General features: G+C 42.5%; 1 protein-coding gene and 1 non-coding gene across 2 annotated transcripts; one reads left to right on the forward strand and one right to left on the reverse strand.

Annotated features, from left to right (window-relative positions):
* Positions 1–1,604: 1,604 nt before the first annotated feature.
* Positions 1,605–113,438, reverse strand: Marchf4 (membrane associated ring-CH-type finger 4). The gene is made up of 4 exons (XM_074071678.1): positions 112,756–113,438; positions 33,639–33,794; positions 27,289–27,481; positions 1,605–4,124 (listed from the first exon to the last, which is right to left on the reverse strand). The coding sequence occupies exons 1-4, from the start codon at positions 113,266–113,268 to the stop codon at positions 3,757–3,759; spliced, it is 1,230 nt and encodes a 409-aa protein (XP_073927779.1). The 5' UTR covers positions 113,269–113,438; the 3' UTR covers positions 1,605–3,756.
* On the forward strand, positions 67,879–68,067 carry LOC141422761 (U2 spliceosomal RNA). The gene has a single exon (XR_012447503.1). It is a non-coding gene; the product is annotated as a U2 spliceosomal RNA (small nuclear RNA).
* Positions 113,439–144,179: the final 30,741 nt, after the last annotated feature.

Raw genomic sequence — 144,179 nt, forward strand, 5'->3', positions numbered from 1 at the left:
ATAAAAATGTGTCTAGTATCCTTTTAGAATCCCTCAGTTCCCAGATATAGCCAGCTCTCTTTATAAAGGCTCCCATTTAACTAGGATATTATCTAGATAACAGTCAGAATTGACTTTTCAGTTTTGTCTCAGTAGTGGACAGAAAGTTTATTTTTATTTATCCTCAATTTCCCCAACCTCCAAAACTCTTCTATAATCTTTTACTGAGAAGGACCTCTCTGCATTGGCTGGACCCAGGTTTCCCTTAAATTGTTGCTGATTGTCTAAAAGAAAGTGAAGGAGTAGTTTTGATCAGAGCCAGATTATCTCGGAAAGAGTCCTGCCTAATGACTATAGGAAGGTTACTTCTCTTTGCCTTGGAACACTTGTCTACAAAATGAAGGTAGCAGTGGTATCTAATTGGGTCAGGTTGGACTAGTGAGTTGATACAGTTAAAGCATTTACTTTTATGCCTTGCACATAGTAAGGACTTCAGGTGTTAGGTACTATGATGTCCCATGCATAGTACTTGTTATGGTTTGAATATGAAATGTCCTCCACAGACTCATGTGTTGAACACTTGGTCCCCAGCTGGTGGCACTATTTTGGGAGGTGGTGGAAGTAGGTTCTAGCAATAGGAATTAGGCCATTGGGGATGTGCATTTGAAAGTTATAACTGGTCCTCAGTCCCTTATTCTCTCTCTGTTTTCTGTCTGCCATGAAGTAAAGAAACCTCATCAGCCATACATTCCCACCACCATGATGTTTTGCCCAAGTGCATGGGGCCAAGAAACCATGAGCTAAATTGGCCACTAGTGGCTTATACTTGCAATCCTGGTTACTTGGGAGGCTGAGATCAGGAGGATTGTGGTTTGAGGTCAGCCTAGGTGAGACCCCAACTCCAAAATAGCCAGAGCAAAATGGACTGGAGGCATGGTTCAAGCAGCAGAGTTCTTGCTTTGTAAGTGCAAAGCTCTGAGTTCAAACCCCAGTCATACCAAAATAAATAAATAAACCACTTGCTAAAATAAATCTTTCCTCCTTTAAAGTTGTTCTCCCAGGTCTTTTGGAGCACAGCTATGCAAAAGTGGCTAATACATAAGCTCCATTTTTGAAGTCAAAACTTGACCTTTCTTTTCTTCTCTGTGATTGGACTTGACAGCTAGAGTATAAATTGAAAAAAGAGAAGGCTTGTCTCATGGATGCTAAAGATATATACTCCTGTACTCTTCCAGGAGTGTCTTATTTATTCAAAAATATCTATTGAGCAACTACTGTGTACCTGGCTCTACTATGGGTCCTGATTATATGAGTAAATAAGACAGATCAGGTCCTTGCTCTCTTGAACTCACATCATCAAGATCCAACAAATGCCAGCATTCTATGACAATTTCTCATTAATTGCCTCTTCTTCAGTACACTGTATTCAGAATTATGACCCTGAATCACCATGAGATTCTGAAGTGTCCTATGAATCACCAAAGGAAGACAGCATAATGGGCACTATAGCTCTAGCGACATTCATATTTTGTTGCATTACACTAATTTTTTGAAAATAGTCTATGTAATGCAACTATAGTTTCCACAAATATCTAATTAAACTGAATGGCCTGTCCTAGACCACACTGAGAAATTGAACTCTTACCCAATACAGTTTATTTGTACAGTGTTGTTAGTTTTGTTTTGTTTTCCTTGTGTGATTCTCAACAATTGTGATAATGAGCCTTTTCTCTCTGGATTGTAACCTTCACTGGGAAGGAACAATCCTAAACCTGTGCACATCCTACTGATAACATTGCCTAACCATCTGCCAGCCCCAAGGAGAGAAGGCCAGGTCAAGGTGAAGTGAGAAAAGATCTTGTCTCTTACCTGAGATCTGCCCAGTGCCCAAGCCACCTCATGGAACCTAACTTGGGTGCTGTTCTCTAAAGCTCAAAGGAAACCGTCAGGGGAATATGGTCCCTCACCTCTGTCCTGTAGCTCTTTCAGCTTCTTTGAAACAACCTGATGGGGTGGAGCTCCCCAATCTTCTTCCCAGCACCGGTGCTTTTGCTTTCAGGTTCCTGGGCTACATCTTTAGAAGTGTTTAGGAGTTGTTCCTATTTTTGACTTGAAGGAATTCATCTGCTAGAAAGCCAAGAAGAGGTCAGGAGTCCTAGTGTTTCACTGCAGGTACACACACATACACACCCCATGTACATACATGCATCACATACATGCATATACACACACTGATGTGAGCATACCTGTACTCTCAAAGGAGAAGAATAGAGACACTCTTGAGTTCTTGCAAAAAAGGAGACTCCAGGGGTGGAAGGGACACAACAGAGAAAGAAGTCAGGTTCTATTACAGAAAGAGAACAGGAAAGAGGAAAGAGAAACTCAAGTATGGAAAGGGACACTAATGGTAGGGAAAGAAATTTTATTTTCAAGCTTTTAAGAGAATATTACAAACAACAGAGAGTTTAAAAAAAAAAAACCCTAAAAACTAGCTTAAAAAAGTACTTGACAGTGTCCGTTTAATACCCAAGGATGATGTGGCCATTGTGCAATGATAAGAAAACTCTGCAGGTGACCACCCAGTGGTCTTCCCTGGCAGGGTCCTGGGAACGAGCAGGTGGGCTCCTAAGACAGTGCTCCTGGTTGCACAGGACGGGAGCACATACCACTGAGCATGAGCCAAACTGCTTCTTTGGGAGGGTCCCAAGCAGTGAAAAATACTTAGACTGGTCTCTGCTCTGCTACTTGGGACACGTCGGCCAACTTCCTCCAAACCACAGCAGCTCTCCTGGGAGGCCCTGGGTAGAAGGAGCCTTGCATGGGCAGCCTGGACCTGTGCATGTGCCAAGGCCAGAAAGGCATGGCACTGAGCTGTCCTGGCCATGGATGGGGCTGAGTAGTTGGGAAAGTTACTGACAGCTCCGAAGGCTGAAGCCACAGCAGCAGACTATGCTTGAGATATCCACAGGTAATCTGTACTTTCCTTTATTGTGGTGTGTGTGTGTATGTGTATGTATGTGTGCTGTAAACATCCTTGAGCCAAATCACCATACAATAAAGTAACAAGGGCACAGAAAGACACCAGCTCCAAGCCTCAACCCTTTTTGAGCTCACCTGCAATTGGGAGTTCCAGTTGGGAAGGTTCTTATGGGTTGAGACACACCCTGTCCTATGGCAGCTCACACCAACCTCTCCCTCCCACCACCCACCCCCAGGCTCCCTAAAAGCCATTTGAGTCATTGAATTTTGCCACCCACGTTAGGACAGAGGCCACAAAGCCTGCTGGTGTCCCCTACCAGCCCACATGGGTCCTACCTCTTCCCCTGACTACCACTGAGGGAGAAACAAAAACAAACTCAAGATTGAAAGAGCAGGCTACAAATGCTTTTCCTCTGGATGGCAGTGGCCTTTGCCTTTTCTTTCTGCTACCTGTGCACCCAAGATTGCACAGACTTTGCCCTCCCAGCTCTCCTCCTGGGTGTCTTGCTATGGGTGCATCTGGTGGTCATTTTGTTAGGATAGACTCCATCTGTATTGCCTGTTGTTGCTGAATTTGTGTTGGTTTTGTTGCTGTTGCCATTGGACAAATAGAACTGAGTGACTGGAGCCAGGTGGCAGGCTCCTCTCAGCTCCACCCTGTTCTGGGCTCCTTGGAGGCCACCACCCTCTCCTCGCTGCTGTCTGCTCTGGTCTCCCCACCCCTGCTCCCTGGCTCGCATCCGGCTCAGACCCTCTCCTGTGCTGTGCGTGGTCTCGGCCTTCCTTCTAGGTCTCCTTTCACACTGTCGTGACTCTCATGACCAGCTCTCGGCTGCCACCCTGGGGGCTCCGCTGTTCATGAGGTCTCAAGTGACTCAGGATATGCAGAATGGTGTAAGCACAGTGGTGTTGGGACACAGGGCCTTCAGGGTGGCCAGCAGCCCGGGCAGGGCCCTCCTCAGGGGCAGGGGTGCTGACTGCCTCCTCTTCCAAGGAGGGGATATTGGCCTGGGTAGATGAGGATGTCCTCAGGTTTGTCCTGCCTCCTGACTTTTGATCCTCCAGGTCTTTTGTCTTGTCATAGTTCAGCACTTTCCACTGCTGGTTGACAGCCTGCCACCGTTTAAAGATGCGGTACACTGAGGGTCCCTCATGGATGATGAGTCCTGAGGCAACAGGGAAAGGAGAAAAACAAAAGCTAAGCCAGGAGAAAACTACCATCTGCCTTAATTTACAGGCATACAAATTGTGGAAGCTAAGGTTTTATTGGTTTGATTTGTACTTTTCAAATCTACCTTCTAGCTTTGAACCATGTAATTCCGTGACATCTAGATTCCTATGCTTGATGAGTCATCAGAAGGGAGAAGGTAGAGGGACCACCACTCAAGTTCATTAAATAGCTGGGCACCTACATGCAGTGCTTTGCTTTATCTCTTATACCCCATCCCACCTCCTTCTTCGCTTGACATAATCCAAATTCTTCTGTTGACGCATAATATAAATATCTTTTCCTCCCTGTATTGCATATCCATGACAGCCAGTACTTAGCAGATGTTGAATGAACCGTGTGCTTTTTAAGACAACATAAAAGAAACCCTGTGGTCATTCTAGACCTGCTGAATGATGTCTGAAATTCTACTGGTTAGCTCTTTGCACAAATAGCTACTGAAATACAAACTCCCCTGGGAGAGAGTTATATTGGCTAGTTATATTGGCCAAAGGCAGTGGTACAGTGGAAACAAGCCACACCAGGCAACTAGGCCAATAAATGTCAATTGTGTACCTACTGTGCTCCAAGCTGTGGGATTCCGCAGTGACTAAGACACAGAGCCTCTCCTCAGAGAGTTTACATGCAAGAGGAGGACTAATCAGACCATTTCAGGTGCTGACAGATGCTTGAAGGAAGTTAGAATATGGTTAAATGGCCACAAGTTGCAGACCTTGAGGACAGTGGGAAAGACCTTTGGAGGAGGTAGTGTTTAAGTAGAGACTTAAATGTTGAAAAGGAGGGATTCTGACAAAGATCAGAAGAGAGAGGACCTTAGTGGTAGGAAATGTAAGTGCATGAGCCAGGAGGTGGGAATGGAATGAACAAGGGTCAGAATGAAGGTCAGCATATCCACTATAGTGAATGTGTGAGGATGTGAAGGAAGATGAAGTTGGCAGAAGCCAAGCTATGATGAGGTCATGTAGGCCATGGCAAGGAATTTTTATTTTGTCCTGATATAATGGGAAATCTCAAAGGGCTTTAACAGGGAGAATGATGGGCTCTGATTTTCTCCAAAAAGCTTTCTCTGCTGGGCTCTGGTGGCTCATGCCTGTAATCCTGGCTACTCAGAAGGCAGAGATCAGGAGGACTGCAGTTCAAAGCCAGCCCTGGATAAATAGTTTAAGAAACCCTATCTTGAAAAAACCCGTCACAAAAAAGGGATGGCAGAGTAGTTCAAGCAGTAAGAGTGCCTGCCTAGCAAGCATGAGGACCTGAGTTCAACCCCTAATGCCACAAAAAAAAAAAAAAAAGATTATTCTGAGCCAGGTGTAGTACTTCATCCTGTAATCCTAGCACTAGGGAGGCTGAGGTAGGAGGATCTCAAGTTTGAAGCCAGCCTGGGCTATGTAGCAAGACCCTGCCTCACAGAGCTTACTCTGGCTCCAATAGGGACAAGAGTGGAGGGGAAAACTAAGTAGGAAATGATGCAGTCATTCAAGTTGGAAATGACAGAGGCTTAAGTTAGGGGGCTAGGGTTATAGTTGTGAAGACAGTGAGACATCATGGGAGGCAGGAAGTTTGTTGGCAGTCTGACAGACTTGCTGCCAGGTGAGGTGAGGTGTGAACAAAGAGAAATCTCTACTCAGCTGTGAAACTTTTGGCCTCTGCAGTTGGATGAGTAGGAGGGCCATTTATTTTTATTTATTTATTTATTTATTTATTTTGATCTTCATTAACTTTATTTCCGTAGTGGTAAAATAGCTATAGAGTACAGACCCAGGGAAGATGCCAAAAGTGAAGAACTACACGAGTTCACTCATGTGGAGAGGAAAGCTCAAGGGTGCCTTAGCCAGTGTAGCCATGCTTCAAAACAGGCAACAGGATTTGGAGGACTTGTGCACTTATCATTCTTAGCAAAATGGGAACCTCAAGTGAATTAATTGAATACAGGGGATTTCTGGGGCGTTTCCTAAACTCCCAGTCTTAACTCTGAGCTCTTGTTTGAAGTGTGGAGAACAGGACTGAGGCCTCTGAGTACTACTATAGTTGTGGATACAAGAGAGGGGCTGGGCTCCCTCCGTCTGCAGGGGTTCAAGAGGTCAGGATGATTGAACATAAATCTTTTTAGAACTCTTCCCAAACAGGATCCCAGGGATTGGGAACAAAGTACTAACTTCAGCCTTATGCCATTATTTTATGCCTGTGAAAACCATTACGCTTTTCAACTGTGGAGTACTACCTAAATCTCAGCATCTTCCCATGTCTCACGGAGAATATTTTGCCTTCCAAAGAACCTTTCTATAAATCAATTATCTGAAAGTCCCTAAATCTTACGGATTAAGTTGCCAAAGTAATTTCTAGAAGGAAATAGATATTACTTACTGTGTATAGGATAGGCTAAGAGGGGAGGAGCAAAAAGTGTGTTTCATGCCAGTGGGAACTTAATTTAGGGATTTTTTTTGATCATTTAACTTGGCCTGAATTTGTGAAGTGTTTTGTCTTGAAACGGTAGAGATAAAGCTGAAAAAGTATTGGAAGCTTTTCCCGTGTAAAATAATTATGTTCGTTCAGTTTAAATAAAACCAGTCACAGTTTAGGAGGCCTAGCTTCCTGTGAAATGAGAGAGAAGTCAGCACTGATTGCAGAAATCTGATTATAACAGATCCATCCTTAAAACCATCACAATATGCCCAGCCCTGTGCAAGGTGAGGGGAATAAATAGGATGAAGCCTATTCTGGGACTTTACATGATGGGCCATGGTGGACAATAAACATACAGTAAAATAGGTTGTTGTAAGAAGGGCTCTGAAGGAAGTAATGTCTTGTCATGCGTGCACATGGGGTAGACCTCTGAGTCGTGGTGGTGTCACTTCTAGATTCTCACTGTGTTGAGCCAAGGCGGGATGTGGTTGCTTCCCCAGGCCAATGTAAGGGGCCATGTCAGACTCTAACCTTCTGTGTCAGGCTGAATTGCCCACCGCCCAAGACCCCTCCCGCAGAACTTTTGGAATCATCCCTGATTCTCTGGTAGCCCCAACAAGGGAGTGGTGGAACATGAACCGTGGAACTAAGAGTTTAGAGGAAATGGCAGCATTGTGGAATAAATAACTGTAATGTGTGCTGTCTTGCCTGCACCCTAATTGGCTCTGATTTCGCAGGCGAGTTGCTTTTCTTGGAAGCAGTACAGCCAAGGGGAAGAGTATCTCTGGGATGTCCGCTTGGAAGAGGAGAAACTCAGGTTGCCGGAACTGGATTAGCCCTGGGAATATCCCTGGAGGCCCCGCCCTGCCCCGCCATACCCAATGGGCTGCTGCCCCCAGGTCTGAGCTCCAACCCCGCCTCGCTGTGGGGGAGGGGCCCCATAGAAGGCATTTGTGGCCTCCTCTAGGGGAATGACATTTGGGTCTTGTCTTTGTGGGAAAAGGCTCCTTACTGCAGGGCCTGAAGCCCAACTGGGCTGAGCCTTGTAAGGGTTTGTTACCTAAACAAAGGTGTCATAAAGGGTGGGTGTGACAGGGCAGGAGCTGTGCCAAGGTGAGCTAGGGAAGCTGCCAGAAGGGAAGCTGCGACTCTGCATGACATGTCCCTGTTGCATGTCATGTCCCTTCTAGGTATTTGGGCCCCAAGGCTCCTTCTCATGTGGCTAGAGTTATGGTTGTTGACCCAGGGTTTTCCCATTCCGAAGAGGGCCCAGGACTTGGTCCAGCTGACCTCCGAAGCGCCTGGGCCAACTGAGCCCTGGTCCTTACACTCCTGGGACCTCCTTCCTGACTCGCCCGAGAAGCTCACACCCCCGGCAAACCCGGGGGGCTTTGATTATCTGGGATCATCTGCTCCCTCGCAGGTGCTCTCCCCACCTCACTTGTTGACTGACAGTTTGCTTCCTTTCCTGGACCGGGAATCTGCTAGGCAGCTGTCTCCAGAGCCAGATCAGTTGGCTGTTGCACACAAGGAGCTGCGTGACAAGCTAAATCTGCCTGAGTGACCCCCAGAAGCGGTGCCCATGCCCAGTGGGGAAGAGAATCAGGCCCCAGCTCTGCCTCTTCTACTCAAAAGTAAGACTCAGCCTGTCAGTCTAGATCAGGCTTCAGATCAAGTATTTGATGTATTTGTTCCACTTCTTGATCGTAAGAGATCAAAAAGAAAAATGTTTATTGGTTTACCCTGGAAACTGAAAAAGTATGTAGCTCAGCATCACGGACTTGAGGACACTGTGGTTGTAACTCCACACCAATTTGCAAACCTTCAGCTTCAGACACAACCCTTGCAGGATGATCCAGGTCTGAGCACAGCTGATTCTGACAGCCCTCCTCTGAAACCTCAGGAGAGCACAGATGAGCCTCCAGAGCCCCTTGAGCAAGTTGAACCTTCTGCAGTCCAGCAAGAAGCCCCAGTTCAACCCTCAGACTTGCCAAAAGTCACCATGAAACATATCGATCTGGAGGTTACACTAACTCCAGAGCCTTCTCCAAGGCAGAAGCAGGCCTCAGAGAGTACTGAGGACGTAACACTCTCATCCACCCAACAAGAGGCTCCAGCTCAGACTTCAGAGCTCCCTGAAGACACTGAACCTTCTGCAAGACAGATGGAAGCCCCAGTTCAGCCTACAACTCCTCCGAAAGAAGTCAAACCTCCTGTTGAGCAAGATCCTACAGATGAAGCTCCAGAGTCCCCTATGGAGAACACAGCTCCAACTCTACCAAATCAGGAGGTGACGGTTCAACCTCCAGCTCAGGATCAAGCTCAACAAACTATCTTGCCCAGTGTTACAGGTAAGCCTGTGGATGTGGAAATCACCATGACATCAGAGCCTACCAAGAAGGCTGCATCTTCTCTAGCCCAGCCACAGGCCCCAGCTGAGCCTTCTGAATCTCCCGGGGAGGCTGAAACTTCTGGAACCCATCTGCAGTCCCCAGTTCAGCCTCCAGAGTATGGTGAGGAGCTTCAACCTTCTTTAACCCAGCAAGTGGTCCCACCTCAGCCTTCAGGCCCTCTTTCAGAGACTGAAACTTCTCCCAGTGAGCAAGAACAGCCAGCTCAACCTTCTGAGTCTTCTGAGGAATTGGAACCTTCTGGAAGCCAGACAGAAGCTCCAGTTCAGCCTGCAAAGCCATCTGAGGAAGTCAAGCCTTCACCTGAGCAAGAGGTTCCAGTTCAAGCTCCAGAGGCTTCAGTTCAAGCTCCAGAGGCAACAGTTCAAGCTCCAGAGGTGACAGTTCAAGTTCCCGTTCAGAATCAAGCACAACAGGATAACTTGGCCAGTGAAACAAGTAAGCCTGTGGATGTGGCAATTACCATAACTCCAGAGCCAGCCCAAGAGGCTGCATCTGCTCTAACTCAGCCTTCAGAGTATGCTGAAGGGGCAGAACCTTCTCTCGGTGAGAAGGAACAAACAGTTCAGCCTTCTGTGTCTCCTGGGGAGGCTCAACCTTCTGGAATTCACATAGCTGCTCCAGTACAGGCCTCAGAGCATACTGAGGAGTTTGAACCTCCTCCACCCCAGCAGGAACAACCAGCTGAGTTCTCAGTGTCCTCTGAAAAGTCTGAAGCTTTGAAAACCAGCATGAGATTACAACTCAGATGCCAGAACCCTCAGAAAGGATGAACTTTCTCCAGTCAATCAAGGGGCTACAACTCAGCCAGAAGAGCTTCCTGAGGAACCTTCTCCAAGCCAGCAGGAGAGCTCAGTTCCTCCTGTAATGCCCCCTGCGAATGCTGAACTTTCACCAATTCAGCCACAACTCCCAACTTCGTCTCCAGAATCCTCTGAGGAGGCTAGTGATCTTCCTCCATGGGCAGATAACACATCACTTTCACCTCACGATCTGTTGTAAAGGATGGCTGTTTTCAAGAATCCAAGTTCATGTTGTTTTTGTTGTCCCACCACTGTACAACTGAAGCAGTTGTCTTCTTCTTTGGCTTTTTTTTTTTTTGTAGAAATCTTGGTTGCAATTTAATCACAGAATTGAACTTTGGAACATTTCAGGCATGGCATGGAATGCAGTTTTTACAGCAAGTGTAAGTGGAATAGAAGATAAGCATGTTTCAAAACTGAATTATGTCTTTCATGTAGTCTCATAGATATTGAAAATGACCATTTAATTCCATTGCATTTTTCAGAATTCTCAGTCGTAATCCTCTGACAACTGTCGAAGATTCCCATCTTTTTAAATTGCCAGCATTAAAGTACCTGCATACAATGAATAGCCAAGCCTGGTCCTGTGTATAATTTCTTATGACATATATGGCATTTAAAATGCTTTGCTTTTTGGTGCTGTATGAGAAGTTTTTCATCATCAAAATCTCTATTACAATACCAGCACCACGGCTTCAGCTGCTTCTTCTTTTTGCGACCCATAACTGTGCTCTACCGACAAAGTAAAAAGGAGGAGAAAAAAGAAGGAAAAAAAGCGAGGAGAAAAATCGCCCGCTTTTCTGACCCAACGGCCACACCGCGTCCCACAGGAAGCCGACACAAAATGGCCGACAGGATCGTTCGCTCTCCGCCTCCCGTCAGACACTGCCAGGAGTGCCATTTATAAATGGGGGAATGAATTGACCAGATAGTGAAAAGAAGAAGTCTTTTTGAGACTTTTGAGACTTCTTCAAAAGAAGAAGTACACATAGTCAATAAATACATGAAGAAATGTTCGATATCTTTAGCCATCAGGAAAATGAAAATCAGAACTACATCTCACCCCAATCAGAATGGCTACAATCAAGAAAACAAACAGTAATAAATGCTGGCGAGGATGTGAGAAAAAGGAACCCTTATACATTATTGGTGGGAATGTAAACTATTCTAGCTATTACGGAAATCAGCATGGGAGTTCCTCAAAAAACTAAAAATAGAACTACCGTATGACCCAGCTATACCACTCCTGGGTATATACCCAAAGAAACCGAAGTCAGCATACAATAGAGGTATGTGCACATTTGTGTTTATTGCAGCACTACTCACAGTAGCCATGTTATGGAATCAGCCTAGGTACCCATCAATGAATAAATGGATAAAGGAAATGTGGTTTGTATGTATATATAACAATGAAGTTTTATTCAGTAATAAAGAAGAACAAAATCATGTCCTTTGCAGGAAAATGGATGGAACTGGAGATGATCATGTTAAGCGAAATAAGCCAGACTCAGAAAGACAAATATCACATTTTATTTCATGTGTGGAATAGAGATTTTTAAAAATATGTGCAAGTAGGAGAGGGACTATTTGGGAAGAGGAAGGGGACTGGGGGGCAAGAGAGGGTAATGGGGAATGAAGATGATCAAAGTACATTGTATACATGTTTGAAAATGTCATAATGAAGTTCATCATGTTATGCAATTAATATATGTTAATAAAAGGTTTTAAAAAGAAGTGATTAGGTGATGGTACACTCCTGTAATCTTGGCACTTGGGAGACTGAGGCAGGAGGATCTCAGGTTTGAAGCCATCCTGGGCTACACAGCAAGACCCTGTCTCAAAACACAAAACAACAGCAAAAAGAAGTGATCAGGCCATGGGAGCTCCTTCTACACGAATAGGATTGTGAGAAAAATGATCTTTTCTATCCAAGTATTTGTTACCCTCTGAGATTACTTAAAAATTCCTCAGGTCACCATCTTAGGTGACTTGCATGTTTAAAGGGTCCTTGCTTCTTCTCGATTCCTGTAGGACTCCATTGCCCAACAAACTGCATGCCCTAACCCATCCCTCAAGCCTTTTAGCCAATCGAGAGAGACTGTGAACCTTTGACTGGACAAATCCCAGGTGAGGGGCAGGTACAACTGCGTCAGGGTTATAAGGAGGAGACACTGTCAGCCATTTTGTGCTTGCACGTTTGCTTAGCGGGAGTGAGCACATGCTTGCACCCTCTTGATCAAGAGAAAATTGCGTTGTCAAGATTTTCTGTCTCTTGTATGTCTGTTTTTGGCACCAGAGGGTTATCAATTCCAACAGGATTATGTGCCCTTATAAAGGGGCTTGACAGAGAGAATTGGTTCTCACTTGCCTCACTTGTGAGGATGTAGTAAGAAATTACTCACCAGATAATCTGCACCTTTCATCTGCACCTTTCCAGACTCCAGAACTGTTACAATTTTCTATTATTCATAAATTGTCTAGTCTTGGTTATTTTAGTATAATACAAAATAGACTATGACAGTTGGAATTTGAGAATGGCTGAGATATCTGAGGAGAGAAGAAGGCTAATGACTGTGCTTCTGGTGGTTAGAGGTTTGGTGAGGTAGAGCCAGAAAAAAAGAGGCTTTACTGAAGCAATCAGTGAGGTGGAAGCCAGAAAAGCAAGTGGGAAGACCCAGAAGTACAGAGAAGGATGTTTCAAGAAGAGTGTGATAACTCCCTCTGTCAAGAGGCCAGATCAAGCAAATGACTGACCATTAGCTGGGTGGGTGTAAGTGGAGGTAGAATGATAGAAATGATAGTGAGAAAAGCAGGTAGTCTCATCCAAGTCCATGTTGTCTTCCATGAAGTCATTTGCTGAGGTGGAAGACATAAAGGAGGATCTGCTGAATATTTGTGGTGAGAGAAGGTAGAAAGTAATTATATGGAAAGTAAGCATGCATTTACAAGGGAGATAAGGTACAGTTATCTGACCATGTTGCCCATTTGAGTTTTGTGACCATAAATCTGAAGTGAGTCCAGTCATTGATTTTTCTCCACATCTTCAAGTACTTGCTCAGGTGCATGTATGGAGTAAAAAGATAAATTGGGTTTAACGAGCATAAACTGTTGTTCTGAGCAAGAGGACATAATAGTTATGTATGTTTCCAAGGGAGTGGTTATCACATTGGATCCTGGAGTCTAGATTGAGGAGGAAGGAGTTGAGGCACAAAATGTATATGGAAAATGGAGAGTGATAGAAGCAATGCCAGAAGGTCTTCATGAGACTGGAGAGTTGGTGGAGTTGATGAACTATAAAAGATTGGGGGGGTGATGGCCAGAGGGTTGGATTTTTAAGTCCAGATTTTGGAAGTGATATGTTTCTGGTCATGATGGGTCTAGGGGTGATCAGTTGATTAGAAAATGAGGTGGGCTGGAGGAAAAGATCTTTGGAATAATAGAGAAGTCAAAGAATTTGATATATTATCTGTATCAGCAATCTTTAATGCTTTTAGACAAAAATATCCCCTTCCCTTATGAAATTCATAAGATATAAGCTGCTATGGTTTCTTTCTTTTTAATCAATAGAATGCCTTAGCAGATAATATAAAGTTAAACAGGAAAGTCATTTGTAACAAAACAATATAAATTTCAATATAAATGTTAGGGCATGACTACATTAGAAAACAAACAAAAACACACACCATACATTTCCAAAATGCCTTCAAGGACTTGGTACACTGATCTATATAAATGTTGATGATAGGAATGGATAGGGATGCATGAGACATCTGCAGAAAAGACTGTGAGGACTAAAAAGGCAGTCAGTAGCCAATAGCATCAAGGGAACAGAGTGGTAGAGAAAAAGGACCTGCACTTCAAAGGGATGGGGCTCCTGAAGGATGAAGAGGGAGAGGTAGTTTGAAAGTAGTAGTAGGGAGCAAGAAGCACATGGACTCTATCTCCAGGCTTCAGAGAATACAGTATGTACAAGAAAGAAGAGCCACACTACAGACAGAAGACAACGATACTTTGATCAAAGGAAGATGAAAGAAACAGAGAAGATGGACTAATTCTGGACCATGAGATCCAGGGGGCATGCTGGAAAGGCTGGGAAGATGGGCAGAGCAGAATAGGAAAAGGATGATGGTTCATTTCATTTAGTAAGGTGGTTACAGGGCTGGCCCTGTGATGGTAAGAGAGAGGGTTGGGGATAGGAGGTGTGATGGAATTTGTCCTGCCACTGTGGAAATCCAGGGGAGGAGCTAGCTTATAGGAGCAAAGGGCTATGAATACCCCAACCTCTCCACTGCATAGTAAAGGAACTGGATGAGAACCTCTCAGAGCTCTTCTTGTTCCAACACAGAGACTCTAAGAGAGAACAGCCACCTGCTGCCACTTTTTCCTGCAGAATTCCAACAGGTCCTGAATCACACTTTGCTCAATAGGTCTTTTAAGGGTTCATTGTGAGAGAGACAGCATCTCCATGTTTGGGTTACACCCCTTTGAGGAACTGATGACAGCAATGACCAACATGTTGGGTTGGAGGGGAGCCTAACATCCAAATTGTCCTTACAGTTTTAAAGTGTGAATAAGACTCCTGAAGCACACTTAATTACCCTTGACCCAGCCTGAAAGATTTTGGATAAGGAGGCTTCTACTCTGTCTTACTCTCACTCTCTCCCAAATGTGCCAACTCCCATTATTTCTGTCAGTTCTTGAATGTGTACTTATGCATTGGTGGTACTGAAGACGCTCACCTGTCCACTTCTCCACAAGTCTGTGTGCACACTACTGTGCTCTTTTCTCCAGAATGTGAACTCCTTGGGAACAGGGCAGAGTATGGCTAAGTCTGGGCAGCTATGCAGCACCAGAGAGTGATGAAGCCATGGGGCTGGAAGAGGAGCCTGGGCTTAGGCAGAGAGAAACAGGAATTTTGAGGCCCCAAAGTAACTCTTTCCAATGAGAGCCACTACACTTCATTCTTAATTAGCTTTTCGATAAGACAATTTTACCCTGATTGAAAAGGGTGGCTTAAATTTTTTGTCTGAATGCTGCCTTTTAATTACCTAGCTGTCTAGTATTGGGAAGTAATTAAACCATTTTAACAGATAGGTGGCCAAAGGGAAAGAAGGTGCACCTGTTTTTCTAGATAACGTTTGTTTGGTAAAAGTTGGAAAAACACTACCTCATTTACATCCCACTCTCCTCAGCCCTCTCCTGCTTCCCGTTCTACAACTTATTAATTCCTTGGGTGGAAGAATTGTTTTTAAGATGGGGAAGATGGGGGGGCTCATCTGATGGGACAGATGATGTGGGCAAGATTGAAAAGATGGCAAAGAATGAGGAGTGGGAAATGGCAATGGATTGAGAAAGAGATGCTGAATTTAGATGAGAAGGAAAGAAGGCTATTGGAAAAGGAAATACAGATATGGTAGAAGAAAATGGGAAGTTAAGATGCTTGGTAAAATCAAACCCAGTAAGTTCTGACTGAGTCCTTCTCAGGGGTTTTCTATTTAATTTAATAGCTATCTAGTAAGAACCTACAATGCACCCAAACCTGGGCTGTATTTGTGGAAAATCCGGTTCCAGAACAATTCCTACCTTCATCTTTCTCACGTCTCTCCATCTTTTTGGGGGACTCATTTCCCTCACATAGTTACAGACGCTGTAGGTTGTCAGTCCTTTTGTCATTATCTCCTCCCTCTCCCACCCCAGGGAAATGGCCTTTTGCTTAGCCCACCAGGACTCTAGAGAAGGCAGACACCATGAGTGAATGGTCCTGCTTGCACAGCTCCTCTGGCCCCTACACATCACAAGAAGAGACTTCTCACACAGCATCCCAGGCTGCCCCTGCTGTATTTTGGCCATCAGCTCTTGCTGTGTCCAGAGCAATGAGATACAACTTAATCCAATTGAGTCTTTCCTGAGTGTCTAGTTCTGGACTAGCCATAGGACTAGTTATCTAGGCTAACTGAGAAACTGTACAGAAGTCCTGCATCTCCTCGACACCAGAATCCACTTCCATACCCCATGTCTTCTGGTTTAAATAGCATGACATTGCTGACATCTCTAAAACAGTATATTTGAATTTTAGTATGCATTGGAATCTTCAGAAAGCTTGATAAAACACAGGTTCCTAGCCCTACCTCCAGAGAATCTGACTCAGTATGTCTGGGATGAAGCCTGAGAATCTGCATTTCCAAGCAGACTTGGACAATGCCAATGCTACCTGTGGGTGGACCACACTTGAACATCACTGCCTAGAACATGGTCCTTATCCCTGCCTGCTGATACACACACACACATATATATATATATATATGAGCTCTAACTACATTTGAAAAATATTCTCCTTTCAGTGTGACAGGCATGAAAATGGAGGGCAATGGTAGAAGTAGATACTTCCTGTCCTACCCAAAGATCTTTGGGCTCCACAATTTAGAGTAAACTCACTTCCCAATGAACATGTATTAACAATTAAAGTGTCTGCCACTTACAAGCCTTGTGGCTTTAGGTGAGTGACTTGCTCTTTCTCGGCCTGAGTTTCTCATCAGCCAGTTGGGGCCAATATCCCCTTGCTCAGAGTCATTATGAGATCAGATAAGGTGATGAGCCCTTCATGTTGCACCTGGTACACATTTAACACTCAAAGCCACATGACATTGCTGTAGGAGAGATCACACGACTGACATATCTCTTCTTTCTTGATTGTCAACCCATCCCCATCAAAAGCACCTGCTCTTCTATGGAACTGTTCTCCTTCCCAATCCTCAGGCTGAGTGATTGCTTGTATAAATGAATAATACAAGAGCTGAAAGGCTCTCAGATGCCTACTGATTGTTCCAGGTGGAGATAATCAAAATCTTCAGTACTGACTGCCCATTGAGGGCACTGCTCCCCTGTCTATTTCACCACTGTCAGAGAGCTGTGGAGTGGGACTTTTTTTCCTGAAGCTCCATCATGACCAAATACTCATCTTCCAGATTCTACCCCTCAAAGCTCAGCCTTTGCTATGCTAAAGAACATATTGGACAAGTGTAGGAAAGAAACATAACCAACTATTTTTGGTGGGTTCAAAGGACTGCTGCTGCTGAAGCATGCCAGATTGGCTTCTACCTGGCCAATATTTCTCAGGGGTCCATCTTCATGCTTCTCACAGTGGACCAGGTTGTGCTTCTGGGGACCTCCATGAGGAGGTAACAAGAGATGGAATCCAGGGACCCCATTTGGGCAAGCTCACCTTGACTCAAATGCTTCTGAGCAATAAAGACTCAAGGACAACATATGCCAAAAGCATTTGATGAGGTGAATGTAAAGCCACCTTCTCTTCAGTTTCCATTCGATGCCCTGTCAGTGCCTGGGGCGAGCAACCCCTTGGAGGTGACTTCTGACAGATCTCTCTTCCTAGCAGGCCCCTTCTGAGCTGGTTGACCTTGGCCATGCTATACAGAGAATTTCTCAAGACATCTGACTCAGAACCATTGTAGCCCCTCTGTTCACCCAGGGCAGCACAGCCCTTTGAGAAGCCCTTCCCTAGGAAGCCAGTGAGAGCAGGAGATGCTTTGAAATGAAGTGAGCTTAATTCAACAGGACTGAGTAGAGGAGAGAAATTTGCATTGGTATCACCATTGGTTCCACTGCTGGAAGTGTGTTTGTGAAGTGATATCCTGAGACACTAGGGATTTTTCTGCAGGGGTTTCTTTGTGAGGCTTAGAGTTCTCACTCTCCAGACAGAGCATAAAGCCTCTAGGTACACTGGGTCATGTCAGTGATTGGAGGTGATGATGAAGGTGATGATGACGATGATGGTGACAATAGCCAATATTTATTGAATGCTTTCTATGTACTGTCATTTTAAAAGAACTTTGCAAAATAGGGTGCTTTTCACAGAAAGTCTGTGAGGTAAGCCATGTCATCTCCACTTTATAGAAGAGGAAACTGAGCTCAAAGAGGCTAAATGTTTTGCTCAAGGACACACAGCATGTCCATGAAGTCGGACATAGCCTAAGGTGGTTCATCTGAAACAGAACAGTGCCATGTGTCTGGGGCTGTTTCCTCCTCCACAAGTTCACGCACACAAGGTCATGCGCAAAGCCCAGTAAGTATCTATGAAAATATAATTTTTAAAAACTTGCATATGTGTACATAACTTCTATTTGAATTCATAATAAGATGTCTTTTGCAATACTTGTTTTAATGTGTTACATTGTTTTAACAGAGTAGTTAAGATGCAAGCTTTGGGGTCAGATAAAACTGGGTTCTTGTTGGAAGACCTTGGGTGGTTCACCTCTCATCCTTGGTTCTCTCATCAGGAAAATGGGCATTACCATAGTAACTGCACAATAGAGTTGTGGGAGTAAATATAAGAATGCACTTAAAGAACATAGCACACTCTTTGCAGTACTTGGAACATAATGAATAATACATGTCAGTGATTAGTTTATCATTATTAAGTGTATGATTTCATCTTACACAGATAATAAGTAAGTAAACATCATCAGCTGGTTTTGGTGCTCTTGAGAGGTAACAGATTGGCAATGTCATCACATGCTAACATTCTCCCGGGGTACATCTGCGTCTTCGTGCTTCTCAGGCGTGGTCAAGCTGAAGCTCATATACATTGTTATAAAGCTATAAAAGTTGTTTACTTAAGCAGACATGCCAAAGCTCTATATCTAAAAAGAGTTCTATTGTTTAAAATCCATCAGACGTTAAAAAATTATCCTTGGGAACAAGGGTATTTTCTCCTCAGAAACTATCCTAGCTCGAAACATTTCTGGAAATTCCTTGGTAGGATAAATTTTCTGTAATGGAGATAGCTGTCTCCTAAAAGTCCACCCTGTTCTTTCTTACTGTAGAGTTGCCATTGAACAAGAATAACATTTCTCAGTACTTTGTAATCAGGAGGGGCCAGGTGACTAGCAGTCAATGTGAACATGGGTCAGGCCAATGTTTAGGAAATAAACATTGAAGAGAAAAGTGGGGTGTAGAGGTATTTTTATTCATGTTTGATTTTCTACAAGCTCGAAATTGCTTAGGTCCCTGAATCACTGTGTGGAAGCAAATCTCATACTCCTCAGGAACTTCTCTTGGGCCAAACTACTGACAGTTGGGAGCTCATTTTATATGTATATAACCTGCTGAAGTTACCCTAACAAATATACCTTCAGTGTAAGCTTAGGGACCATAAGAGAAGAGAAATTTGTGGCTTGATGGAATGTTTCATGTAGTCTCCAAAATGTGTTAACTGGCTTGAGCATCAACCTTATTCATCAGATTGGGGCTACTAATAACCACAAACCCATCATCGGTGGACATATATGCCACTCCTGAATCTATTTGGTGCTGAAGACAGTTCCCAAGAGGTGTTCCTAAATTATTTTGATCTTTGGCATCACAACTGGAACAAAATCAGTGCCTCCCATGGGGTCTCCTTTGAAGCGGACAGTACTGGCTTGGTAAATCTGCTTCTAAATCAGTCAACTTCACCCTCCAAGCATCCAGCAGCTCAGCTGTAGAAAGGGGGTTGTGCGTAAGAAGCTCCAGGAAATGGGATAGGAGTTAACAGTTAACTCAGAAAACTGGACAAGCCACATGCAAATAACAGAACATGGCCAAGTACCCTCTTGCCCATTTGTGTGGTTAATCCTTCTCATGTTAGTTTGGTCTGGCCTGACATTATATTGGGGATCCCCACAGTCTCAGTCAATACCCTCTGAGAGCCCACAATGGAAGTAACTTCCAAATCCTAGAATTTCAGACCTGGATGGACCTTAAATATTCAACACTTTCATTTCATAGATGAGGAAACTGCACGTAGAGAGAAGTAATTCGCCTAAGGTCATAGAGGTCATTACTGGCTAATCTAGTCTTCCTACTCTCTTTTATTGCACCAGGTTACCTGTGTCATTTTCTCATCCTAATCAGGAAATTAATAGGCCTGACAAGTGGTTTCATTTCTAGCCAAGAGGAGGGAACAAAGGAAAGAATTGTAGCATATATGTTTTTTTAGTTAATGTGAGTTTAAATTTGAAAAAGAATTTTTTTTACCATCCTCCTGCCTTTTTGCTATAGAGTACAATTTAAATCTCTTTATCTCAGAGGGAAGGAGCAGGCATCTCTATAACACTGGAAAGAACCTCAAGGAACCACATGGAGAAGAAACTTTAACATTTTTTAACATTTTTACAGATGTTTCTGTAATTTTGCTGACTACTATGTTCCATGTTTTAAAGCTCTGGAAGCAATCTCAGAAACATCCTCTCCTTCCTGACCCCATTCTACTTACAAATAAAAAACAAACATGATGAGGATGAGGTCCTTGTTTTTGTAGAACTGACTTTTGGATGGCCAATCTCTTACATAGATCTGTGGAGTAGGGGGATAAATGCTTTTGGATGCCAAAGCCCTTAATTAATTTGCTCTTGTTAAGTCTTAATAATTTGACCCACTGGAGCAGAGAATGCCCCATTTGTTTGCTGGGAGGCTCTGTCAGCCTCTTGGCCACAGCCAACAGTGTCATTAGAGATGATGGAAGAGGAGGCAGGTGCATTGAGGCCAATAGATGTAATCAGATCTTCTTGGTGAGGGAAGCAAGAACCTTCAAGAAAAGGTGATGCTCCATATAAGAGCAGACTCTCAGTTATGTGAGTACATGGGGCCAGGCTACATCTATCTCTAGGCTATGACTGGGTTCAGATTATAACAATTTTGCAACCCTCCTTCAGTGCCCACTATAAGAAGAATCTATCCTGAGCAAGTGCCTCGTACCTTGATCACTTATAGTTTCAAGTGCCCACCCCTTTGCATGTGCCACCTTACTCATCCCTCTCACCAACCCTCTGTTATTACTGGGTTCACGGAGAACAAAAGGGAACAAAAGGGAAGCAGAGAGAGGTTGTACAGCTGTGGCCCTAGGCCCTAGACCACTATGTAGCACCACTCCTACCACTCAAGAAACCCACTATTGTCAGTGGAGACTCAATTCCTCCTATTTTTCTCACTCTCCATCTCTGACCATCCCTTAAATGTTTAAAGTCCCCCACGCCTCTGTCCTTAGCCTCCTCCCTGAACATGCCTTCTATGTTGGCCCATCCAAATCCTCAACCTCAACCACCTCTTACTGTTTACTTCTAAATCTGCTTTAAGTCTTACCCAATAGCTGACAGAAACCTGGGTCGACACTAGAGATTCTTATCCGTATCTTATCACCTCCCCCATTTTACAACAAATATGTATCCTTGCCAGAACTGTACTGACGCCTCAATATCTTCCTTTACCTCACCTGTGCACTGTAAAAGGCCTGCTCCCTTTCTTCCCTGACAAAGAGACCTTTCCTGGCTCTGCCTTCTCTCTGCATTCTCTAATGTCCTCCATGTATCTTGTTTCTTTCTACTGCAAACTCTTGGCTTAGGAACTGGCTCTTGCCTCTCTGCCTGGATTTTAGGCATAAGATAGGTGATCTTTTGTTTTGATGCCTTTGCTAAAGACATACTCTTTGGTTCTCCCTTTGTTCCACTCACTACCCACCTCATTTTCATGCTCAGTGGTAGTTTCCAATCCCCACACAAGCCAGAACCCTGGAGCCTGTCACTGTCTCGGATGGGGCCTAGATAAGTCTATCAAGTCCACATCTTACGTGTGGCTCAAGGTTACCCCTGCATTTCTTCCCCACTGCCACTGTGTTGAATCCCTTTACTTCCAGTTCAGACTGTTACAAACATTTCCCTCCTACCTCCAGTCTACTCAGTTCTGACCCATCCTCTCCACAGTCGGCAAATTATGAGTTTAAAATGCACCTCTGCTCCAGCCTTTGTCCTCTATGAAATTTTAGCAATCCCTCCCCATCTGGCAGGATTCGGCCTCTGCCAGCCTCCCCCACCTCACTGTTCATTGCTAACCTCTCACCCTGGCTCTTTGCACTGACCCATGTAAACCTGCCCCAAATTTCCCACGCATGCTTTTTTTACTCTGTGTCTACACAGGTAAGTCTCTCTGCCTGAAATATTCTTCTCATTCTTTTGAACAAACTTCAATTTATCTTTTAAAACCAGCTCATGGGTAGAGTTCCTTCAGCAAGCCTGCCAGGATGACTCCAAGAGAGTTAATAACTCTTTTCCCTCTACCTTCCTCTCTGCCTTGTACAGATCCCCCTGCCCACTGGGTTATGATGTATTTGTAGACTGAGCTCCTTGACGGCAAGGGATCATGTTTCACTCATCTCTCTGTTCATGTTTCCTGATTTGGAGAATAAAACAAGGCAGCCAATAGATGTTACCGAATGAATGGATCCAACCATTCCCAACCCCTCTGACTCAGGCTCCTCCTCCTGGTGCTTACTCCTGTTTCCAAAGGTCAGTCCCAGCTCTTACTACCTGAGGATCAGTGATACCTCCTCCACTTCTCCCATAAGATGGAAGATCCTTAAGAGGAGATGACTCACTTATCTGAATGTATATACCTAGTGATCTCTCAATAATTTTTCTGAAGGAATGAATGAATGGATTTCCCAAGTTCATGTTAATCAATAGACTTACCCTAAGAACCTCCACCCCAAGTACCTTTCACCAGGGTATCTCATAGAGAGATAAATTCTTCAAATTTCACCTCAATTTCTCAAGCCTTTTTCTTTCAGTTGGTGTCCAAATAGCACTAATCAAATAGGAGATATAGCAATAGCTAACCTCCTAAAGCCTGAACACAAGACAGGAAGAGAGGGAGTTCACTGACTTTCTGATTGCTACCAATGATTGTGACTGGGCTAATTTCCCCTCAAACTGTTTTCTACCCAAGGTCTGATATTACAGCACTGCCTGTGTTATAACATTGCCTGCTTTGGGGGTAGCCCCTAATTGGTATGTGTAATTTCACAGAACAATCAGAGGTTAAATAAGCAGTAGAAAGGGCCCTAGAATTGGAAGCAGAGGTTCTTAGTTCCATCCTTAGCTCCATCATTTGATTAGCTGCGTGACCTGGATCACAGTTACTTTGAGTATTTCCTCATATGTGAAATATGAATCCCTGCACATCTTTTAGGATTGTCGTACCTTCATCACTTCCTTGCAAGATTTGGTAGTTGGTTCTGTCCTTGACAACTTACATTTGGTTTTCACAGTAGCATGCATTGGTCTAGGAGATTAAGACTAAAGCAAAAGATGCTTTGTCTGTTAGGGCAGCTTATATTGCTATGTGCATAACCCTCTGATATAACCAAGTCCAGAGCCTCTGACCTCAACCCTGGAGCTGTGCTGCATTGATCAGAGAACCCAGATCTCCCTGGCAACCACCTCAGGCAAAATCTCTTGATGAGCACTAAAGACCATTCTTTGAATCGTTGCCCTGGTGTCTTCTCATTGACCATTTGTGGTCCTGGAAGCCATCTGGGTAGATACAGTCATGAATGGTTCTGGCATGACTTCATGAGCAGCAAGCAGACCATATTCCAGCCTTGTGACCTATTGGTTTCCTGGCAGAGAGTATCTGATGTTGGCACTGAGTTCTCCTCAGAGTCCCTCCCATTCTCATGAACTCTCCCTCAGAACATCATTCCAATAGAAAAGCTATACATGGCATGGTGCCAGTGGCTCATGCCTGTAATCCTAGTTACTTGGGAGGCTAAGATCTGGAGCATCACAGTTGTAGGCCAGCTCAAGCAAATAGTTTGTGAGACCCCTATCTCCAAAATAACGAGAGCAAAATGGACTGGAAATGTGCCTCAAGCAGTGGAGCATCTGCTTTAAGCACAAAGCCCTGAGTTCAAACTCAAGTCCCACCAAAAGAAAAGCAAAGCTATATATTTATTAAGGATTCACTAAAACTGTCCATTTTATGTTTACTATCTGTGGCCTTACAGCAATCTTAGGGAGTATTGTTCTTGGTATCTGAAACATAAAGTACAGAGACTCATAGCAGCAGGCTTTATTCCTATTCTTTTACTCAGCCTTTCAAAGTAACACAGGGTTAGACTCATTTTCCTTTCTCCTGATGATGTTTTTATCCAGGTGCTAAAGTCCCTTCCATTTAAGGAGTTTGGACCTGTGAATATGGATTCTTTTACTCAACCAACATTACCAGGCACCCTGGAAACTATGCCCAGGTAAACCCTGCACCCACTTAAGGATCTAATTTTTCTCCTGAGCCAAGAAATGAGCCCTGGATTCAGACCACAGGTAAGCCTGACATGCCACTCTACCTCCCCTAATTGACTCTAATCCCAACAGTGCTTTCTGCCAGTCCCTATATGAACCTGAATGCCTAGTTGAGCTGACAAATAAAGATATCATTGGTTGGTCTTGCAGTTTCACCTGATTATCCCTCCAAAAAGCCCCTAAGGGGCAGATATTTTTACACCCACTTGGAAAGTACTATGTATTTTTCAACTGTCCAGAACGCTACAGTGACTGATCACTTGAACTGCACCCTAAAAGCCACCATCATCACCACTAATCATCAATACCATCATCAGAACCACTACAAGAATCTGTTTGTGGGTTTCCACTGTCTGTCATGTCTTGCTGCTTTCTCTAAACCATGTGTCACTTCCTATTTTATTTCCTCACAGCATTTTCTCCTGTGGACAGACAGCCTCTCCTAGAAGAACACTGAGAGTACTACTCTGCTGTCTGTGTCACCCTTAGACAAATCATTCAGGCTCAGAGTTTCAAGATCTGAAAAGTAGAAAGAATAGTCTTTGTCCCAGGGATATGCTCAGAAATGGAATTAACTCAGATTATAACCAATAAAATGATACAGCAGTCTGAACTCTTTAAAGGTGAGATAGTTTACGTCAAACTGTTTGGTCACCTTTGGAGATGGCACCAAAAGCCACTACAAGGGTTTCTATGTGGTCCCTTCCCATCCCATGTCTGTCTCCAAGCAGGCATTGGATTGTTTAAGCAGAATGGATGGATTATAGTGTGGCTTTGCACACTGGGGATTTTTATTTTCCTAAAAGCAGGGAAGAAAAGAAAAATAATGTGAAAACTTTCAACATTCAATCTACCTTGTTTCTCCCAGAAATTAAATAGCTGAGTACCACATGTACATAAGAAGAGAAAGAATAAGAGAGATAGAAGTGGGCCAGTGGGGGTATAGGGAGGAAGGCAGGCAGAGAGGATCCCAGAAACAGACAGAGGAGGAGAGGATAGCACAGAGCCCTGCATAGAGAGAGACGCCAGGAGCAGGAGCAAACAGAGCTCTACACAGGCCACAATAGTAATACTGGGTGGCTTAGAGCCACAGAGAGCTAGCCTGTTCATGAAAGCTCCCTCTATTAGTGGGCCCAGGTATACCTGAAGTACAGGTAGCATCTGCAGGTGTCCCATAAATGATATCATGGGACTCCTGGTATCTGATGCAAGAGTGCGAATGGAAAGAGCCCTGCACTGTGAGTCAAGAGACCTCACTTTTAATCTCAGCTAAGGACCTTGAGCAAATCTCTTCCTTCTCTGAGCTCAGTTCTCTCAGCTGAAAAGCAAAGAAGTTAGTTGTACTGGTAGATTGCATGGTCTGTTCTTTGTTCAATTCAGACCTCAAATCTGTGGAGCCATCAGTGATAGATGGCATTTATGCTCCTTCTCTTGCCCACGCTCCCCCCAGGACAGGGAAGTATACTTCTTTGTCCCACCACTCTATTTATGTTAAACTTACTGGTGATTACACTGGCCAGTGGGCTGCTGGTAGAAAGGTCAGTGTGTCAGTTTTGAGCAGAAGCTTTGAGAGGCATTACAAGTTTCCCCAGCCCTTTTGTGCTCCTGCACTCAGCTAGGAGAAGAGCACACCCCCATAGTCCCTGCTCCTTTAGCCTGGGTTCCACCGTGAGGAGACTTGGAACAGACCAGATACACAGCGAGAAGTTAGGCCCAGCAATGTCCAGCAGAGCCTCAGCCATCTCACAAATCCTTCAATGGGAAATAAATATTTATTATAAAGGGCTATAATTTTGGAATTGTTTGTTACTGAACCCAAAGCTAACTAATACACAATATGGTGGGAATGTCTCATAGAAGCAGATCTCAGAACTGATCTAACATCTACCTGAAGGAGAATGAAGGACACTCGGAGAGGCCCCCACAGGAAGCCCCTCCACTGTTCCCCTTTTCATGCCAGAGCTACTGTAATCCTCCATATGGAGGCACACCTGGATGTTGGCATCAACAAAGCTGGCCTTGGCAGAGATAGGAAGGGAGTTTGGTGGGAGGGGAAAGTAGATTAGAATGCATCAATGTCAAATTCCTCCCTACTCACAGTCCTCTGTCTCCTACAACTTCCACACTTGAGTTGTTTCTCTTACCACCTAGGTGCCGTAATTGAAAGGCTCTTGAAATTGGGGCTGATATATTGATTTAGTTAGCATAGGGAGACATAAAGATGGCTTAGATAAATTTATAAGTTCTAGCTTCACTGGTCTGTGGCTGCTGCCATCAGTATGTGAATCTCCAGGACTTTCTGATTCCCGATATTAAAAGACCTCTAAGAGATTCATATCAACATCATACCAGCCAAATTCTAACTAATAGATATTTTCCTGCCAAGCAGAGCAGTGTAGCATATTTGATGTAATAAACACACTCTTGCCCAGAAAAGACAACTGTGTTACCCTAATGCTCCCAGTACTGGCCTAGGGGGTACCCTGAGAGTTCCAGGTGAGAATATATGACCAGTATTCAAGCATGCTCTGCCTCACTCATTTCCTACTTCCTCAGTTGCTTGTAACAAACCTTCACAATTGACAGCCACAGCCATCTATCGAAATGAAAAGGACCCAGGCCTCCACCAACCATGGTGGAAGAGAGAAGGAACATAGATTTGCAGATGAAGTAGGAACTGAAGTAATGGGTTCAAACTTTTTCCTAAAACATTGACCCCTTTTAAACAAAATCTTACCTGGAACACAATTATATGTAAATAGATAAAAGCACAAAAGCTTAGGGTAAAGCAGATGTGAGGATTCAGTCTGTCTAGGCGGTATTCTATTTCCTACTCCCAAAGTTGGCTCTTGGAGCTGTGTGTAGACCTGCAGCCCTACATACAGTTTGGAAACCTCTAGACTAGAGAAATTTGGGGCATTGGAATAGGCTTATACACAGCTGTAAAAATAAAGAGGCAGATATCATCATGGTTGCTTCCGGACATTTTGCTGGGAAGAGAATGGAATTAACTGTATAGATATCCCTTATATTGTCTTGGCTGCCATGGGACACACAACAGAAAAGAGGCCTTTCACATCCAGCTTTTCTCAAATCAATGAATCAAGCCTCATTATCCTTGCCTTCCACTGGGCAACAGATTTTCCTGGAAATGGTTTTGATCTTTCTTCTTTGCCTTGCCTTTTCCCCCTTCCCACCTAGCTCTCATACCTAAGCTGTGACCTCTCCCGGCTCACAGGTCTCAAGCCTGGTGCCATCTCTGCTTTGGCTTCCCAGTGTAAGGAATTCTGAGGGATCTGTCCATCTCATCAGCACATTGTTCCCCACTTCCCGTGGAGACAAACCCCTAGACCCACCTATGCACACCACGTCCATGAAGCCATACATCCCATAGCAGATCTGGAAGAGGAGGTCTTGGCGCTGCCATTTTGCCGATGGACTGAAGGTCGACCAGATGAGCCAAGAAATACTGGCGATGAGGAAGAGGGAACCCAAGATGGCTGCTGCAATCTGAACCTTCTCAATGACTGTCAGAGAGATGGCCTGCCACTGTGAAGGAGAGAGTCACAGGTTACTGTTGCTTAGTTGCCCTCACCCTATTCCCATCCCTCTTCTTTCTGTTCCAGCAGCTCAACTCTGATATAAGATTTAAACCAGGGCTTCCCAACTTGTAGCACAATGAACATTTTTGCAGTTCCACATTGTTCTTCTGATGCAGAGGAACCCTATATCACATGAAGTGATCAAAAATCATTGTAAGTGGTGGTGGGGGCTTCTGGGCAGGGAGGGCTGAGAAGGAGATACTTATACTTGATTATGATACGACAGAGAAATAGGAAGGAAAAAGAGAAAACAAAGAGCAGAGCTAGTGTGGGTGGCATTCCAGGGCCCCAGAATATTCTTTTCAGAGCAAAATGGTCTATTTTCTTACTAATAGGTACTGAGAGGGCACAGGTCTTTCTTTCACTGTTTTATTTTGTTCCATTTAATATACATGCTACAAATTACCAATTCAACAGACAAAGAGAGGACACAGGATGTGGGAGAGAGATAAGGAAAAACAACTCCTACTTCATGGGATGTATGTTAACACAGACTTTTCTTCTTTCTTTTTTTGCAAAAACAAAAACAAAACACTGGGCTTATAGCAGGGTTGATGGCTGGGTTGAAGGATGGAGTGTGGGTGAGTTTCAGCTCTGGAATTCTATGATTCCATGGCTGGTTCAGGCAGCACTAACCTAAATGTAAGCCAGAAGTTGTATTTTAGTTTCATGTTTATTCTTATAGTCACTTAGCAAATATGTACTATTTTGTATATGTCTGGCCACTATGCTAGATGCTGGAGGTAAAAGTACTAGGCAAAGCCAGACAAGGTTCCTCTCTTGTGAAGCTGACAGCCTAGGGAGCAGAAAACCCTGTGGATTTCCAACTGCAATACATCAGGGGTGAGAAAGGAAGGCACATGGCACTGTGAGAACCTGTAGTAGGGCATTTGGCTTCCCATAGGAAGTGATATTTGAGCTGTGTAGGAGTTCACTGGGGAAAGAGAGAAAGAAGAGTACTCCAGGTAGAAGCAAGAGCAGGTGCAAAGGCCCCATGTCGTAAGAAAGCATTATGAATGTGAAAAACTGGATGAAGTTTTCATGAGTAGGGCGGAGAGAGTGAAGGAGTGTGAGTGAGACAACAGTGAAAATGAGAAGGGGAGATGACACAGTCTTGTAGAATATATTGGACGTTGTGCTAAGAGTAAACATGATGAATGTTTTAAATCAAGGAACTGACAGGATTAGGACTGGGGCAATGGATGGCAGAATATCTCCTTATTGGAGGGATGGATTTGCATAATATCCCTCAGGAAACACTCTCCCCCACAGTGTGCCCCCCACCAGGAAGCACTGCAGCCTGAACAGGGAGGAGAAGCATTGTACCTTCTTCCTGCCCACCGGGAACCCTCACTCTCCCATCAATGGCCTGGAGGGAAGCGCCATTTCTGGCTCCAGCCAGGACTGACCAGTGGCCTCCAAGGAACAGTAACCATTGGAAAACATTTCACTTGTTAGTTCAGATGTAAGACACTGGCCTTGACATTTAATTATACATATAGCATCCCATTACAGGGAATTGGGTCTTTAAATTTTCCACTTCTTTCTCCAGCTTAAGGTTACACATAACAAAGGAATTTTCCAGAAGATGGCCAGATCATGTACAACAAATGTTTTTTCCACAGCCTGCCCTACTATCTGGAAGGAGGGTTCCTGACTGAGCTTTTTGTTTCTATCAATGAGGCATCAATAATCTTCACTTCTCCTGCTCCTCCAGACATCAAGAACCCTAAACAGAGAGGCAAAGAAAGTTTCTTTTCATCCCTAAAGCCTGTTCTATCAGCCCTAAGCCAACTGGAACTTACCTGGGGCTCCTGACCACAAGGTAACATGTGATAAGGAAGGAACGTGTGGAATGTAAATAGGAACATTCCTCCTGTCTGTCCCCTGTGAAGTTCCACAGAGGGGTTGGGGAAGGCATTGTAAGGAGAGAGCAGAAAACAATACCTCTGAAATCTCATAGGAAGTCTGGGAGGGAGAGAAAGGCATCAATGATGCAAGGACTACCACCAGACACTTGAAATTTTGGACCCTTGTTGCAAATGAGATTCTGATTATGTATTGTGAGACTTCTCCATCCCCGGAACTCCTGTGCAACAACCAGTGAGTAGAGAGAGACAGAGGGGTAGAGCATAAAGACTGGATGTTTCATTCCTTATAACAGGAAGGGGCTCCAAGCAAGGGGTCACATGACCCAATTCCAGTTTAACTCTGTACCAACTTGTTGAGTGTGAGAGAATCAATAAAACACTCATTGACTGTCATGAAGACAGGGTATTATTAACTTCATTTCAGCAAAAGTATAGACAAGCATGTCAATGCAGGAGTAATCCTGAAGAGAGCTTTTTCACATGCCTGTTACTACTGACCTAACTAGGGGCAATGGGAGATGCAGAAAGGACAAACGATAGACAGACATGCAGAAAGTTGGCATCAGGTGCTCAGATGGCGACACACAGCTGCCTTGTTGCTTTTTTACTCTAATAACTCTTCTTTTACTTCTCTCTTCTTCTCTATTCTTTAAGGCCTTACTTCTAAAGTATTTCTTTAAAACCTTGCTTCTTTTTTATTCTTTAAAGTCTCTTTCTTTAGACTCGCACTGTCCCATGTTTTCTCTTTATCTTTCTTAACGTCTCTGTGCTCAGACTTGCAGACAAACAATAGCATCTAAAAACTGCATTTAGCATAATTTTTAAAGTCTCAGTCCTTAGATTTTCACTATCCCATGTTCTCTTTAGCTTTTCTTTAGCTTAGATTTTTTAACACCTATGTATAAAGTTCTTGGTGCAGAAAGCTGCTCTGGTGGAGACACACAACAGCTAGCAGCCAACCAATCAATCCCCCGTCAAAAATCTTTTTAAATCAATCCCATCAAAAAACCTCACATCCTCCTTCAGTGAGTCCTTTATATCCAGTGGTAAACAAGGAGGTGGAGCAACAGTTCTCGGGTAGGGGCGTAAACAATTTAGGAAAAGCAGCTGTGTTGCATTTTGCACTCTTCTGTGGTTGGGCCCATGCCAAACTCAGCCTGCCGATTATTTGGCACAGCTGTGTTTATGTCAAGTTCTCATAGGCTTCTCACAATCTACTCCCCACATAATCCTAGGTATGCCTGGATGCTATGGTGTAGAGGTTAAGGAACTGGACCTATGAGTGAGAGTTCCTGCTGTAGTCAACAACCCTGCTCTATCACTGAATACTATGCAAACTCCAGAAGTTGTCAGTTTCCTCTCTGCTTCCATTGGCTAATCTATAAATTAGGAATAATAATAGTACCCATTTCATTAAGTTGTTTTCAGGATTAAATTAGATAATACATGTGAATGTTTAGAACACTCTCTGGCACCTAATATGCATGCACTAAATGTTCATTAATACACTATAGCCCTCTCTTATCCAGGGGGATGCATTCCAAGACCCCCAGTGGATGCCTGAAATCTTGCATAATACCAAAAATCCTAAATGCATATATTGTGTGTGAAACCATGACAACTGATCTGATAACTAAGATGACTGCTAAGCAACTGATGAATGGATAGCATATATAGCATGGATACTCTGGACAAAGGGATGATTCATGTCCCAGGTAGGACAAAGTAGGAAGGTGTGAAATTTCATTATACTACTCAGAACAGCATGCAATTTGAAATGCATGCATTGTTTATTTCTGGAACTTCCCATTTAATATTTTTGGATTGCAGTTGATTGTGGTTAACTGAAAGCATGTAAGGGGAAACCATGATAAGGTGAGACTTCTGAAATTACTGTTCATATGTAGCAGACAAAGGATAAGAAGCACCCAATGGCTCCTTGAGACCCACATGGCTGTGACTCCTTTCTCAGTGGGCCTTCTGGCTATAAACATTGCTTCCAGGGGGTCACTGAGACAATTACACATAGGGAACACTTGTGCTATTTTTCACAACTTTGTATGGGCATGAACCAGGAGGTAAGTGGCCCAACAGATCTAGAAGGAACCTCCCCACTTCGATAACAGATCCCCATCCATCACTCCACTTGTTCCTGGCCAGTCCTGCCAGTCCCATCCTATACTGCAGACAGTCCAGCTGGGCTGTGGGAGCAGAGGTTGTCCACTGTAGCTTAACAGCCATCTATCTGCCTCGCACTTGGCTAGGCCCAAAGAGCCCAGAATATAAAACTGGGACAATTTAAGCCACAACCACACAATGAAGCTTCTGGTCCAAACTATTTCTATATACAATAGTGAAGTGGCATTTACTGAGTATACACCATTGTATTTTGAGGACCAACGGAATCAGAGGGGTCCTCAGTGTCTACAAAGTCACAATTGGAGACAGGGTAGTAACTTAAGAAGAGATTAATAGAACAATATTGCCAACACGGCCACTTGCAGTGTTGAATTGTTGAATAACCTTTTCTTTTTTGCTCCAAGTAAAAGTTATCCCTATTTTTTTCATTCTATGACCAAGGGTGGAATCAAGAACAGGGTACTTTGGGGTGGGCTCATAGATTCGGGATCTGACCTTTCTTGAGGCTTGAGCCAGCTGAAAAGGAAGGGGAGGGTTAATGCATGCAGACCTCTGCTGGCACCCAGAGGACATGGAATCAGCAGTCTTATGATATGCTCTTTTAAGATATTTCAAGATTCTGAATCAAATGGCTGAAGATGGAACAAGCAACAGGGAGGGGCATCTCTTGTTCTGATCCTTTGGCTTAACATCAGGATGGCTGAGCTGCCTGGGACTTTTAATGTCACCTTCTAGAAATTCCCCCATCCTGGTTCACATCTGCACACACACACACACACACACACACACACATTCACCACTCACTCACTCACTCATTCCCGGGTGTGCCCCGTGGAAAGGTGCACGGGGTCTGATGTAAATCACCCCGGACACTGAAACTCCTCAGGCTGGTGGTGTGGCTCAAGTAGTACAGTGCTTGCCTGGGCCCTAAGTTCAAACTTCAGTACTACTGAAAAAAAAAAAAAAAGACACTGCAACTCCAGGTGTTTCTAGCTGCCCTTCCACACAAAGACCCCACCTCATCATCACCATCAAACCACTAGCCTCTTGGGCTTGCAGGACTGACTTTCTGCAAACCCCCACCTCCATCAGAGAGGAGGAGGGAAACTGTGCCAGGCAGCTGGGGTCTCCATCCTTGCTATCGTCCTACTAACTAAATGATTATGTGGCAACCTAATTGGCTGATCACGCATATGAGGATGTATTTTCAGAAGCAAAATTCTCTGTATGTGTGCATGCACCTAGCAGGGATGCTGCTTCACTTGGGGGAATTTATAAGGATGGCACAGGGCCTGTACATCTTCCTCTAGGGAATGGATGTGTTAGCAGGGCAGCGGGGGAGAGGTTGGGCAGAGGGAGCCCTAAGTTCTGTGGGAATGTTAGGCAGGCCCCCACCCTAGCCCTGGCCCTGCATACCCTTTCTCCTCCTAGTAGCCTTTTTTTCTCTGCTCCCTTTTCTCTCTTCCATATTGCCATATTGCCCGCTTTTCTCTGCTTTCCTCTCTGTCTCTTCTCCATTTTTCTCTCTGTCCCCAGAAATGCAGACTCTCAGGCCCACCCCAGACCCACTGAATCTTAGTCCCATATTTTGACAAGATTCCAGGTAGACTACATGCACGTTCAAGTTTGGAAAGTACCACTGAATCTTTTCACTAGTTAATTCTTTTCCAGCCCTGGCCTTAACTTAGTCCTTCCCACCCATGTCCTGCTCTCTCTATCCTTTGATCTTTTCTTTTCTTTTCCTTTCCTTCTCTGCCTCCTTTTTTTCTTTCTTTTTGCCTTTCTTCCCCTCTTGCTTTCCTTCTTTCATTCCTTTCCCCCATTCACTTATTCATGTGTTCCCTCTCTTACTTTCCCTCTTCTGTCTGATTCCCCTACTCCATTCTTCTGTTTTGTCTCTTTCTTGCCTCCATCATTTCCTCTTCTAGCCGAGGTTTAAGAGAAAACAAAAAAGATCTTTCATTCCTTCCTGCCTGCAGCCACTCCTGGGTTCCATGCTGTCCTGAATGTAAGATGAGGTAATTCTTCTGCCACAAAGCCAGTGGTGTGGAACCCCTTGACCCCAATACCCCCATCAGGCATCCTCCACTTTACCTGCAGAGGATTCTTTGTGCTTATGGCAATGACATGATACTTGTAGTAGCATAGCTCACAGCTCCAACAGCCCCGTTCACTGATCCACTTGATGAGGCATGGCTGGTGCGTGCACTTGACTGAGCCATCACAGCGGCATGGGCTCAGCAGCTCCCCCTGCAAGGAGAGAGGTAGAGGACAGTGAGTCTGGCAGATGGGAGGTGAGTGGTAGAGGCTGGAGCATTGGTCTGAGCCAGGTAGGCCAGACAAAGCCACCATACCAGGCCATGGGCTTTCTGTGAAGTAACTACACTTTAAAGGAGGCCTGGGCTCCGGGGTCTACACAATAGGAGTCAAACAACTTCATTCAGCTCAACTAATAGTTCTAGGACCCTGCTCTTTCTTGGTAAGACACAGGACTTTATTTCTTGTGCTTCCCAAGTCCCAGGGGTTCTGTGAAAGCCCTCTGCAGTCCAAAGAGTGTTGTTAGGCTCCATGAGTTTCTCTTTGAGAGCTTAGCCAAGGGTCCCAAACTCAAATGCTCACAGGGCTGGACAGAAAACACAAGAAAAGGAAGCCAGTTGGTGGAGATTGGGATAATCTGGAAGGCTCAGATCCAGGTTAAAAGGACAGCCACCATCACCTCCAGCCAGCTGTGGATGATGGAATCTGATAGAGACCTCTCTCTCTCTGTCTCTTTCTCTCTCTCTGTCTCTCTCTCCCTCCCTCTCTCTCACTCTTTCAGTTCTAGTGATTGAACCCAGGACCTTTTTTTTTTTTTCATTTTTCTTTTATTATTCATATGTGCATACAAGGCTTGGTTCATTTCTCCCCCCTGCCCCCACCCCCTCCCTTACCACCCACTCCACCCCCTCCCGCTCCCCCCCGCTCAATACCCAGCAGAAACTATTTTGCCCTTATCTCTAATTTTGTTGTAGAGAGAGTATAAGCAATAATAGGAAGGAACAAGGGGTTTTGCTGGTTGAGATAAGGATAGCTATACAGGGCATTGACTCACATTGATTTCCTGTGCATGGGTGTTACCTTCTAGGTTAATTCTTTTTGATCTAACCTTTTCTCTAGTTCCTGGTCCCCTTTTCCTATTGGCCTCAGTTGCTTTAAGGTATCTGCTTTAGTTTCTCTGCATTAAGGGCAACAAATGCTAGCTAGTTTTTTAGGTGTCTTACCTATCCTCACCCCTCCCTTGTGTGCTCTCGCTTTTATCATGTGCTCATAGTCCAATCCCCTTGTTGTGTTTGCCCTTGATCTAATGTCCACATATGAGGGAGAACATACGATTTTTGGTCTTTTGAGCCAGGCTAACCTCACTCAGAATGATGTTCTCCAATTCCATCCATTTACCAGCGAATGATAACATTTCGTTCTTCTTCATGGCTGCATAAAATTCCATTGTGTATAGATACCACATTTTCTTAATCCATTCGTCAGTGCTGGGGCATCTTGGCTCTTTCCATAACTTGGCTATTGTGAATAGTGCCACAATAAACATGGATGTGCAGGTGCCTCTGGAGTAACAGTCTTTTGGGTATATCCCCAAGAGTGGTATTGCTGGATCAAATGAACCCAGGACCTTGTACGTGCTAGCCAATGTCCCCAGATCTAGAGGGAATCTTTATATAAAACCTCTTAATAGTCTGATTTTAATAATTTAAAAATATGTCATGAAGGTCATTTTGTCTAAGTGTAGAGCTCTGGTCTGAGTCTTTTCATTCTCCTGCAGGCTGATACATAGAGACTCAGGTCCTCTTGATGAGGCCTCCCATCCAGAGTTCCTTAGTGAGAAAAACATGGGTCAGGGCTGAATTGTGGGGACCTTCAAGGTTGGATCAAAGCCCTTGCTGAAGGCTTGCTGGTCACCCTGGCCAGCCTTGAACAACAGGCAGAAGCCCAGTTTGGGGGTACTGGAAACTGGGAGACGAAAGACCTAGATGATGCCAACCTAGATGGTGTCAGGATTTGGAACCCCTTGTGAGTAGACTGCAGTGCTGACTCATTTTCCAGAGCTCTCTGTGATATGTCAGATAGCCATGATTAAAGCCTGTGTCTCTGTGTCACCTGACACAGTGCCCACAAAGTGCCTCCATAAGCCTCACCTGCTGTTCATCCTTCCCTTCCCCCTTTCTCAGCCCTTGTCTGTTTTTCTTTTTGCTCTTAAATCAGGATCCACCACTTTTGCTTGCTACATCCCTACCCACCCAGCTCCTCCTTCATATACCTTCCCAGAGACTTTAGCATTTGGGTTCACTCACCTCCCTGACCTATCCTCCCTTTGGCCCTGACCATAGCCTCCTCCTTCCTTACTCTCCATGTGTCAACCCCAGCTCATTTACTTTGGATCCAGCTCCTCTGCTTCACACCTATCGAGGCACCCATGGGATGCCATGCATACCCAATCACTAAGTTCCATGCTGGTGTATTTGGGCTGTGGCCACTTGAGCTGTATCTCTGCTAATCTGAGGATCTTACCACTCATGAAGTCACACCTTGTTCCCAACCCTGAATAAGCAAGTCCAGGAGCCCCTGGTCTCTAAGTTTCAGATCTCCATGTGCATATGTAATCATGTTCTTCACTATAGACTGCAGAAGCAGCCATTTCCTTCCAAGATTTCTGGAATCTTTTCCTTCCACTTCAACTCACATCGCTCAAAACCCTAATCTTGGCCCAGATGAGGTCTAGAATGTCCTCTTACACCTGGTCTACCTGGTCTACTTCTCTAACTGCTACTCTTTGTCTTCAAATGCTGCCTCCTATAGGGAGCCTTCCCTGACATTTCCAGGTTAAGCTCAGTGTTTTTTGATCTAAAAAATGTCTTATGCTGAGTGATTTTGCCATATTACTGTTAGAGCACTCAGCACATAGCTGTAAGGATCAGAGCATATACCTGCCTACTCTCCAGAGGAGCCTTGGAAGGTAGGGATGAAGTTTACATCTTGTGCCTCTTTCCCCCAGTGCCAGGCCCAACAATAAAAGACCCTCAGTAAATTTTTATGTTTGAATTAGTAAATAAAAAAAGAAACCAAATGTCTCCTGAGGTTTCCTGCACTTCCCACTCTATGATAATGGGAACTGTGCTCAAGTTATTGACCCTAGCATCTGTTATATTAACTGTCACTCCATGTGTATATGTGCAATGAGTGAACTTGGTGGCAGAAATGCCCATTTCCTCAGTCTCATGAAACCCTTCCTAGTTCCCCACTCTGCTCCTCCAATATTGACAGGCTCCCATCTGCTGTGGCTTCAAGCCTTTATCACACTACCGTTACTCCCCCATTTGTCTGTGGGTCAGTGCACTACGGCCTCTTCCCAAAGATAACATTTTATCCATCTCTGCATCTCTAGCACCTAGTTCAGTGCCTGGTACAGTCAGACATTCAATTCAACTTTGACAGCTGAACACACGATATCTGTTTGATAAACAAGAGGTTTTGCTCCTCTAGGACATCGCTAGCCTCTGGCTCCTGGTGAGCAGCTGTTATACCCGAGAGAGGAGAAGGAGAGGCAGGAGAAGTCCACATTGCTGGCCACTCACCATAGCCAGTAACTCCTAACAGTGCTTGGTATTTAGTAGCTGTGCTAGGGCTCTGAGAAGGAAATAGGAGCAGGTGAGTAAGGAGAGGTGCTGGGGGAGGGACAAAAGCCCTCATTATTCATGGCAGCATTTTCTAGGCTCATTAATTCTAGCAGGATGAGCTGGGTTTGATTAATTGTGTTGTTAAGCAGCCATGTCAAATTGCCGATCAGGTAAAAGACATTACTTCTGGTCGCTGGCAACGGTGCCAAGTGACAGTGAAGTCTACACTCCTTTCTTCCCAAGCAGCAGCCATGAGAAAAGGAAGAGATCACTGCTGGCTAGGGAATGAGTGATCCCAAGATCTGGGCTCTCCAACTTGCCTGTGGATGTGGAACCATTGGGGCTCACGGGAGCCCCCTTACCCTTACCTGGAGAAGGAGGGAACATGACCTTGCCTGGTCCCAGTGTGCCAGGAGATGAGGGGTGGCTCATTCTCCCCTCACTTCCCCTTGGGATTGAAAAACCCAAAAGGCAGAATGAGACTTACTTCTGGCAACACCGATAGTAGAAATCAGGAATGTCAAAACTGTGAAAAAGTTTATATTTGATGAAAAAAGTGACCCAGGATTTTAGAGAAAAAAATTCAGAAAGAAGCTGTTTTAATCTTGGCATTCATGCAAGGTTATCATTTAGTATTTTTTTAGTACTTATTATTTAGCATTTTTATGTACACTTGGAAAAAGAGCCATAATATTTTTGGTGTAAAGTTTTGAAAGGCCTTATCTTGGAGGACCCTTCCCCATCTTCTACTGGCCAGATCTGTATGTCTTCAAGAACAATGGAATACCACTCTTGGGGATATACCCAAAAGACTGTGACACAGGTTACTCCAGAGGCACCTGCACACCCATGTTTATTGCGGCACTATTCACAATAGCCAAGTTATGGAAACAGCCAAGATGCCCCACTACTGACGAACGGATTAAGAAAATGTGGTATTTATACACAATGGAATTTTATGCAGCCATGAAGAAGAATGAAATGTTATCATTCGCTGGTAAATGGATGGAATTGGAGAACATCATTCTGAGTGAGGCTAGCCTGGCCCAAAAGACCAAAAATCATATGTTCTCCCTCATATGCAGACATTAGATCAAGGGCAATCACAACAATGGGATTGGACTTTGAGCACATGATAAAAGCGAGAGCACATAAGGGAGGGGTGAGGATAGGTAAGACACCTAAAAAACTAGCTAGCATTTGTTGCCCTTAACGCAGAGAAACTAAAGCAGATACCTTAAAAGCAACTGAGGCCAATAGGAAAAGGGGACCAGGAACTAGAGAAAAGGTTAGATCAAAAAGAATTAACCTAGAAGGTAACACCCACGCACAGGAAATCAATGTGAGTCAATGCCCTGTATAGCTATCCTTATTTCAACCAGCAAAAACCCTTGTTCCTTCCTATTATTGCTTATACTCTCTCTACAACAAAATTAGAAATAAGGGCAAAATAGTTCTGCTGGGTATCGAGGGGGTGGGGGGAAGAGGGAAGGGGCAGAGTGGGTGGTAAGGGAGGGGGTGGGGGCAGGGGGGAGAAGACCCAAGCCTTGTATGCACATATGAATAATAAAAGAAAAAAAAAGAATAGAGATAGAAATGACTGGCAAGCAGAGAATTCACGTTACACTTCATGAAGGTGTTCCTTGCAGTAAACTCCATTAAAAGTTAAGATGGTTTAACATGGAGACTGAGATAGACACCATCTTCAGTAAAAATCTGTCAATATAAGAGAAATTCCTATTGAAGAGAAAGGTTAAATGAATGAGCCAAAGTCACAGAGCCAGCTGGTGGCATGAGCAGAATGGTAAGCCAGATCTTTTGGACTAATGTCAATCTACAAGCTTTACTACACCACTGCTTCCCTGCCAGTACCTGTACCACGAGTCTCTTCTCTGTCTCCTCCTCCCCAGATGCCACCCAATTCCTGGCCCATCTTAGGCCCCTCAGCCAAGTCTCCCTTGACTACCAGCTGCAAACCTATCTCCTCTCCCTGCATCATTATCCACGGTTTGGCACTTCATCATTTCAAATCTGCTGGGATTTGTACTGCTCTCTACCCCATCAAACTGGGCACATGGGAGATGCACAAGACAGGTGTGCTTACTAACTGGACAAGCACCAGGTTATGGGAAAGGACAAGCCCTTCTGACCCAGTTCCTGAGGCTCCACACCTTGGGCCTGAAGGATTATTATGATCTTGTCTGCAGAGCACAGCAAGCTCCAATGATCAAAGGAGCTCATTAAATGTGAAGGGCACCAGATACCTCCTCAATGATCTCCTCAGAGCTTTGGGGCTGGAGACCACCTGGGAATGACCCAGACTAGAAAAATGGGATCTTCTCTAATACACTGTTCCCAAGGGGCACAGTGTGAGGGAGTGGTTAAGAGCATGGATTTTTGGAAGCACACTTTGGTTTTCAATGCCTCTTCACCCCTTACTTGCTGTGCAATCTTAGGCAAGCTTCTTAACCACTCTGGGGGCTCCATTTCCTTATCCTTCAAGTGCAGATAACTGTTACCTATGAAAGGGCAGACTGAATGAGATCAAACACATGAAGTGCTTGGCACAATGCTCAGTATAAATAAGTCCTCTGGTTAAAATATAATTCTAATTCACATTTCTGTGAGAACTTTAATTTTATAGTTTTTTTCTACTATAACTATGTTCCTACTATCACTCTAAAATAAGTCAAATAAGTAAGGAAGGAGCAAGGGCCTTAAGAAAAGGGTCAACTGAGCCACGGAGAAAGGTTACGATGAAAGAGTGTTGTAGGAGAGTCTGCCCTTCTGGACTAGAGATCAGAACATAGTTCTCTGACTTCTAGCCCAGAACCGTCCTCATGTTACCATGGGACACAGAACATTCTGGGGATCTTCTTTGGGGACACTGACTAGGGAAGAGCACAGGGCTCTTGGGTTGAGGTCATGCTACAGGCAGGATAAGGGGATCCTCTAGCCTTGGTTGTGACTGATCTGGTGGGAGGGAGAAGAGAGGAAGATGGGTTCTCCTCCTGCCAATGGCACAGCAAGCTGCAGGTGCAAGACTCCAGTTGTATTTTCATTCACAGATTTCTTTGCATATTTTGGACTTTTTTCATTTTTTGCTTCTTTCAATCTGAAGGTCTCACTTCTGGAGTCCTTAGGTTGCCCCTGGCCATGACAGTGGCAGGTAAGCCCATAACTTCCCCTTCTACCCACACATGTGCCAGGTATCCTGCCACTGAGCAGGAAGAAATAAATGCAGCTTAGTGTAGCAAAAACATCCCCACACCATACTGGATGTTCATAGTTCTGGGAGATAAGAATGAAGGAGACAATAAAAACACCAGCCTTGGGGTGCAGTTAGTGACATATTCCTTTACTGAGACTAATATAGTGGTTTAGAGCTGGATAGACTTTGGTTTATCCTGGCTCTTATATGTGACCCTGGGCAAGTTACTTGACCTCTCTGGGCCTTGTTTAATCATTCCTTACTCATTCACTATTTACCTACTATGTTCCAGGTTCTGATCTAGGTGATAGGCATAAAGTAATTAATGGAACTGATTAACTCTCTAGTAGAGAAAGACAGCAAATAAACAAGTAAACTATAAGTATCCAAAATCTGTCATGTGCTATGGAGAAAAATATGCAGGGAAAGGGGAAATGGACTATGACAGAGGAGGTAGACTGAAATTCTAAACAGAAGGTCTCACCAAAAAAAAGGATAGTTGAGTGAAGACCTGGGGAAGGCAAGGGATTAAGCCATGTGGATACCTGAGGCCAAGCATCCTGGGTAGAGGGAAGATCAAGTGCAAAGGCCTATTGTGTTCTACAACACCAATGATGTTGGTTGGGATGGAGTGAGAGAAAGGGAATGGGAGAAGAGGTCCTAATGGGGTCAAGAGTAGAGGGACAGAAAAAGCAAGGCTTACGGTCCAGCTTAATGGTGTGGCATTTATAAATGAAATGTGAAATCATGAGTCTTTTGAGCAGAGAGAGTGGATTGAATGTGGCATATGAGCCAAGCACCAAAGTAAAAAATGACGCTAATTTTGACCAGAGCAATGGTAAGGATAGAGATTTGCCTTTATTTTTCTTTTGGTGCTACTGCAATTGAACTCAGAGCTTTGGACCTGAACTGTGGACCATGATCCTCCTATCTCTGCCTCCTGAGGGGCTGAGATTACAGGCATGGGCCACTATGCCTGGTGCAGGAGTTGCCTTTAATTGGGATGGAAGAGACTGAAGGAGAAGAAGGTTTAGGAGGAAAGACTGGAAGCTTGGTTTTGGAAGTGTCAACTCTGAGATGCCTATCAGCTACGTAAGTGGAGAAGTCAAATAAGGACTGCAATGCATTATTAGCCTGGAGTTTAGGGGACAGGTCAGGATACAAACTTGAGAGTCACTGACCTCAAGTTCAAGATATGAACTTGAGAGCCTGGATGAAATGACCAAAGTGGTGGGTGTAGGTAGGAAAAGGAAGGGCCACCAGGGCTGATCTTGGAGGATGCCCATGCTTACTGATCAGAAGATGTGAGGAACCACACTGAGGAGGGAAGGTCAGTGAGATGAGAATATCATGGTCCAAAAGCTAAAGAAGAATACAAAATATTTCAAGAAAAGGAGAGCCATTAGCCTCATCAAATGCTTGGTGGGTCAAGTTGGATAAGAACCAAGAATTAATCATGAAGTTGGCAAAATTTTCTTCATATTTCTCCTTTTCTTAGGTGAAATATGAAGAAAATTCAGGGTCTGAGAGTGATACATGGTCCTCCAGTATCTCTTCTGGAGGACTGAGATTGGAATAAAATAATCATTAGGAGAGTTGTTAGAGTTTTATTGAAATAAAATGTCTCTTCTGTGAAACTAGGGGAGGAAGATAGTAATATACTATAGTTAGCTCCATGCCTGGCACACAGTAAGCACTCAGTAAAGCAGACTAATATGCAAAGAGCTACAATGGAGGAAGGGAACAAGACCTTCCTGTCTTTAAGCCCACTTCTTACCTCCTCCAAATGTTGATCAATTTTCCTCCCTCCTTTCTCCATTCTTTCTATGATATTCTCTTCATATTATAATCCTAACATTGTAAATATATCAGAGGTCTACAGAACAATTCTGTAGAAATAATATTACCTGCTACCTCAGCAATGCAGTGAGGCTATTAACAATTGCCCCCACTTTACAGATGAAGATACCCACCCACAGGTTATTACTTGCTCAAGAAAATAAAAGAGCAGGATTCCACAGTTAATTCTGTTCATCAGGCTGCCTCAACTTTACCCAAATCATCTCTTCCCCACCCCTGGTATCACCTGTCTTTTGTCTCTTTTCCTATCCACAACCTGTCCAGCCGATCCTTACCTTTCTATCCCAATATGAGAGATGGCATTGCTGCCTCTCCATTCAGATACAAAGGAAATAACCCTATTATTATTTTTCCCATGCTCCTCTCTGGATGCAGTTCCAGGCAGTGTTCATTGGTCATTAATTGATGTCTGTGACTGGTGGTGGTGGAGTCACTATGGGGTTTTACTTCCTCTTTACTCCTTTTTCACATCCCCACCAAGAGAGGAGACATTTGTTAAGACAAAGTTAAGAGCAGAGATTATTGAAACCATAGTAATCTATTAAAATTTGCTCCGTATTAGCAAGGAAAGGTCCAGTTGCCTTACAGATATTCCACTGAGAAGACCCACAGGATCTAAAATTTTTAAATCAGGATTTTTCCTCTAGGATAGAGCTAGAACCCATATGGATTGGGGTAGGGAGGAATGGGCAAAGGAGTAGAAAAAGGTGGAGGAGGAAAAAAAGGAGCCAAAGAAAGTAGGAACTTCCTGATGTCCTTCCTAGGTAGTTTCTATGATCATAAACAGTTGACTTGATAGAAAAAGTACAGAAATGTTTCTTATCACTCCTTGGACCCCTCATATTCAGGGAACCAGATAATTATATCAATAACAAACCTTCCCAACCTAATAAGCAAAATCAATATCATGAGTTGATGATATTGATTAATTATCTGTGTAGCTATGGTCTGAGTTCGGGAGGGAGGAGACAAAGGAGAAGCCCAAATGGGACCAGTGAATAGAAGGAAGAAGCTAAAAGAACCTGGAAGATTCTACCATCTTCTTCCATCAGGACAGCAGGCAATGATTTCTTTGTTCTCGTAGCTGTGGGAGACCAATGTATCCTAGTATTAAAATATAGAAAAATGACCTATTATGAAGACCATCTTGCCAGCAAAGATTGTGGAGGAGAGTTGAAGAGTTTGAGTGGGATTCCTATTACACTAAAGGTAGTATATGTGAGAAGCAGCCTGGTGCAAGATGACTGCATGAAACCATGCACGGTGGCATAGACTTGGAATCCCAACATTTGGGAGGCTGAGGCTATATAATAAGACCCTGTCTCAAAAAAAATTGAACAGTTTTCAAGAGAAGTACAAATAGCTAATAAGCCATGAAAATGTGTTCAACATCTTTAGTCATAAAGGAAATGCAAATCAATCAGCATCAAGATTCCATCTTATCCCAGTCAGAATGGCTATCATCAAGAAAACAAATGCTGGCAAGGATATAGGGGGGCACCCCCATACACTGTTGGTAGGAATGTAAATTAGTCCAGCCACTGTGGAAATAAGTTTGGGGGTTCCTCTAAAAAAACTAGAAATAGTACTACCATATGATCCTGCTTTGCCCATCTGGGCATATACTGGAAGGAAAGTAAGACAGCATACAATAGATACTTGCATACCTGTGTTTATTGCACAGGTTTGCAATAGCCATGCTATGGAATCAGCCTAGGTGCCTATTAAATGATGAATAGGTAAAGAAAATGTGGTGTACATATATACAATGGAGGATTATTCAGCCATAAGGAAGAATGAAACTATGACATTTTCAGGAAAATGGATGGAACTAGAGATCATCATATTAAGCAAAATAAGCCAGACTCAGAAAGACAAATACCACATGTTTTCTTTCATATGTGGAATCTATATGTAAGAAGTAAAAACAAAGATATGAACATAAATGGAGGACCATTTCAGGGGGAACCAACAGAAGTTAAGAGGGTGAGGGGAAGAACATGATAGATGTGCATTAAAAGTACATACATATGAAAAGATCATATTGAAACTCATAAAAATTTGTTAGAAAGTTAAAAAATAGGGGATTAAAGGGAGGGGATAAGAAGTAAATTATATGCATGTATGGAAATACCACAACAAAACAATTCACTGTGTATAATTAATATACACCAAAAAACCCAACAACAACAAGCCCCCATGACCTGAGAATCCATTATTGTTCTCAGACAAGCCATTCTGAATTCTGAGTATATTGCATCAGTGTATGGGCAGCTCTGTTTTCTGACTAGAGTCCTTTCCAGCCAGTCTTTTAGCTCCACCACCATCCTTGGCATTTAATGAGCTCCCTTTCCACCTGGGCCATGCCCAGTCTTCTTAATTCCCCTCTCAGGGCACCAGGGCCAAATCTTGGCTTTCAGAGACCAACAGTGTGTCAACACTGGCAGAAGGAAATAAAAAATTGTTGTGAGATAATTTAATTAAAAAGGAACTCTATTACTAAGAAAAAAGATTTAAAGCCTTAATGAGCTGTAGTTATTGACACTACATCTAATTAACCACATAATTATTTCTAGTTCTACTCTCATACCAGAGGCTTACTTTCACAAACACACCAACCACACACATACAATTTACCTCCATCTCCATGGAAAATTTTCTAGCCTATCTGCTCATCATCTCAAAAAAAAAGGAGGGAGAAATGCAAAAAAAAAAAAAAGAGAGACAAGGAAAACAGACCCAACCCAAGCCTTTCAAACTGTGATTTTCATGTTCATAATTATTTCATTCCTGAAATGTTTTTCTCCCTACATTTAACTGGTATAAGACAAATGTACCTATTCCCTCTAACTGCCTCTAAATCTGCTCAACTGGTACTAGAGAGAAGAACTTAATTCAAGTAATTGAATTTAAATAACATCCAATTCTGTGAAGTCAAACATGATCTGCATAGTAAACAAACCACACTATATGAGGACTAGCATGAAGAAAGAAGGTCATATTAAATGTGTATATTCATAATCATATCTGCATTTCTAATGACCTAAATGTGCAATATGATGTCTGTCTTTTTGTATAACTCATCATTATCATCATTGTCATTACCAAAGAACTAAAATTAAAGGCTGGTCTGTCCTCTGCTTGGCCCAATAGGAAAACATAATTTAGATAAACCCTGCATAGCTAGAATTGGGCTATTTGCATACAGAAGGCTGGGACTGCTTCCAAGGTTCCAGGCCACTAGGCTGAAGTTTCAGGGATGCCAGGTCACTGTGTTCTCTTTCTGTCCCAGAAATCAGGCCAAGGGCAGGGCGCAAGTTACCTGGCAGGGGAAGGGGAAAATACTCAGTTGTCCGCTCAAACAATTTCTCAGTGGTCCTTACACACTGGCAGAGGGATGCCCAGCCTCAGTTGTGCAAAACTCCCATAGTGGTCTTTAAAGGGGGTGTGGTGAAATTCCACCCAAATTAAATTTCATTCACTGTTTAGGGGGATACAGCAGATATTGTGGGTGCACACGAGCTGTGATGATGTATTACATTGTGATGATAGGCAGATCACAACCCTGTGCATGTAGGACCACCTCTAAGGAGGGCTGACGTTCACTAAGCACAGAAGGAAAATCTTCCCTGGGTGTAATCCCCCAGCTCTGGTGACCACAGTTTTAAGTGATCTGTGCCTCCACTCACTGGTTCCCAGAATTGAGCATGTGTAAGAATCATGTGGAAAGCTTCTTCAGCATTCCCATGCCCGGTTCACTCAAGAGATTCTGATTCCATGAAACCCACTCTTCATCTCTTGAAGCAGGTTGATTGAGACTCACTTTGTGAAGTGCTGGACAGACACTATTTAGCAAACCTTCTGTCTCCTACATCACTTTAAGACTTTTATATATACAAACATAAAAATAAGCACCAATAGCTGAAACATACTGATTTACCCACTGCGTGCCAAGCTCTGTTTGCAAGCTTTGACGATTGAGTTCAAATCTTGGTTCTCCCACTTGTTGGGTGAGAAATATTGGGCAAGTTACTCATCTCTGAGCTCCCCCAATCCTGACATCTCCATCTGTGCTGTTTCACTAGAGCATCCGCCATTGCTGCTTCTCTTGCTAGCCTTTGAACACGTGCTAGGGGCCAGACATTGGCCTGAAGACCTGATGTGCATGAGGAAGAATAGCATGGTTAGTGGGGCTTGTGGAACAAGACTGGATGGGTTGAGTCCTCACTCTCATGCGTTACCTGTGTGACCTCACATATGTTTCCTGAGGGGTAAGATGGGCCAAAGCTACTTCCTGCAACCCAACATTCTCAAGAGGATTGAATGGGATAAGACATAATGAGAAGTTCTAAGAATCCTGTCTGACATATAAGGAGTACAGATTGTGGCATAATTACTATTGGTCCCTCATATACCCACCTACCCTTACTGAATCTCTTTACCCTTAACAGAAGTTGGTAGATAGCAGATGCTTCTCTCTCACTTTGCAAAGGATAGGGTCCCTGGAGTTTGTTGCCTTCCCAAGCACCTCACTTCACTGCCTTATAAATGAAGTTCATGAGTCTGAAACCTGTGAGTCTGAAGTTGCCTGTGAGCCATGATGATGCCAATAGGTACTAAGTGTGGGGAAAGCCAGGAGTTTCCAGGTGCTGCTACCTGCCTTGGCATTTCAGAAGGTAAGAACAAAACAGTGCCCCAGACCTTCATTCACCTGCCTGCTTCCAAGTCTCTGCCTTAGGACTTGTCTCTCTCCAAGCTTCTTCTCTTACTTGCATGTGTTTCTGCTTCCTGTGACATGGGAAAATGGAAGGGTATTAAGTTGTATTACAGCTATCATTCTTCTTTCCCTCTCTTCCTTTTGGGTAGAGTTGTGACTTTATGTGTTCATGGGGCCACTTGACGGCATTGTGATCCCTACAGGACAGGAGAGGCGGCAAGAGGAGGGCCAAGAGGTTAAAAATGTGAAAGGGGATGAAGGGAGAGCAAGAAAAGTTAGAAGGGAGGGTGGACATGATCAAAGCACAATACATGCATGTATGGAGATGTCACAGTGAAACCCAATTATTTGTACAATTCATATGCATTAATAATTATAATTTTTAAAAGAGTTTAGCAACAAAGGGGAGCAGAAGAAATTATTGCCATGTAATTTCCACTGCCTGATTTTTAAATAGATTGTGGTGAACATGTGTGTCATTTTCCTAATTCTTCTCCTGTATGGGACTTGCCTTTGTTCTTCATTAGCAGCCTCATTATCATTATTCTTCATTTAGATCCATAAACTGCAAGTCCAGATACCGTGCTAGCCTTTCTTATGATGATGTAAACACTGAAATAGGAAAAGTTTCAGACCTAAGACCCCTCCATGTTCAGTGCTCCAAAGAGTGGGTCCCATGTCCCAGCAGGCAGGCGCTGCCCATGCCAGAGTCTGCTTCAAACCTGGCCCCATTCTTTTCACACCTCTCAAGGGCATGTACTATTTCTGAAATCTTGGCTCCTGCTCCCTGTCAGGAGAAAGCATGCTAAGTGAATTTGAATTACTCTGGCGTGTGAAGAGACTCCAGTCTGTTGGCTCCAAGCTTCTGCTAAGCTGCTCCAAGTGGTTGTGGCTTCTGTCATCTTGGCAATTTTATTTTCTGTTTCAAAGAATTCTATATTCCTTACTTCTCGAATTGGGAGGGGTTCGAGGTGGGAGGGTTTAAAAGCCCCCTCTCTCCGTCCTCCAGCCTCTGGTTAGACTGCCTCCAATCCTGATACATGAAAGGAACCCAAGAGTTTCCCTTGCTCACCAGTGTTTTCCTTTAAGATCACAGATGAAAACCAGTGTGGGGCAATGCCAAAGCTGATAGAACAGCTGGAGCCTCTTCATTGAAGGATGGGAGGGTATTTACAGACCACTGCTGTTTCCAAAAGACTGAGGCCATAGCCCTGGGTCTTCTTTCAGGAACTATTCACAGCCTTAGTTAAGCCCCAGCTCTCAGCTCTAGTGTGAGAACTCAAGTTAGCCTTGGTCCAAGAGACATTGTTCAGTGTCTTTATGGAATGTCCAATGTCCAATGAGGGAGACACACACTCCGTAACCCATCCAGATTCTCATCTAACCATGGTTTCTAGCCTGTATTTCACTTAGTTAGAGGCTGATACATAAATTATTGCACTCGCTACTTACTTTCAGATTCTGTCAGATGACCAGGTAGTTAAGCAAACCATTGAGATTTTCTGTTTTCAAGAGTCGCTGGGGATTTGGTAACCCAAGTCCATATTCCTCTTTTTCTTAAGCTTTATGATTGCTTAAAACTTTATTTTCCCTGCAGCCATTACTCATTCACACTGAAAAGCCCTATTTTTAGGTTCTATTCTTATGTCATTGATCTTTTCAGCCACTCGTTTCTAAATCTTTCCAGATTTTAAGGTAAGTTTTCCTGCTATGTCCAAGATAGCCAAGGATACATATGCCCAGGTCTGGGGTGGAGTTAGAAAGCCTTACCTTAATGTATAGAAATTGATTATAAATTAAATTTCCCTCATAACTACATAATTTTCCCCAAATCACGAACATAATGGATAGCCTATTTTTAACTTGTAGTTTTCCATTCACACTATGTTATGAAACAGTTCTCCTGGTGATCTGTGATTTCATGAGGGCCCCTAGAAAACAGTCCTGGAATGGAATTACTAATTCAAAGGTCTCGAGCATTTTTAAGGCTATTGATATATCCTGCCACATTAGTGTTCTGAGAGATGACACAAATTTCCATCCACATTTCCATCTGCCCAAAGTCTTGTCCTTTCTCCACGTTCTTATAGAAGGGTCAGAAAATGTACTGTAGGGACGGAGCTGGATATGGTTGCAGGATTGGGGCAGAAGTAAGTCAGGAACAAGCAGCAAAGCAACCAAAGCAATCCTGGGAATGTCTCAGTCAGGGAAGAACCAAGAGGCACTTAGCCAGGGGGAACCTGCGGAATCTTAGCTTGGGTGCTTTCCTTCTCTGAGGAACTGCAGGAGGACAGACATGACTTGAGAATTCCTGTCAAGAGTCTCTACAAAGCTCAGATTGAGATGGTAAACTAGGGCTGGACCACTTGGGACTAAAAAGTCCAGATTTAAGACCTGTCAGCCAAATAAATACCCACCATTGCCTTTTGAGATACACAGATATGGGAACCCTACAATCTCCCACAGCGTAACCTTTGTGTGGCTGGGAGACTTTGTAGCCAAAAACTTATTTTAATTTAACCTGTGTTTTCTGTGCTGCAACTTTAACCTTCTCCTAGCTTTTCATCATGAATGGACAAAACACAGACTTTAAGTTCAAACAACTTTAGTTCTGCCATTTATCAGCTGTATTAGTTAACTCCAGCTGCTAGCTATGCTCCTGAGTACGCAATCTCAAATCAGTCGTTTAAAATAACAACCATTTATTGTTTTTTACAAGTCTACAAGTTAGCTGAGTGGTCCTGTTGATCTGGCTTGGTTGATCTTGGCTGGACTTGACCAGGGATATGTGAATTGGCTAGAGGCTGGTTGATCTAGGATGGGATGACTCAGCTCTGTTCCACATGTCTCTTATCATTTGATAAGATTGTCTAGTTTGTTTGCATGATGGCAAAAGAGTTTCCATCAGCATGAAAGGGCAAGTCCTAATGCACAAGCACTTTAGTCATCACTTGTGTCAAGTTTCATAAGGTCCCATTAACTGAAGCAAGTCATGTGGCTGCTGTAGAGTCAGTGTGAGTAGTCATCACCAGAAGGATGTATCAACAGGAAAGCTTAAAGATCTAGAGCCATTAGTATAATCAATCTACCACATTAGCAGTATGACCTTGGACAGTTTCCTTAACCAGTGCTTTAGTTCCATCATCTGTAAAAGTGCAGTTTTTGTAAGGAATTCCTTGCTATACAATATGTAAATTATCCAGCACATAACAAACAACCCATTTCTATTATTTTCCTTCTCTCTTCCTTTTCACTTATTTGAGCTTTCTCTCTTGTCTTAAATGAATCATTCTTATGCATTCTTTTCTTTCCTTTTTTGGTAGCACTGGGATTTGGAATCAGGACCTCATGCTTGCTAGGCAGGTGCTCTTACTGCTTGAGGCCCTCTGCCAGCCCTTATGCTTTACATTCTACATTCAAAGCTCCAACATAACACTGAACATTATGTCTATGGCTTCTGTTGAGTCCTCAGCTCTTAGCCTGTGTCTAATAAAACATGCCCTCAGTTCATCCCAATAATCTAGAATTGGGAGAATAATGGAGTCAAGAAATCTCACCTCCCTTTATTCCTGGAACTCTCCAGTCAAGAGATGATCTCTCGGTTTTCTGATCCAGCTCCATGACCAAGAGTGAAATACAAAGTGTTAACCCATTTGAATTAACTGAATAGAGGCAACAGGATGATAAACCCCCATTTCCGAATTTAAATGTGGCCTTGGGGGTAGAATAAGTATTCTGGCCTCTTCTTAGCTAATCAGGCTCTAGAAGAGACATTAATTGCAGCCAGCCAGTCCTGCTGGGGAGACCCAAAGTTGCCAGCTCCCTTGCTGGGAATGGAATAGAATTGTAATTGGCTGTGAAAGCATCATGGCAGGAGGTACAGAGAAGGGTTGCTCCTCCCCACCAAAGCAGGTGAGAGAAGCTTCAAGGGAAAGTCCCTAAGGAGGCATGTGACAGCACACTTAGAGCACACATCTGCCACACCTAGAGGCTGTCCTACCTGGTTCCAGGGCTAGACTCTAGCCAGGGTAAAGGATCTCTCATTCAGTGCTCTTGTGCTGAGCACCAAGCCTAAACCTCACCTCTGTGTTTCCTATGACTTTCAGTAGAGAAGTACTACATAGTTACTGTCACTTGTACAACCAATCTCCTACTCCAGAGAGCTCCCCAAGCATGAGCTCAGCCTCCCAGTGTGTGCATATGTGGAGCATGTGTGTGCTCATTTATCTGTTTGTGTGATTTGAAGCAATGGCACAGCATTCCTGCACTGCTGTTTCAGAATGGTGTGGCTATATTCTCACTCAAATAAATGAATGTGATAATGTTTGGGGAAAGCTTGTTCTCATAGTAATGTGTGTGTTCCTCCTGCCGTGGCAATCCCTGGAACACATATAACAAAGGATGATGTGCAAAGGTCAATAGATGTGACTATGAAAAACAAAACAATGCAAGATTTTTAAGCACAAAGCTACAGTGATGCATGTGGTTTTCAGAGACTTCTTGGCAAGTTATTTAACCTTTCTGCACCTTACTTTCCTCATCAATAGGGCAAGAGTGGTACTTATCTAATAGGGCTACTGGAAAGAATAACGGATATAAAATGCTTAGAGTGGAGCAGAGACTCAATAACTGTGCTTTCATGATCACTTCCAGTGAAGTGGAGGCGATGCAAAACTAGCCATTGACCCACCCATGCTCTGTTGACCCAGTGTATAGTAAACCTAGTGGCAAAAAGCCAGGCAGAACAATTAAAACTATACAGACAATGCTTTCAGAAAACTACTTTGTGAGAGGAAATCGTGATAAAAATTCAGCATTTTCTAGGAAGCTCTACTTCATTAATACTTTAAAACACAAAAAGCAATGAACCATCATTTATAACCACCAAGCAGTTTTATTTTTATTGTGCATTTTGATTTTTATTATCAAATTTTTATTGAAAGTTCATCATCAACTCAGTTATAAAGAGAAGCAATGCATTGAAAGGGACCATCATTGAAAATGGCATTTTATAATTTATGAAGATATGATGACAAGCTTCTAATCTGTAACAACCAAAAAATAATAATTTGATTCCATTTTCCCTCTCAGTGCCCCTTCCCCCATTCATGCTTCATGAGGAATAAGACATCTCTCTGGTTTAAACTTGGAACATAGGAATGAAAATAGAATAGTCAGAAAAAAAGAAGTGACCAAAGTGCAGCAACTTCCTTGGAATGGTGAGAACATCATCTCTTATAAAAGCAGAGAAAAGTCCTTGGCCTTTAGGAAAAAAAGCCCAAGGAAGATGGCACTGGCTTATGCTCATAGAAGACAGAACAATTCCCCTCTAAACCTGGTTATCAGATCACACTCGAGTGCCCAGGCTCCTGTGCCAAATCTGTCCCAAGTGGGCCACTAATGCTTGAAAAAGGAGCTGCACAGCCACTTAAAGAAGTAGTCCATGACACAAATCAAGGAATGATTTTTTTCACACTTTCTGATTCCGTAACAGGCTATGGGGGTCTGTGGGAAAGAATCCACATCTTCCCTGCTGTCCAAGGTACTGAAATGAAGCATGGCTTGGACACTTTGATGGGATTGAGGCTATGGGTGGCAACACTGGAACCCCAGAGAGTGTTGATGTCCAAAGTGGGTGCATCCCTGATTATGTAAGGGGTGAGGAAGCTGCTCTCAGAGTGATTGGGTGAATGCTTGGCTTGCAGTCCTGGCCCCTCCACCTGGCACTTGGGCAAGACTGTTTCTCTTTCTGGTGCTGCTGCTTATTCACTGGTTAGCAGTGGTGGTGGATTAATCATCTCTACTAGTCTGCGGCAGTTCCTGATTTTTAAAGATTCTATAAATTATACAAAGGTTTCATAGATGAAAAATGACCTAACAGATTCCAGGAATTGTTTGAAGAAGGCCAAAGGAATAGGAACAGGAGCTTTTTATAACTTAAGTGAGCACACTTCATGGGCAGCTCAAGAGGTCAGCTGGAAATGGCATCACAAACAATTGGGCCCATCCCAGAACCCTGAAACAGAGGACCTGGAGCACAATTTAGGGTTGTGCACCTGTAATACAGCAAAGAGAGGAATGGGGCTATGGGAGTACTGGAAAGAATTGCTCCCTAGAGTGGAAGAGGTAAATTTCTATTGCTCACTCCAAAAAGCACTTTTTGGGGCAGCACTGGGGGTTGAACTCAGGGTCTTGTGCTTGCTAGGCAGGTACTCTACCACTTGAGCCACTTCGCCAGCCCTCCAAATCACTTTTTTTTTAAAGCATCTGATTCACTTCCTCATGCCACCAGGTGACTAAACAAGCTTCTTGTCTTTTGTTTGGTTTCTCCAGTATCTAACATTCTAGATTCAGCTCCCTTGATGTGGGTACATAAGCACTCCTTACCAGTATGTTCTTTTTGTTTTTGGCAGCACTGGGGTTTGAACTCAAGGCCTCATGCTTGCTAGGCAGGTTCTCTACCACTTGAGTCACTCCACCAGCCCATGGGACATAAGCACTCCTGCTACTGAAAAGGAACATCTTCTGTAAATCCAAATCAGCTTCTTATGACTTCTCTTGGTATGAATTTTGTCTTTACAGAATGTAATTACCTAGAATGTAAGTTTATTAAATCAAGGTTCCAGATTTGTAAAACTGATACCTAGATCCCCTAGTGAAGGAAAGAGAAGCTGTCTGCAATGAGTGAGCACAAATACAATGGTTTTCCTCAACCTGACCTTGCCAGGAGTGGGGCAAAATTCCTCTTAAGATTGGTTGCCTTCTTCCCCTAATTCTTCAACATCCCTTCCAACAAAGGAGATCTATTACTTTTAGAATGAATATAATGTAAGGTCAGTCTCATGTATTTTGTTTTCATTCCATCTTTTTTTCACTCTGTAAATCTCCAACAGACAAATCTTCCTTACACCCAAGGGTAGTGTAAAAACATCCATGGACTCCATGGACTCCATTTAACTCAGCGAGCCAGCATCTCATTTGTGCTATTCCTAACCATATACTAGTGTCTCAGTGATGCGTGCTCACTAACTTACAAAGCTAGCCATTGCGTTTTTAAAAGTAATTCCAACCAGCAAATGTTTACTGGAGAGATGGATAAATATGAGACTTCCAAGGGAGGAGGGTAGAGCTGTATATAAGCCATGGCAAAGAGGCACTTCTAAAGATTTGAAGATGATTAGAATACCTGGTGTTATGTGTCTCCATTATGACACCAGTATGCATGTGGACAGGAAAAGAGATAGGCAGATGTAAGTTCAAGGTTGTGTCTGTCTAAATGTACATGTGGTCATGATCCATGGCCTAAGCATTCTTTCCCATAGCTTGTGCAACAATTTTCCCCATCAGCTATCCAATATCTGTTTTCTGGGATAAATTTTTATTCCCGTTTGTCATGAACATTATCTTTCTTCTTCTTTTTTTTTTTTCTTTTGGGAATACTGGGATTGGAACTCAGGACCCCATGCTTGCTAGGCAAGTGCTTATCACTTGAACCATGTCTCCAGCCCTTTTTGCTTTGTTATTTTTCAGATAGGGTCTCACACTTTTTCCTAGGCTGGCCTCAGACCATGAGACTATGATCATCCTTCTTTTGCCTTCCACATACCTGGGATTACAAGCTTGCACTACCATGCCTGGTTTATCTGTTGAGAAGGGGATCTCACTAACTTTTTGCCCAGGCCAGCCTTGAACCATGATCCTCCTAAGCTCTGCCTCCTGAGTAGCTGGGATTATCATGCCTGGGTAAGCATAATCTTTCTTGCATCAACTCTTATCCTCAAATGAAAACACCAAAGGCAAGAAGAATGGAGAGGGGGTTGAGAGGGAGATATGGGATAAAAGAGCCAACCGGGGGTGCTTAGAATCTAAGGCTCACCAAGAAAAGAGGTGAAATGGATGGAGCAGGCCCCACTTCGCCCCATCCATACTGGCACACATGCACACATACAGGCAGTCACAGTGCTGAACCCATGCCCCTTTGGCCTACCACCTCTTAGTTTGGAGTTATTGTGGGGCCATAGGAAGACTGAGAAACTTGTGCTGAGGCTGTTTTGAATGATTCCAGACATATGAAAGGAATTAAGGGCTGGATGTCATTGCCAACTGCTTCCTTGTACTCACCTCTTTCCCTTTTGACCAAGCTCCAGAAAGAAATGACACAGTGCAAATCCCAAAGACTAGGGAGGCAGAGGGACCACACACATTTCACCTTGAATCGCAATCCTTCTGATCTCTGCCTCCAAAGTAGCTAGAATTACAGGCATAAGCCCAGCCTGGACATTTTGATTCTGTATTCACATATGCAAAGTTTTAATCAGAATTATAGCTGTATTGAAAAACTTTCATTGAGAATCTATCTTCCAAAGAGACTGCCCTTAAGTCAATTTAATATGTGATCTATCTTTTTTTAATATGGAGAAGTTAAACTGATTCATGTTCCCCATTTCTCATTTAATGTTGAGACTTTTTATTGAGCTAAATCATGTTATAAGTAAAATAAGCACTAACTACTACATATGATTATTTGTTCAACTTTTGATCCATACTAAAATTTACGGAGTATGGCTTTGTCATTGAAGACTTTGCTTTATGGCTTCCTTATCCCTCCACATCTAATTTTTCTAGGTCAAAGTTTGCAGATCCAAATTGTCTTAAGAAGCTGTAATCTTCTGCCAGATCTTAATTTTACTGAGGGCAGTTTTAGTCATCATCAATTTGATCTGGTATTGAATGTTTCTAAACTCAGCAGAACTAAGCTGTCTTGCACATAATAGCCGGGGTCCTTTATTAACTGTATAGTGAATGTGGGCATCGAGTGACAGATTCAATCTAGTGACAGATATTGTTAATCCCATGTTGTAGGGAAGTGAACTGAGGGTACAAGAAGTGAGGTCACTTGCCCAGTGTCATGCAACAACTATGTGATAGACTTGGGTAGTGAAAACTAGGTCTTTAGGTCTTAAACGTGTATGTTTTTGTTCTGCTGCATTATTGTGTCTTTGATTCATTCATAAATATACTGTGTTTACTAGCTCTGCACATGTGTCCTATGTCTTATGACACATTTTTCCTTGCTGTTGCCTACGTCCTGTCTCTGTCTGTCTGTCTGTCTCTCTCTGTCTCTCCCCCCTACACACATGCATATGTGCTTCTGACAAAGCACACCAGATTGTCACTAGACTCTAGGTCTGACACCTAAAAACAAGTCATCTCCTTCCCTGGTAGGTGAGTCCACAGCAGCCCCACCAGGCCACCTGGAAGGAGCTCCATCTTAGGTAGGCCCTCTCAGCTTCAGCCCACATGTACAGAAACCTAAGGAAGTGGGCATGTAGTGGGACAGGTATGCATGTGTGCACTCGGCACTTGTGCATGCCCCACCAAGGGAGGGGAGCAGGCTGCCGCCAAGAGACCATGCCCAGCCCCACTCCTCACACTGTCCTCAGAAGCTGAGCTTGTCAGCTGGCCAGGGAAGTGCATCAGCACGTCATTTTATTTAGTCAGGAAGAGCATGTCTTTTCAGTGGAGCACATCCAAACAGTTTCTTTTTTCACAACAAATTACAGGGTGGTGGGAAGGAAAGGAAATAGAGGGAAAGAGGGAGGATGAGCAGTTTCTATTTTTAAGACTTTGCTAGGCCTTATTTCTGTGAGGAAGGAAGAAGGGGGAAAGAAAAGATGGAAGAGAACAAGTGATAGCTAGGGGAAGGGAAAGTCTAGGAGAGTGATTTCCAAGCACACTTTTTTGTAGTAGCTGGAACCTTTCCCCCAAATGTATTCTATGAGGAATGCAATAATGAAACAAATAAGAAGAGAGCTGTTTATTGCTGTGAAGGTGGGCGGTTTCTAGATTTCACCCCCTTGGCTTCTTCCGTGGGTACACAGCAGTCATGGGACAGCTCTGCGGAAAGCAAATCGAAAGGCTTGGATCACATGTCCTTGCACACATACATTCATGAAGGACTTTTGGTACCTATTATGTGCCAGATGTTGGGATTGGGGATATTGTGGTCCCTGCTTACAGTCTAGTAGAGGAAATAGTCATCCATGATGTAATCACACAAACACATGTAAACTCCAGCTTTGATACACGCTATTAAAAAGAGGATGTGGTGCCAGAAGGGCTTCCGACAGGAAGCTGCCCTAAGGGAGCCATGTGTGGGCTGAGAGCAGAAAGACAGCCCGAGTGGATGATGAGGAGAAGGAAGGGCATTCAGAAGTAAAACAGCAAATCTCAGCATCCCATGGCAGGAGAAAGCACTGCTCAAGTTCCTACAACCTATTTCTTCCCAGCAATCCCTTCTAAAACTCAGTGGCTAAAAACAACATCATTTATTAATCTTATAATTTTGTAGGTCAGATGTGTTGCCTGGGCATCTGTTCCCTGTGGCATTGGCTGAGGTCACTTGGTGGTATTCAGTTGGCAGGTAAGCTGATCTGGAGGGTTCCAGCTGGCTTTGCTCACATGCCTGGTGTCTGGGTGAGAATGGCAGGAAGGCTGGACTCATCTGAGGCTGTCAGCCTGCACATGGCTCCCTAGCATGGTAGTCTCAGTGTAGCTAGTAATTCAAAGTTCCCTGAGAGAGTATTCCAAGAGTGCAGGCCGAGATATTGGCACAACGACACTTGTACAGAATTCTAATGGTCCAAGTGGTCAAGAAGCCCAATCAGATTCAAGAGGGAACATGGACCTCATCTCTTGAGGGAAGGGTATTAGAAACTTGTAGTACCTTTAGTCTAGGGAAAGGGCAGGCCAGACCTCTGGCCACAACATGGAAAGATTTATTATACAGGGAGGGCCTCTGTAAATATCTGTGTAGGTTGTGTCCAGTACAGCTCCAGGAGGTACCCTCTCATTGTAGGCTATATGAGCGTGGCCTTTAGTGTTAGACAGTACACAACCTGCACAAGGTCACATGGATCCCAGGAGCTATGGAAAACCATTGAAACTCAAAGACTGACTCAGAGCATCTCTATGCCTAGTAATTATGTACAAGCAGCTTGTAACTCAACAGTAACAAGTTTGAAGTTTAGAGTGTGAGTTGTTGAGACTTGGACGTTACCACCTAGAGATACAATCAAAGGTTGTGTGCCCTCCCTTTTAAAATCAGATGAGTCCCTTTCCTTCTCCCTCGGCCTCTAACCTAGGCATCTGAGCAAATAGCTTATCTTGTCTTAACACTGTCTGGCCAACTGCAAAGGCATTAGGCCCTGCCTACTCTGCTCTGTTTCTCAGGTGGCACAGCTCTTCCTGTCTGTCCCCACTGTGTACTGGACCATTCCAAACCTCTAAGTTCCTTCTGTCATTAGCAATAAGATGAACAGTACCTACCTCATGGTCACAGTCAAGATCTCATGAGTTAATATGCACACAGCACCTGGAATGGCACTTGGCACATGGCAGGGAACATGCAAGCACTAGCTAATATTATTATTTTGGGTCATGTGATTGTTAGAAAAATCAAAGGATAACTGTGGTAGTCATTCATGGATGTCATGTAACACAGACAGCTTACCAGAAGTCCTAAGAAAATAAGTCAATCCATGACCCTCCATTTGGGACTGGATAGTCCTTGAAGTCTAAAGGACCTTGGTATGAATCCTACTCTAGCCATGGACAAGTTACCTAAGTGAGGATTTTCTTGTCCATCTGATAAGGTTGATTGTGAAGGTTAAATGAGAAGTAGGTAATCTGCCTGGCACACAGAAGGAACTGGGTTCATGTCAATTTTCTGTTCCGTTATGTGGCCTTGCTCTGGTGTAAACAATACCTGATCAAGTTGTTAGATTAAGCACTACCCCTTAAGAGTAAGACTGAGTGGTTTACAGACTAAGGGGTTTCAGGAATGCTTAGCCTTCCAGCTTGGGATGTGTGCCATGCACGTGTGGATGATGTGTAGCCAGGAGGCTCCCAGCATGAGCTACTCTGCCTCATTATGTGATCTGTCAGTGTCTGCCTTGCTGAGTGTAAGGCATTTAATGCTGCTTCCAGGCAAGGATGCGTATAAGCAATTAATAATGATTAATAACGAACTGTGTAAATCATCATTGGGGTTTCCAGATATTACCATTCCTCAGCAGAAATGGGCCAGGAATGAGGGAGAGAAAATAAATGATGGCAGTGTTCTGTGGGCAGATGCCAAGAAAAGACTGAGGCAATCCCAAGAATGTCCTTACCACCGCAAGTCTGTCCTGACTACCAGGATGCCTTCAGGACTCAGCCTCCACCACGAATTTGTTTCACATTAAAATAAAGTGGCTTTAGTTTAATCCACTTAGTATTTTGGGGTTCTGTGAATTTCATTTGAAAATTAGGTTCTGCTGATTTTAAAAAGTCTGAAAACTATTGCATTAGTTAAACACAGAAGAAACAAAAGTTTTGTTTCATCTTAACATCCACTTTGGGTTTTTCTGTTACACAGAGAGTAATTTTAAAAGTATGCAAACACAGAACATTTTCATATCATGTTTTAGCTTGTACTGTGCCATGGATTAAACTTTTTTGATTCTCATAATAGCTCAGGAAGTTATTCAGAGTAGGGGTTATTCCTCATTTGCAGATGAGGAGACTGGAGTTAGGGACACTAGAAATTTCCCAGGAAGTTGAAAATCTGTTTGGGAACTGTGGGGAGTGGATTATGAGAAGCCTACATAAGCACAGTTGTGCTCAGTGACAGGCTGAGTTTGGCAAGGCCCCAGCCACAGACAAAATGCAATAAGGCTGCTTTTCCTAAATTGTTTACATTCAGAGAAGTAAGAACACAGGTTTCTCTTGTTACAGTGTTATGCCCCTCCCTGAGAACTGTTGCTCCACCTCCTTGTTTACCACTGGATATAAAAGACTCCCTGAAGGAGGATGTGGGGTTTTTGATGGGGGATTTTGATTGGAGGCCGCTAACACTGTTGCTGGCTGCTGTGTGTCTCCATCGGAGCAGCTTTCTGCACCAAGAACTTTATACATGGGCTTTAGAAAAGCTAAGCTAAAGAAAAGCTAAACAGAACATGGGGCAGTGCAAGTCTAAGGACCAAGACTTTAAGAATTACGCTAATGCAGTTTTTAGATGCAGCTGCTATTGTTTGTCTGCAAGTCTGAGGGCAAAGACTTTAATGGAGATTAAAGGGAACATGGGACAGTGCAAGTCTGAGCACTGAGACTTTAAGAAAGCAAAAGAGAAAACGTGGGACAGTGTGAGTCTAAGGAAAGAGACTTTAAAGAATAGAAAAAGAAGACTTTAGAAGCAAGATTTTAAAGAATAGTAAAGAAGTAAGGTTTTAAAGCATAAGTGAAAAGAAGCAAAGTAAAAGAAGAGATTAATAGAGATAACAAGCAATGAGGCTGTTGTGCATCTCCATCCGAGCACCCAGCACACCTGGCCCCAACTTTCTGCATGTCTGCTTATCCTATGTCCTTTCTGCATCTCCCATCACCCCCAGTTAGGGCCAGTTAGGTCAGGAGAAACAAGGGAGCAAGAAAAAGCTCACTCCACAGAACAGGATTTCTTAGGCTCTGGATGATGATAACAAAGAATGCTAACCATAGAGCATTACAGAGCACCAATAACAACCTTAGTTATCATTTCTGCTGGTTCTCACGACCACCCTATGAGGTATGTAACATTATAGGTAAACTGAGGCTCTGTATCACTAAGTGACTTGATCAGGGTTACAGAGCTAAGAATTCATTGAAATTGAATCCGACATTGAGGAAATGATCAAATAAATCCAAACTGAGGAACAATCTACAAGAACAACTAGCATGACTTCTTCACTCTTTTAAATGAATGAGAAAAGGTAGGTGAGTTAGATGGAAAGAAAATTACCTTAAAGGACATATATGGGGAAATTCTGAATATAGATTTTATATTAGCTTTTTTAAAGCACTTTACCATTTGAGTCATGCCTCTAGCTCTTTGTTTGCATTTTGTCTATGAGATATTATCTCATTAACTTTGCTTAGTCTGGCCTCAAATTTGTTTATTTTTATTTTTATTTTATTCATATGTGCATACAATGTTTGGGTCATTTCTCCCCCCTTCCCCTACCCCCTTCCTTACCCCCCCTTCCCCTCCCTCTCCCCCCCACCCCCTCAATAACCAGCAGAAACTATTTTGCCCTTATCTCTAATTTTGTTAAAGAGAGAGTATAAGCAATAATAGGAAGGAACAAGGGTTTTTGCTGGTTGAGATAAGGATAGCTATACAGGGAGTTGACTCACATTAATTTCCTGTGCGTGTTTGTTACCTTCTAGGTTAATTCTTTTTGATCTAACCTTTTCTCTAGTTCCTGGTCCCCTTCTCCTATTGGCCTCAGTTGCTTTAAAGTATCTGCTTTAGTTTCTCTGCATTGAGGGCAACAAATGCTATCTAGTATTTTAGGTGTCTTACCTATCCTCACCCCTCCCTTGTGTGCTAAAGCTTTTATCATGTGATCAAAGTGCAATCCCCTTGTTGTGTTTGCCCTTGATCTAATGTCCACATATGAGGGAGAACATACGATTTTTGGTCTTTTGGGCCAGGCTAACCTCACTCAGAATGATGTTCTCCAATTCCATCCATTTACCAGTGAATGATAACATTTCCTTCTTCTTCATGGCTGCATAAAATTCCATTGTGTATAAATACCACATTTTCTTAATCCATTCGTCAGTAGTGGGGCATCTTGGTTGTTTCCATAACTTGGCTATTGTGAATAGTGCCGCAATAAACATGGGTATGCAGGTGCCTCTGGAGTAACCTGTGTCACAGTCTTTTGGGTATATCCCCAAGAGTGGTATTGCTGGATCATATGGTAGATCAATGTTTAGCTTTTCAAGTAGCCTCCAAATTTTTTTCCAGAGTGGTTGTGCTAGTCTACATTCCCACCAGCAGTGTAAGAGGGTGCCTTTCCTCCCCCCGCCGACCAACACCTGTTGTTAGTGGTGTTGCTAATGATGGCTATTCTAACAGGGGTGAGGTGGAATCTTAGTGTGGTTTTAATTTGCATTTCCTTTATTGCTGGAGATGGTGAGCATTTTTTCATGTGTTTTTTTGGCCATTTGAATTTCTTCTTTTGAGAACGTTCTGTTTAGTTTACTTGCCCATTTCTTTATTGGTTCATTAGTTTTGGGAGAATTTAGTTTTTTAAGTTCCCTATATATTCTGGTTATCAGTCCTTTGTCTGATGTGTAGCTGGCAAATATTTTCTCCCACTCTGTGGGTGTTCTCTTCAGTTTAGAGACCATTTCTTTTGTTGAGCAGAAGCTTTTAGAGTCCCATTTATCTATGCTATCTCTTAGTTGCTGTGCTGCTGGGGTTCCATTGAGAAAGTTCTTGCCTATACCTATTAATTTCAGAGTATTTCCTACTCTTTCCTGTACCAACTTTAGAGTTTGGGGTCTGATATTAAGATACTTGATCCATTTTGAGTTAATATTGGTATAGGGTGATATACATGGATCCAGTTTCAGTTTTTTGCAGGCTGCTAACCAGTTTTCCCAGCAGTTTTTGTTGAAGAGGCTGTCTTTTCTCCATCATATATTTTTAGCCTGGCCTCAAATTTGTGACCCTCCTGCCTCCATTTCCTGAGTAGCTGAGATTGTAGGTGTGTACCACCACAACAGCTTATATTTGCTTTTAGCACTATATTATTTTATTTCTTGAGTGTAATAATTGTATTGCACTTATATAGGAGATCCATAGAGAAGTATTTAGGGATAAAGATATCATGAAGTATGCAACTTATACTTAAATGCCTTAGGGAAAAATATAAACAGATTGACATACATGTATATGCATGTATGTTACATATTCACATTTACATGTGTGTACATACACACCCACATAAAGGAGAGGGGACAGAGAGACAGAGAAAGTGCCATGTGTTTAAATGATGAAAGGCATATGGGTGTTCGTTGTGTTATTCTTTCAATTTTCTATGTCATTGAATGTTTTCAAAATTAAAAACATCGGGGGATTTTTTTTAAAAAGTCAAGCACACAGAACTTTGTCCTGGACTTCCAGTGTTGCTAGACTAGCCATGGAAACCTGACTGATGATAGGTCCATGTGACCTGCATAAGCAGACTATACAGAAGAACCCTACTGTGTGCCATGTCCTGCCTCAAGTGTGGCTTGTGAGCCAGCCTGCACTGAGCCTCCTGAACTCTGAGTTGTGATCCTCTCAGTAACCCACTGTGCTTCCTAGCATTTGTCTCTGACAATCCCTCAGGAAGGCATCTTGCAGGCTGACAGAGAAGACCAGACTATGACGTTCACATACTGCCCAGACAGTTATATATCATTTATAGCTCATTAACCAGAGCTAAAAATGGAAAGCCACTCGACATGGCCAGCTGCTAATCCTCTGGGGTGCCAATCCTGGTTTAGTTCAGATTATAAAACCTGTTTAGCCACTCCTGGCTCCCTGTTCCTAACTTTTCCTATTCCTTTTGGAGAAGGGTGTGGATCTTCTAATCCATTCATGGTGTTTATGTTTGCTTCTTGTGAATGGCAGAGGCAAAGAACTTGGAGAGGGAAGAGAATGGTTATCATGAAGTATTAGGACAATTTGTAGATTTCCTTCTCTTGCCTTCTGCTCCATCCTTGTCCCCACAGAAAAATGAAGAGTTGATTCTAATAGCAATGTATCCTTGCAAAGCATCTGGTCCCGAAGATCCTATGGCACTTTACAGATTGTTTCTGCAAAACCTAATTAACCCTCACAGTGTGTCTGTGAGGGAAAAGGTTTTGACTGAAAGCTATCCTGAAGATGGAACCAAACAAGATGGGTAGAAAACTACAGCAGGAGGAAATCGAGCTAGAAGAGAGGTGGAATTACCAGATGGTATGGCCATGAAGTAGATTTCTGTGACAAGTGTTCTATTTCTTTTTTCTAAATATTTTTTTAACACAGGCAAGATCTCCCTATAGTGGACATAGGACACTTCCTTTCCATAGCCTACTCAACTCACGTGGTCCATGTGAGGCTAATCTGTTCCCACCACAGCCTGACTCCCAAGTGTGTACACATAACCTACCCTAAATAATCAGAGGACTCTGATCTTGGTCCCCTGGGCCACAGTGATTGGTTTAGGAATGGGTGGCATGACCCAAGCCATCTAAGGAGGTCTTTCCAAGGATATTAGCTAAACTATAACAGAAGACACTTTCAGTCTGAACTGAGTGCATGAGCTGCAAGTGCAACATAAGCGCAAGGCTATCAGCGACCATTGTGCATTCACAGGAAGAGGCCTATCTCCTGAGACATCAGTTACACTCACCAGGGATGGAAATAGAAATACAGCCTTTGGTTCCAGATATGCTATACCAGTTTATTCATTTTAGCTTCCCTGAATTTTGGTAAGTTCACTTCTATTTTGCATGAGATAGCTTCATTTGGCTTTTTTTGTCACTTGCAAGCAAAAAAGTTTTAGCTGATACAGCTTTGTTTTCTTGATCCCAAAGCCCTATTCCATCCACAAACACCCACCAACTATCTCATTTGGCTTTGACATCTTCCTGCTTGGAACAGAGGAGCTGGTAGAAAGAGGAAAATGACAAAAATGATATCTCTAAGACTCTTCTCCTTATTTTATGATGGATGAACCATAAATAATAGGCCTGGATGATACCCTGGAGGGTACCTACCACTCCAACCTCTCTGGTACAAGGCCCCTCTCAACATTCTCACCAGCTGGTTATCCAGCCTTGATTGTAGAGGTGAGTATCTCTTCTTACTGAGGCTGCTCTTTCACTTTGGGGCAGTTCAATCACTAGAAAGTTCTTTCATATACTAAAGCAAATCCTAGCTATTTGTTCTGTCTTCTGGGGTGACACAGAGTGAGTTTGCTCCCTGTTTTGTGATAACTTGAGGTACTAACAGGCAGCCAGTCTGGCTTTCAGATCCTACTTAAGTATTCCAAGCATTGCTCATGGTACATGGTTTTAAGTCCCTTCATCATGACCTCCCCTGTATTAATCTACTTCTGTAGGTTTATGTCCCTAAGGACTTCACCCTGCACATAGCAAGTGTTAGGCTGATTCAAGAGGAGATCTTTTACTTCCCTTTTCTAAGTTTCAATGAATGTAGCCCAAGGCCACATTATCATTAAGATATGGAAAGGGGAAAAGAGAGGGAAAGACTTTTTAAAATAAAAAAGTAATGTACTAGATTGGAAAGTATTAAGAACAGAATTTTACCTATAATCCTACCACCTAGAGATAAGCACTTAAAACTTTATTATTTCTCTTAAATAGATTTCCTGTAAAAATATAAGTGCAATTTAAAAAATTTTGGAGTCAAACTCTGGATACTTACTAGATTCAGAAGAATGTCCCATGTCATTAAATAATTTATGGAAGTGTTATTGGTAATGACCCCATAATAGTTCACAGTGTAGTTAAATTTTAAACTTAAAATATGTCCTTATTGTCAAACACTTGGGTTTTCTCACATTTTTCTACTTTATGAACAGTCAGATTATGGGCATTTTTAGAAGATATTTATAAAGTAAGATTAAGAGTCCATAGGGTATGAACATTTGTTAAGGGCTCTTGCTTCTTCCTAGGAAATTCCATCCTGGAAATTTATCTATTATTTTACACTCCACAGTGTGTGAAGTACTTGCCTTAGTACAATCTGCTCAGCATTAAGTATTATAACTTCTTATACTGTAATGAATTTATTAGGAGCAAATGGTATCTAATTGCAGTTTTAAGTTGTATGTTTTGCTTATCTATAAAGTCAATGTTTTTGGTTTAATAAAACAAGTTTTAAATGAAATAAAAGTGGCCCCTCTGTAATTTTCATTGTTTCAGAGGCAAATGATACTTAATTTCTCTTTTTTGTTGCATTCCTTTGATTATTAGGTTCATTAAAGCAGATTTTAAATGGAATAAAAGATTCCTGTTACTTCTTCCATTATTTCATGCCTAGTACATTATTTTCATAAACTAAAAAAATTACTGATATTAAAATTTAAAGACGAAAAGTTACAACCTCCAAATCCCTGCAAAGCTGCCAAAGCTACTTCACAGGTAAGTTTTTTTTCTTTTTGGTGGTATTGGGTTTTGAACTCAGGGCCTCACACTTTCTAGACAGGTGCTGTACCACCTGAGCCACTCCACCAGCCCCACAGGTGAGTTTTGGAGTAAGTGGCATATGACATGAGGTGTCACTTGAAACTTAAAAAGCACATGTGAGCAAGTGTCACATCTTCCTCTTTTTGTCTCTGACAACCCTCTACGTCTGTCATCCTGTTCACAGCTATTAGAGGTAATACCCAGATATAAATAAAGGGTATAGAAAACTCCAGTTTCTCAGGGTTGTGGTTTCTTAGAGAGCAGAGATTTCTCATGCTTCTCACAAAGGCTAATGTGAATATTGCATGAAACACATCAAAGTTATCTGATTCCTCTGCCATTTAAATGATTTGAATCAGCCAGTAAATACCATTAATTAAGGATCCACTCTAGGCTAAGCCCTGAAATAAGCTTATGGGAAGCACTTAGGGCTAAGGCAATAATGGAAAAAGGGAAGTCCTTGCAGAGAAAGGAGACGATGGGGCTGGAGAACAGCAATAATGAGAGCCATTGATTCCACCCCTTCTGCATCCTAGGTTTCATTTCCTGATGACAGGTGAAATGGGGATTATAAGAAAACCTCTCTGCAAGGAGACGATGGAGCTGGAGAACAGCAATAATGAGAGCCACTGATTCTACCCCTTCTGCATCCTAGGTTTCATTTCCTGATGACAGGTAAAATGGGGATTATAAGAAAACCTCTCTGCATTGTAGTTGTGTGTTATCATCACAAGATACCATTGGAAACATTTTAATTAAATCTCTAGTTCACACCTAGATTTATAAATTTTAAAATAAATTTTAGATGAATTTAACATTCAATGACTTTTCACAAATATCTTTTGCGTATCTACCATGTACCACATGCTAGGTTAGAATGCAAAACAGGTACGATTTCTGCCCTCCATAGAGTTCACAGTCTAGTTGGAGACGCAGATGTTGAATAAGTGGACAAACTGTAAATAAACTTCATGATGAAACATGAAAGAAAGCAACAGAGTGCTTTCCTTCATAAGGAAGAATGGAGGTTAAGGGAACCTTCTTTAGGTTATGTAGCTAAGAAAGACTTTTCAGAGGAGATAGCATTTAATCTAAGACCTGAGAAATGAGGAGCCACCCAGATGAAATATGAGGAAGATCATTCCAGATAGGAGAGACAGTGGTCAAAAGATCATGAGTTGAGAGGGCAAGAACATATAAGAAGAAAACACAGGTCAGAATTTTTATAACCACAGAATAAAGAAGGCCTCTCTAAATGTGATTCTAAAACAAAAGCTGGAACCACATGTTGTTCAGACATCATCAGAATTTTTAACTTCTTCATGACAGAACACAACTGAAATTGAAGACAATGGTAAACTAGGTAAAATAGTTGCAATTTTAATCACAATACATTGTGATCCTTACTATATAGACAGTACTTCAAACTAAGTATCAGAAAGAAGGGGGAAAAGGTCAAGTAAACTCACAAAACAAACAAACAAAAAAACCCCACAAATGGTCAATGAATATAGGAAAATCTCTTTAACTCTAGTAGAGAAATGCACATTAAAGCATTCGGGATATACCATTTTTCACCCCGAGAATGGCAGAGACTTAGAAGAATGGTAACCCCCTGAATCAAGGGGAATAAGGAACCACAGAAACTCTGTACCCTGCTGGAGGGAATGTACATTGGTGTAACTTTCCTAGAGGACTCACAGCAAAAGACTTAAAAATCCACTTCCATGAATTTGTCACAAGGAAGTACTCTCAGTTCTACAGAAAGATTTAACTATGAGGCTGTTTATTATAGTATATTCTATCATAATTAAAAATAAAAGAGACATCTCTTCTTGGCCTTTTGGCTAAGATCAGGTAGAATATGTCTTTTTTTATCAGTTTAATATCTGATATGTCTTTTATCCAAGGATAACATATTAAGTGAATTTTTGGAGCAGAGAAATGGACTAGGATGCTCCAGTCACTTCGTTCATTGGCCAGGTACTGCAGTACCACTTGGAATGTGCACCCCGTTGGAGGACTTTAAAAAAAATCAAGAGACCACTACAGGAGGCTACATTCATGCAATGGATTACAGTGAAGTCATTAAGAATGATTTGTTCAGTTTATATTGTGTTAACATGGATGTGTGTTCAAGATGTTAAGTAGGAAAAATGCCGCTTACAAAACAGTATTTATGATAAGATTTTATTTTGCTTGAATATTCTGTATATGCATCAAAATGTCCTCAAAATGTCAACAATGGTTATCTCTGAGTAATGGGATTAAATATAATTTTAATTTTCTGCCTTATACCTTTATATGTTTCATGACCTTTTTAAAACAAGCAAGCATTATTTTTATGGTAAGGAAAAGATAAAGCTGTTTATATTGTGATGGGTTGAAAAGTGAGTCATGGCAGTCCCCTTGGGCCAGAAGGGTTAGAAGGTAATCCTGTCTGCTTCACTTCCTGGGCGCAGACCTGTTTGTTTAGCAACACCTCAGTGAGCTTGGGAGCAGCCTAATCCCTGGGGAGGTGATCTCCTCCAATACCTTTCTGTCCCTGGTTTAGACCCAGTCACCAACTACATAGCCCCCTGCTCAATGTTTTCTCTTTTCCTGGGAAACAAAGCCCTTTGTGTGCTGTGATTCATCACCAGGCTGGAGGTCAAGTCACCGCAGCTTCAGACGCAGGTGTCTGGGGTGACACACTGTGACACTGCACCTCCGGAATAAGGGCAGCCCTTCCGCCTTCAAGGGTGTGAAATGTCAGGCATGATTAGAAAGGTCACTTGTCCTGACAGCTCTCTGTGCTTCCGGGAGAGCACCCTTCCTGCTGGGAACATTCTTAATTGTGCTTCCTGTAGTGGGTGCCTGCCTACTGGATTCCTTATAATTATGGAGGCCCCACCTTCCTCCCAGTCCTTCATGAACATGAGAAAAAAATGCCAAGGATTACAAAACCTTGCAAAAATGGGCCAGCTCTCAGATTCAACAAAAGAGGGCAAAGGGAATTTCTAGGAATGGGTGTTTCATAGTGGAAGAGGAAGAAAAGAAACACATTCCAAGGGAGTGTGAAGTGGATTGGTCAGAGAAGAAAAGAACAGACCCACCCCAAGCTATACCAGTAGAGCAGAACTAAGGGTAGTTCCTGAAGCTACTAAGAGAAACAAGACTAAGGCAGAAGTTCTCAGACTGCTATATGTCCTAGCCCCATTCCCACAATCTGATTGTGCAGGTCAAGGGTGCTGTCCCCCCAAAAAAATTCATTTAAAAGAAGCACCCAAGGTGATCCAGAAGTAGGTAGTCTGGGCACCCTGCTTTAAGAGTCCCATCCGAATGGATGAGGACAGATATGTTGGAGAAAGTAGTTGCTGGGCACAGCAGAGGAATCCAAGGGGACAGGCAGTAACAGTATCCACCTTACAGACCTGCCTGTAAAGGAGAAAAGGGATGACACCCACACCACCCTCCAGTTTCTAAGGGCAACTTAGCCAGGAAGGGGCTTCTGAGACTGTCAAGTATAACCGTCCATACCTGTATTAGTCTGTTTTCATTGCTATAGTAAACACTCAAGGCAGGCTATTTTATTTGGGGTCACAGTTCTGGATATGCAAGATTGAGGGGTTGCATTTCATGATAGCCTTTTTTGCTGGCAGAATTCCAGTGTGGCATGGAGCATCACATGGCAACAGACTGTGTCTTTTGGTTTCTCTCTCTCTTTTTATAAAGCCACCAGGATTCAATCATGAAACTTCTAATTATCTAATCTTAATCATTTGCCAGAGGCCCTACCTCTAAATACTATGGTCCTCCTCATATCTCACAAAGAAGATTAAACTCCAGCAAGAGTTTCAGGAGGACAAACCATATTCAAACCATAGCATACACCAAGCCATAGTCTTCATTTGTTATCTTTATAGAAGATCTGCCCTTCAGTGATACAATGGCAAGACAATTACTTTACAGCAGAGTTATCATTTGAAGTGTTACTTCCTCACTTTCATAGAAGTTTCTATGTGACTATTTAGCTTTTATCATATGCTAGTACAATAGAGTGGTTGGACTCTAAAGCAGCATATCCAATAACACTGGTCAACAAACCCCCTCTCCTCCCATAAGAAGCCAGTTTGCACACCCATGCTCATTACCAGCTTCCTGTTCCTTTTAAACCACTCTCTTTACAGTTCTCCATAGGCACGTCAAGGAGACAGAATATGATCAGGTCATGAGGTAATGGTATGGATGATATGAATGGAAGAATGCACAATGGACAAACTGGCTATTCAGAGAATTCTGCAATTCCAGGGCATTTTTGTGCTGATGAAAGACAATGGGAAACTCTCAGCCATGGCACCAGCTGTCTGATACTATGTAGGCAAAGGGAGCACACATTAAACCTAACAGGACAAAGAGAGGTTCTGCCAATGCAACAAGTCCTTCCCACTTGATCTTAGATGCAAGCTGCAGAAATGATGAGCGATGCTCATCGAAACATGGTCTCCATGTGCTTAATCTCAACACTCTGCAAGTTAATATGTATATCCTAGGGTTCTGCACCTGTGCACTCTCATCCCTGAAGAATGTTACACCAAGGCAGGTGAGCAGTCTTCCACCACTTCTGTTGGAGCTGAAGCTGAAGCATCATTCAACAGGCAGATAAGCACCTCTCTTGGACCAAGTACTGCTCTAGGGCCTGGAGGTGCAATAGCAAAGAAATCAGACAAAGCTCTTGCTCTCAGGTGACCCATTCAAATGGGAAGAGATAGACTATAAACAAGTACTCTGAAAATATATATGTCGGGGGTCATAGATGATATAAAGATAATTAAATTTGAATAAAGGGATTGAGAGCAATAGAATATGGTAGTAGGTGGTCAGGGAAAGTCTCTCTACGTAAATTTGATCAGAGACAGGAATAAAGTGACATCTATCAGGGGGAAACTGTTCCAGACAGAGCAGTACAAGTTCATGGGGTAGCCCTGAGGTAGGAGAAAACTCAGGAAGGCTGCCATGGATGAGGAGAAAGACAGGAAATGAAATCAGAGCGGCACTAGGGGCTCTATAGTTTGTGGCCTTGTTAGTCATGGAAGGGATTTTAGATTAACTGATGGGAAGCACAGCTTAGGAGATTTTTCTCCCCTAAACTTTAATGATGTGACTAAGATAAGTCATCAAAACTAGTTCTTTAGGGACTTTTAAAACCAAAAACAGAACCACATTTGGAGGCATATGCATTTAATCCCCACTGCTCAGGAGGCTAAGGTAGGAGGATCAAGAGTTCTAGGGTTCAAGCCAGCCTGGGTAACATAGTGAGACCCTGTCTCAAAAAACAAACAAAACAAAAAAAGACAAATAAGGTGCACAAGTAAATTAAAGTAGTCCATGTTAGAGAATTTGTGATTTCAGCAGTGCTCCTAGAATATAAAACATGTTTTCCTTAAAACAAATTCACTATCCCAGGGACAGGACAGTGTTTCTATACCCCCAGTGCTTGTAGGTGTACCCAATGCAAGGCAGACACTAATAAATGCTGGTGGAATCAATGAGATGAACCTCAGGAGATGGTTCATTCTGCCCAGGGCAACAGAGTATGAAACGCTCAGGCCCTAGCTGAAGCAGGCCAAAATGACCCTACCATCTTTACCTAATCCTCAGAGTTTGGCTTTTCTCAAATTTAATCATGCCCTGTAGAAATTTTGATGACTTGAGAAATGCTATGATTTTGAGCAAAGAGGCTCCAGATCAAGCCTCTTGGGAACACAACAAGCTTCCTCCTGACTTCAGGCTACTGTGATTTATGCTAAAAACATGTGGAAAAAACAGGATACGAGACCTTATATGGAAACTTGTCATAGAAGAAACAGACTTGGACTGGGACACCTCCGCTAGCTGCTGAGATTTAACTTCCCAGTCTATCACAGGGCCTCCTTCCCCAGGGACTGAGATGCCAATGCTTCCAGGCTCAACTCTCTCAAGGTAAAGAAAATAGCACCCCTCCCCAACTGCTCTGCCTAACATCATAAACAGCACTAGTCATGGTCACCTGGAAAGCCATACTCTATACCAGAGCCTTTGTTTGCTGCTAGGCTGCTTCCTGACATGCTCCTCTAACCTGAAAACCTCTATAGGCTTATAAGCTTCATCATCATTCAATTCCTTGGTTAAGTTTTTCTTCATCTCCCCAGTGTGCTGAGAGGTGTCAAAGGAATGGGCCCTCATAAGACCCAAAAATACATTCAGGGAACACAAAAAACTTGGTATTAAACAAACGTATAAAGTGTATCAGCTCTTAAGGAATTCTTTTCTCCATATTTTCTGGGAAATGAGAAAGGAAGATATCATATTAACTCTTTGGGGTTCAGCTCCTATGGGTACTTAATTCTCCATCTCCTTTACAAAGCTCCAGTTCAGATAAATAAAATCTTCTGCTGATTGAGCACCTACTATGGGGTCAAACTTTTGGAGAAACATTTCACATAGCTTAACTTACTTAGTCCTGTGAGGAAGACATTATTGCTCCCATTTTACAGAATGACGTAATTGAAGATCAGAGACATTATACCGTTTGTTAAAATCACTGAGCCAGCAAGTAGGCAACGCAGGTTTAAAACTTAGATTTATCTGAGTCTAAAGCCAATGTTTTAAACTATCACATGATAATTCCCTTTCAGGGCAGATAAAGACACAGAGTAGTAACCTCTTAACCTTTAAGTAAGGTTTTGGAAAATTTCTCTGAAGTTGGATAAACATAAAGAGAATGATCATATTGGAACACCAGAACTGTAAGACACAACTCAAAACTAGAATGTCGGGGTGAGACTAGGTCATTTGGCCTAGGAAACAGTTCCTGCTACTGTAGGAGGCTACAATCTGGACTTATTACCTACCATCCATCCATTCATTCAAACAAATATTGAATTAAACACCTACCATCTGCCAGGCAACAGGATGCAATGGTAAGTAAAAATAGAATGGTCTCCACTCTCATAGTACTTATGGTTTTGCAGGAGATATAGATAGATGAGACAGACAGACACATAGATGACAGACATCATACATATCTGTGTATATATACATATGTGTGTGTGTGTGTGTGTGTGTGTGTGTGTAGCATCAAAAATAAATGTTAAATTACAATGGTGACAGATCCCACAGAAGAAGAAATGTGGTGCTCTAAGAGCATGCAGAGGGAACTGGTCTGTCCTTGAAGAAATTATGCTTAAGTTAAGATATAAATGATGGCCAAGAAAGAGGCAAAACACTAGTGGAGTTCTTCACTTATTACCTTCCCCTCCCATTCAACTTGTCATAGCAGAAACCTAAATCCTGTGAGATAGAGATGAGGCAATACAGTGCATGGATCCTGCCTGTTTCATTTTTGCTTGGTGTGTGTGTGTGTGTGTGTGTGTGTGTGTGTGTGTGTGTGTGTGTCTCCATCCTTCTGAATATATGTGAATTGCCAACGATGGCTGGAGAGGTCCAAGGTGAGTTAGAGGAAGGAGAACCAGCAAAACCAGTATCTCCTGCATGCTGGATAAAGTTTACCAGGATCAAGTTACCAGGAGATAAGCAAGAGGTAGATAGCAAGTCAGCAGGAGAAAAGACAACTAAAACCAGATGGCTGGCCTACTGGTTATGAGGTACCAGAAGTACTTAGAGAAGCTGGAGACTGGCTTGGGGTCTCTGGAATTTAGTCCCATACTAAGTTACAGCAAAGGTTTCTAACTTGGGGCTCATTAATGACTTTCAGGGGATCTCTGAACCTATTTTGCACATATGTGTACCTGTATGCTTTTTCTCAAATTAAGAACGGGTCTCAAGATAATACACAGACCTGGCTGAGTGGGTCAGAGTGTGTTCTGTGAAGATGCAAACATCTTATCATGAGAAGGCCTGTCACAAAACAGAACTATTTACCACAAAGGCCAGGGAAGTCACAACTTTCCTTGGGAAGACGCAATCAATACCTCAGAGACAGAGACCTTTTGCATGGAGTCTGTCCACTCTGCCCTAGGAACCTGTGGTGACTCCCTAAGTGGCTGGAGTTTTCTGAGGGCACCTTATACTGACTTAACAGAGTGTGTTCATCAATAGATGTTTAAACTGATACCACAGTGAGTCACATTTCCATCGGCTCTCCTTCCTCAAGTCTACAATGATTAATTTTTCTCCATCTTTGCAACCATCCAAATGGTAAGAACACAGAATAGAGTAAGTGGGACACGGGCATAGAAGTCCTTCCATCTGGAATTCAAGGTGTGACTCTCCCAGTTACCAGCTGGAGATCTGGCACATTATTTCATCACCTGAACTTCAGTCATAACACTGATAAAATGTGGATAATAACAGAACCTACCGTGTAAGATATTGTGAGTATAAAATAATCTAGCCAATGTACGTAGGATGTTTAGTACAATGGGTAAAGGCTAGAATTATAATTGACTTATAATTTACTCCCTGTTTCCCTTTTAAATTTTTTTTTGGCAGTACTGGGGCTTGAACTCAGGGCCTTCTCCTTGAGCCACTCCACCAGCCCTACTTTTGTGGAGGGTTTTTTGAGATAGGGTCTTGTGAACTGTTTGCCCAGGCAGGCTTTGACTGTGATCCTCCTGATCTCTGCCTCCTGAGTAGCTAGGAGTATAGGTGTGACCCACTGGAATCCAGCTTCCCTTTTAAGTTTTTGTTTTTATTTTCTTTTTTAAAAATTGAGATGTAATTCATATACACTGAAATTCACAGATTTTAAATGAATAGTTCAATGAGTTTTGACAAACCCATGCCCATGCCCTTTTTTTTGATAAAAAGCCTCATGCCCTTTCTATTGTCTGGATTATAAAACTTTTTCTGATTTCCAAATGCTGGATTATACTACAATATGTATCCATACAATATGTAATATGTCTATGATTATATATCTATCTTCATCAAAAAGAAAGATTCTAAAATAGCTCTTCCCCACCCCCAGTCAATGTAAAACCTGAGAGAAACATGGTACAGTCATCTTGCCCCTCCCTGAATCCTGAAGAGGCTGGGGATATGGTTGTTTTATTTTTAGGTCTCCAGGGAACGAGTTTCTACAATCTCCCTCAGTCACCTGTCTCAGCGCTTAGCAACACTTAACACTAGAAAGCTCTGTCTCCGTGTGTCTCTGGCGTTTAAATGGGTAATAACAACTAATATTGATATAACGCTTTATCAGGGCCACAAACTGAGATAAGGATTCACAGCAGAGCAAACTTGACAACATGGGTGCTGATGTGTACGTATTGAGAGCAGTGCTTTGACACTGAGGTGGTGCTCAGACAGAGGGGGAGCACTATACAGTTCTAGCCCAAGGCTACGCGTGTGAAGCCAGGTCTATAACTGCCAGGTATCCAGACTTTTTTCTACGGAGAAAGTCAGAAATCCATATTTGTATGTGAAATATGATTTTTAAACACTGGCTTGATTTAAAACAGAAAGTGCTCTTTGAGACAAAAGAGCATGTCTACTGTCTGACTGCAACTCATGGGTCAGCTTATAATCCCTGCTTCAGTCTGGGCAGTGTCTTCACATCTAGTGTCTTGAGTATACCTGCAAGACAGGGATTTTAAGAGTGAAGTAAATGAGGTTCAGAAATAGTAGATGACTTGCTGGAGTTGCCTGGCTGGCAGACCCAGACTTTGTGTTCTGTTTCACTGTGGCTCCTGCTTTGTCCTCCAGGGGCCATTAAAGCACTTGCTCACATCTCAGTGAATGGAGTCACCACCTACAATTTACAACTGTTTGTAGAAAGTTCAGGAAGAAATGAGGAGCAGCTCAAAGAGTAAACGCGTGGATAAATACCATAGAATATTGACTGCACAAAACAGCAATAGTGATAGGGGGTTTGAAGTATTTGTGAAATTAAAATATATTCTAAAAATAACAAACACTGCCAGAGGTGTCTGATTTAAACATTCTAAGGTCTCTGCATGATCTCAGAAATGGGAGAAGTATCAATTTATACTAGACTGTGACCACTGGAAGTAAGGATGACCACTGGAAGAAGAATAAAGGCACATCTAACTAAAAAACCATTATAGAAGAAACACTAAATCCATACAAAAAGGCAAGAAAGGAGAAGAAAAGACATAAAAATAGGTAGGGCAAATTAAAAAATAGAAAGCAAACAGGAAGATAGTAAATAGAAATCCAACCTCCTCAGGAATTACATTAAGTATGGGTTGACTGACTACTTCAATTAAAATGTAAATGTGATCAGACTATATTTTAAAAAGTCAAAATTCAATTGAATGTTCCTTAAATGTAAATATACAGAAGATTGAAAGTAAAGGATGAAAAGATATACCTTGCCAGGTATGGTGATGCATACCTGTAAGATCAGCACTTGGAAGGCTGAGGCAGGAGGATCACAAGTTCAAGGCTAGTGTGGGATACACAGCAAGACAAAAGCAAAAAAGAAAGAAAAGAAAAAAGGTTTACTTGTAAACACTAGCCAAAAGAAAACTGTGAAGGGACTGGAGGAGTGGCTCAAGTGTTAGAGCACCTGTCTAACAAGCACAAAGTCCTGAGTTCAAACCCCAGTACTAACAAAAAAAGAAAAAGAAAAAGAATACAGTGAAGCCACACTGATATCAGACACAGTGGACTTTACAGCATTAAGTACTTCTAGAGATTCATGAATGCATGTGATCACTGATTTTATTACAAAAGTATGGACAATTTTTCATTGATAATGATTTTATAATGATAATATGGTCAATCTATCAAAAAAAAACCATTCTTAATTAATTTATATGTAATTTTCATATGGCTGAAAATATATATAAAGCAAAGATTAGCAGAACTAGAAGGAGAAGTAGACAAAGTCACAATCACATACTTGGACACTATTCCCTTGATAACTGATAAAATGGTCAATAAGGACATGACAGACCTGAAAAAGAAAACTGACAAGCTTACTTGACCTACAGATTTCAGTACAGCATATACATAATGATGATAAAATGTACATTCTTTCCAAGTACTCGTGAAATATGTCCCAAATTTTAACATATATTGCACCAAAAAGCAAGTTCTAGGAAAATTCCAAAAACCAAAATCACTCAGAATTTCCTCTGACCATGTCAAATTAAACTAAGAATCAATAACAAAAAATCGCTTGCCTGTCACCAAATACTTGGACATTCAGTAATAAGCACTGCTATGACTTAGATGTGTCCTAGCACTTTATGCTAAAGGTTTGGTCCCCAGTCTGTGGCACTTTTGAGAGGTAGTGGAACCTTTAAGAGGTGGGGCCTAGTGAGAAGAAGTTAGGCCACTGGGAGCATGTCCCTGAAGGGATAGTGGAACTCCACCCCTTTTCCCTTCCTCTCTTCTTCTGGGCTATTATATGAGGTGTGTCTTTCTCTACCACCCATTCCCATCATGGAATGGGCTTGCCAGAGGCCCAAAAGCAACAGGACCAAGCAACTATGGACTGAAACCTCTAAAACTATGAGCCAAAATAAATTTTTCCTCTTTTTAATTTGGTTATCTTAAGCATTTTGTCACAGTAATGGAAAACTGACTAATATAAACCCTTAAAAAATTCATGATCAAAGAAGAAATTAAGTGGAAATTTCTATCCTTAATAATAAAAATGTATAACACAATTATAATTTTACTTAAATCTTTATGTTTATATTAGAAAAGAAGAAAGGCAGTAAATAAGAATCTAAGTATGCATCTGAATAATTTAGAAGAAGTATAGCAAATTAAAACAAAAACTAAGTAGAGGGAAGGGAATCATAAGAAAAATATCAGAAATGAGTGAAGTAGAAAACAAATGCACATTAGAGAAAACCAACAAAGCCAAAAATTAGGTTTTTGAAAAGACTAATAAAACCAAAATGGAGAGCAGGCATGATTTTATATACCTGTAATCTACCACTTGGGAAGTGGCTGAGGAAAGAAAATCCAGAATTCAAGGCCAACCTGGGCTACATATGAGGCCCAAAAAATAAGCAAGTGAATCAAAAAAAGTAATAAAAATAGGGTAAAATAAAATGAGTGGATTTCAGCAAGCTCTGTCAAGACCAAAAGAGGAGTGCAAACTACCCATATCAAAATTAAGTTCACCAAAAACCTTTCAGACATTAAAAAGTTAGCAATATAATATCATAAATCTTTATACCAAAGATCTTAGAAAATTTAGGTGAAATGGACAAATTTCTAAAAAAACCATAACTTATAAAACCAACATAAAAGAAATTAAAAACTGAATATAAATACTAAATAAATTAAATCTGTAATTTAAAATCTTACACAAAGAAAACTCCAGACCCAAATGGCTTGGCTGGTGAATTATTCCAAATGTTTAAGAAATAAACAATATTAGTATTATGAAAAGTAAAAAAAGGGAATACTACATTCTGTGAAGACAACCTGACATGAACATTAAAAGAGCCAGGTATGGTTATAATCCCAGCTACTTGAGAGGCAGAGGCAGGAGGATGGTAAGTTGGAGACCAGCCTGGGCAAAGTTAGTGAGACCTTAGCTCAGAAATAAAACACAAACAAAAGGGCTGAGGGGTGTGGCTCAAGTCATACAGCGTTTTCCTAGCATGAGTGAGGCCCTGGGTTCAATCATCAGTAGAGAAAAAAAATTAAAAGAAAATTTCTCCCAGTGTCTGTCTTATAACATGACACAAAAATCCTACACACAACCTCAGTAAATTGATCCAGTGACACATAAAACTGATAGTACCTGAAGGCCAGTTGAGTTTGTAGGGTAAGGCGAAGGTTACTATTATTACTATTATTATTATTAGCAAATAATAACCCATCAATGTACCTCATTTCATAAACAGAATAAAGGAGGAACATCCTATGATCATTTCAATAGATGAAGAAAAAAGATTTAATACTTTAATACACACTCAGAATAAAATTTCTTAGTGAACTAGGATTGAAAGAGAATTTCTACATCTCTTAAAGACTATCCCCAAAAATTCCTAAAGCAAAAATAAGAGCTGAGAAATGGTGAAAGATTTCACTCTGGAATTAGCAAGGAGACAAAGATGCTCACTGTCACCATTTCTAGTCATACTGTACTAGAAGTCTTGGCCACTTCAATAAAACAATAAAAATAAATAAACTGCTATAAGAATTGGAAAGAAATAAAATTTACATTACTTTACCCAGTATGTTGGTTATATAGCAAAAAACCAAAATGATCTACAAATTATGATTCTAAAGTGTATCTGGAAAATTTAATAATTTTTAAGGCCACTATAAAAGTCTATAAGACAGATGTAGTGATTGTAATCCCAGCACTCAGGAGGCTCCAGCATGAAAATTGTGAGTTGAAGGCCAGTATAGGCTACATAGTGAGACTCTGCTTCAAAAAAATAAAAAAAGATGGCTGGCAGAATGACTGAAGTGGTAAATCACCTTTCTGGTAAGTGTGAGCCCCTGAGTTCAATCCTCAGTACCACTAACGAAAGAAAGGAAGAAAGAAAACAAAAAAGAAAAAAATCTGTTCATATTATCAGTGGAAACAAAGTAAAAAAATTATTTCATTTATAACATCAAAAGTTTCAAATACTTAAATCTTACAAAAGATGCACAAGATCTTCATTCTAAAAATTAAAAATTTTGCTGAAATTTAATAAAATATAAAAATGTTCATCTCAAATGCATATGTGACTTCAGTGGAATCTCAATCCAAATCCTCTTTCCTGTGGAAATTAGCACATCGGTTCTAAAATTTATGTGGACATGCAAAGGGCCAGAATAATTAATGCAATCTTTTTTTTTTTAATCAACACAGCCTTAAAGAACAAAGCTGCTTGGACAACCAGATATTAAAATGCTTGATAAAGCCACAGTAATTAATTTACTATGGTACTAAATTGAATGGAAAGAGACTACCCAAGCAGAGCCTCTTCCTTGCTGGTGGGAGTATAGACCGATACGCAGAATGAAGCTTGTCTGGCAGGCTGCACTAAAATTAAACTCCGTCACCATGTCCCGTACGTACAGACACCCAGTGACTTGGTTTATGGCAAATGTGAAGTTGGAGGGCAACAGGCAAAGACAGTCCTCTCAATAAGCAGGGCTGTGTCGATTGCATAGCCATACGAAAAAAGTAAATCTTGAACTCACCTCATCCCAACACCAAAATCAATTCTAGATTGATTGAATGTGAAGGGAAAATCTATAAAGCCTCTAGAAGAAAACGAAGAATGTTTTCATGATCATGTTTCATGTTTTGGAATAGGCAAAGTTTTCTTTTACACAGCATACAAACAGCACTAACCACATACAGAAAAAAATGTTGATAAAATTAAGAATTCTAATTCATCCAAATATTTAGAAAGTGAAAGGACAAGTTTCAGAAAAGATATTTGTAAAATACAAACATGACAAAGCATTAAAATCCAGAACATAAAAAGAACTCTCGTAAACCAAAGGAGACAATAACCCTGTAGAAAATTGGAAAAATAATTGAATAGGCACTAATATGAAAGAAGGTGGCCAAAGGGCCAAAAACTCTATGAAAAAGTACCCAGCTCCAGTGGCAGTCAAAGAAATGAATTTAAAAGCACAATGAAATACTGTGCAACCCAGCAGACTGACCAAAATTAAGACAATGTTAAATATCAAATGTTGGAGAAACTGTGGTGCCTCTTCCTTGCTGGTGGGAGTAGAGACCGGTACACAAAATGCAGCTTGTCTAGCGGCTATGCTCAAGTTGAACCTGCCCCCCTTCCCCTGCATGTCCCACACTTGTTGGGCACATGAATCACAAAGTCAGCTCCTCCATCGCTCCTGCTTTACTAGTTTCTCTCTGCTCTAAAATAATTTCTTTTGACCTCATTTCTTTAAAATCCTCCAAGTTTCATCTCACCTATTCTCCCTCGGGGTCATGACGGGAGTGTTCCTTCTATATTTAACTCATGCAGACAGACCTCAGAGAAACACTTGTCTGGGACACATCTCCTCAACCCTCAGAAACAGAGGGTTGCAATCACTCTCACCCATGATTTGGGGGAAACTTTCATAACAGTATGAAACCAACTATTGGGTCTCCTCTATCATGCCCCTAAGTCTAGGCCTGAAAAAACCTGGCTAAAGTAACTCTTTCTTTTTCTTTTTTTTAAACAATAATACCTAATGTTGGCTTGGTAGACAGAATAGACTATGACCACCCCAACCAAAGATGTCCATATCCTAAAGCACTGAATCTGTGCATATGTTACACTACAGACAAAAGGGAAGAAGGCTGTTAATAGCTGATCTTAAAGCAGCAAGATTATCTGAATTATCCAGGTGGGTCTGACCTAGTCATACTAGTCCTTAAAAGTAGAAGGCAGTACATGGAAATGTCACAACAAAACTCCCTAAGTAACTGTCACAAACTGAGTAGCACTGGGGTTTGAACTCAGGGCCTCATGCTAGCTAGGCAGGCATTCTTTCTGCTTGAGTCACTGAACCAGCCCTTTTTTTGTGATGGTTTTTTTTTTTTTTCAAGATAGGGTCTCACAGAACTATTTGCATAGGGCTGGCTTCAAACTGTGATCCTCCTGATTTCTGTTTCTTGACTGGTTAGGGTTATAGGTGTGAACCACAGGTGCCCGGTCAAAATGTTCTTTTTATTTTTATTTATTTATTTTTTTAAGCAAGTATTTTTTTTTCCTTTTTCTTTTATTATTCATATGTGCATACAAGGCTTGGTTCATTTCTCCCCCCTGCCCCCACCCCCTCCCTTACCACCCACTCCGCCCCCTCCCTCTCCCCCCCCAATACCCAGCAGAAACTATTTTGCCCTTATTTCTAATTTTGTTGTAGAGAGAGTATAAGCAATAATAGGAAGGAACAAGGGTTTTTGCTGGTTGAGATAAGGATAGCTATACAGGGCGTTGACTCACATTGATTTCCTGTGTGTGGGTGTTACCTTCTAGGTTAATTCTTCTTGAACTAACCTTTTCTCTAGTACCTGTTCTCAAAATGTTCTTTTTAAATAAATGAAGGACAGGGAGGTAAAACAGGCCCTGTCTGGGTATTGGGAGCAGTGGGAGGGAGGAGGACATAAGGAAAGCATGAAGGAAGGCAAATATGGTGGAAGTATTTTGTATTCGTGTATGACAATAGAACAATGAAATTTGTTGAAATTGTTCTAAGAAGGGGGAAGGGGAGGTAAAAGAAAAAGATGGAGGGGGTGAATGTAATGAAGATATATTGTAAGCATTTATGCAACTGTCACAATGTAACCCCTGTACAACTATAATATGCTAATAATAAAAAAACAAGTAAAAACTTAAAGGTGGAGGAAAAATAAGATAGAGAATTTGTGGAGGGATAAAAGTACACAACTGCAGAAGAATGGGTCAAGAAAGACCTGACTGCACCTGCTGCTGTAAGGATGGGAAAGGGACCATGAGCCAAGGAATGTGGTGACCTCTGGAAGCTGGGAACAGTCCTCAGCTTACAAGCAAAAAGAAACAGGGACCTCGTCCTCCAGTCACAAGGAATTGAATTCTGCCAACAACCTGAAGGAGCAGAAAATAAACGTCCCCCTGGTGCCTCCAGAATGGGATGCAGTGTGCTAACATCTTCATTCTAGTCCCATGAGACTCATAGCAGACTTTGGATATACAGAACTGTCAGAAAATAAATTTCTGGTGTTTAAAGCTGCTTAGTGTGTAGCAATTTGGTACAGCAGCAACAGAAACTAATGCAGTTGGTAAAGAGGCAAGCAAATCGGACTTTCTTAAGACAGCTGTCTGTTTTATCAGAAAACGATTCTCTAAAACATAGTTTCCAAATAGCCACTTAGTTGAAGTCAGCAAATGTACCAAATGTGCTGGTTTACACCAACCACAACACTACAGGCAGCCTGTGGACTTGGGAGGGCTGTGGGGAGTGGAACCTTCCAGAAAACTCCCACAGTTCAGATGGCGATGTGCTAGCCCTAGTAATCCGTGTGATTTCTATGCTATATAAAAATATATGGTAAGATCAACTTGGCAGCAATTTGCAAAAAATCTATGTAGCCTACAATTCAGGCCCAAACTGGTCAACACGTAAAAAAGAAGGTATCAGTGGCAGAACACAATCACCAAATCTGGATATAGATTCACCATAAATATGAAATCAGTGAAGAAGAAGGGAGCCAAACATTAATTGGCTTCAAATCTTATAAACCTCAGAAGACAGACTAAGCAAAAAACTGGCAGAAACAATCATATTGATTTAATTCCAGAAATTCAAAATGAAAGCTAAAATGCTATTTGAGGAGCTGATGAAAGAATGCCCAAATGACTGAAGACTGGAGAAACAGGAAATGGCATTGTAAGAGTGTCTGAAACAATCTCTTTACAGGGGAAATTCAGAAATAAGAAATGCTTAAGGCTCATGTGTAATCTGAGGAATTAGCAAGTGAATGCTAAAAATGCATATAATTGAAAAAATTAAGAGACATTCACCAGGGAGAAATGAACCAAGCCTTGTATGCACATATGAATAATAAAAGAAAAATGAAAAAAAAAAAAAAAAAGAGACATTCACCAGCATTGTAAAGAAACCTGAAGACACAGTGCCATCTAATATGAAATCTTGACATTTTGGTTTCTAGTGAGGAGTAATTGGGATACAAGGACTTTGGAGTAGTTTGGAGAAGGGATGAGATGAAAGAGGAAACTGTTCAAAGCTGCAAAAAAGGAACATGAGAAGCCAGAAGAGATCACGATAAAAAAAACAGCATGTGAGTGCCTCAAATATGTAGACATTAATCATCAATGTAAAATTACAGAGAAAAAGATAAAAAGTAGATTGGTTACTAATCTCCAAAATGCTAGATGACGGCAAGCTAAGAAGGGGACTAAGAAATGACAGGAGCACCCACACCACATATTACATTTTGTATGATAGTTGCTAGAAAGAAACTGAGGAACTACTGAGAAATTAGCTGAAGACTCATATAAAATTTTAAGTATGGTGACAGAAAATGACATAAAAAAGAGTTCAAAGGCTGGTGGGGTGGCACAAGTGGTAGAGTACCTGCCTAGCAAGCGTGAGGCCCTGAGTTCAAACCCCAGTCCCATCAAAATAAATAAATGAATAAATAAAAGGATGTATTAAAAGAGTTTGAAAGAAATCAGTAAACTCTGAAGGAGTCTCGTTTAAAATGACAACATTCTTGTTCTAATGAGGAAATTAACTTTTTCTGGATATTAGAGGGGCTCAGACACAAATCCCCATCATTTCAACAAATTGAGCCATCCGTAAACTGTTCCTGTAAGAACAAAATGAAAACCAATCCACCCAAGCTGATGGCAGCTTCCAAAACCACGTGAACCTTTCTATGCATGATAGATTGCGCTGCAACTATGTTAGTCAGTACATTTGCTAAATTACTTATTCTGTTAACTGGCTGTTTAATGAACTGATTTTGACTTGCTCTGTCTATCTATCTATCTACCTATCTATCTATCTATCTATCTATCTGTCTATCTATCTATCTTCCTAACTGGCTATTTTATGAATTGGACATTTGATGAATTGATTTTTTGCAAAATGGCTTTAGATCAATTTAATGTTTGTAAATTCACCCAGAGCCATTTCCTCCATAGCAAGTGAAGACTGCAAATAGATTTTAAAAAAGCTTTCGGAAAGCAATTTGGCAATCCTTATTAGAAGCTGTAAAGTTGTGTGTGTTCATTGACCAATGATTACACTTCTAGGAAATTATCCTAAAGAAATAATAACAATGTGCAAAAAGATTAGGCTACATGGATTTCTAAATAGAATTATCTAATATAATAAAATATTAAAGACAAGTTAAGTTTTCAGTAAAATGGTGTTGTTTAACTAAATCAAGTAAAAATGTACAGGAGCTGGAATAGAGATTTAAAATTTGTGCTGAGAAAGAATAATATCTTGGAAAGTTGTTCAAACACAATTATTAAGTTAAAAAAAACAGGTTGTGAAACAGACTAACACTTCTGTAGTTAGAAAAAAATGTTGTATGTGTATGACTGAGTGAATAAACCCCAAAATATTTACTGTTATTTGGATAATTTTTATTTTCTTCTTTTTATTTACTTGAATTTTCTAAAATTTCCACACTGTGTTATTTTAACAAACAAAACCAAAATATTTTTAATTGCCTATTAGCTTTGAAGCCAAGAGACCTGACAATCCGCACTAAGAACAAGACCGCTGCCTCTCACCAAGCCTTCTCATCTTCTTCAAACTTCATGTCTTTCCTGCTCTTTCCCTTCCCTCCTTTAAAATTCTGTTTATGATTCACTATGTCTAGGAACCCATAACCCATGAATTCCAGCCTTGCTTGGAGACTGTTTTGAACAGTTACATGTTGGATGTTGCCATTCAGGATTTGCATCCAGCAACTATTGTGCCACTGGTGCTCAAGGAGCAAGGAATACCAAGAGGAGAAAGATGCCCCCAGGAGCCCATACTCTAGCAAAAGGGATGCTGGATCACATTTGCACTGTGAGCAGTGGTGGAAGATCACAGCAGTGAACAAATACTTTCTGAAAAGGTAAGATTTGGGTTGGATCAGAAAAGTAGGAATGTATTGATCCTGCAGTTATGGACTCTGACCAAACTCTATGCTTATGGACTTTGTGTGCCTATTCTTCTAATCCTTCCAACAGTCATGCCAGGAATCCTCTTCCTCGCCTCATTTTTTCTCACACAATTTAGAGCAGGAAGGTAAGTCATTTGCCCAGGCCACTCTACACCACAGAGCCCTGATTCCTACAATCTACACTTCCTCAGTGCCACTCATTGCAAATCACTTCCTACATCCCCACATAGAAGGATGGGAGTTAGAGAGAAAAACACAGTACCTCCTCCCATCTGGAGATCGCAGCTTCTGGTGGCTGTTTGTTCCCTTGGTTCCAGCCTTGCCAACCCTTGGCAGCCCCTCCCAGGTGGCCCAAACTTTCAATAGGAACCTGGATTCCCAGGCCCTTCTAATCCTCTTCCTCTGCTTATCCCTTCAACCTAGGGATGGTACCTTCTTCCTATGTTGTATCTCTTCTCTGCTTCCACATCCCCTGCTTACACTTAAAGTTCCACCAACACTTTTGTAACTTGTTCACTGCTCACAGTGCAAATGTGATCCAGCATCCCTTTTGCTAGAGTATGGGCTCCTGGGGGCATCTTTCTCCTCTTGGTATTCCTTGCTCCTTGAGCACCAGTGGCACAATAGTTGCTGGATGCAAATCCTGAATGGCAACATCCAACATGTAACTGTTCAAAACAGTCTCCAAGCAAGGCTGGAATTCATGGGTTATGGGTTCCTAGACATAGTGAATCATAAACAGAATTTTAAAGGAGGGAAGGGAAAGAGCAGGAAAGACATGAAGTTTGAAGAAGATGAGAAGGCTTGGTGAGAGGCAGCGGTCTTGTTCTTAGTGTGGATTGTCAGGTCTCTTGGCTTCAAAGCTAATAGGCTAGTCACACAGACAATCACTGGCTGAGCTGGGATACTCATGACTCTTGGACCCCTATGGTAGCCAAAGTCATTGAGCACTTACCAAGTATTGATGGGTTTTAGATGGATCATCTCATTTAATCCTCACAACCACTATGAAGTGAGTGCTGTTCTCTCCAAGGCCCAGAAAATTTCCCAAACAACACAACAAGCAAGGGGGGTTAGAAGGATTGGGGTTCAGCCTCTGTTCCTAACCACTTGGCTCTTCTCCTGATGGATAGGAGGATAAGAGGAGATGGAGGAGATCCTCAAGAGGAGCAAGATTAGGTAAAAGCACAGAGAAAGAACACAAGGAGAACCTTGGTCCTATGACCTTAGCACTACAGTTCCTGAGTTATAATTTAGACCTGGTCATAAATCCCTTCTTCCCAGCACCCCTTGTAGCAGCCCCATCATTCTGTGCATCTGTGAGGGAAGAAAGTGTCTGACCTGTGATGGAACAAAAGGTACCAAGAAATCTATGCTGCAGTGTTGACTGATCCTGCCCCTCTCAGCAATACCCTCAATTGCTCTTTCCCACCCTCCTTCTTCCCATGGTCCTCCATCCTCCATCAGGAAAAAACCCATAATCCCCTTTGGGAAATCCACCCATCCTTCAGGCTCCAGTTCCTTGGCATTTGCACATTACAGGGAATTCAGGTTGTTCTGACTCTAATTAGCAGGTGCTAAGCAGTTTCCACATTTCTTAGTAAATATGTCAAAACACAAAATTCATTCATTCTTTCCTCTCTACGAGCCCTTCCCCTCCTCTTGTGAAATATGCTTTTCTCTCTTAGCTGTTCAGCCAAGAAGTGTTTTTCTTCCGTAAGAGAGAAAGTGGCGTTAACATGGGGAGTCTGGCAGTTTTACAATCCTTTTCAAATCCTCATCTGCCCTCCTGGTCATTCATCCATCTGTTTATTCGTTCATCCATCACTGACTTAGGCTCCTGATTTTTATGGAGGTCTCACAAGTATAAGGCAGTATCACCAGGAATCCCACAGAAGCCCTACAGGAGACCGCATTATCACCCAGGGCTCAGCAAGGGCAATAGGGTACCATGGAGCCTAGGGGAAGTTACACATTTAATTTCCACCATCTTTCTGGGCTCCTGCTGGGGCAATTAGAAAACTCCTTAAATCAAGCAGCAGCTGGCTCACACCCTGCTGGGCTGATCCCCTTGGAGTCTGCATGGGTGGTAGAGCCATCTCTGAGCAGAACTACCTCTCTCCTTCCCATCTCCTTAAACAAAGGAAACAGGAAGTCCAGAAGGTGGAGTCCTCAAAAGCTGCTGCCAGGTTTGTTAAACAGCAGGGGCTCTGGTAACAGTGCTTAGGTCTCCTGGCCAAAATGTGGCACCTCCAGGTGGATTGGCAGGAAACTTTCCCATCTGAGTTCTGTTTGCATATTTGTCATTGAATCTAGGGTTGCATGGGAATATAAACCCCAAAATGACTCTAATGTGGTTGCAGTTCTGTTCAAGCAGAAACTCACAGTCCTCGCTCTGACGGGGTTCACCCTAAGGATCTTTGGAGGAGAGGGAGGAAGCGGCAGGAGGCTTCCAGGCCTGAGTCTCAGTGTGGACATAATGAACTCCACCTGAATCCAATGGAGACTGTGATTTCAACTAATTTTGCCCACCCCACCCTTGCTTTGTAAGGAACCCCACACACACTATCTGCTATGGTCTTAGCATCCCCATCTCTTTGGCCATCCCTCTGTTCAGCATTGTAGCCCAGACTAACCATCTGCCATGTTCCTAGGGCCTCCTGGACAAAAAGGGAAAGGAAGAGAGGGAAAAAGAGCACAAGAGCCTGTCAGGGATTTGAATGCTCCATTAGCTGGGTCTACTTAGTGATATGAAAACTGAGGCCCAGAGAGGTGAAATACCTTGCCCAAGGTCACATCATCAGCCAGCTAGCCAGCCAGGGGCAGTACAGGACTCACATTCCATGGCCCTGCATTTGTGTCTAGGTTGTAGACTACTCCATACCAGCAGTAAGTTCCTCCGCCTCCTTCCCCCTCTGATCCTCAATCCTTTGACCTTTCCAAGTGCCCAGCCCACAAGTGCGGGGGGCCCAGGAAAACAGTTGCTAGAGCCATTTTGACGAGGCATGCAGGCAGCAAGAAGCAAGAAGCACCGGCAGAGTCGTTTTCATTAACTTATACCATTTTGTGGCTGGCTCCCTGCTGGCACTTTCTTTCGAGTCCTGACTGAGAAGGCTCTTCTGTTTGTTTCCATTGTCTGAGAAATAACATGATTTTGATCACACCCACAGTCTCTCCCGTCTCTCGTGAATGACTCTATTCTGGCTGCCCACAGGCAGAAGGCACCATCTGTACTGGTCTCAGGCTTCTGAAAGAGCCCTACTTGCTGCTGAGGGGCTTGGGCTGAGGCACTCACCTCACCCTATGGCTGGGTGTGGGTTGGGCCTGGAGAGCAGGAAGCCCTGAAGGGCAGGACCCAGTGGAGTGCTGTTAGTGTCAAAGCTGAGGGGAGGCAAGGAAAAGTTGACGCTGTGCCTGGCCCTTTTTTCAGGGCTGGGGACCCAGCCATGAAAAGTGAACAACTTCAGTATACCAGGTAGGGTGTTCATACAAAGTACTTAACAACTGGACTACCCCCTCACACACCCCAAATCCCCCACACCACCTACCCACCCCCTGCATAGACACCAACCAATCAGCTGCTGTGAGCCCTGAGAATGGTCCCAGAGGCCACCTTCTGTGTCTGGCATTAACCCTTTAGTTGCTGGGTTCTGGTGAGGTCAGATTGAAGGTATCATAAGGAATGAACTGGACTAGCAGGACTGTGTAACCCCAAACAGCACTTGCTCACCAACCAGCAGAGAAGAACAGAAATATCAGCAATATTAAATACCAGTCATATACACAAAAGATCACAGAGAGGAGCTGGGGCCAACTATAGCAAACTGTCAAGAGTTAGGGCCACCATTTCTCACTAGTAGCCCACAGCTGTCTCATGGGAGGAAGAGGCCAACTGTGTCCCTATCTTCTAAGTTTTTAAAAGGAATCAGATCGGGGGAGAGAGATTGAGAGTAAGAACTCTCAATTTAAAAAAAAAAAGTTTATATACCCAGTCTAGGCCAAACAAAACATATCTTTGTCCACTCACCCCTGAGAACCTCAGCATAAGCCCTTGGGCCTTCAAATACTAGGAACTGTACTCAACCTTACAGGCTATAATTGTAGTTGATCCTAGCAATCACACCCAGGTTCATGTTATTTCCTCTACTAGAAAGATGAGATGAGAGCTGGACATTGGTGGTTCACACCTGTGAGATCAGGAGGATCGTGGTACAAAGCTTGCCCAGGCAAATAGTTTGCAAGACCCTATCTTGAAAATAATCAACACAAAAAAGGGCTGGAAGAGTGACTCAAATGGTTGAGCACCTACCTAGCAAGCATGAGGCCTTGAGTTTAAGCCCCAGTACTGCAACCAAAGATTCATCTATGGGTGACAGGAACATACAAGCCACCCATCTGTACAAGGAAGAACAGCCAATAAAAACATTGCTATTTTCAAAGAGGAGAAAGGACCCTCTCTGTGCAAAAAAGTGCTTCTGTGCTCCAATTGGCACCTCTCCTGTGAATGGATTGACTGGGGCAAGGGCAGACCTGCAGAGGGACCCAGAGGCTACTGGGGATGGCTGTAATTAGCTTAGGATGGCTATGGAAGTGTCAGGGGAAAGGGTATAACTCTACAGATAGAAAGGGGAATAAAGCAAGTTCTGGAGCTTATTCCAGTCAGGAGAATGAGCAAACATTGGTCATGGTGGAGGAGTCAGGGGCTCTCCAAAAGAGTTAGGGATGGGCTGAAGTCTTACCTTCCACATGCCTGCAGAAAGGTCCACATGCCACCTACTCTGCCCTGGACCCAGGAAGCTAATTGCCACATCAGCTGTTCATCTCCCTTCATAGACACCTACTGCATCTGTTTTCCATTCCCCAGGTCCCTGCTGGGGCCACCAGCTGGAGGGAGGCCCTTGTGATCACTTCCTGTAAGACTGTGCAGTAGTGACAAGGATAGCAGAGAGGTGGGGCTGAGAGGACAAGGCAGTGGAAAGAACTGTCTGAGAAAAAGCATGGAGACAGGAACTTGTATGTCAGTTTGAGAAACAGAACACTGTCCCACTGTCCAAAAGGACAGGGGCTAGTGAAAAACGAAGGCTTAAATGTTAGGCTATGGCCAGGCTGAAGGACCCTTAAGGGACTAGGACCAGCATTGAGACATTTTATTCAGTAGGCAGTAGAGAGCCATAGAAAGTTTGGCAAGAGTATCTGTCTTAGTTTGGGCTGCAATAACAAAATACCATTGACTGGGTGGCTTAAACAATAGGCATTTATTTCTCACAGGTCTGGAGGCTGGGAACTCTGTATGAACATGGTCAGGACCTGGATAAGTCTTTCTGCCTGATTTGCAGGAGGCTGCCTTCTTGCTGTGTCCTCTCATGGCTGAGAGGGGAGTCTTAGTCTCTTTCTCTTATAAATATGCAATTCCCATCACAGCAGCTCCCTAGTTTGACCTCATCTAAACTCAGTTACCTCTCAAGGACCCTGCTTCTGAATACCATCACACTGGAGGTAGAGTTCCACATATAAATTTGGGGGAGGGGACACATTCAGCCCATAGCAGTGTCTGGTGAATTGTGAGGCTGGAAGTTGATAGTTGATACCCACATTCCTAACTTGTACCAGCCTCTTTATGGGTCCTTTATCTAGCTATACACTTTCCATATCTCTGCAAATCTCTTAATTCTGAGAACAGCCTTGTGAGAAAAGTATTAAGTATTTCTACTTTTCAAATAAGGGTATTGCAGTTCAGAATGTCCCACAACATTCATGAGCTCATACAGCAGGTAGCAAGCAACAATTCCAGAGTCTAGCTGAAGGACACTGAAAGACTGGGAGCCGAAAGAGCAGCTAGAAGGACTATTTGGGTCTGATTCCTAATGTCTGCAGTGGGAAGGGGAGAAATGCCCTAGAGAAGGAATGCTGCAGCTTCAGAGTGGAGCCTTGTGACTGATTCAGTATGGATGGGGGGGGGGGTACATGTTGAGAGGCAAATCACAGAGCATCCAGGGGATGAGCACCTTGGTGAAGCATTACCAACACAGGGAACTTGGGAGAGAACTCAGTTTTCAAGAGTCAGCCTTACTTGGATTTTAGAAATGTAGCGTTGGTTTGGAGGTCTGGGAAGTTTGTTTTGACTTCCCAGCTTGGCAGTATACAAAGGCAAACTAGAATAGGAACTTCCCAACTTTTTAACTACTGCACAGCTGAAGTGTGTATTTTACAACATGGTCATGCATCACTTAACTATGAACATACATCCTGAGAAATGCTTCATTAGGCAATTTCAATAGTGTATGAACATCATAGTGTGTGTCTGCACAAAGCAAGATGGTCATGACATCTCTAGGTGGTAGTACCTTATGGGACCACCACTGTAAAAGGTACTCTCCAGCATTGACTGAAATGTCATTATATGCATGACTGTACTTCCCCTTCTTATATGTGATGCATTTTGATTTCATGGTAGAAGGGATGGAGAAGGAAAATGCTGGTTGCAGTTCAATCATGCAATTGATTTTGTCACCCACAAGTGAAAAAAATGACTCGAAGTTTGCACAAGATATCACCAGAAGCCATTCCTCTTAGCTACTGCATACAGACGTTAAGAAAGAGAGGAAAGCATGTTGTCAAGAGGGGGGGAATCAGAAGCAGCTAATGTGCAGAGGAAGCAAGGAGGGTACGGCCTCTAAAAGGCCACTTATTTTTACAATTAGGTCATCAGGTACTTTCCAAAGATCATTTCAGTCAGTGGTGGAAGGTGGAAACTAAACTGAAAAACAGGAATAGTCATGAGGAGATGAAGAAGAGAGGAGTATTACAGACCCACACATGCCTGGGTGCAGAAGAGGTGGAGCCCACGAAGAGAAGGAAATTGAAGATGTTTCAAGAAGGATGAATTTGGCTCTAGGGAGTAATAGATGAAGACAAGTCCACATGGAGATGGAAGATGCTGGGGTGAACTGGGACAAAGAGCACCAATACGGGGTCACCTTGGGAAGCAGGCACAGTGCTGTTTCTTTTCCAATATGAAAGGAGACTGGGTAGGCAAAGATACGCAATTGCAGAGCTGAAGAGAGAGTGACCAGAAGCAGAAGAGGGAAATGATGGAATGTGAATGATTGGCCCCAATTTTCTCAGTAAATAGGAGGTAAGGTCATCTGCTTGGCAACTTCCAGTGAGCCTGAAGTTTTGCAACAGCTTCTAGAAAGCAACAACAAGCCAGGAAATAATAGTCAGAGGACCAGAGCTAATGCCTTGGTCTGTGAAGCCTGCAGTTCTCTGGTTTCAGAAAGTCTCCACTCTCTCCCATTGGCCTCTGTCAAAGGATGGGCCCCGTCTTCTCAAGATTGCACCTGGGGCTCCATCACCCTCAGGACTCAGGAAATGTTGAATCCTGGGTAAATAGCTAAAGAATACAAATCTACCTTTCTTTCTTTCTTTTTCTTTTTTCTTTCTCCCTTCCCTCCCTCCTTCCTTCCTTCCTTCTCTCTCTCTTTCCCCCTCATTCTCGTCTCTCTCTCTCTCTCTCTCTATCTCTCTCTCTTTTTTTTTTTTAAGAATCCTGCCTCTAGGCTTTCTAAAATAAGCTCCTTCTTTTATATTTCTGATTTCACTTCCAATGCATCTCTTGACAGCACAGGCTAGCCCATCTGGACCAATCAATCAGCCTTTATCATCAAGTGGTATTTTTCTCCACTTCCCCTTTGTGGGATTTGAAACCCTGTCTGCACATTGGAAATGCCTGAGGAAAGTTAAAAATACTGATGCCTGGTTCTCTTCCAGAGATTGACTTAATTGATCTGGTTTTGTGGCTGGGCATCAGTAAAATTTCACCAGATTAATCTAATATCTAAGGATACAAAGCTGACCACTTTTCTACTCAAAGAGTTTCCTGTGGACCAGAAGTATCAATATTGGCCTGGGTACCTAGAGAAATGCTGTATCTCAGGCTCTCCCCTATACCTGCAGATCAGAACCTGCAGTTTAGCAAGAATTCCAGGCGGTACGCACACACATACTAAAGTCTGGAAAACTGTGCTGGAGAGCTAACTGCTCAAGCTCTCTTATCCACCCAGAGTAAGATCAAATAGGAAGGTCTCAGAAATCACATCTCCTTATCTGTAAGCAGCCTGCAAAGAGTTGAAGGGTGGTATCTCCAAACAGATACCAACTGGCCAATCATCAAGTGCTTCCTAACTATAAGCAAGCAGACAGCAACTTAGTATATGCTCTTGGTTTAAAAGTCTACCAATTAGCTGGAGCATTCTTACAGGGTGACCAACAGTCTCAGTTTGTCTATGACTGTCCCAGTTTTAACATTGCAAATCCCACATCTTGGGATATTCGTCAGTCCTGGGCAATTAGAATGGTTGGTCACTATGTTACATAACATTTTCAACTAGTTTTATACCTCCATATATTCACACACACACACACACACACACACACACACACACACTGCTAAAGGTAAGATTTTCTGCTTCCTCGGTACCTCTCACCCTCTTGTGAACACAGAGCTAGGCGCTTTGGTGTTCTGTGTTGTTAACATTTAAACATGTTGGTTCATTCACTCAACAAAAAAATTCATTGAGCGTCCTTAGCATGCCAGCTGGAAAACAACAGTTCTAAGGAAGCCACACACCTGCCTTCATGAGGATTATAGTCTAGAGGGGACTAGAAGTAACGGCATGCCATGAGTGGGTGAGAAGAAACAGTGTGGCTATTTCTAGAAGTGTACAGAGGGATATCCCAACCCATGGGTATGGGGGAAAACTTCTGAAGGAGAGAGAAGTTAACCAGGCAAGAGGCAGAGGGCATGTGTGGGGACAGACAGCTTCACAGCCCAGGGAATGAGGATTTACAGGATGGGGCACAGAGAGAATGGCTTCTTTGATACTGAAAGAAATTCACTATCTCTAGGGGAAATACAGTGGAAGATGGGAAGTGAGGGTAGGCCATAAATGGGTCTGGAGAAGTAGGTGGAAGCTGGCTAACGAATTACTTTGTAAAACAAGTCAGGGATCTTAAGGGTGGTCCTTAGAGAAGAAAATCCACAGAGGAATATTAAACCAAGAATGATGAACCACTGTACAGTTCTGCAGAGTGAAGAAAATAAAGGCGACAGCAGGGAGACACATGGAGGTTTAGCGATCCAGAAAGGAGATGAGGGCAGTTTGGATTAAAATGGTATCAGTTTTGCTATAGAGACATGGATGGGTTAAAGAGATATTTGGGAAGTAAAAGCCACAGAAGAACATGTTGATTGAAAAATGTCCCTGATGGAGAAAGAGTTAAGGTAAAGAAAGAGAAGGGTTAGGACTATGATCGGGTATCATTTGTTGTTTTGCAGTACTGGGATTTGAAATCAGGGCCCACACCTTAAGCCACAACACCAGCCCTTTTTTGTGAAGTTTTTTTTTTTTTTTGAGATAGGGTTTCACGAACTATTTACCCAAACTGGCTTTGAACCGCCGGTTCTCTGCCTTCTGAGTAGCTAGGATTACAGGCATGAGCCACAGGTGCCTGGCTATTGTTGTTTTTAACTATTTCTAGATTTTTGGGAAATAACAGTATCCTTTCCACATACTCTTCATTAAGTCTCTCCCAATATAAACATCATACATATTGTGAACGCAATGATCAGACCCAGGAAATTGTAGTACAAACTACTGACCCAATTCAAGCTTCACTAGTGTTCCACTGACATCCTGTTTTATTGGTTTTGGTTTGCAAGATCCCACCTTACATTTCACTATTATTTATTTCTGGTCACAAACAGTCTGTAAGAATCCCTCAGGATTTTCTTTAGGATTTGAATATCCTGGAAGATATTCAGCTATTTTACTGAATGCTCCTCAGGCCTGTCTGTTGTTCTCAGGTGCCTGCTTCTGAGAGCGAGAAGGAAAAGCTCCTTGAGGGCAGGGACTTGTGGTGTTGCTACCTGACAGACTCCCAGTGTGGGCATCAGTGGACTGCTTGATGTGCTGAAGGGATGATGTGGCGCGCGATGTGCCAGCTACAGAGAGGGTGAGAAATGAATGAGCTTCATGGCTTTCCCTCCCCCACCTCAGCAGAAAAGGGAAAGTGCTGATTAAGGGAAAAATGCTTTTCTTGAGTGGATCTGTGAAAGTATTCAAATACTTATTTGGCACGATTGTATTAATTGCATTGCCTTTTGAGTCCCTACAGTCCCGAGCACAGCAAGCAGTGTGAAGATGAACTAGATGCATGGAACATGCTCCCTGGGGCCTATGTTGTGTAAGGAAGAGGAAATGGGGTCCATAGTGATGGCAGGGTGGGCAGCCTGCAGCAAGAGGTGCTCCAGCGGAGGTGGAGACACAGTGCAGGAAGGAAGCCTCATGGATGAGGTGATGTGTGAGGTAGAACTTACAGGAGTTTGGGTTTGGGCTGATACAGGAAGAGCAGAAAGAGGGTTCCAGGGGAAAGGAAGTCTTTGAATAGAAATGAAAGGACAGAGCCACTGAGTGTATTTGGGGAACTGCAGGCAGTAGGAATTACGCAGAGTATCTGGTGGGAAGTAGGGGTGATGTGGCTGGAACCTGAACCAAGAGGTCAGGTCCAAACCTCAGTAGTTCCTGATTGTCACTATGCAGAGGGCACTGAACTTTCTTTCCTTGACAAAAAAAAAAAAGTATGAGAACTCAGAACCCCTTATGATATAGGGTCACTGGAGCAGAGGATAGGACAGATATTTTCCTTGGCCTCTTCACTGCAAGAGACAGCTTGGGGGAAACAAAAAAACCAGACATGCCCAAGGGCCTCTGGTCCTCACCCAACTACTTCCTGACACTCCTCACATGTACTCCTTTCATATGCAGCACCACCAACACTGTGGCATATCACCATACAATTCCAAACCACACGCTGTGAAATAGTGTCACACCATGCCACACCTCACCATGCCACACCTCACCATGCCACATCTCACTGTGCCACACCACCTCACATGTCAGCCCACTGTGCCACAGCACCTCACTGTGCCACACCTCACATATCAGCCACCATCCCACAGCACCTACCGTGCCACAGACCTTCACTGTGCCATCTCACCATGCCACACCACTTCATGCCTCTTCCCCACCTATCTCTGGCAAGCTCTTGTCCATTTTCTTGCCACTGGACTGGAGGTTTGGGTTCACTGTCTGTGAAGCCGCCTGCCTGTAACTCACTCAAGCAGAGTGAGCCCCTCCCTCCTTTCCACCCATTCTGCAACTAGGACTTCTCTCCATCATGATCTTCCTGACAGTTATTGCTCACATACTTGTTTCTCTTGTTAGACATAAAGGTCACTGAGAGAAGGAGCCATATTTATTTACCTGCATTCCTAGGGCTAGTGCCACGCTTGACACATCATAGGTACTTGAAAAAAAATGCTGAGTTTAATGAAATAGTAGAAAGGCCACAGGCTTGCAAACACAGTAAAACCAAACACAGTTCTATGTCTGCCAGATCTACACAGGTATGAGCAAGCCCTGGGGGCAGGGAGATACAGAATAAGCCAAAGGTATGGAAAAACTACAGTGCAGGTGCCACAAGCCTGACATTCTCTTTAGGCTCTCTGTCCAGAAAGTGACCCCTAGATAAGAGACCCAAAATAAAAGTGTGCCTGTGTCTTGAATGTGACACTGTGTACCAAAAGCATGGGAAGGACTTCATACATTTAAAATTCTTGGGCTTCTGGACTCCCCTTTGTCAACCTGTTATGCTCTCCAGCAACCAGAGATGGTTGTTACCACAGTGATTACCCCACATGGAGGAACTCCTGTGTCCCCTTTCTACAGAGGAAACCCCCAGTGGGAAAAAAAAAACCTCACAGCTGCTACAGCTGATATTCTGAGGAAGCAGACACAACTTCAGCTCCACAGGTCAGTGTGTATAGAAAGAAGGAATGAGCAAGTGCTTGTATGTTGAAGTATCTGGGCCTTTCCATTCCTCCTAGGAGTGGTGTTCCCTTCTTCCCTCTGTGCTTTTGGAAAAGCTCCCCCATGCCTGGAATGCCTTCCATTTTCTTATCTTGACCAACTTCAAGTCTACTACAGACACCCCTTCGGGTGAGATGCAGGCATGCCCGTAGCACTTTGCACAATCCTTAGTCCTGACTATCCTGTATCTTAATTGCACACCTGCAGCCACGTGATTGGCAAAGCTCCAAGAGGTCAGGAGCTGTGTTCTGATTCATGGTAGTCTCCAGAATCCTCTGCATAACACAGAGCTGCTGCTTACTAAATATGTGCTATGAATGAACTAGGAATCCTACTCTACTCATGAGGGAGAAAGACAAAACAGGTTGATATCACAGGTTAAGTAAAATCTACCCACCAGCTTCTACAAGATATCATGTGGTCTGCAAAACTAGAACTTCATTTCCTAGGCCTTCTACAACCATAGAGCCTAACTTTAAACAATTGTTCAACATGAAAGAAATTTTGGACAGTGTCCAAATGCACTGTGAAATGGACTCACCTTTTGTAAAGATTTTCAGTGATAAAAGTTGAACTGAAAGATATAGGGTTAGCCCCAAATTCATTAGAAAATAAAGTGAACCATATACTCACCCTAGTTCTGCCTATTCTCCCTCCCTAATCTCTTCCCATCAGTATATTCTATGCTTCATGGGAATATATTAACGTGTTAGGAAGTGAATGGGTGAATAGTTCTGAAGCTGAAAATGGGGGAAAAAAGGAAGCACTCTTGCAGGTGCAGATGTATTCACTGGTATTTCCAAGTCTCACAATAAAAGATCCCAGATTTGTGATTTGTCTTCCATCATGAGCATGTCACCTCACCTTTCTGGATCCTGGCTTTTCACTTTTAAAGATCAGGAAAATAATTTCTTTTCTTTCTCAATCACAAAAATATTAATTGGTGGTTCTTCATATTTTAGAGAATAAGGAAGCTTCTGTATTCACAAGGGTTCCCCAGACTTTTTGGAAACTTCCAAATAAAAAGTCCAATCAACCAAGAGGGTTTTTGTGGAGTTACTATTCCCAGTCAGGGGGCCCCCCCAAACACAGCCAAACAACAAGGTTTGTATTACAGAAAGGTCATTAGGAACAAGCCTAGAAAAGCTGGCATTGAGAGAACTAGTCACTAAAAAGAAGCGAACACAACTTTCCTTGCCCATTCTAATCAACAGCTCTCTGGGGGAAACCATACTGGGTTTTAAAGCATAGCAGGGCGATCTGAAAGGCATGAGAGGGACAGAGTATTAGGTCAAGTGGAAGGAGTAAGTTTCTGATAAGGCGAGTCATGGTTGATTTCTCGTTGCCATATTTTGGTACACATTTCCACTTGCAGAACTCCTGTTACTGTCTTTCACCTATTCATCGCTACTCAATCACCCAGTGGTTAGCTTTTCTACGATCCTTGCCAGCTCTTCCAGACAGTACAAGTCACCCCTCCTCTGCAGAGCACAATGCATGTAACCCTTGTCTCAGGCATTCATTGTGCTGTCCTGTGATTGTGTCTTAGCACACCAGTCTCTTGCTCTAGACTCTGAGCTCCCATTTGATCTCTGCATTCTCAGAGCCTGGCACCCAGTTGTGTTCACACCAGTGTTTGGGGAGTGGATGTTCATACTGGTTCTTTCACTGCCACCAGACCCAGTGGCCAGAAAGGAAATGGATAACAGGATCTTTAAATCATGACCCTTGAGGGTGAAAGATCCCTTAAGTGGTCAGCAAATATATTCCCCTCATGGAGCAAAACTGATGAAATACCAGTGCACTTACTCAGGTCTTGTCTTTGACCCTGGACCTCAGCATAATTAGGCCCAAAGCCATCTTATCTAGCCTCAGCTCGCTCCACTTGCCTTTTTGTAAAACCTGCTTAATAATTGTTTTTGTGACCTTATTAACCAAACTTTTTATTTTGAAAAAATTCAAATACATGTAAAAGTAGTGAGATAGTATAGAATAAATTTCATGTACTTATCATTAAGCTTCAGCAACTGTACACCCGACCAGTCGTGTTTCATCTGTAGTCACTGATTATTTCAAAGCAAATTCCAGGCATCATGTCAGACAAGTACTTTTTGACTTGAATTGCATTCATAAGAAGGATGAAAATTAATTGAAATCATGAGTAACTTCTCTCTAGAGTTACTTCCCACTAAGTGGAGTTTTGGAGGGGGAGGGTGAAATCTCTTTGAAATCATACTCTATACTCCTTCAAAACAAGAACCAAGAGTATTGTGTGCAATGTCAGCATTGACTTTGCAAAAACCAGAGCCTCTGGGCTATCTTTGGAACAAAGATGCAACAAAGGCATGAGCCCCAGAAAGACCAACCCTCTTGAGTGCCTTTTTCCTCCTGTATTAAATACTGTATCCACCCCCCCACACACACACACCCAGCTTTCCTTCACTCCCACCCAGAAGTACATACACACAATAGGAATGACAATTCTGCATACCCATGCTCCCTGCTCTTGTTCACCGGTGGCTGCCGGCTGCCTGGTTGGGCAGTTGTTTTCTAAACACACTGGAGAACAGAAAGCCCAGGACTGGAAAGCTTTTCTTTCTAGTAGCACATTGGTCCAGGAGGCTCAAATCTGTGGTTCCTGAAGGGAGAGCCCTAAGATGAGTCAAAATATATACCCCACACTCACCCAAGTAGCAAAGTACTCCTTTTAGGGTATCAGTTTAAAAAGTGTTAAAGAACATGCATGGCAGCCAGTGCTGTTTACACTGATGATTATTAACTGTTTACATGTTTAAAGCCCATGGGGGGAACTTTGCTGCCCATGCAACAGTTTGCCTTGCTCTGGTGTCACCCTATCAGTCTCAAAGCACTTACATCAGGGAAGTGAGTGAAGCATGTTTATTATCTGCTTTGGACAGAGGGGAACATAGAAACCAGAAGGAATGCTAGCACTTCTCCCAAGCCCCCTTCATGCACTGTGCTAGGTGTTTTCTGCTTAAATTCTCAAAACAATTCCATAAAGTATTTGTTTTTATAGTGCTATGTTACAGATAGAGGACACAGAAGTTCAGAGAAATTAATTGATTTTCCCAAAGCCATAGCACTAATAAATGCTAGAGTCACCAAATTCATACCCTTTTGTCTATACTAATAATTCACATTTTTTTCAAATCTGAGAAATTTCACCCATTTAAATAATTTGATTTTTTAACTTTTAATTTTTAAGTAATTTTAAACTTATTTTTTAAAACATGTAAAAATAGCACAGAGTTCCCATGTACCATTCACCCAACTTCCCCTAAAGTTAACATCTTATATAACCATAATATAATAATCAAAACCAGGAATTTAACCTTGATATAAGACTATTACTTAATCTACACACCTTGTTCCAATTTCACTAGCTGTTCCTGTAATCCTTTATCTGGTCCAGAACCCAGTCCAGATAACACACTATTTATTTGTTATATGAGACATCTCCAGTCTGAGACACCACCTACTTCATTCTTCATCTTTCATGACCTTGACACTTTTGGAAAGTACTAGTCATCTATATTCTGTAGAAAGCCTTTTAACTTAGATCTCTATTAATTAACAAAAAGTTGCACGTCACCCTATGTATTACTTCACCTGGCTGCTCTTTTGCATCTTTTATAATAAACTGTAATGATGGTTTTTTTTTAAAAAAAGAAACTGATATTATGCTGAGAAAAAAAATTCACAAACCCACAAATGACTGTAGCCATACTTTGAATATCTATGGATTGAGAATAGATTTATTGACAAGAGGTTACACTACATGGAAGGATGCTTTTGATTTTGTTCATCGCAATGGCTTTTATTGTTCTAACAGCTTCTAAATTATTTTAAAATAGTTTGCATAAATATGAGATAATTTTTATTTACTTGACAGATAATGCTTGGGTATATTTGGTTTCATCTACCCCTTTATATGTAGGCAGCTCTTCCTGCAGTCAGCAGCCCAAAGTGATACACAGACCAAGGCAGAAATTCTCAAAGAAAGTTTGAAGAAGGTACTAGAGTGGTAAGGTCAGATAACATCTAGTGAATGTTTATTGTGTGTGATTTTATTGGACACTTGAATTCCACACTATGCTAAGACTTTTGCATGCATTGTGTTATTTTTGCCACACAGTAACATCTAAGATTATGATTCTCATTCTGCAGTGGAGGAAATTAAGATTCTAAGTCTGTAAGTGACTCATCCAACATCACACACATACACACACTCACACACACACACATATACAGTAACACTGAGATTTGGAAAGGTGATTCTGAAAGTCCCGTGGTCTAGCTTCTTGAGTATATGACTAAGATCGAGTGTGAAATTCCCATGTTCTTATCCAACATGCTAATTTGCTCCGAAAGCATCATTGATTATTTCCATTGTTCCTATACCTGGAACAGATTTCATTTCCTGTTTTCCAAATTTTAGGTTTCTTTGTTTGTTTGTTTGTTTGGACAAGGTCCTGCTAATGTGGCCTAGGCTGGCCTTTAACTAAGAATCCTCCTGCCTCAAACTCCCAAGTACTGGGATAACAGGCATGTGCCACCATGTCCAGTTCCCCCAATTTTGTCTTCAGTGCTCAGTCCTAAGGCCATTCTTGTAAGGAGTCTATCAGCCCTATGTACTGCTTTTCCCCTTGATAAGAGCACAAATATAGCAGAGCTAGAAGGGGCTTAAGTACTTCTTAAATTTCCTCTTACAAATGAGGAAATAATGACAATGGCTACAATATTTATTGAGGGTGTACTGAGGGCAGTGCTTTCAACGCTTGCTATGGGTTGTGTCATTCAACTCTCACAACTACCCTAAGAGGATGGAACTATCACTGTTGGGGGAGAAACTTCTTATTTCTGGACACTCATTTCTGGACATCCTCTCTTTCCAGGCCCTCAGAGAGACTGCACTTCCTGTCCTTGTTGCTGTTAGGTAGAACCATATTCCTAGATTTTGCCTACAAAATCTAGGCAAAAGAGATGTGTCATTCTGAGCTAAGCACTTTGCAGTTGGAACTTAGCAAGTTGTGAGGGATGTTTACCATCTCTTGCTCTACTCTGGACTTCTCCAGGAAAGCCCCTGATTTGATTTTACTCAAATGATCTCTGAACCTAACTTGGGTGTGAGAATTGTTGTATTAGTCAGGAAAATTAACATTAACTGGATTCAGAAGAACCCCCAAATCTCAGTGTGTTAACATAATCAAACTTATCATCTTTGACATGTCTAACCAGCTGGCTACCCCAGCTGGAAATTGCTGCTTTCAGATCAGTGAGGAAGAGAAAGAGAAAAGAGGCATCTTTTCTTGCCTCTGCCCTAAGTGACACATATCACTTCCTTCCTGGGCACATGGTCCTGTACCCTTCCAACTAACTCCATTCCCCGTCCTCCAGTGTCCGTACTCTTGTTTCTAGTCTGTCTGAGAATCTCAGGTCTGGTGGACACATTTCTTCTCATTTGTGTGCCTCTTAATACACAGTATTTCTAGAACAATCACCTACCTTGGAATTGCCAAAACAAGTGGTTGAAAATATAAATTCCAGGATACTACTTTAGGACCATGGCCTGAACTCTGTATTTTATCCCTAAAGTACTTTTGGTGTCCACAAATGTTTCAGAACTACTTAAAGGTGTGCAGCTCTCGTCAATATTACTCTAAATTTAGTCATTTGCATTTTTTGATATATCCCACCTATACTATTATTTTCTTTAAACAACATTCTTCTAAATGCCTCACAATTTTATTTTGATAAATGTATTCTAAACAAGACTTATTTTTAACTACCATAAAATGAAAACTGTTGTTACTTACCAAAAACAAAAACAAAAAGCTATGGACTTCCATTTGACATGGGAACACACACACACACAAAGACATGGAAGAAACTTAAATGGATATTACTAAGTGAAAAAGTCAATCTGAACTCCAACCATATGACATTCTAGAAAAGGCCAAACTATCTGGTCACAAGTTCAGAGGTGGAAGCAGTAGGTGAATAAGAAGTGGAGCACAGAGGATTTTTAGGGCAGTGAGACCATTCTGTATGATAACATAATCATGGATGAAAGTATACATTTGCTGAAGTCCTTAGAACATATAAATCTAAGAGTGAACCCTAATATAAACTAGACTCTGGGAAATAATGATGTGTCAATGTTGGTTAATTATAAAAATAGGGTGAATATGGAGGAAATATGTACTCATGTATGAAAATGGAAAAATGAGACCTGTTGAAACTCTTCTAAGAATGGGGGGAGGGAAGATAAAGGAGAATATAGGGGAGGTGAATTTAACTAAAATATATTACAAGTACTTTTGTAAATATCACAATGTACCCCCAGAATGATAATAAAAAAATTTTAAAACTAAAATAAAAAGTCAGATATATTAATAAAGTATGATCAAAGTGCAAAAAAAATCAATTACAACAAATGTACCACTCTGATGGAAGATGTTGATGGTGTGAGGACAGGAAGTACATGGGAACTCTCTGTACTTGTTGTTCAATTTTCCTGTGCACACAGAGCTGCTTTAAAGAATAGTCTATTAAAATTAATAGACATAAATATAAACAAAAAAGGTTCATTAAATCCCAGCAAGATATTAGAGAATATCCACAAGCTCTAGGTCTGATGCCTTCTCCTTTTGTTTACAAAAGGGATGAGTGTTAGAAAGGTGCTAAAGACATATTATTACCTCAATGATTTTTTTCTCCTGTACATGATCATAAGGTATGAGAGCAAATTGACAAGGAACAACATTTTCACTTGTGAATCAATGCTGTGTAAAATCATGTCTGTCTGGTGGGTAATCCATCCCATCCCAGATTTTCAGAAACAATAGTCTAAAAACAACCCTAAATGCAAACACTTTGCCATCCCATGTTGGGCAAGTATTTCTTCTTACTTCCTCTATGTGCCCCATGCTCCTCTGCGTGCTTAGTCTGCTCCCAGCCTTTGGGGATTCAGAATCCAATAAAGTATCTTTCTGCATAGTTGCTTCCAACCAGAGAACACTGCTTAATAAAGATCTGTTGGGTGCATAGTGATGATGGCGACAGATAAAGACAACTATGTTGGGAGTTTGGGACCCAGAGAAGATAGGACAGAGTTCAGCTGAGTCAGGCAACACAGAGGTGGAAAGCCTGCTGCACAGAGACATTGGGTTTAAATGTGCATTCCTGATTGTCAGGCACAAAATCATCTAGGATTTTACTGTTATCCAAGCAAAGCCTTAGAGTGTCTGTTTTTCTAAGGTTACAGTAAGAGAGGGTAATAGAAAGAGCAGCTGTGTGACCTGGCAGTCCCACTCACGATCCCTGAGACACACTTAAGGGATGGGGTAAACGTTGCTCCAATTTGAGAGCAGTTGTGTGACTAGTTCTTTAATCCATCACATCAATCCCTACAAATGCTCAAACTCAGTTTTGTATCCCTGTTCTTTAAACAATGAAATCTAGGTCCAAGGAAGTTAAACAAGTAGCTCAAGGTCACTCAATTGAGAAAGGCCCAAAATGGGAAATAAATCCATGTCCTTACATCAAGGCCCATGCTCTTCCCATCATTCTAAATACCATGAAGAAAAATCTGGCCAGGTGCTGGTGGCTTATGCTTATAATCCTAGCTACTTAGGAGGCAGAGATCAGGAGGATCATGGTTCAAAGCTAGCCTCAGCAAATGGTTCACGAGACCCTATCTTGAGAAAACCCATCATAGAAAAAAGGGCTAGTGGAGTGGCTCAATATGTAGGCCCTGAGTTCAAGTCCCAGTACTGCAAAAAAAAAAAAAGAAGAAGAAGAAGAAGAAGAAGAACAAGAAAAGAAAATTCTGCTCCTGGACACATGACCTCAAGCCAAGATAATGTTCACTATGATTGCTAGGGCAAGGATTATCACTATTTGTCATTACAGAATCAGAAAAAGAGGTTGGATAGGTTCTCAAGAAATCATCCACATCCTCTTTGTTTGGCATTTTAATTTATACACATGCATAAACACAGATACATGAACACACAAACTCATACATACACATACACACACAAATATACCTTCTATCATGCATATCCAGGGACTAGAGATAGCACTATTAATCTGGAATGAACATGCGCCAGGAAGAAGGGGAAAGGATCAACAGATACTAAGCCCTTGCTATATGCACAGCCCTATGTTAGCCATGAGGATGGCTTCAAGAGAGTTCTTTGAATATTCATTCTCTTCAACTATATCCAAAGTAACTGTTCCATAAAGGTAGAAAATAATTTGATCTGTCCTCCTTAACAATTCTGTGGACAAGCCTTGAGAAAATCCTCATGAGAGCAATCAATTGAGTCCAACACTAGAAGCTGTGTGTCTTTTTATAGGGCCAGAGCTTATTCCTTGTATTACAAACTTAGACAGAGCCCATATTTGCAAATCCTAACAGCATCTACCTGGACCTCAAACTGTAATTTACTCATCTTTGCTATTTTGTCATGAGGCAGTCTCCTCTGTGAGCACCTCACTTTTGCTTTTAACATACACAGAAGGAAGTATCAAATGTGTACTATATGTAATATACAAATATAAATCCTAGCTTACATATGATACATCTCAGGAGGGGGATGGTATGCAGCTTGGCCCATACAACATTCGCTTGCCAGCCCCTTTACATCCAGGCTCACTTCCAACTTGGCTTCCTTCCCAGCAAACAAGAAAGCGGCTCCCTCATTCCCACACTCCTTTAAGTATCTCCTCCCCCTCCAGTCTATATCCCCTCCCCCAAACTCACAGGCCACAGCTGGGCTTCTACAACATATCATACTATCTTTTCTCTGGAAAAAATAAGAGAGAGTCCCAGCATCTCTTTCTTCTCCCGAGCTCTCTTAGAATCTGTATTTCACAACCTCCTACCCTATGGTCTTATTAAGTAACTCTGTATGAGGGGTTCAGCTAAAAGCCACACCCAATAACTAGCCAACCCACTGTAAACTGATGCAGGTTGGCTAGTGAAGAATTACTTCAATGTCAACACTGTGTGGAGGATCAACAGACAATTGATTTGAGAACTTCTCTACAAGTGTCAAGATAACAGGTGTCTCCCCTCTACCGATCCCTGGTTCTATCTGTGGATGAGACATACGAATTCAATGTTTTATTCCTGGGCATGTGTGAGCATGTGTGTGCACTCAAGTAATAGATAAATCTGTGGAATACCCTGATGGTTTCCCAATAAACAGAGCACTAGGAAGAGCTCTGAAAGAAGAAAGAGTTCTTGGTGCTTCCAGTTTAAGTAGAACCAGGACTGGCAGAAATCAGAACCTAAAAGGCAACAATGGAAAAACTAAAAGGTAATTAGGCTCCCCCTTTCTGGGATGGTTGTGTATCCTTAGGTCCAAGATGGTGTCTGCTACCTATAGGCCATGAAGGACTTACTTACTGTCATGGTGTATGCATGGTGAAAACTCACAGTTGCAGCAACCATGTGAGTGCCAACAACTTGGGATTTCTATAAACAAAGGACAGAAACTGTTCTTTGAAATCTTTGCTGATAACACATGTGTATATGCCATGGAATGCATACACTGGGAAAAGATGCCTGGCATGAGATGAGGGCTTGAATTGGAGAGGGATGGGGGTGTTGTTTTTTTACTTAACTTTTTTTAAACAGGGTCTTATTAGTAGCCTAGACTGGCCTTAAACACATGATCCTCCTGCCTCAGCCTCCTGAGTACTGGGATTACAGACATGAACCACCATGCCCAGCCATTTCTTTCTGTTTAGATTAAAAATCTCTCTGGACTACAGAACAATCTCATTTATGATCTCTGACTCTCAAACTTGGAAGAGATCTTAGGGGTTATCTAATCCAAGCCACCCATAAGATTCCCTCCTAAAATAGCCTATACATTCTTTTCTACCTTTGATAGTATGTTATTTCTAATATCAAAAACCAAGTTGACTTCCCCGGAAACTCCCTCCCTAGGCAAGGCACTGCTCTTTGTGCCACCTATTCTTAGAGCACACTTCCAGCATTTGAGGCCAGCAAATGTTTTTCTCCTAAATGTTCTCTTTCCCCCAATTCCCCTGCCCATGGAGCTGCCCACTCAGTGAGCAAATATTTCAACAATTATTTATAGAGCATGAAGCAGGTGCCAGGCACTGAATTGAGGGCTAAAGATCCAATGACGAGCAAACACATACAGGTCACTTCCTCTAGGAATCTTAAATTCCTTTTGCAGTGCCTTCTTGGATCAAAGCAAGAGTGTCTGTCACTTTAGGCAACCCTACTCTAGCCCCTCTTTATCCACAGCTGTCCACAGGGGTGGAGTCTGCAGAGTCAAGGAGACCCACCCCTTTTCTGGAACATGCTCCAGTTATCTAGGACCATGGAGTTATGGCCCAAACAGTCATGAACCTGTTCCCAAAGCCTGCAGAGTTCTCTTCTTCAGGTGTATAAACTTCTTTCCTAGGGAAGAGGAATGGGGCAAAGGGCCATCACTCAGGGGGTGATAGGGACAGAGCTTGGATAAACCAGCTGGAGTATCCATATATGTGTGCATCCAAAGTTCCTTGGTGCAGGGTGGAATCAGTGGTGGAAAAGAATCAGAGTGACCTATGGACCAAAGTCTAGACATCCCATTTGGCTAGCACAAAATTTAGGCAAATCTTAAAGCTCTAAATTAAAACAAGTAATCCAGGTTGTTTTGAAGGTATATTTGTCAAGATGGAAGAGTAGAATGTATTTACTTATTGGTTTGCTAGCTGGCCTTGGTACTTGTAAATATTTTGGCTAATGGCACATGAGCTTGTATTTTGATAGTGTTGCCCTTAGAGCCCATAAACTTCAGGTGAGAATCTATTCTTTGTGGAGACAGATATTAGTGAAATAATCATATAAAGAAATGTAAAATAAAACCATAGTGCCAGGAAGGATAAGTATGCCATCTGGGTCTCTCCTTAACTGCTCTATTTGATCTCCATTCTCAGGGTTCTCATTGCATCTTGGGGTCTCCAGGTTCCCCTGAGCTCTGCAAAGTCCTTATCCTATTCCCCAATAACCCAGCACACTAACTGAAACATTTCCATTCTATTTTTATCCCCTCTGAACACAGAGCTCCAAGGAAGCCAGCTCCAGAAGAATGAGAAAGGCAGCCTAAGCTGTTAAATTCCTTAAGACTCTTTTCCCTCTTTCCATTAGGTCTAAAACAGGTTCCCTCCCACCCTGATCCAGAGTACCATGGTAGATAGCATCACTGGACCCACCTCCAGGCATGGAGCTCCATGGCTGCCCAGCCTAGCAGGTGGTTTCATGTCTTCATGAAGGTATCCCTGTGTTTCACATCTCTTGCCGCTTGCAGCCTAAATCTATTTCTTCTCACTTGGTCTTCAACAGCAACAGAGAAGCCTTCCATAACTAAGTGGGGAAAAGGTAGCAAATTCCTTCCCCCCTATCTCTCTGAATAGGCACACCACCCACTAAGCTGCTTTTAAACATGCCTCTCTTTCTTATACCGGTATTACTGTAATTCACCCAGGCTGACTGTCTGTGTGTTCTTGATCTCTGTCAGTCCTTGTGATGTCTGGATTAGATTATGACATCCTAGAGGGCAGGGCCACATGTACTATGTGTCTCCAGTCCCTGCTCAGCAAAATAGCAGGTATAGGTTAATAAAGACTTTGTTAGTGAAACAGAGGAAAAGCACTCTGTACCCAAAGCATTGTAAGAGCAAAAGAAACAAGCCACAAGTGCAGCCTCCCGCTAGTCTGTGAGCTGAGACACTTTTTCAACGAAGCAGGGGAGCACTCTCCTGCATCTGTGACAATAACAATAACAAAAGTCACCACATGACTCTCCTGGTACTGACTGATTTGATGCTCAGAATAATTGTATGAACTAGCCACAGAGAAGCTGTGTAACTTGTTTGGTCCTCCAACTGGGGCCATTTGGTTTCAGAGCCCTCAACTTACCTACCATGGTGCACTGTTCCTTGAGGTATACTAGTGCAGCTTCAACCACAAATGGGGGACAGGGGGTGCCAATAGGCCCTTGACCTATACTCTCATGGATCCTTGACCCCTGTCCCACATGCATGGTTGAGAGAAGGAGAGCGGCTACTCAGGAACTTTCTAGCATGGAGCCAAGTGGGCTCTCAAAGCATTTCACATGCTATCCCTCTCCCTCCTATTTTTCTCTTCTCTTTTCAAATGCATTAAGCTTGTTCACATTCAGATTTTGAGCTTGCTGTTTCATCCACCTGGAATGCTCTTCTCCAGGTCTGTGCATTGGTGGGTTCTTCTCATCATTTGGGTATCAGCTCAGATAGCACATTCTTAGGAAGGCCTTTCCTGATTGCCCTATCTAACATGGCTGTACCTGTCCCATCCTTTCCCTTTCAGTCATGACTAACTCATTTTCCTGTTTTAGTTTTATCTCACTTAGTTTCATCATGGTACTCCATGCTCTCTGAAATCACTTTATTAATCTACTAGTTTATTTGTCTCTTTTTGTGTCTCCACTGGAATGTCAGGTTCAGGAGACTGAAGTTGTCATCTGTTCTTGCTCACTTTTGGGAACAGTATGTTACACACTGTAGTTTCCCAATAAACATTTGTTAAATAAATGCATGCATGAATGAATGAACACAAAGTCCTTTGTAGAAATCTGCAAAAGTGAAACTGGCTGGATCTTCCTATTGCCTCTCACCACATACATTGCAAGCCCCTGGTGGGAAGAGACTAAATCTTTATTTTGGGCAGCATGTTAGCACCTAGAGCATAGCAAATGACTGGGGTGATGGGTAGAAGGGGAGATTTTTGGTTTCTTTGTTTGGGCAGGGAAAGACCAAGTCATTCAGCTACTGATTTTCAGACTGCATTCCTCCTAGGACCAGGAAGACAATTTCTGTACAGCTCCCTCTCAGAACAGAATCCAAAATAGAAAAAAGTCTCAGTGTGCCCACCTCTCCTTCTCCCTCCATCCCCCTCTCTCTTTCCTCTTCCATCTCCATCTCCCTTCTCTATAGTTTCCCCCATCTTCCCTCCTTTGTCTTCCTTCCTCATTGAAATGCTGTGAAGAAAAGCAAGAAGAAAGTGGGAAACCATGTTCTCTACGTCTAATTTAACACTCATATTACTCTTATTACCACAATAACACAATCCCATTAAAACCTCTTTGTTCCTGCACTAGTAAACCTCCAAAATGTAATAATCATATGTAAGAAGTACTTGATTTGATCCAATGCTCATGAAGACACAGCCTCCTAGTCCTCTCATTCTTTACTGGTGTTAGCTTTTTAATTGAAAGCTTTATTATGACACATAGTAAAAATAATAAACAAGAAAGGAAAATCCCTCACCCCAACCAGATCTTGTATCACATGAGAACATTTCGCATTATTGCTAATGACTTTTTACTTTTTTTCAAGAAAATACAGCTTTTCCATGAACAAAATACATGCTTATTTTATATTAATCTCTTACAAGGTATTTTCTCCCTAGTCATCTTCTGGCCTCTCTTATAAGGAAGGGAAGGCAAATGGCATCTCACAGAAGTTGGAAAAAAGACCCAGAGGCATAAAGCTATTTGAATAAGTTCACACAGCAGGTGAAATATTATCCCAGGACACAGTCCAAGTCCTGCTGTTTTCTAGCAACAAGAGTGCTCTTGCCAAAAGGCACACTCCCAGCAACCTCTATGACATGCACACCTGAGCCAGCCAGTATAGGAGAAGAAAGAAACAGCTTAGGAAGTTAGGAAGGTAAATCATTCTTTCTTTGAAAAAATAAGGCTCCTGACTGGGACAAGAGCACCCCAAAGTGAGGCTCACTCTTGCTATTATCCAGCCACTCTATCCTGTAACTGTACCAGAGGCTCAGCATTGACACTGGAGCCAAGTGCTAGAAGAAAGGCACTGAGCAGACAACCAGACTTTCTTGCCTACCAAGAATTTTCAACTCTGGGCTTCAGGTAACCCTGGTCATGAGGAGGAATCCAGTCCTCAGCCTCTCAAAAACATTTACTCACACTGAGATTTCTATCACTTTCCCTCTTAATTTCTAGGCTGCCGTCCCAGGCATCACCCATCCCTAAAGTGCTTTGTCCATTCAGAGCAAAGAGAAAGGATGAATGGAAATTTCATAGAGAAAGCCAAAAATAGTCAGTCAGGTGCACCCATGTGGCATCCTATTTCACTGCCACTTGTCCAAGAAGTACCCAGAATCTTCCCTTCACTTCAGGAAATTGTTGAAGAAGTGGCTGATGTGAGCACAGAATCCTGACCACGTTGCAATCCAATGTTCCTTTTCTGAATCACTAACAAGATTAGATACTCAGGTGAGCCTTTACTATCTTAGATTCTTTGGAAAGAATTTTCACAATTTATGACTCTTGAAGAATGTGCACATGCTATCCAGCATGGGAGACACTGGATTGTAAGTGCACTAGTAAGCAAGGTGTCTAAAAATCTGAATGGATAAGATAGGGAGAAACTGCCAGACTTGAGAAAGCTCTGCTCCATAAGAGACTTGTCATCCCCTATCCTGAATGAGGAAAGTTTAAGGGATACTCTAAGTCAATATACATCAGACCTGAGAACTGCAATAGATATGACAAGCTTCCTTACTTTCTTCTCAATGTCCCTTTAAACTCACTCTCACTTCAACTTACCTACTTGCTTTCAACATAGGAAACCTTGAGACTGCCAAGAAGTGTTTTGGCAAACTGAGGTAGACTCGAAGTGAAAAACCAGGACCATTGGATTTCAACCTAGGAGAACAGTGGACATACTTTCAGAAAGCAAAGAAGTTTGAATGTGAAACTGAAAATGGGCTAGGGAAAATTTTACTAACAAGAAATCAGCTAAAAGTATACCTGGCAAAAGCATGAATATACCACCAATTCTCTTTATTTCATTGCTTCTGGATTTTCTATTCTGAGAGTGTTTGTGGATTTGAAGGATGGGATTGAAGACACTCGTATGGGAGGAAAAAAAAAAAAAACAGAATACAAGTGAATCACCAAACAGCTCCATCAGGAACCAGACACCTATTGGGTGAACTTAACCACAGGATACATTATCGAGGAGTTCTAAACACTTAAAGTCCTTGAAACTAGCAACAACATAATGGTTCCTTAGGGCAAGCAGGTGAGTGACAATCTGCAAGACCTGCAGAGATCACAAGAAAGTAAGAAGGGGAAAAGGGACTCACCTGTTCTGGTCCCTGGAAACAGATACGGCAGAGTGGAGTCCTCATACCACTGTCCAAGCTACTGCCTACTGAGTAGCAATCCTCAGCCTTCTCCTTACAGAAGTCATCTGAAGAGGCACTGCTGAGCAGCGAGGCAGGTGGCTCTGTGGCTGGGCCACCCCAGTCATCTTCCACAGAAGGTGGCAAAGGTGGTGGAGGTGGCAGAGGAGGGGTCTCCCTGCCCACTACTTCTCGAGGGCCCCTCCAGCCTGCCCACCCCCCGGCACCCAGAGCCGGAAGGGTGTTGTTGTTGGCTGCCAAGCCGGGAAGCTGGGGGTCGCCGTGCATGGGCAGGGGCGCTGGAGGGGGGCGCCGCAGGAGGAAAACCTTCAGGTCATTGAAGAGCATGCGGCAGCGGCACTTGAGGAGACCCTGGTGGCGCAACATCTGGGGAACTGGTGTGCACAGTCCACAGTAGTACCAGCCACAGCAGCACCACCACCACCAGAGCAGCCCACCCAGGGGCATCAGCATGTGCCCAAGGAAAGAAGAGAACCCAAGACCAGCAGACAGAGTCTTTGAAGAGGTGGATGGGATGGGACTGGGGGTCCACAGTGTTTCTGTGTTACAGAAGGAATATCTCCTTTCTTACTGGCTCTTCTTACACCCCCTCCAAGCAGCAAATAAATTGCTCTCAGGACTGAGAAGTGTGAGTCACTGATTCTGAACTCTACCTGGAAAACGCAAAATGAAAAAAAGTTTTTCTTGCCCTTGAAGCCCCACCTCAACCTCAGACTTTGCTCAAGGTGTCTTTCTGCTTTCCACACCAGGACATTGGTAGGAGCAGGGTGATAGAGGAAGCATTGAGGCTGGGCTGTTAGAGCCTTAAGATAAATGTCTAATTGTTAAAAGTTCCCCAGAAAGGCTTTTTAAATCTCTAGGCAGTGGTAAATCTCTTTTATATAAAAGTGGGGAAAGATTATAAATCAAATTTGGAGTGGATTGAGCTGGGCTTAGGGAAAACCAGCTCAATGAAGAACTGGGGACCACATGTATGAAAGAGAAGATAGCTTTCCTCAGGTAGTAGGAGACTGATGGGCGGGGTAAAGTGGGGGTGGGGTGGGGTAAAGGACGTTGGGAGAAGTTTGAAATTTCCTGGGCAGAAAACTGGGGCAATTAACCCCTCAAGCACCAGAGTTGCTTTTTTTTTTAGAGCAGTTGAGTAAAGGGGAGGAGATTGTGGGTGAAATTGGACGAGGGGCTTGAGCTTTGCCTATGTAGTCAAAGGTCTACACAGAAAGGGGAAAGTCAATTAGCCGAATAGAGGTGGGTAGTAAAGGTTTGGGGATGGAGAAAGGAATAGAGAAAAAGAAACGATGTTTAACCCTCGCAAAGCTACCTCCTTCCTGAGCATTTGGATCCTCACTAGAGGAAGGGTGTGTGTATGGGGGTGGGAGGGTGGCGGAGCAGAGAAAAGGGATAAAGAAGAGGGATGTGTGGAAGGGGACAGGAGAAAGGAATAGTTACATTATTTCAGCCCCCAGCCCACTCCTGCGGCAGTCCGTAAATCCGTAGCCCCCTCCCCCTGGTTCCATCAAAGGTCCCTTAGGGCGAGGTTCAAGAGCTGGAAGAAGAGCAGGTCCGGGCGGGCGAGTGGCCTCGCCTTCTCCTCTTCCTCCTTTGGGTCGTTGTCGCCCTCCTCCTCCTGCTCGGGGTCTGCCCTCGCCCGCCGCTGCTGCTGAGGCGGCAGAGGCGACTGCTGATCGGCGTCCGGGTGTCTCCGGGGCGGGGCTGCTCGGGCTCGTCCTCTGGCTGCTGCCCGCCGTCCGGCGCGGTCGCGACTCCGGGCTTCATGATCCTCCTCCTCTTCCTCCTCCTCCTCCTTCCCGGGGGGCCGGCCCTGAGCCCCCGCGCCTGGGCAGTGCTGCCATGCAACCAGAGACGAGGCAGGCGTGGGGGTGGGGGCGGTGGGGGAGTAAGAAGGAGGGATTGATTTTTTTAAAAAATGAAATAATGCTAATGGGATATTTCGGCTCTCAAATAATCAGGCAAGAGTGCTTCTGGTGGGTGGGGGCGGAGGAGGGCGGCTGCCGGGTCTTCTCGGCAGCTCTGCCCCCGCTGCCCCCACCCAGGGCGGCCTCGGCCGGCTCTCGGCCCCCACCCTCACCGCGCCCCTCCCCTCCCTCCTCTCGCTGCCTCTGGCTGGCCGGGCGGGCTGTCGCTACCTCTCCCCGCAGACGTAACGAGGTAAGGCTGGTTTGCGGTGCCAGCTGAAGGTGGGGAGGGAAAAGCGAAGCAGTGCGGCCAAGCTGGAAGGCAGCCGGTACTTGGCTCCAGCTCAGTCCTCGAGACTCCCCAAACCCGCGTATAAATATATCTCTTATAAAAGCCGAAAGGAAGCAAATCGGATTCCAGGCTGCGGCCAGGTGTTGTCTTCCGCCGTTGCTCGGCACCCGCCGCCGCGACTGCTGCCCCCCTGGCTCAGTTCCCAAAGGGGTGGTGCTGGAAGGGAGGTGGCGTGGCGGGGCGGCCAGCTGACGGTCCGGGGACTGGAAACAAGGTTCTTGGAGCTGAGAAGGCTCCCAGCTGTCTCCACCGCCGTGGTCGCGGCCGCTGCTGCAGCATTCAGCACCGGAGTGAGTGGACAGCTCCCACCCAGACCCCGCGCGTCACGCTAGTGGGGGCCTGACGCAGACGCCGCGGAGGAATGGAGGACGGAAAGGAGATGAGAGGGAGAAGAAGCCAGCAGAGGAGAAAAGAACTGTTGGAGGGAAGGGGATGGGGAGGGACCAAGGGAAAGGGAGGTAACGAAGAGAGGGAGGGATTTAGGAAGGGAGGGAGGAGGGAGCAAAGTAAAGAGTAAAAGGAAGGGGCAGAATGGGAACTGGGCTGGAGGGGAGAGATGCAGGTACTAACTCCTGCATTTCCCCTCATCTGGAAAGTATTGGTGTAGGATTTCTGCCCACTATACATTATCACCATCTCCCTCAATACTCATAACACTGAGACAGCTATCTCAACCAGAGTCCATTTTGATATTCATATAAAGTAGATATCAGTCTGCAAGCTTTGGGAAAAATAAAGTTTTGCAACTTCCACATTGAAGCTGGGACCTGATGGACGCTAAGTCTCTCATAACTAAGATCTCATGAAAAAGAAATACTTCAAACCTCCAAGCAGGGTGGAGGATGCCAGCTTAATTTTTGACAGTTTCTCCCACCGGGCAGGGGTTTTCAATTTTTGTTTAGGAGTCCGTTTTGATCCCATGTGCCAAGTCGATTGCACTTGGTAGAACAAATATGTGTTAAATGGCTTGTGGCCAACATCACCACAGTCATCATTACTCCAAGTCTAATCCTCTTTCCACTGTGAATCAAAAGAATCCAGAGCAATATTACAGCCTCATCTTAACCAATATCCCCAGGTTCCCCCATCCAAGCCTTTCACTGAACCACTGGCAAGGAGTATGGATTTTAATTTTCTTCTCTCTCTCTCTCTCTCTCTCTCTCACACATACACACCCCTTTACAATCATAGACTTCAAGAAGACATTACAATGAGTCATCAACATAGTGGTGCTAATTGTGCTAATGCTTTTAGAAATACTGGAGCCATGGACAAACTAGCATGCAAAATCTCTGCACCAAAATATCATTGGCATGAAGTTCAGCCTAATGAATCATAAGAAAACTACCCCTTTGCTGGCATCTCCATAAATGATTCATTTCTATGAGTCCTAAGCAGGAAGGACCTGTATCTGTGTCTTGGTTAACCCAAGACTGTGTGGCTGCTTGTCTGAATCATGCCCCAGCATGATATTGATGCTGAAGTTCCTATCGAGTTGTTTAAAATGATGCTGATGCTTTTAATAATAACTAAAGCATAATAATTAAATTACTGATACCTGCATGGACACTGTGCTACAAAGAGAATGTTGTTTAAAATCCTCTGTGTTCCACATCACATCACCCTGTATCTGTCTCTGGCATTGTGCAAATCACGCTCTACAAAAATTATTTCATCATACACTCATCTCCCTTCATATGACTCAGAGCTCCTTGAATGGACCACTATTTATATTTGCATCAGCAGCACATAACAGTGCCCAACATTCAGTAGGTGATCAAGAAAATGACTGAATAAATAAGTGACTTTTTGTTTCAATGAAGCTACATATTTCTCACCTTCAGTCTAGACATATCATGTGCATGCTCATAAATGTCTGAATATCTGCCTTATCTAAATTGATTTTAGGGTTTATGCTCATAAAATGCCAGCTCCGAGTGTGTTGTGCAAGAAAGCTGGAGCAGAATAGAAAAGCCATACTACAAAGTTTATATTCAGAATAATAGAAATGGTAATGTCCATAGGACGACTTCCTTCCCCAACTCATCCACGGAAAGTGAAAAGATTTCCATAAACAGAAAGCTGTTAAGAATGGGGGGGGAGGAACAATACCATTGTCTTCAAGAAGACTGAGAGGCTTGAGAGTTTAGCTTTGAATATAGTATAAATCCTGAAAAACATCGCACTGACTTAGATTCTCTTCATGTTGATGTTGAATCACAGCCCCAAGAGTAAAAACAGCCATAAAGAAAATGTTAAATCAATGTATTGCTATTTAAACATTCAAAAATATACCTATGAACACCAATTATAGGTAAGAAATGGTGTTGGAAGATATGGGTAATGCAAAAATGAATTGGTTGGAATTGCATCCACTAGGGTCTAACACTATAATATGTATATAAGCATAATATAATGCATAAAGTAATAAATGCTACAAATTTATAAAAAGTTTTGTCAGTGTGCAGAAAAGGTAAGTAGTACTTATAGCCTGGGTAGCAATTAGGAGACGTGGGAAGAGGTGGGGAGGGGTGGAGAAAGATGCCAAAGCTCTGGGAAAACCTTTTTCAAGAAATGACATTTGAACTGGGTTAAAATATGTAGAATTCAGAGGAAGGAAGCATATTCTTGGCAGTGGGAGCACTGAATACTTTAGTTCTTCCATTGGGCTGGGCTGGAAGGTGCTTGCAGGTAAGTAGCCAGAAGTAAAAGCAAAAAGGTAGGCTGGAGCTGGATTACAGAAGGTCCCAAATACCACTCTGGGAGAAGATTTATTCATTGACCAAGTACTTGTTTTAATAGCTTTAAAGATTTGGAGCTGAAGGTGAAGGGCAAAAATAAACTTTATCGCTGAGCAGGTTAATTAACTGGATGAGATTTCATTGCTAACAGGTGGGAAGCAATCAATATTTTTCATTTCACGCCAGAAAGTTCTCAGCTCCTTAATAGATTTATTCTTTCAAATGAGGTTGTTTTCAGATATATTTCACTACTTACAGAGATGCTGAGGTCATATGAATTAGAATAAGGGTAGAGGAATGAGAGGCTCCAAGGAATGGTCTACAGGAAGAAATATTAGGAGACCCAAGATTCAGAAAAGACTCATTATAGCGGCCAATGCATTTGATTCTCCAAACAAGGAAGCTCTAAAGAGATTCTAGGCTAGCTGCTAGTGTGTCTTATTTATCTAGATAGAGAGTACCAAGGCTAGAGGGGATTTTTACAGGGACTTTAAAAAGATAAGAAGTCCATAAAGATTAGATAGCACTGAGCCTAATATCCCTAAGTATCAAGCAGGGGCTAGAAATCATGTATTTGCTAATCCTTACTATAATTTGCTTTCCCAGATTTTGCAATGCCCAAGTTGATTCTCTTCAAACATGTAGCACCTCAAGAATAATTGTAGAATTGCTATTAATATGCAAATTATCAACAGCTACCACATACTAGACCACATGCCTTCTTCAATGTACTTAGAAGTGTCTGGGTACTTATTAAAAATGGAAATTTTATTGGGTATGGTAGTTCATGTCTATAATCCCAGCATCTGGGAGGCTGAGGCAGGAGAATTGTGAGTTAGAGGCCAACTTGAGCTACATAGTGAGATTCTGTCCCAAAAAAAAGGAAGGGAGGAAGGTGTTCTATGTATTTATTTCTAATAAATAGAATGCCAGCAAAAGGATTGGGATGTTAATTTCAGAGATGAAACTGTGACTTCCACCTCTCTCTCTCTCTCTCTCTCTCTCTCTCTCTCTCTCTCTCTCTCTCCTTCTCACTTTTTCACTCTGATGGAAACCAGCTACTGTGTTGTAAGCTTCCCTATGGAGAGGCCCATGTGGTGAGGAAGAGAGGGCATCTCCCAGCCAATAGCCAATGAGAATCCAAGGTCCTTCCTCCAACAGCCCACAAGAAACAGAATCCTTTCAACCACCATGTGAGGGTCCCAGCTCACCTGTGCCTGAATTCCTAACTCACAGAAACTTTGTGATAAATGTAGTTGTTTTAAGCCCTGTATACACTGTCACTGTCCCCATACCCAGCACACGTGCAGACATTGTTACCTCTCAACTAAAGTCTGTTTTGAGCAAATACTAGTCTCCAAACCTTGGAAGAGAAAGTTTTTAGAATCCTTCGTTGAACCTGACCTGATGCAGACTAAGTACCTAATGACTATGAACTCAAGAAAAGTAAATATTCCAAACAGGAAGGAAGATTGCTAGCCCAGATTCTTCCACTTCCTCTTCCAGAATATAAACTTCATGGGGCCAAGATTTGCTTTTTTGTGCCTAGTTCACGGAGTGGGTGCTCAATAAATATTTTTTGAATGTGGTATGTCCCCTTCACCACAGTCATCATGCCAAGCCTAGTCATTTTTACTTATGGATCACAAAAATCCAGGGAAATATTACAGCTTCATCTTAACCAACATCTCAGTCGCCTCCTTAACCAAGCCTTTCAATGGGCTATTGACAAGAGGTAATTTGAAATGGCTTTTGATTTCTTCTTCTTTTTCTACTCTTGACTCATGTCCCATCCTTCTCAAGGACTTTCTAGTAAACAGTAAAGTGCTGAATGAGAGCAGCACACAAAGTTGGGATAATGTGGTATCAATCACTATGCTCGTGTGTTTTTATGCTTCAAGGTACTCTACTTTGACCTCAGACTGAGAATTTGATCATTAATACAGCAATCCAAGCATAAATGTGAGAGCTCAGGGAGGAAAGGTACCTTGGTGTGCTTAATGAGTGAGCTTGAATTCATGAACTAACAGTGTTGCAGAATTGAGAATTCAACCCAGGGCCTCATGCTTGTGAGGCAAGTGGATCTACCACTTGAGTCATGCTGCCAGCAAGAGCGTGCATTAAGGAACATCTGCAGTGCTTGTTTGAAGTGCAGATTCATGGATACAGTCTTCCCTTCAAAGATTCTGAGTTAGCATATCTAGTGCAGTATTTAGGATATGCACTTTTCACTAGTACTTTGGGCAATGTTGAGATCAGTAGTACTTCTCCACTTTTCAGAGCACTTATTTAGAAGATAAAGCTTAAAGCCAGGATACCCCAGCCTCCAATTATCTGTCACCACTAGAGCAGGACTAGACACTCCCTGGCTTCAGGTTAACATATTCTTCCAGATATGAGTAAGTAAAGTATAATTTCCAAATCAATATCAACAAGAGGCAGCATAGTGAAATGGAAAAGGTACCAATAGAGATCTGTTCATACACCACTGAAGCCCCACACCCATCCCAGGGATAGGTATACAATAGGAAGAACGATAGATGAAGTCATTGACCTCAAAAAGTTCATAGCCTAGACTGGAAAACAGGTAAGTAAGCAGATAATTAGAATAAATTAATTTCCTTTGGTGATAAGTGCTATGAAGAAACTAAACAGGGTAAGGTGATAGGGAATGATTCATTGGCATATGCATTGATGAAGGAAAATGGACAGTGAGGGCAATGAAGCCATCCCTGAATTTAGAGTTACAAGGAGAAAAGGAACTAATTACATGAAGATATGAGGCAGAGGTTTCTGATCAAGCACAGATGAAACAGTGTTAGAGAAGGCAAGGGAATGAGGGGAGGGATGATAGAAGATGAAATCAAAGAGTAGGACAAGAATCCTATGTAAAGCCCATTAACAATGGGGAAACAGATTACATTTAATTCTAAGTGAGCAGGAAAGCTACTAAAGGATTTAAAGCAATGGATTTCCAGTTTTTAAGAGATCAGGAGAAGGCAAGAGTGGAAGAATTTTGGCCACCACTCAGCTGTAAGACTCAGTTATAACCAGGTTACAACTAGGGCCTGAGTTTCCCAATCAGTGAAATCCTTGCTTGGGATCAAAAGAGAAACATCACCATTCTATGAAATACACTGTGGTAACCTGAAATGGAGCCAAGCTCTCACATGTGAGTGGAAAATAAGTCTCTGGTTTCCATGCCACCACATGCCATGGTCACTTGACTTCCTCTTCCTCTCTAAGGCTCCTGACCTTAAACCACACACATGGCCTCCTCTCCCTGCTGCATCCCCAGCCCAGAACCACTGGCTGGAGTTTCCAATTCAGGGATGCTCCTGGAGGAAGATGACTGACCAGCCTGCCTTGTGTGAATACCAGCCCTGCCGCCATGCCTATCTTCTGTACCCACAACTGTGTAAGCCTTTCTGAGCTCTTTTTCTGGGAAGGCAAATGGTATTATTAAATATTGAACAAGTCTGAAATGAGACAGCAGACATGACAGACAACACCTGATTCTCAATTGTGCTGAGAGGGCAGCTGCCTGCTCGTTAGGCTGTAACAATGGAAGGATATCTTAGCCGATACTTCCCAGGGCTCTTCTGTCCACTCCACAAGTGGTCCAAGAATGTGAAGGCTTTTGTCCTTCATGGGGACAAAGCCCTCTGCTGACCATTCTCCACTGGCAACATACTATCTTGTTTGACTGATACGTAACTATGCATGGAATTGTAAGTGTCTGAGATGTATATATACACATACACCTGTAGTTCTTAATTAAAATATAATAGTATTTACCCAGTTCACAGGTGTACGATATCCACATCCTACAAACCTTAGCCATTGTAACAGAAGTCCCACTTAATGCATCGTTGCTTTTAAAAAGAGCCTGTTTTAAATGGCTACCCAATGCGCACATGTAGATCAATACACAGACAGATAGAAATATTGATTTTTAGATACTTACATAACAATAATAAAACCTTGAATTTGTATACTCTCTTCTCCTGGGGAATTCACAGGATCTGTCTAGTCTCCCTAGAGACACAAAGTTTATCTATGCATGAGATGGGAAATAGACTTAATGTAAACACAAATAAAGTCCCATAACAGTCTGGTTTGTGCACCTTATATGCACTGAGCATCTGAATCCACACACCATCCAAGATAGCAGACTTGTAGCAAGAAATTGTATGTACTACCATGCCTATGTAAGCTGTGTGACTATGATCTAAATACTATTACCTGGAGATTTAAAAAAAAAAAGGTAACTGCATTTTCTGCAATATACATCATTTTACTTTTTTAGATTAGATAAGTTATTAAAATAGAAAGCTATTACATGGATATATAATTAGTTAAAAATCCATTTAAGCTATCCACTTAAGAGTCATGCACTCTACTCTATATAAGTAAACTCCTCAATAAAAAAAAAGAGTTCTTCAATAAGCAAAGTTGCCACTTAAAATCCAGGATACAGTCTTATAAACTGAAACCAGAGTAATAAAGAATACTTAGTATATGAGTACCATCTCAGAATTCTGTTAATGCATATGAAGTAGAGATTGAGTCTTGATTCTGTGCTTGTATCCTCATCTGCAAACAAAATTATAGAGCTGTGTAAAGATCAAATGAGAAAATTAATGAAAAGCAGTTCACATGGTGTCTGGCACATGACTCTCAGTAACAGCTGGCTATTTCCATTATGATCACAGCCACCCCAACTCCTGGCACTGACACAGCCAGAGGCCACTCAATGCACAGCATCATTTAAGAGCCACAACCTCTGCTCCTTAGAACATCTGTAAAATCAAAAAGGATTAAATGTAATCAGAGACCCGACTAATGATTTTTTCATGTCCTGGTTGAGCAACTTCATCCAGACAAACCAATAAATTTGGTTTGGCAAGAAATCACATTTTCTGACTTTCTCAGCAAATAGCACAGCCTCTTTTCATTGCTTGCTGCTTCATTTTAACATGCCATTGTATCTCTGTTTCTAATATAAAGACTCTATTTCCTGGACCTAGTCCTCCCAGAAATTCTACTTCATAGATACCCAGCACTTACATACACTCAAAAAACTGGGCCAGCCAATGTTCTCTTCTAATACACTAATGTGGGGTAGTGGATGGAGTGGGGAATGCATGTGTGTACCTATGAGTAAAGGCATGGATCTGGGTTTGGATCCTACACTTGCTCTTCAGTACAAGTCATGTGTCCTGTCAGAGCCTTAGTTTCCTTGCCTAGAAAATGTGATCATACATTTCTACAATAGAGTGTTGTGCAGGAATGGGAAGAGAACACACACATACTAATTAAGTGCCTTGCACAATGCCTACCACTATCACTACCGCAGAGAAACATGGGTTAGCAGTAAATGCAGTTTGCTTCAAATTCCACACTTGGGAGGTTTGCAGTTCTTTTGGGCAGAATAACTCCTTATTAGCTAAAATAAAATCTCATGCCTTCTGGAGAATGACTTTTTCTTTGCATTTTCGTTGAGATTTGGTCCTAACTAGGGTTTGGCAAGATTCGCCCAATTTGCACATACTTGTGAAATTTAAAAACATTATCTCTTACTGACAGGCATAATGATTGTAATAAACAGGGAAGCCTGTGTTCTAATAAACAAGTAATTACAGTTGACAATAAATGTGTAAACAGGAAGCTAATTAGCAACTCCTTTCATAGCTGTTCCCAGTTTGGGGACCCATGCTCAGGAATACGGATAGGACTGGTACTCTGTTTCATCCATTGGAATAGATTGCAGTGTGCATACATGGGCGGTAGCCACCTCCTTTGTCAAACCTTTGTTTTCTCAATAGAAAGTATTTGTCTTTTTCATGCAAAAAAAAAAAGAGAGAGAGAGATCACCTTAGCCTCTCGACTTCCTATGTAATCTCTTTAAACTCAGGTTTCCTACTAACCTTGGGTGATTTATTACACAAAGTACCTTTAGATAACATGGACACTGGCCTCATTACCTGGGTTCTTTCCAAACTTAGATACAAAGACAGTGCTTGTTGGTCCTTGGGATTTGAGAGTGGTGGATGCTGGAGGACTGAAAGAAGGAGGTGGCTAAGATTAATAAAACAGCTTTAAACCAACAAATTGTCCTTATTGAACCAAGAAAGAGATAACCACACAGGGAAACAATGACCCAAATGGAGGCTCTGTCCTGCTTTCAAAAGGGCTGTGGCTTGGCACTTTTCTTCCAAAGCAGGCAGCATTCCCATTTATGCATCCCTAGAGATGGGCTGCAAAACTATTTTCAGTGTAGAGTAGCCACAATTAATTCCCTGGCCAAGAGCAAAAATCCTGGAGGCCCTGTCTATAAATATTTTTCTAAAGATATCGCTTTTTCATTTTCTTCCTTTCTTTTTCTTTTTCTTTCTTTTTTTTTTTTTTGAGACATAGTTTCACTATGTAGACCAGGCTGGCCTCAAATTCATAGTCTTCCTGCCTCAATTTCCCAAGTGCTGGGATTACAGTGTGTGCCATCACACCCAGCTTTAATTTTCTTTATGATTTGATTGATATGAGGAGCAAAGGAAAAGGCAGGTATGATTTCCCACTAATCCCTTTCCTGACTTTTTTTCTTTCCCTAATAATAGTCCTCATGAATACCAGTTTCTTTTCTTCCAAGAAGTCTCTCACTAAAGAGGCAAAAAGAAGCAGTATTTCCCAGTGGCCAAAGACACTGACTTTGCAGTTTTGACTCCAGTTTCTCATTGTTTCAATTAGAATAGATTGTTTTGCTATAGTAACAAACAGCACCAAAATTTCAGTTTAACATAATTAAAATTTATTTTGTCTTTGCACCAAATCAGTGCAGGTCCAAGTCACTGCAAGACAGCAGCCCTCATGTAAAATCTCAGTTATCCAAGTAGCTTTCATCTTATGGTACCTCTATTTTAATACATGACTGCTGTGACACAGGACTAAGGCATTAAACATTATATGTCAGCCCTGAAGTGTGTCAGCCCCTTGAAGTCATAACATATTGGCAAAATTAGGAATAATACCCTATCCAATTTCAAAGAGAGATGAGAAATATGGTTTCCCATGCACCCAGGAAAAGAAAATATTGGTTGCAATTGGGGTTAACTACTATTGCTATTTATCAACTCTTTGGTTTTGGGCAAGTTACTTAGTTCTCTGAGCCTCTGTTCCCTATATGTATAAGATGGGAATAGTAAGAGTACCTTCACAATAACTTGATGTGAAAGTTAAATGAGGTCAAGCATCTAACATGTTTGGCACAGAGCCAGGCATGGTTGTACACACTTGCAATCCTACCACTCCGGAGACTGAGACAAGAGGTTCAAGAGTTTCAGGCTCTTGCCTTAGTAAGTGGCATGGGTGAGGCCTTGGATTCAATCCCCAGAACCATAAGAAAACCAACCAAACAAAAACGTTTTGGCTTAGTGTCTGGCACATTAAAAGTGTCAAAAAAATGGTAGTCACCATTATCAAACATAGCATAGTTAACACACTCTTCACTTGCTTAAAAAATAAAGAAGATGTTGGCAGGAATTGGAAGGAGAGAGGAAAAATAACCCTCAAATCCATCATTTCAACTGTTAGGCATTTCCAGAAGTCCAGATCCTAAAGAACAGGTGTGAGTGGCCATTCTTTAGGCTCATGAAGTGTTGTTAAGTATGATCAAGTCACATAGTAACCTGTTTTAACAGTCTAGCCTAAATGGCTCTTTGCCTGTCTCCTGCCTATTATATCAGTCAGGATATTTTTGGGAACCAGATGACACATACACTCAGAGGCATTCAAATGAAGTTATTATTTACAGGTGTGTAAGTAGGAATTAGGGAACCAATAGGAAGTATTAAGTCATCCAGAAGGTACCATTAGGGAGTTAATGCCATCTTTAGGCCTGATCTTCAGACCTAAAGGAAGGGAGTGATATTCTAGGGAACTTCCCAGTAGAAAGCACTAGTCATGGAGGTAGCCACTGCCAGAACTCTGATAAATAAAGAAGGAAGCAGAAGAGATAAATATCCTAGGCCCTCTTTCATTTCCTCCTTCTCATCCCTCAATGATGCCACTCATTAGCCAAACCCAACTGAATGTCATGAGTTCAGGGGGTCTAGATCTCTGGGACCTAGAGATCAGCTTCCAAGGCAGAGAGTCATCTGGGTTAAGGACAAAGAATACATGTGTGCCCCAGTTCTCCCTCATTTTTGCTCTTCCTACCTGTCTCCTTCTCTTCCTCCTCCTCTGCTCCTCATGCTTTTTCTTCCCTAGGTTAACTATCCCATTAGACAAAGAGAGTTGCCCAAATAGAGGAAATTTAATTCACAGTACTTCTACCCATCATGTAGAATAAACAATTCCCAGGTGCCAGCCTTGAGCATTCCTAGAGAGTCCCTCCCACCCTCCCACTGCTGCTCCAGTTGTTTTGATCCAAGCAAAACACAGTTCTTGCCCATTGTCTCTCAACAAGAGGGCTGGGTTTTGGCTACTGTTTGCTGCCCAGTGCCTCTTCCCCTCATCTTGATTACTACTGTTGTTCTTCTCTAGAGTATCACTCCGCCTTCCCCTCAACCTCTGTTCATATGCTTTAGATAGTGTTCCCTAAAGCCTGGGTTGCCTCAGAGGTGGAACATGTGACCAAGGCCTAGGCCAAACATTGCATCTCATTTTCCTGTATACAATCATTCGTTCAGAGGTGGACAAGCAGTAAAATATAGTGCAAGTGCTGGTACAAAGAAGGGTTTTTTCCCAGATCTGAAGACATTATTACTGGTTGACCCTCTACCAGCCATTTTGCTTAAGGTGACTGTCCATGCCAGGGGTTCTCAGTCTTAGTCATACTGTCATTTGGATAAGATACTTCTTGCTCTGTGTGTGTGTGTGTGTGGTATTATGTTAAGTGATGTTTATCAGCATCTCTGTCTTCTATTGGGGATGCCACTAGCACCCCCCTCTACAGTTGTGACAACCAAAAATGACTCTTGGTGTGGTCAAATGACTCCAGTGAGGCAATATTTCCCCTGATCGAGAATCACTGGTCTAAGTGTAAATGGAAGTCAATTTGTCTGTCTCTGCTTGGAAATTTGATCCACTTGTTAGTGGTTGATTGAGAATTGGCCTGTGATACAATTCTGTCCCATAAGATGTGAGAAGTCTTCTAGCAGATTCTGGGAAATGTTTCCCTGTTTTTGAAGAAAGAGCAGAAGGAGGAGGTATTTTCACTTCTTTTTCTGCACATTACAGAATCTGGATATTGTGTGGACATGAGAGAAGTCATCTGAGGGAAGGATTGACACTGAAGATGAAGGGGTGGGAAAAAAAAAACCCTAGCACCTTGAAGGCATTGTTGAAGTCCTCAGTTAACCACCCTGGATTTCACTTCATCTTTGGATTTCTGTTATGTGAAGTGAATTTTTTTCTTATTGTTTATGTCACTGTGAGTCAGATTTTCAGTTGTTTGCAGTTCAAATTACCCCAGCTTTGCAATGGCTGTTCATAGACCTGGGAGTTTCTGAAAGTTCTCTTCTACTCACAAAGGAGACTTCTATTTAAGACTTGAGAAAATATAGTGGATGCAGAGCTGAGGAGAAAGAATTGGATCTCAGTGACAATGGTTCAGATTTATGAGACAAATTTTCTTTGCTTCAGTTTAGTCCCTTAGAGTTGTGGTTTCTGTGCTTTGCAATAAAAAGTGATCTAATAGTTACAGATGGAATAGGAATAGAGCCTCCCATGTAAGAAAGTCACCTCAGAAGAGACAAGAGATGGGGGCACCCTCTCTTGGGACCCCTTTCAGCTTTGAGAGCTCTACTCTTTGCTACTTTTTAAACTCTCCTGCTTTACTCACCGAGACAGAGACAGAGAGAGAGAGAAATGTAAGTACTTTGGATGCCAGTCCACTCAAATTAATCTGAACCCTTTGGTTGTGTCTATAACAACCAACAAAGTAGAATGAAGCACACTCCCTACCTTTCCCAAATAGAGCAAAATACTTCTGTCTTGAATATGAATAAAATTAAGGAAACTATGTGCCTCAAATTTGTAAACTAGTCACAATGCTGAAACTCCACTGAACTATTGTAATATTGCCTGGATGCACAATACTGGTATTTGATTGTGTTGGATCATGTCATATCCATAAAAGTAGAGGTAAAGAGAATTTCTATACATCTTATCAAAAGTCATCTTTACAGAGAGAGGGAACTGAGGCTCAGAGAGGAGAAGTGATTTCCAAGGTCACATGGAAGTGGCAGAGTCAAGGCCAGAAGTCATTTCCCCTTGCTTGTTCTCCTTCACCTTTCCTGCATGATGTTGGGTCCCATTTTCTGAATTGTTCATGCAGAGACTGAGGAACTGTCCTGGTTTTCCTGAAGTGCTAGAAGTTACTATCCCAGCACCTGGATCTTCCCAGGTATTGGCTCCCATATGAACACACACTTTAAAATCTTCTTCCCAGAGCAGCTGTGTCTGCAGCCCAGGGAGGCTCTAGGATAGGCAGGACCGCTACCCTCTAGGAGAGATAGCCAGTCTAGAGAGGCTCATCCAACAGTCTGCTCTCCTTCAGGGTGAATCAAGTCAACTGAATGCTAGAAGGCAGAATAGCCAGAGAGAGCACAGGAGAAGACTGGGTTCTCCCAGTGGCAGGAGACACAGAATCTGTTGTGCCACCAAAAATTCAATCCAAATTTAAAGCTGACACACAGGTGGAGTGGGCAGGACTCTGTGATTTGATGGGTTCTCTGAGGCTCTGCCTGCCTAAAAATATCTGTACTACCCACGTGCCTAGGACACCCTCCCTTCTTATGAGGCCTGTAATTCCTACCGTGCAAGTTGCTAAGGTCTCAGATGACAAATGTTTCCTGGCAGGTCACCATTAAAGCAGGTTTCCTGGGAGTGGAAGGGAGGCCCTTGATTGTGCCCTGTTTAGCACAAAGAGCTAATACTGCCAGAAGCTCTGAGCAGACAAGAGTGGCCTGCTTTACAGTTTTACCTCCCACTGAGACACCAGTCTTTCAATTCATCATGCCCCTATGACCAAGGGCTTAAAGAAATTAGGCAGCCAGCTTTAAAGCAAATAAGGTAGTGAGGCTACAAGTAAGGCATCAGATTCTGCCTTTGCTCTGCAGTCCTATTTAGATTTGGCTTCTTCTCCCTGTGGGAATCTGGATCCAAGTGGGAGAGCTCTTCTACATACATGGGGCAGCATGTTATAAAAGTGTACCCAAGCTTGGTGTGTTTTTGCCTGTTCCTAAGTTCTTCCCTACTTCCTTTCACCTCCTTGGCCAATCCCAGAAGAAAATTTAAAAACCAGATGTGTCAGTTCTTGGAATGTTATTGAGAAGTAGAGGGATAAAATATTGTGGGTATAGGAGGGCAGCAGGGGGCAAGGAATTATAACCCTGTTGATTGGTTTTGTCTACCCCATTCCAACAGGTGTAAACCTCAGCTCTGCTCTTTCAGAGGCTGGAGCAAAGGAGAGGGACTGACAGGGCAGGTCAGAGGGGAATAGTCACTGACAGAAGGGCCTGCCAGGCAGCAGAATGATTAATGATCTTGGGCTTGGGGAGTAGACAACAGCCAGAGGAGGGGAGGATAGTGTTGATGGGGTTGGGAATTGTGCTAAGAATTTATAAGCTCTAGTGTGAAGGGGAAACTGTCTGAATACTTAAGAAGTTTCTGGCATAAGACTTGTCAACTGGAATCAGGGTGGGTACCTTGATTTTGGTCAGGTCATTCATTCATTCATTAGCAAGGTGCACATGGATAAGACTGAAGAACCCAACTGAAGGGAATGATTAATGTCAGGCCATTTTTGTGATTGCCTTATCTGAACCAGACATACTTTGGTGGCGGGGAGGTAGGAGGGCTTGCCCTTGAAGCAAATGGATACTTTCATTGTCAATCATCCTGACAAGAATTTAATTTGATACTAGCTATAAGGATATAATGAGGAAAAGTATTCATGATCCCCAGAGTAGGGCATCTCTTGAGCTGTTGCCCCAAGGCTAAGAGAGGTCTGGGATATATCCAGTATGGTTGCACATTAGGGCAGCAGGAGGGCTGTCCTTTGTCAAACAAAGGAAGGCCAGCAGATAGGTAAGGAAACAGATCTTAAGGATAGAAATGAAGTGGGACAAGAGGTTTTGGTAATTTTCAGTTTTCATAATTTCCTTCCAATAACTGCAGACTTAGTGAAAAGTCCCTTACCATTGATAGCTGGGCCTAAGTGATGCTCTAGTGCATAGGGAGGAAACTAATATCTGCTTGGGACCAAGCATCAGAACAGTGGGCAGTGTCTCTTCCATGGAGGCTAGCAAAGTAGAGTCAGTAGCAGTAGCAGGGCACTTGTCCCCAATAAGGCTATCATGAGAGTCAAAGGGTGAGGCACTGACTGGGGGATAAATGAAATGAGAACAAAATAACTTCATGAACTCATCCCCTGACATGTGTGGAAGCACTTTGGACAGCTCTCTGAAATAGTAAGAGGGTCTCAGAGGGCAAGGGTCTCAGCTCTGCCACTGAGATTTGAGCTGCTTTCTCCCGTGCACCAAACATGTCCTGAAGGATATGGCCTTGTATTGAGCTTAGGAACAAGAAGGAAATAGACCTGATTTCTCCCTTCAGGGACCTTCCACTCTAAGTGACTTTTCCCTGTCCATTCAGATGCCTAGAACCAGAGGCCCTCAGTCCTTCGCTCAGAGAGACAACTTGTTTTCCTGTGCCTTGTTTTGTTGCTAAGCCCATGACTCAGTTTTAGGAACAAGAGTTTGTAAGGTTCAACCCTTTAGTTTTACAGATTTGGGGATATTTGTATGGCAGGATCTGGTAAGGAAGAGGGTGTCTAGACTTATCCCCTGGGAAAAGAGGAACTTTCTGCAAGTTGACATAAGAGTCACTTATGACTCTTCTGAGTGAGACATCAGTCTCACTCAGAAGCTGTTATGGTCTGAATCTAAAAATATACCCTAAAGGCTTGGATAGCTGCTGCTGGGCTTTAGAGAGTGATTGGATCATGAGAGTTCTAACTCCATCAATGGATTAATCCATTGATAAATTCATAGTTAAATGGTCTATGAGGCAGTGAGGCCTGACTGGTTACAGAAAGAAGGTCACTGAAGGCATGCCTTTGAAGGGTATACATTGTCCCTGGACCCTTCCTCTCTTCCTCCTGTCCACCATGATGCTTGCTCTATCACATGCTCCCCACCATGATGTTCTGCCTAACAAGCACTGTCCCAAAAGCAACAGAGCCAACTGGCCATGGCCTGAAACCCATGAAACCCTGAGTCCAAGTAAATCTTTTACACCTTAAGTTGACTTTTTCAGGTATTCTGTCATAGTGATGGAAAGGTTGACTGACACAGAGTCTGAGGAAAGGAGGTGAGTCCTGTGGTGAAGAATGAAGACCAGCCATAGAATTTAAGTCCTAGTTCTGGCTCTGTGACAATAGGCATGTACTGATCTTTTCAAAGCCTCCATTTTCTCATGTGTAAAATGAGGATAGTAATGGCATTTACTCATAGGAAGTCGGGATTATATGAGGAAAATCAATGTCAAGTGCTTAGTTCTGTGTCTAGGACATTAAAATTCTCTGTAGATTGGATTTTCTCCCCTCAAACTCTGTTGGAGTTAGGGTTGACTTGCTTTCTTGTCCTACTTCAAACTACATGTCAGCTATAAACCTGCTGAATTTAGTAGCACCAGTCATTACCAAGTAATGAGAATATGCTTGTTGAAGTTCTTCGCTCTTTCATGTCCCTGCAGCTCTAGTGCTTTTTTTCTATAACTCAGAATATTGTATAAGTCTTTTATAATACTCTAGACAAGGACTAGGAATACTCATGGCTCAAGTGTTACTTAGCAAGGGTGAGACCCTAAGTTCAATTCCCAATATTGCCAAAGTAGGGTGGGGACCCCTAGGCAAGAAGTAATGATCTAGTTACCCATGTCATGTAACAGACTGCCCTAAAATTTAGTGGCTTAAAACAACAATTGTATGTGTTCTATGTCATGAGTTTACAGGTCAAGAATTTGGGCAGAGCTCAGCTGGCTAGTTCTTCTGCTCCTTAGTGTTCACAGAGTTTACTTATGATACTCAGTTGGTGGATAGGCTAGGATGGAGAGTCCATGGTGGCTTAACTCATATGTCTGTGCCTTGGTGCAAATGTCTAGAATTCTGAGTTCAGCTGGGATGGTCAAGTGCTTTCCTGTAACTTCTCCAAAGTCTGGGCAGTTAAAGGCTGAACTAGCTTCAGAATTCCTAGGACATCAATTCTATCATATCCTATCAATCAGTCATATTACTAAAGCTACCCCATACTTAAGAAGAAAGGAATTAGACTGTCAAAGGAAAGAGTAGCAAAGAATTTGCAGCCATCATTTAATCTACCAGAGGCAATGAGAGCACACAGATCAACATTTTTAATGTAAAAAAGCAAATAAGTAAATCTTTGTGGGGGAGGTAGAAATAAAGGAAATATATATGATTGTTTATCCCTATGAATGGAGAAACTCTTAAAAGAAACCAGAAAGGAAAATGTCAATAGAGTTTAAATCCCTGTATTTAAAAAAACCCAAAAAACACTGAAAACCAAATGAAAAATAAGACATTTCAACCTGAAGGTTAAGGGTATAATCTAGTGGTACTGAGTTTGCCTAGCATGTATATGCAAGGCCCTGGGTTCCATCCTCTTTACAAAAAAAAACCAAAAAACAAAAAACTAGCCAACCTAAAATGAAGCTCAGAGAGACAGGCTCTCCAAAGAAAAGAGTTTTTTGGGGGTGACAGAAAATTGTGAACTGGATACTTGTGCCATGGAGGGGTTACAGGCATGTCACAGGGAGCAAAGGAAAACGGAGTTTTAAAAAGGCAAATTGAGGAGGATTACATAGTTGTTTTGAGAAAAGAGAACACTGGTTACAGGGGCTCATGGCAGGTGTTGCTATCAGTTCATTAGTGGAGAGGGTATCAGGTACATGCGCTTCCGTATCTGGCTAGCTGTCCTTATGACTTATCCATAAGCTGTGGTTTGGTAGATTCTCTTGTGATAGTTTCTGTTGTCAGGCAAGTCATGAATGAGAACCTTCCTTTCATGGCCCTGTGGTTCTGTTTACTCAGGGTCTGACAAAAGTGACTCCATTTTGATTCTGACAATTTCACAAGCTCATTAAGTAAACAGATTCATCACATAAGAGGTTAATATCTATAAGGTAGAGAATTAATACAAATCAATAAGAAAAAATAAATTCAGTAGAAAAATCAGGCAAAGTAAATGAGTAAATAGATCTCCAAACAAAAAAGCCACTAGCTAATAAATATGAGGAAAAATTCAACCTCATTCTAAAAATAGAAATGAAAGAAATTTCAAGATTTTTTTAAAAATCTCTTCAACTTAGGCTGACTAAAAATACTCTACTAAACACTGGTAGAGGTTGGGAGATAAGCATTCTCAACAAACACCCTGGAAATCAGCTTGATAATATATATTAAAAGCTTTTTAAATGTCATATTCTTTAATCCTCTAATTCCACTTTCAGGAATTTATCCCAAGGGAATAATTTTCAGTGAACATAAAGATTTATAGAAAAGATATTCACTTCAATATTGTACAAAATAATAACAAAAACATCAGAAGGAAGCTAGCAGTCAAGAACTGCTTAAATAAATTATGATATTTTCATGGGTTAGTGCTAGGCAGCCATCAAAAATGAGGAAAACATGTTTCTTGACATGGGAAAAAATTCACAATATGTTGCTAAAGAAAAGTTGTGTAGTATGATTCCATTTTTGCAAGAAAAATACATTTACATAGGAAAACAACCTGGTGCTAGGCAAATGTCACTGCTTCCATTACTCATAGCTATTTGAAGGTGCAAGTCTGCTGATTATTTTATTGTGGCTGCCATGGGTTGAACTCTGTGTCCCCTCCAAAAATGCTGAAGTCCTAATCCCTAGTTCCCCTGAAAGTGACCTTGTTTAGAAACAGTAAATGACTAAGTGAGAAGGAGGTCACTAGGGTGGTCCCTAACCCAAATGCCTCTGGTATCCTTACATTAAAAAAAAAAAAAAATGAAAAGAAGGAAATTGGACACAGAGATACAGGGGAATGTTACATGAAGGTGAAGGCAAAAAGACAAACACGGGTAGATACAGTAGAAGCCAAGGAATGCTAAAGATTGCCAGCAAACCACCAAAAGCTAAGAAAGAGACATGGAACAAATTCTCCCTCCCAGTTCCTGGAAGGAACTAATCCTACCAGTACCTTGGTCACATATTTCTAGCCTCTACAACTGTGAGACAATACATTTCTCTTGCTTGAGAAACCTAGTTTCTGGTACTTTACAATACCCCTAGAAAATTCATACAGATTTATGACCTTGTCTATTAGACAAAGGATACCTGTCCCAAATTGGCATAATGAGTGTCTTCTTGGAACTGGGAATTAGACAATGAGAGACTGGACCAGCAAGACTGAAAAATCATGGAGGTCCCCAGGAAGACATAAGGACCATGTGGGAACTAAAGAGGGAGCAAAAGAAAGTGATCTGCAGGGAGCAGGTTGGAGCAGATGAAGAGAGGAAGCCGAGAGAGAGAACATAAGAGGGACATCCTGAGGCCCCATGAGCCAGAGAGAGAAGCGTTAGTATCTGTTTGAGTTTAGTTCCCTTTTTAAAACTGTCGATCAGGAAAGGCTTCACTGAAAAGGTGAGATTTGAACAGAGACTTGAAGGAAGTGAAGAGAGCAAGTCATTCATTCAGGCATCTGGAGGAGACATGTCAAAGCAGAGACCCACAGATGCAAAGTGTCTATGGCAGAAGAGAGCCTGGAATGTTCTAGGAAAAGTAGGATGGCCAAAAAATGTGAAGCAGAATAAAGGAAAGGGAGAAGACTGGGAGATGAAGTCAAAGACATCGTTAGGGAGAGAATGGCAGAGCATCTAAAGTCTTGTAGTTCATAAAGAGGAATTAGATTTTTTGTCTTGGGGTGCAACAAATTTTCTCAAAACATGGTAGCTTAAAACAAGACCAAACATGATTACCTCACAGTTTCAGAGGTGCAGGGACTCTCATGAGATTGTAATTAAGATGTTGCTCTCTGCTATATGCATCTGAGGGCTCTTGGCCAGGACTAGAGGGTCCACTTCCAAGGTGACAGTCACTCCTATGCCTGGCAAGTTGGTGCCGGCTGGTGGCAAGAGGCCTCAGGCTTCATACATGGCTTACCCCAGGGCAGCATGAGACACTGTACATAGGCACTGTCTTCCCTACTCAGGAAGTGATCCGAGACAGAAAAAGGTGGAAGCCTCGAAGTCATATTCTACATGCAAGGTTTGCAATATTTTATTGGTGACACAAGTCAGTCCCATTTAACATGGGAGTGGACTAAACGAGAGTGTGAACACCAGTGCCTAGTGTGAAATAAAAATCACATTAAGAAGCCCTCTGTTTACACATAAAGTGAAGATACATTCTTAAGCTCATTTTCCCCCTCAGGCCTCCCAGCCTGAGATTATTTATCAGCTGCTCAATAATTATCTGGCAGGACTTTAAAAAGAGGCAGAGATCAGGAGAATCGAGGTTCCAAGCTAGCCCCGGAAAATAGTTGGTGAGACCCTATATCAAAAAAAAAAAATCATAAAAAAAAGGCTGGTGGAGTGACTCAAGGTGTAAGCCCTGAGTTCAAGTCCCATTACCGCAAAAATTAAAAAGAATGAAACTTGGAACTTCTGGGGCTGGCGGAGTGGGTCAAGTGGTAGAACTCCTGCCTAGCAAGTGTGAGGCCCAGAGTTCAAGCCCCAGTACTGAAAAAAAAAAAAAAAAGAAAAGAAAAAGAGTGAAACTTCTTGGTAAATCAAGGGAAGATTACACACACTTTGCTTTGTTCACTTCTTTACCAGAGTTGCTCACCATTCTGGAAAAATCACATTGCTGACAGCCAAGTTGCTTGTGGTAATTGAGTCTCCCAATATGCCTGTATTAGTTTTCATTCGTAGCTGTCACATTCATGGTGATTTTATTCTTAGGAAATAGTGTCTGCCTATTTTATTATGTCTTCCAGTGTAGTCCCTCCAGGGCTGTTAACTACTGAAATGCACCCTTTGTGATTCTCCAGCCTCCTTCTACTCTAAGTCTCAACCATTCTTCTCATAATGGCCAAACCGACACCCACGTTTCCAGCTGCGCTTCTCTTAGGGTAATGACCTACCAGCCAGGTTTGTTGGGAGTGGGCCCAAGAGGTGAGTATCCTGAGCTCTCCTTGCATAGGAGGAAGGAAGCAAGGAAACGCCCTGTGAGTCACAGCAAAAAGAGGACCAGATGTGGCTTGTAAGGAGGAAACATTTAGCAACCTCACTGGGTTTTGCTGGCATCACCATTGCTGCCACCATCGTGTATACAAAGTTTCTCATCTGTAGGCTTTGGATTCAACTTCCATTTCCTGAGCACCTCAACTAAACCAGCTGGGCATCAACTTCACTGTGTAAATGAAGAAACAGAGACTCAGCTTCTACAGTATGGGAAGGACACTGAAAAACCTTCCTAGAACCCTCGCCCAGCTTCCAGCAAGGGCTGGACGGTTGTTTCCAAGTTCAGTAAGATGCATCTTTTCTGTTTCTATTTTTTTTTTATGCTTATGCAGATTTGAAGAGGAAGGGGGAGCAGAAAGAGTTCTGGCCAGATGGCAGGGTAATAAATGACTCTGATTTAATAATTTGTTGCTCTCCTCTTAATTAAAAGGCTTTTCCCTAAATGACTTGCTTATCACACAAACAGTACACTCTGGTTGGGGTGAGGTCTGGGGGCCCAGGAAAAACTTGACTGAGAGGAGGAGTTAGATAAAGAGGTGCCAGATAGGCAAAAGATGCCCACTTTATGTGGACTCCCTCCTCTGCAGGCTGGAAATGAGTTCAATCCAATGACAGAACCTTGGGGAACTGATTCCTCTCTGGAGCCTGAGTTTGTCTGGAAGCTGACTTAGCCACAGAGCTTTTTCATTTCTGAGATCAAGGTATGAGCTTCACGTTATCTAACATGTGATTTTGCACTCAGTTCCCTGAAAGTCTCATTAGGCCTTTGAGAGTGATAGGTGGCCTTTGACCATTCTGCACATGTAATGTGACTTACACCTTTGGTATCCAGGGATGGTGGTAGGAGGTGAGATGAGGGCACCATTTTTCTAAGCCTGTACTGTCAATATCTATAGTTGCAATCAAATGACACTATTTGATAGGCTCCCTATTTCTTCCAAACAACTACAATTTATGAGTTCCTGTGACTAAAATCTACTTTACAGAACTTACCATACAGAGGCATATTTTCAGTCTCAGATGTAATTGTAACATGTTATTGATAAAGTGCTGGCTGAAGATTTAGACTTTGCATCTGTTGATGGGGGTTTCATTAGTATTGTACTTTCTCACTTTCACTATAACTGAAAGATGCCAAATTCCATCAAAACACACATAGACCCCACCAAGGGACTTCTGGCTCTCATTCACTTGTTCACACTGGTTGAAACAACCCCAAAGATCCTGTCATATAGGAAAACATTCTCCCAATCTACAATTCTCTGATAAATAATCTCAGGCTGGGAGGCCAGCTCAGTGGTAGAGTGTTGCTTAGCCCTGGGTTTGATCCCAAGATCACAAACTAATAATAACCATTATTATTATTATTAATATAAACTCTTTTTAAAGCATTATTTCATTCAATTCAAGATTTTGTGAGCATTTGTGCTTCTCTTGGGTTGGATCATTCTTGTAATAGCTACCATTCTCCTGTTATTTCTGAATGTCAAGTTCCTACTTATCACCCAAAGGTCAGTTTAGATGCTGCTTCATCCACTTAACCTCCTTGTTTTGTACTCCCTCTGCATCCACTATTAGCACTCCCCACTAAATTCCTATAACAATCTGTCCATCATTGTTTTTTTGGCACGTCTTCTCTCTTTCCCTCAACTGTAAGTTCCTTGAGACAAACCACCCATAGACAATAGTGCCTTGCACAAAAATAAAAAGACTGAGTTGAAAGGTTTCTCATGTTGTCTCATTCCTCTGTTATGTCATCCATGCTGCCCTGTTTTATTACAGGTTTGTAGCATATCTTAAATATTAGCAATAGAATAATAACTTACATTTATTATTACTTGCTATATTCCAGGAAATGGGTAAAGTGCTTATCTCATTTAATTCTACTAACTAGTTGATGGGATTGATATAATTATCTCTAGTTTATAGAGTGTGAAGTGTGAAGAGATCAACTTACTTCAAAACAAATGCAAAAAGAGAACTGCAGAGCAGTGTGTACATTAAGCTACCACTGGTACAGAAGGCAGGGAGGCTACGGGGGGGAGGATCAAGTGGTAGAGCATCTACTGAGCAAGTATGAAGCCCTGAGTTCAAACCCTCGTACAACATAAAAGGGAAGGGAATAAAATACACATTTTTATTTAAATGTGCATAAAATACATCTGGAAAAATACACAAATGGATGATATTTGTTCCTCCTGGGAAGGGAATAGAATGGCTTGGATAGAAGCAGAGCAGAATCAAGTTTGGGGGGCACTGAAGCTCATACAGGAAAAAAAAATGCACAAAATTATGAACACAAAATTAGACAAGACCTTAGACTGAGTATGTGTGAATGAAGGTCTCTAAAGCTGCAGCTTATATTGTAGCTTCATGTTTTAAATCTGTCTCTAGCAAGAAGGAGACATTTCACTGTATATACTTTTATATGTGTATAGAGTTTGAAGCAAGTAAATATAATGCCTATTCACAAAATATGCAGGTTTTTTAGTTAGTATTTTTAAAGATCACTTCTCCAACTGACAACATAAAGCAGGATATTTAAATATTTCAAAAAAACAAGCTGGGCATGATTACAGCTTTTACCTATAATCCCACCACTGGGAGGCTGAGGCAGAAGGATCAAGAGTTGAAGACTGGCTCCGGCTACTTTGCAAGACCCTGTCTCAAAACAACAACAACAAATCAAAATCAAATAATTATTTTCACTTATCTACAAGTAGAGGAGGATTTGGCCAAAGCAAGTTGAAGGGAACACTGAGAAAGAATTCTGGAATTGTTTGTTTAATAGAAACAGGATGGTAGAAGGTAGGGATTTGTTTCCAAGCATGATCCAGAAGTAGAGACTTGTGCTGGAAGTCTTAAAGACTGATTATTTACTCACTACACTGCATATCACTTGCTATACACATGGGGTTAAGAAAGAGTGAGTTTGCTTTTTTAGAAGCTTATAAGAAAAAAATAAAATACAAACTCAAATAATATTGAACCGATTGCTAAGAGGGAGCTGATTTCCTGGAAGCCAGCGCTTAGGACCAAGGAGGTGAGCAGACAGGATGCTAATGTTTGTTCCCAAATGGAGCTGATGGCCCGTGGTTTTCTATTATTGCATCCAGAAGTAGGAGGTCCCTTACTGTAAACTACCTAGAAAGCATTCATGCTCTTAGCTGCTCAATTAGGATAATTTACATTCATGATGAATGAATCTCCCGGATTTAGTCTGAGAGTGCCTCCGTCAAGTAGAGATGTGAATGGTTCTGTTTGCTGCAGAAAGCCAGCTTTGCATCCTTGCCACCTGATGTCTGAACCTGCAGCCTGGCTGTGCATCTTCCCCCAACCCCCATGTCAACAAGGAGCATAAAACAGCTAGAAGCTCCTCCATAGATCTTTCTCCCACAGATGGAACTAATCTGAACTTTACAGAGAGAATCTGGAGGAGACACTAAGAAACAATCTTCTGACAGTAAGAAGTACGAGATGCTGGAGTAAGGGGAGGAGTTGCTTTCTCTCCAGACCCGTAGAATTGCACACTTGGGAGGTTGTTTGGATGTTGTCTTGGGTTACAGTGAAGACAGGATTCAGGTCCCAAGGCCACTTGAAATTTCCCCTACTTTAAAAATTCCTCAATGACTGAACAGCCTTTTTACTTATGTCTCATTTTATTTAGGTCAGGGGTGGGCCCCCTCTTTCTTTTTTCTGTAGAAGATCACTTAGATATAGGGAGGAGGTAATGGATGGAGAAAGAAGCACAAAAGACAAGGTTAAAAGCAGATAAATATAACACAAAATGAAAAAGAAAGAAGAGACAAAAACACAGAATCAAGAAGAGGGGCCCAGGAAGAGGCGCAGGAGTCACAGAGGAAGGAAGGGACACAGGCAAGCTTGTTATCTGCCCCCTTGTGGTATTCACAGACATCGCAGTTGGCCAATGACTTCTAATCCAATGTTAAATCGTCACATCTGTAGACACAACAGGGTAGCATCACTTAGGCGTTTTCTCACGGGATGAATAAAATCACATTAAGAGTAAACTACTGAACAAAGGCTGGTGGCTTGTCTCTGTTGTAGGGTGTACAGTGCCACATACCGGTCAACAGTGGGGACTGGGACATCTGAGATCTTGATTGGACTCCAGTATTTTCTCTACTCTCAAACAAGCTACATGGCTTTCTTTTGCCTTCATTTCCTATTAATAGTCACAAAAGAACATACGTTTTCAAATTCTTATTTCTGTAAAGAAGCTGCCAAGTATATGGGAAAAATAACTAAGAAAGTTCAGTGTATCACCTCAACTGTCTAAGACAACTTCATATCCTACAAATGCAGAGGGCTGCGTGAGTGTGTGCTGGACATAGACATTCCGGCTTTCTGCTAGAGTCTCTGTCTGCTGTGGTTTCAATATGGTTCGTCCCTCCAGAAACTCATGCTGAAACCTATTCCCATTATAAGATATCAAGAGGTGGGACCATTAGAGGTGTCTGGGGCTCTGCTTTCATTAAGATATTAATGCATTAGTGGGTTAATGGATTATCTCAAGAGCAAGTCTGCTATAAAACCCAGGTTGGCTAGGTCTCTCATGGGCTCCCTGTGTCTCACCATGTGATACCCATCTCTCCCATCACCTCAGGACTCTGCCATCAAAAAGACTATCACCAGATGCAGCCCCTCAAACTTAGACCAGAACTGTGAGGCAAAATAAACCTCTTTTCTTTATAACTTCCTCAGACTGTGGCATTGTGTTATAAGCAACAGAAAATAGATTAAAAATCCCATGGTCGGGTGCTGGTGGCTCATGCCTGTAATCCTAGCAACTCAGGAGGCAGAGATCAGGAGGATTGCAGTTTGAAGCCAGCCTGGGCAAATAGTTTGTGAGACACTATCTCAAAACACTCCTCACAAAAACGGGCTGGTGGAGTGGCTCAAGGTGTAGGCCTTGAGTTCAAGCCCCACTACAGAAAAAAAAAAAATCCCTCCAAACAGTCTTCCAATCTGACTAACCCTATCTACACTACCTCTTCCCCAGACTCCTGCCATGGCCTGCTATGGGGTCTTCCTCTGCCTTCCTCCAAGGAAGTTCCCCACTCTGGCTTCCACTGCTCTCAGAACAGAATCTTTCATGGCCAGCAGAGCTCAGAATTACCCGTCCTCCAGACCTCTGCAGCCTACTGAGGCCGCTCTACTCTCACACTAGCCCCAGCCACAACTGCCAGTGTCCTTGCAGCTTCTGAATCTCCCACTGGCCTGCTGCAGTCAGTGTGCCTGCCTTTGCCTCTGAGATTTCTCCTCCTTCACGTCTGGGAACAGTTCCTCCACTCGGGTACCTTTCTTGACCACTCTGAACCAATTTCCTCTTCAGTCTTCTGTTTAGGTTTTTCACATCACTTCTTTATTCTGTTTCTTTGTTTCTTTGTCCTTTTTCTCTTTTTTGGGGGTGTGGGGGGCAGTACTGGGGTTTGAACTCAGGGCCTTGTGCTTGCTAGGGAGGCACTCTACCGCTTAAGCCACTCAGCCACCCCCTTTTTGGTGTTGGGAATTTTTGAGATAAGTTCTCGAAAACTGTTTGCCCTGGCTGGCTTTGAACCATGATCCTTCTGATCTCTATAATCCCTAGCTAGGATTACAGGCATGAGCCACCAGCACCAGCTTTCTCTTCTTTCTTAATAGTCTGCCCCTTCAACTAGACTTAAGCACTATAAAGAAAGGGTGACATTTTGGGGTTTTTATTTATTGGGGCAGCCCCAGTGAAGGATGGACTGCAAGAGGTCCACATATTCCCCAAAGATGGTGATTAGCCAGGGAGAAAAAACCCCTCTCCTTCCCAAGAAACACCTGTTTGTACCAAAATCTTTGCACTGAAACAATACTCCTCCCACTGGCAAAACAAGCAAACAAACAAAAAACTTTAAGCCAGGCGCTGGTGCTTCACGCTTTTAATCCTAGCTACTCAGGAGGCAGAGATCAGGAGGATCACAGTTCAAAGCTAGCTGGGGCAAACAAGTTCATGAGACTCTATCTCAAAAAACCCTCCACAAAAATAGGGCTGGTGGAGTGGCTCAAGTTGAAAGCCCTGAATTCAAACCCCAGTACCGCAAAAAACAAAAACAAAAAATCTATAAAACCTGACGCCTAATCCAACTCAGGGGACTACCAGTTTCTGGGTCCCACTGCATGCCCTCCGTGTGGCCTTTTCTTTTTCGTCTCTACAAGTAAAACTCCTCTGATTCTTGTTGTTCAAGTTTCTGCCTTTGATTTCAATCTAAGCGCAGAAAAAAGGACCAGCACTCTCACCACTTGAGAATCCCAGATTATCAACAGTGCCTTTGCACTGTGTGGGACCCTATGTTAGGTCCTTGAATTTTCCTTTAGAGAAAATATGAATGAATGGATGAATAAAGTGAAATTTGCAAGATTGAAGGAACAGAAAAAGTGACATTTTACAAGTTAAAGAAAACTGGTGCAGGGTGTCGAGGGGGTTGCTTTTGGCAAAGGATGTACAAAGTCCTCCCAGCAGAAAATGTACCAGATTTGTGAGGGAGGCTTGTGAAATTATCTCAGCCAGGAAGCCCAAACAGTCAGAGAAATTAAGACACTTGGAGAAGCACGCTGTAGAAATTCCACTGCAGGCTCTGTCCCTATACTACACTCGGAATTTGGGGGGAGGCAGGCGGGTGGAGGAGGGGAGGGAGACCAGAGCAGGAAGAAAAACTGAACTGTCAGACTCAAAGCAATTAAGTCCATCAGAACGGAACAACCGCTAAGGAAGGTGAATTTCTTGCCTTATAAACCTCACATTGCTCCTCTGTGCTTTGGATATGCAAATTCCTTTGCCGACTGGCAGCATCGGAGGAGGGAACAGCCTCTTTAGCCAGGCAAAGCCTGGCATCTGCTCCTGATCTTATCGCAGCGCTCGAGGTATAATTAGCCTGAGCAGTGGTGGCAGCGGGTGCCCTTGAGGTGGCTGTCAAAAAGTCCTCCCCAAAGACTGCGAAGCCTCTCCAGGGAATCAGCAAAGGAAAAAGGGGAGTCTGGCACTTACATCACCTTGGGGAGGCTCCCAAGGGACACTTCAATCTGGTTAGATACAGTCGGTCAGGCAAGGGCAGGCATACTAGCTAAGGTCTAAAGAGCCTTACCTATTAAGGCACTGAGGTTCCCCCTTCCCATTTGGCCTCTGCCTTGCCTGGCAGAACGAGCTGACATCTCTGGGCCTTCTTTTCTTTACCTCAAAAGGGAGGAGATTAATGCTCCCTAAATTCCCTTTGGAATTTCACTTTATGGGTGAAGAAAAGAAAATTAGATTCTCTGGAAAAGTATTAGTAACACTAGTATTATACTTCTAGGCCCCAGAGTACACAAAGTAGAGAATTAAGTTATAGACTGGAGCCAGGGGTACTGATGTACTTCTATAATCCCAGCACTTGTGGGGCAGAGACAGGAGGATCTTGAGTTCAAGGCCAGCCTCTGCTACATAGTGAGAAAAAAAAAAACCTTCAAGGCTGGACAAAAAGTTCCTGAGACCCACCCTGTCCCCACCCCCCCATATCAACTAATAAAAGCTGAGCATGGTGGTGTCCACCTGGTATCCCTGCTAAGAAGAATGTGTAAATAGGAGGATGGAGGTGCAGGCAGGCCTTGGCATAAACAGCCAGAGTATTTTAAAAATACCTAACATAAAAAGGGCTAGTGGTATGGTTCAAGTGGCAGAGTACTGCTTAACAAAGTATGAGCCCCTAAATTCAAACCCTAATACCACCAAAACAAAACAAAAACACAATAGACACAGCTCTTGTCCTCAAAAAACCCAGAGTGCAAGAGAACCCAGAGATGATGTCATGGAATCCTAAAGGACTTGGAATGAATCTGAGGATGACAAATTTGCACCATTTGGATCCTTTTGTAATCACTGCCATTTAGTGACTGTGTTCATAGAAAATTCCCAACTAACTCTTCCAACCCAACAAAGGAAAGAGGAAGGGAGGAGGAAGGAAGGCGGGAGGAGTGAGGGAAGGAGGAGGACCAACCTGAGAGGTACAAGTCAGCAATGTTTTGGATGTAAGC

This window comes from Castor canadensis, chromosome 4 (genome assembly GCF_047511655.1).
Source record: "Castor canadensis chromosome 4, mCasCan1.hap1v2, whole genome shotgun sequence".
Taxonomy (NCBI): domain Eukaryota; kingdom Metazoa; phylum Chordata; class Mammalia; order Rodentia; family Castoridae; genus Castor; species Castor canadensis.

Coding starts and splice junctions, on each gene's coding strand:
- Marchf4 (XM_074071678.1), bottom strand. CDS start 113,268: ATGCTGATGCCCCTGGGTGGGCTGCTCTGGTGGTGGTGGTGCTGCTGT. Junction 33,795..112,755: donor GTTTCCAGGGACCAGAACAG/GTGAGTCCCTTT, acceptor CTCTCCTTGCAG/GGGGAGCTGCTGAGCCCATG. Junction 27,482..33,638: donor GCACAAAGAATCCTCTGCAG/GTAAAGTGGAGG, acceptor TCTCCTTCACAG/TGGCAGGCCATCTCTCTGAC.